We start from the raw sequence: 110,867 nt of genomic DNA, 5'->3' as shown, positions 1-110,867 counted from the left end.
GCCTCCCAGGCTCCAAACCTTACAGAAGTGTCTGATCCTTACTGAGTGCCCTTCCCCTTCTTATCTTCTGGGCCCACTCCTGCTTACTACATCCTCAGTGCTCAGGGCTGGTGTCTGCCATATGCTGGCCCCCAATGTCCTCCAGTTTGGGATATCTTGTAATATCCAAATAGAGTGGCTCACATTCCCATCTTATGGAGTAGCTGAATCTGGCCTTTCCACACACGCCCTTCAAGGGTCACTTTTAGCTAGAAAAGAGAGTTTGCATCATACCTACTTCCAAAACCAGTCCAAACTTCAGCCTGCTTCTCTGCTGTTCCGTGATACCTTTTCTGCCCACTGGAGAGTTCTCAGAGGCAGGGTGGGGGGTGAATAATTAAGAACAGTAATCCAAACTACTACATAGCTAATTAAGTTAATGTGTAAAACACTTAGAACGATGCCTGACAGTAGTCTCTGTATGTATATGCTGCTATTATGCTATTATTTACATTTTGGAAACAATTTTCAGTTGAATGTCAGCGTCACTCTTAGAAATTCCTCTATCTCTCCCCACTGGTTTTCCATGTCCGTCCCATTTAGGGGTCTTACATCTCAAGACCTTCCCACTTTTTTTTTTTTCCTTTTTAAGCACATGCATTATGTTGGGGAACATAATTAAAAACAAAATTTCCCAACCCAGGAAAACCTCTCCACAAAGGTAGTGGAGGAAAGAAAACAGTTTTATATTTGAATAAGCATTACCGGAATGTGATGTGAGTCACAGGCCATCTGCTAAGAGATTGTAGAGATAAAGTATCCCACCCTGTTATAGAGCCAAACAGATACAGCCATTACACGCATGTTCTCAAGATAAACAGTAACTAGACCTCAAGTAAGAGGCTTGAGAGCACCATTTGTCACACACGGTCATCCTAACTTTACGGTAATTGGTGATCCTTTGTGTTATTAATAGGCTTAATTGCAGGAAAAACAAAGTATCTTTATGACAGGAGGTAGTTTTGCAACTTGGAGCAAGGAGCCCACCTCAGTTAGGATCCTACCCTCCCATAGGAACTGGGAGATAGGGGTGCTCTCTCTCCTAATATTTCCATTTCGAAGAGATGGCTCCCAGGGCCTTGGGAGAGACATCCCTGGATCCTAAAGCTGCGCGAGGCTGATTTAGCTTCTAAAAAGACTTACACACATTTCAAAGAGGCAGAGAAAGAGCTTACAAGTTTTCTAAAGTTAGTGCTCTGAGAAAGGGGTGGGGGGAGAAGTCTCTTATTTTCAACAGGGAGAATTAAGCCTCTTATTTTAAAATGTTTATTGGTCTGTAAAATTACCATTTTGTTCTTCTGTTTACCACAGGAAGGACCAGGGGCTGGGTTTTGCTGGGCCCTTTGCAGCAGGGAAGCGCATGTGTACACCCCAAAGCTAGACTCTCCTCTTCTTCTAGACTTCCAGGGCCCTGTTTTTCATCCCACATTCCCATGACCTCTCTTTGCAGAACGATTTAATAGCTTTTTTTTTTTTTTTTCTGGCCGTGCCCTGCAGTATGCAGGATCTTATTTCCCCAACCAGGGATTGAACCTGTGCCCCCTACAGTGGAAGCATGGAGTCTTAACCACTGGACCACCAGGGAAGTCCCAGATTCAACTTCTTGATCAAAGCTTCTCTCACTAGGTTGGGCTTCCCTGGTGGTGCAGTGGTTGAGAGTCCGCCTGCCGATACAGGGGACACAGGTTCGTGCCCCGGTCTGGGAAGATGCCGCGGAGCGGCTAGGCCCGTGAGCCATGGCCGCTGAGCGCGTCTGGAGCCTGTGCTCCGCAACGGGAGAGGCCACAACAGTGAAAGGCCCGTGTACCACAAAAAAAACAACAACAAAAAAAAGGCTTCTCTCACTAGGTTATACCCCAGGGGCTGTGGGTGAGGGGGACGGACCTTGCATTTCATAGCCGAAAAGTCTTGTTAAAGTGTTCTAAACACAAGAATAATTTCACCCCCTTCCTTTCTCCTGTGCTAGTGTGGCTCAGACTTAGGTCGGCTCGAGGATAACTCCACTGTCCCTGCTATATGAGTGTTTGGAGCCCATATTTAGCACGGGGCTAGAGAAATTTGTGTTTGTTCCTTGAGGACAAATTGGACATACAAACACGGCTTTATAAACTGTGTAACTTTAAACTAAACATAGGCTCTGATTTCAGGGTAGACATATCACATGTTTTTCCACTTAGTAATTTGAGTACCCCCTGCCCCTATGTGCAGGAAGCCCAGCACTCCCCACCCCGACCCCGCTCTGAGTGCTGTTACTTGCTTCTGTTCTTGTTCACTGGTGGAACTAGGGACACATTGTTCCTACACAATCTGATGGGTCATTTTCTAGTGCCACGGGGACCACTGCCTAGGCCACAACAGTGATGCACACTCGGGCTTCCCAACTCTTAGTTCAGCAGTCCCCAAGCTTTTTGGCACCAGGGACCGGTTTCGTGGAAGACAGTTTTTCCACGGACCGGGGTGGCGGGGTGGGGAGATGGTTTCGGGATGATTCAAGCACGTTACATTTATTGTGCACTATATTTCTATTACTATTACATTGTAATATATAATGAAATAATTATACAACTCACCATAATGCAGAATCAGTGGGAGCCCTGAGCTTGTTTTCACTTGCTACTTACTGATAGGGTTTTTTTTTTTAATTTATTTATTTTATTTATTTTTGGCTGCGTTGGGTCTTCGTTGCTGCACACGGGCTTTCTCTAGTTGCGGCGAGCGGGGTCTACCTTTCGTTGCAGTGTGTGGGCTTCAGTCGTTGTGGCTTGCAGGCTCCAGAGCGCAGGCTCAGTAGTTGTGGCATGCGGGCTTCAGTAGTTGTGGCTCACAGGCTCTAGAGCGCAGGCTCAGTAGTTGTGGCGCACAGGCTTAGTTGCTCCGCGGCGTGTGGGATCTTCCCAGACCAGGGCTTGAACCCGTGTCCCCTGCATTGGCAGGCGGATTCTTAACCACTGCGCCACCAGGGAAGTCCCTACTGATAGGGTTTTGAAGTGAGTCTGCAAGCAATTGATCTATTATGGTCTCTGTGCAGTCAGACCTCTCTGCTAAGGATAATCTGTATTTGCAGCTGCTCCCCAGCGCCAGCATCACCGCCTCAGCTCCACGTCAATCATCAGGCATTACATTCTCATAAGGAGCACACTACCTAGATCCCTCGCATGCACAGTTCACAGTAGGGTTTGCTCTCCTATGAGAATCTAATGCCGCTGCTGATCTGACAGGAGACGGAGCTCAGCCGATAATGCGAGCGATGGGGAGTGGCTGTAAATAGACATGAAGCTTCGCTCGCCCGCCCAGCCACACCCAGCCACCACTCACCCCCTGCTGTGCCGCCTGGTTCCTAACAGGCCACGGACAGGTACTGGTCCATGGCCCGGGAGTTGGGGACCCGTGTCTTAGTTCACACAGGTTTGGGCAGGGTCCTCCAGTGTGACTGTGGTGCCAGGGGCCTGGGTCAGGGCCATGTCCAGCCTCAGCCCCTTAAACCTTTAGGCACTGGTATTGAGCCTGGCCATTTGACCAGATGACTTTGCTCGCAGAGGCTTCCCTTTCGGGAACTTTAGGGTTCTTTCCTCCTGTTGGATCTCTGTTAGAACCTTCTCAGTCTCTCAGAGATAACTTACTTAATATTAAACAGTGTGAAAAAGAATTCCAGTCTCACTCTTTCCTACCAGGTAGTGTCTTGGGCCCTTGAGGTCCATTTGCCCCGTCCTCCTCATCCACCAGCTCTGCCGACCAAGGGAGTATTGGGGTAGGGGTGGGAGATGGGGAGGGTGTGATGGGAAGGAGAGAGCCTTTGTGGGACCTCAAAGGGTGCTGGAGAGGGGACACTTAAGACTCAGAGGAGAGTCAAAGAAGGCTTGCTCCCAGGGAGCTATGTACTTACAGAGAGAAGAAAACTGGCAGATCCTTGCCCCCTTGCTGCCTGTCCCACTCTTCCTCCCACCTCTGCCACCCCGATCCCAAGTCAAGCCCAAAGAGTCTGCTCAAGTTTCTGTGGGTTCATGGAATCATCTTCAATCATGAATACACTTCTAGGAGTGGCTGGCTCTGGTTGTTTAAAAAATCTGTGCCATACTGTACACTTTGCCCTGCAGCTTGCATTTCTCACTTAAGAGATCTGTTTCATGGACATTTCTGTAGTTCAGTAGTTATACCTTGGACTCATTCTTTTTTTTTTTTTTTTTTTGCTGTGCTGTGCAGCACGTGGGATCTTAGTTCCCCGACCAGGGATCAAACCTGTGACCCTGCAGTGGAAGCTCGGAGTCCTAACTACTGGACCCCCAGGGAGGGAATTCCTTGGACTCGTTCTTTTAACAGCTGCATGGTGCTCCACAGTGGTTTTAACCACTCCTCTGCTGATGATCATTCAGTTTCCACTTTTTCTGACATATGATACATGCTACAGAGGGCATGTTTGTATTTTTTTTTTTTTTTTTTTTTTTTTTTTGCGGTACGCGGGCCTCTCACTGTTGTGGCTCTCCTGTTGCGGAGCACAGGCTCTGGACGCACAGGCTCAGCGGCCATGGCTCACGGGCCTAGCCCCTCCACGGCATGTGGGATCTTCCCAGACCGGGGCACAAACCCGTGTCCCCTGCATCGGCAGGCGGACTCCCAACCACTGCGCCACCAGGGAAGCCCTCATGTTTGTATCTATATCCTTATGTACTTGGTGGTTTTATTTCTGTGGGTTTGAGTACAAGAAAAGGTACAAAGGATAAAATACCACCAAATAAAAAAAACAAAAACAAGAACAAAATAAAACGAATAGATAAAAGCAGTCCACAGAGCTGAGTGTCTTTTCTTGTCAGGCAGAAGAACCCACCAGGGGAGACACTGACTGACTCTTTCACGGAGGGGCATAAGTCAGGGATTTCTAACTGCTAGAAAGGGGCTGTTCATAATGTTTATGCTGATTAAAAGTTGCAAGCTTGTACCCTGGAGAGACCGGAGAGAGTCCACAGGTTTGTACACGGTTGGTGAAGACAAGTCCCATCATTCCAAGAGAGTCTTAAGTTAGGTTCACTAAGGATTGGGCATAGCAGTGTTACTCAATATTCATAACCATTTAAAATCTTCGGCTGGTTAGAAAGAGTCGTGAAAAACAGCATTCAGTTTTGGTATTTCCTAGGCAGGTGCTGGTAAGATTTCTTTTACATGGGATTGCTGGGTGGAAGAGTATGTGTGTGGGAGGGGCGCAGAGTTCATTTATGATATTATGGAGAACAGGTTCGGTAGAGAGACAGAGGCAGAATGCAGATCAGAGTGTGGTGTGCCCTTTGAGAAATAAGGCCGGGAAGGAAACAGAGAGGGGGCCATGGCTGGAGATGGGTGACCAGTAGGCACCATGAGAGGTAGAAGTTGAGATGCCGGAGAATGGGATTGTTAAGTGTTGAGGGGAAGACCCCGAGGGAAGAAATAAAATCCAGAAAACGTGGGGAGGAACTGGCTGTAGATCCTGGATGCTCACAGGGGGTGGGGCCACACCACTGTAGACATTACAATGGTGTGTGGCCCTTCGAAGGGCCACATACACACACAGATACACCAAGGTGTTAAAATCTCATGTAGTAGGGGCAGAAAGCAATCAGGAAATAAAGGTGTCTTAAAGGCTTTGTAAAGGGGCAATCATAGAAAAAACGGTAGAGAGACATGACTTGGGGTGTGACTTCCGTAGCAGTACTCTGCTTGGTTGCTGATGCAAGACAAATCAAAGGTTGGAATCATCCAGAACATTATTCTGAGGCTCCGTCTGGCAGAGGCTGACGTGAGCCCCTCCCTCGTTCTTATCTCCCCAACATCAGTGGTAGAACAGGTATGAACCCACACTTGTATGTTACCAGTTAGCATATTATGTAAACATGGTGTTAAGAAAGGCCTCCTAGATTCCCTTTCCATGAGATTGACATCTTGAAACTACTTGGATTTACTTGTTCTGAAGCTGGCTCTTCTCAACATTTCTGTAAAGAGGTTGAGAGGTTAATCCTGGGCCTTCCTCCACACCCCACTGCTAATCTCTGTTTCTCAGGGATCCAATCTCCAACCCCTGACCTCTCTTTTCAGGACTGAACTGCAAGGCCAGACCCATGGAGTCTCGGACTTCTCACTCCATCTTAGAGGAACAAAGGTTAAGGGACAAATGAGTTGTGGGGTTCATCAGAGGGTACAAGGGATACACAAATTCTACTCCTTCTGTGGGATCCCTGCCAACATCCCTAAACCAGCCTAAACTCTTTGTTCTAACGTTTACCTTATAATCCTGTAGTATTCAGATCTCTTAATCACACTGATTTCCAGATAATTTTCATGTCTTACCTACTGCTGATGAAGCTCTTTCCTCTACCCTGTGCTGAACCATATTTAAAAGCAATCACGGGCTTCCCTGGTGGCGCAGTGGTTGAGAGTCCGCCTGCTGATGCAGGGGACACGGGTTCGTGCCCCAGTCCGGGAAGATCCCACATGCCGCGGAGCGGCTGGTCCCGTGAGCCATGGCCGCTGAGCCTGCGCGTCCGGAGCCTGTGCTCCGCAACGGGAGAGGCCACGACAGTGAGAGGCCCGCGTACCGCAAAAAAAAAAAAAAAAAAAAAAAAAAAAGCGATCACTAGGGACTTCCCCGGTGGTCCAGTGCTTAAGACTCTGCGCTCCCAGTGCAGGGGGCCTGGGTACCATACCTGGTCAGGGAATAGATCCCACGTGTCGTAACTAAAAGATCCTGCATGCCGCAATTAAGACACGGCGCAGCCAAATACACACACAAATAAATAAATAAAGTGATCACTAACCCAGAGCTGTTCCATGTAACAGATTTGTACTGAGGGTTTGAAAAGGCAGTAGCCAGGGCAGGGACTAGGGTGAGGTGAGTGAGGCACGTACCTTGAGTGCAGCATTTAAGGTGCACTCCAAAACCCGGTAATCAAGGTAAATAGTATTTTAATGAAATATTTGAAAAAATCAAAATTAATGCAAAAAATCCACAATCAACAAAATATTAAAATTTTAAAGACAGGATCAGTTGTAAGACTTAATATTAGGCATCTACATATATTCTGAAAAAAATTTTTTTAATAAATTTATTTATTTATTTATTATTTTTGGCTGCGATGGGTCTTTGTTGCTGAGCACCAGCATTCTCTAGTTGCGGGGAGCGGGGGCTACTCTTTGTTGTGGTGCACAGCCTTCTCATTGCGGTGGTTTCTCTTGTTGCGGAGCACAGGCTCTAGGCGTGGGCTTCAGTAGTTGTGGCACACTAGCTCAGTAGTTGTGGTTCACGGGCTCTAGAGCACAGGCTCAGTAGTTGTGGCACACGGGCTTAGTTGCTCCATGGCATGTGGGATCTTCCCGGACCAGGGCTCGAACCCATGTCCCCTGAATTGGCAGGTGGACTCTTAACCATTGCGCCAACAGGGAAGTCCACTGAAATTTTTTTGCAATTGTTTCTGCCACCAGAAATTGCTCTCTGGCTAACTTGACCCCCAGTACCCTCATACCCAAACCAGGATTAATGGGGGCCGTTTGCTTGCTTCTCATACAGATTTTCAATCAGTCTTACTGTGTTCAGTCTTACCTACACCCCTGTCTTCAGGGATCATTGTTACTCTAATTTCTGAGCCTTTCTGGGGATCTGTGCTGATTGCCCCATGCACACCCTGGAGCCATTTGACATTTTTTCTTAATCATCCATTATTTTATTTATTCTTTTTTTTAAAAAAAATTGGACTATAGTTGATTTACAATGTTGTTAGTTTCAGGTATACAGCAAAGTGATTCAGGGGTGTGTGTGTGTGTATTTTTCAGATTCATTTCCATTATGGGTTGAGTTTGCTGTAGGAGGGTGGACTCCAGCATCTATCAGTTCATCATCTTGTAATCAGTATTGTGTATTTATTCTCTACCAAATCCCCCAGTAGCGATGACCAAAGAGGTATTTTAAAACAGTCTTGTGATTCTTAAACTCTGATCAAAGAAGCAAAAAGTAGTTTAACCAATATATCCTGTTTTACCAGTTTGTTACAAAATTAGGTTACACCCCTTTCAATTTTTTTTTTTTTTTTGGCCACACCACTGCATGGCATGCAGGATCCTATTCCCGGACCAGGGAATCCTATTCCCAGACCAGGGATCGAACCTGTGCCCCCTGTGGTGGAAGTGTGGAGTCTCAACCACTGGACCACCACGGAAGTCCCTCCTTTCAATATTTAGATTAAACTGTTCTTTACCTCCACCCTGCCTATTAGGATGTTTTTCCGTCTCCAGGATCCTTCTTCCACGATGACAGTTAACAGTTCTGTAGTATTTACTTTGGGCCAGTCATTCTTCTAAGTGCTTTTTTGCATGTATTAGCTCATAATAACTCCAGACTCCTCAGGGAAGCTTTTTAAGTGTAGTGGGTTAGTACTTGTCATTATTATCTTGAGGAGAGCAAAATCTGAAAGTCTCAGTCTGCCAGAGATTCCTGGGTGAGTGTTTTGTGTGTGTGTGTGTGTGTGTGTGTGTGTGTGTGTGTGTGTGAACTATGGATTGCTGGTGAATCTCAGGTTGCCTAATGATTTTGATCCTTGTCTACTGATAAGTGACCCATTGAACACCAGTCAAGGAGAGTATCATATCCTCTTGGACAGTGATTGGTTAAGAGGTGGACACATGGCCCAAGCTGGGCCAATCAGAGCCAAAGATGCTTACTTCTGGGACTTGGATGGAAATGCAGAGAATGATGTCTCTGTGTTTCCACCGTGGCTCCCAAGCTTGTAGACTATAGGCCTGTTGACTGCAGTGCGCTCCACTTAGAGAAACCCTAACAGAGAATAAAGCCAACATAGAGGAAAGCAAAGCTGGGTCGTGGAGGGAGAGAGAGAGACTGAGACCTGATGATACTGTTTGAACCCCTTGATCCAGCCACATGACTGCTCCTGACTTTTCAAATTACAGGAACGAATCAATGTCATCAATGTCTTTTCCTTTTTTATCTTTTTGGCCGCACCACGCAGCATGCGGGATCTTAGTTCCCCGACCATGGATCAAACCCATGCCCCCTGCAGTGGAAGCATGGAGTCCTAAACACTGGACCGCCAGGGAAGTCCTGTCATTTCCTTTTTTTTGGCTGCATTGGGTCTTTGTTGCTGCACGCAGGCTTTCTCTACTTGTGGCAACCGGGGGCTGGCTACTCTTTGTTGTGGTGCATGGGCTCTAGGGCGTGGGCTTCAGTAGTTGTGGCGCATGGGCTTAGTTGCTCCGTGGCATGTGGGATCTTCTCGGACCAGGGCTTGAACCTGTGTCCCCTGCACTGGCAGGCAGATTCTTAACCACTGTGCCACCAGGGAAGTCACAAAGAGAGATTTTTCTTTTTCAAAAACCACTTTGAACTGACTTTCTGTTACATGGATATAAAGAATCCTGGAAAATGCAAGGGGTAAGATAGTGACACAGTCTGTAGGCTGGAGCACCTGGGTGCCTGTGATCTGGGTCTAAGAGATAGTGACTTAAAACAATGTGCCAGCCCGTGAGCGGTGTTCTCCCCAGGCAGCCCAGGATCTGTGTGAGTTTGGATGTGGATTTCTCACTATCTTCCTAGGGTCCTTTTCCAGATGGTACTCTTTTCTTAATTGCTGGGACCTTCTCCTCTCAGGGGCGGGAGCCTGGCATCTCCTGGCTTTTTCCCTATTTCTAGAACCTCTCTGGGTGAGTCTGTTAGTTTAAAAGCCCCTGCATTTGGGTATGGGAAGACTGCCCAGTGACTGGCCTTATATTTTCACTTTGGCTCACTATTCAATATTTCTTTTTTCCCCCTTATATATAACTGGAAGTAGAAATTTTCTGTTGTTTTTTTTTTCTGGACAACTGTGGTGGGTTTTTTGTTTGTTTTTTGGTTTTGGTGGGGGCTTGGCGGTGGTGAGGTTTTGCCCTGGCGCCTGCCTGCTAAGCTTAGGAGGGGTGGCAAGGCAGTTCTGTCCACCAGCTGTCCTAGAGGAACTACTTTAAAGTAGGTCTTCTTACAAATGAACATATCTACGAAACAGAAATAGACTACAGACATAGAGAACAGACTTGTGGTTGCCAATGGGGAGGGGGGGTGGGGGAGAGAAGGATTAGGAGTTTGGGGTTAACAGATGCAAACTAGTATATATAGGATGGATAAACAACAAGGCCCTACTGCATAGCACAGGGAACTATATTCAATATCCTGTGATTAAACCGTAATGGAAAAGAATATATGTATGTTTAACTGAATCACTTTGCTGTACAGCAGAAATTAACACAACATTGTAAATCAACCATACTTCAATAAAAAAAGAAGTAGGTCTCCTTTTTTGGGGTGTGGCCTCTCCCATTCCAATTGTATTTGTTCACAGATAATATTCCAAATCTTTTTCATCACTAGGTAGAGAGCACCTGTCCACTGGCCAACTAGCTTATGTTAATTTCATAGTAATATTTGTTATCTTTCCCATAGTTCCTGGCATCTGGAAACATTTTTGTGGGCAGTGACAATAGTTAACCAGTATGTTTTGGGGGTTGTATTTTGAGTGCGGTTTTCTAAATCTCTCTTCCACAAATCCACTCTAAAGCACTAATCTGTGAGCAGTTTTGTGGTCTCCACCCAACATCAAAAAGCGGCATGTAAAGCCGGCAACATCATGAAGGTTTCACCGATTCATGTTCCAAAAATGTCACCACTCCTGCTCAGGCCACAGCGTCAACACTATATATATATTCAGTGATTTATTTTATAAAAGAGTAAGTCCTTTTTTTTTTTGCGGTACGCGGGCCTCTCACTGTTATGGCCTCTCCCGTTGCGGAGCACAGGCTCCGGACGCGCAGGCTCAGCGGCCATGGCTCACGGGCCCAGCCGCTCTGCGGCATGTGGGATCTTCCCTGACCGGGGCACAAACCCGTGTCCCCTGCATCGGCAGGCGGACTCTCAACCACTGTGCCACCAGGGAAGCCCTCTTTCTTTTTTTAAAATATTTATTTACTTATTTTTGGCTGCGTTGGGTCTTTGTTGCAGTGCGCGGGCTTTTCATTGCGGTGGCTTCTCGTTGCGGAGCACGGGCTGTAGGCGCACGGGCTTCAGTTGTTGTGGCACGCGGGCTCAGTAGTTGTGGCTCTTGGGCTCTAGAGCGCAGGCTCAGTAGTTGTGGTGCACGGGCTTAGTTGCTCCACGGCAAGTGGGATCTTCCCAGACCAGGGCTCAAACCCGTGTCCCCTGTATTGGTAGGCGATTCTTAACCACTGCGCCACCAGGGAAGCCCCTCCTCATTTATTTCTTTAATGTTTTTGTCCCTTGCATCAGATGTTACGGTCTTTAAGATTATGCCCTGAGGCAGTTTTAGAAGATACCCAGAAATTCTGTGAGACTATCCTTTGAAAGGTGCAGATCTATGTCTTTCCCTTGCCCCAAACCTCGGCGGGTTTCTAACTCCCTTGTAATCAATAGAGTGTGATGGAAATGCCGAATGTGTGAATCCTGAGGCCAAGAATAAATGCTTGCAGCTTCTACCTTGTTTGCCAAACACTTGGTTTTGGAGCCCTGAGCTGTAAGGTAAGAAGTCTGAGCCCAGGCCATAGTGAGAGGTTACGTGTAGGTGCTACGATCAATAGCTCCAAGCGGAGGTCTCAGCAGACAGTCAGCCTTATACACCAGACATGGAAGTGAAGGCGCCTCCATGTGAATCCAGCCTCCAGCAGTCAGGCCTTCCAGCCCTGGAGCCTTCCCAGCTGAGGCCCCAGGGGTCATGCAGCGGAAACGGGCCTTTTCTGCTGGCCCCGTCTGGATCTCTGACCCACAGAATCTGGGAGCAAAAGAAAATGTTTGTTTTAAGCCTTTATGTTTTGGGTTAACTTGTTATATATATACATACATACATATACACATCTTTATATTCATATTTATTCGATTTATTTATTTTTATTGAAGTATAGTAAATTTACAATTCTGTGTTAGTTTCAAGTATACAGCAAAGTGATTCAGTTATATATATATTCTTTTTCAGGTTCTTTTTCATTGTAAGTTATTATAAGATATTGAGTATAGGGAACTCCCTGGCGGTCCAGTGTTTAGGACCCTGTGCTCTCACTGCCAAGGACCCAGGTTCGATCCCTGGTCAAAGATCTCACAAGCCACGTGGTGTGGCCAAAACAAAACAAAACAAAACTGAGTATAGTTCCCTTGGGTTAACTTGTTATAAAGCAATAGTAATCAGAACACAGTCCTAAACTGAGTCTTCCACCCTTCTCTGTACAACTAAAAGTTTGGAGGGCAGTGATGGAGAACTCATGGTCCCTGTAGGCCCACTGGCTCCCAAGAAGAAAAAAATGGTGGAGCTGAGTCAAGGGTTCCCTTTTAATCTTCCCATAATTACCAATGAGATATGTCATTTTTGCATGGATTAACTTTCTTCCTCATCAAAGCAATATCAGGAGAAGGGGACAAGTGTTCACCTCTGTCAAGAAGGGTGTTTTAGGGGCTTCCCTGGTGGCGCAGTGGTTGAGAATCTGCCTGTCAATGCAGGGGACACAGGTTTAAGCCCTGGTCTGGGAAGATCCCACATGCCGCGGAGCAACTAAGCCCGTGCGCCACAACTACTGAGCCTGCGTGTCTGGAGCCTGCGCTCTGCAACAAGAGAGGCCGCGATAGTGAGAGGCCCACGAACCGCGATGAAGAGTGGCCCCCGCTCGCTGCAACTAGAGAAAGCCTGCACGCAGCAACGAAGACCCAACGCAGCTAAAAATAAATATAATTAATTAATTAATTAAAAAAATAAAGAGGGGTGTTTTAAAGGGTTTATTCTGCATCTCCTCTCCCCCTAAATTATTTCAGTTGACTATTTCTTTTTGTTATAGTGTCGTAATATAAATTATAGTAAAGTTAAAAGAATGAGTTATAATATATTTATGTTACATAATTATATACTATATATAATTAAGAAGTTATAATAAAAATGTTATAATAAAAAATAAAAATTCTCGTATTTGTTTTCTCTTCAAATGTCTTAGTTTCTTGGCTATCTCTTCACATAGGTGTGCAGCATTATAACTCTGGAAGCTCTGAGTACGTGGGCAGGGTTGTGGACACACGGACCTCACACAGGGAAACTGGTAAGTGAAAGGGCTCTGTTATTGGGAATATCCTTAAGTGTTAGAGCAGGGAGGGCTTTCCTCTGGAGCAGTTTCCTTCTGCAGAAAAGAACTGCCCCGTCTCCTGCTTTGTTATGAGCTGCTCACAATTCGAGAAGCTGGTTGGGGAAGGACTGGGGTCCCCACCGTTCAGTGTTAAGTTTCACTTAATCTCCCTATGTTCAGTCCCATCCCTCACCCCACTTCCTCTACTCTACCTGGTCTCCCCATATCTGGAGCATCTCATTTCTTCATAAGGTAAACTTCCCGTCTCTTGTACAGAAGGTGCCAGCCTGCAAATATGGAACATGAGGGAAGGTAGTGGTCTGATCCCTCAGTAACACATGTCCAAGCACCTCCTCATTTTAGCCTCATGTCTCACCTGTGGTTTTTGTGGTACCTAGAATCTCCAAGGGCTGAGCCTTTCCAGGTTCTGTGAGGTTTAATTGGCTCCTTTCCCAGTGGGCACCCCTATTCAGGGTTAGGAAGATTAAATTGCCCAAAGTTATACATCTAATCATGGAATTTAGACTCCATCTCAGGTTTGTCCGTCTTCAAACCTCTGTGTTTCTTATTTTATAAAGCTAGAAAAAAGCCTGATAAGCCTGAGAAAATAGAATACCAGAAGAACCAATTTCAGAATATAGATGCAGGATTCCTAAATGTTAACAAACTGAATCTAGCACAATATTGAAAAATCTATACAAGGCAGACAACTCAGTAAAGAAATGCAGAGTAAAATGAGATATCGCTTTTGTGTGTATGTGATTAACTTAGCAGAGATTTTAAGAAAGATCCTACCCACTGTAGGCAGTGGATGGAGGAAATAGGCATTCCCATATGTTTCTGGTGTGAGAATAAATTGGCATCACCTTTCGAGGGGTCGCTTTTACTATATGTAACAAAGTCTTAGTATCCTCCATAACTTTTGGCCCAGAAGTTCCAGTTCTAGGAATTTATTTTCAGGAAACAATCATGATAGGCATAAACATTTAGCTATGAGGATATTAATATCAATGTTATCTATAATATTGAAAAATTAATAACAATGTATCTGTTCACCACTATGGGCTTGATAAAAATAAACTATAATACCAAACAAAATAATGTTGGAGAATAGTTTTAATAATATGAAAATATGATAACGATACATTAAGTGAAATACATAGGTTCAGAATGGTGTGTTCTCATTGTATTGCCATTTGTCTGTGCAAGTGATGAAAACTGAACTAAAAGTGGCTGAAGAGAAAGAAGAGGAATGTACTGATTCATAGTACTAGAAAGTCAGGGCGTGTAAACCTCAGGCAAGTTGGGTCCAGGCACTCATGGATCATCACGAGAAATCTATTTCCATCTCTTAATTTGTATTTTGTGTTGGTTTTACTTTCACATAGACTCTCCATGAGAGCTGTTAAAGAGGGTGTATTAGTCAGTGTCTTCCAGAGAAACAGAGCCAAGGGGACCCGGAAAGCTGATGGTGTAGATTCTAGGCTGAGTCTGAGGCCTGAGAACCAGGAGCGCTGAGAGTAAAGGATTGATGTCCAAACTCAAGTTGTCAGGTAGAGAGTGGACTCAGCCTTCCTCCACCTTTTTGTTCTATTCAGCTCTCAATGGATTTGATAGGTCCACCCACGCTGGGGAGGGCTGTCTTCTTTACTCAGTCCACTAATTCAAATGCTAATCTCTTCTTGGAACACCTTCAGGCACACCCAGAAATAATTTTTAGCCAGTTATCTGGGCACCCCTGTTGCCCAGTCAAGTTGACACATAAAATTAACCATCACAAGTCCACCCCCTGTCAAGTTGACACTCATACATATCTCCTTAAACCATACTAATCTCCAAGTAAAGAATAACAAAGGTTGGGCTTCCCTGGTGGCGCAGTGGTTGAGAGTCCGCCTGCCGATGCAGGGGACGCGGGCTCGTGCCCCGGTCCGGGAAGATCCCACATGCCGCGGAGAGGCTGGGCCCGTGAGCCATGGCCGCTGAGCCTGCGCGTCCGGAGCCTGTGCTCTGCAACGGGAGAGGCCACAACAGTGAGAGGCCCGCTTACCGCAAAAAAACCAAAAAAAACACAAAGGCTTAATTCCACCTGACACAACACAACTCTCCATACAACTGAAAATGCACTAGCCCCTTCCTCAGAAGAGGAGGTAAAGTCATTGAGTGATGTTTACTCTCCTTGTCACCCTCTAACTTAAACAGTATGATGTAGAATTAACAATACTTAAATATTATGATTTAAAGTCAATACATCTTATGTTGCATGATAAGGAAATAAGAGAGGAAAGAAGACAAAGATACTCCCACACAATCATAACAAAATAAGGAGGAAATCCTCTATGACAGTTACAATCCTCATGTCTCTAACTGGCCACGTGGCTGGTATTTATAACTACTTTCTCCCGCTACCCATTCTGTATTGCCTTTGCCTTCAACAAGCACCTGAGATGGTCATCATCATTCTTTACTTGTAGGATGACCAAACCTTCATTCCTGAAGGGTCTGCACCATTAGTAGTCATGCCTGGGTTGGATTGTACTTTTCCATTTACCTTAATCATAGGACACAGTAATACTAAGAGATGTCTAAGGGATCTCCTGTATTCCACACATATTCTTCCTTACCTCCATCGTGGATAGTCCAATTTCCTCTTGGCAGCCAGGATCAATCACTCCAGCCAGCATAGTAACTCCCTTCTTTGCCTGTTGATTCAGTCATGAGATGCCCAAAGTGGCCGAGTGGCTCTCTTAACTTCCAGCTCATTGGAATCATTGTTATATCTCTTAGTGGAAGCATTCCTCCTTCTGGAACTAAGACCTGTAGGCCAGCAGAGCATAAGGTCACAGGAACAGGAAGCTAAAACTTTGCTAGTGGGTCATTAGGGGTTAGAGTGAGTGGTACCACTCCCATTTCCACCCCAATTCCTGGATCCGTGAATCCTGGCTATGGGAGAAACAGCACTGTATATTGGACACTGATTCAGAGCATATACAGCCTCCTGGAGAACCTGGCCGCAGCCCTGAGAGGTATTGCCACCTAGCTGGCACTGTAACTGAGTCTTCACAGGGCCGTTCCACTGTTCTATCCAACCAGCTGCCTCAGGATGGTGGGGAGCATGTTAAGACTAGTACATTCCATGAGTGTGGGCTTATTGTTGCACTTCTTTTGCTGTGAAGTTCTTTTTTTTTTTTTTTTAATGTGTGAAGTGAGTTCTTGGTCAAGCATTTCAGTGTGGAATAATACCATGGGAGTGGATAAGGTATTCTGCAAGTCCACTGATGGTAGTTCTTGCAGAAGCACTGTGTGCAGGGAAGGCAAATCTGTATCCAGAGTAAGTGTCTATTCTAGGAAGAACAAAATGGTACTCCTTCCGTGATGGAAGTTGTCCAGTATAGTCAACAGGCCGGAAAGTAGCTAGCAGATCACCTCGGGGATGGTGCTGTATCAACGACTAGGTGTTGGTCTCTGCTGCTGGCAGGTTGGGCACTCAGCAGTGGCCACGGCCAGGTTGGCCTTGGGGAGTGGAAGTGCGTGTTGCTGAGCCTGTGCATTGCCTTCACCCCTGCCACCATGGCTGCTTCATTCATGAGCCAAGTGGGTGATGACTGGGCTGGCTGTGGAAAGAGACTGGCATCCACAGGATGGGTCATCCTTTCCGCTTCATTATTAAAATCTTCCTCTGCTGAGCTTACCCTTCGGTGAGCATTCACGTGGGACACAAATACCTTCATGGTTTTTTGCCCATATATCTCTTCACCACATTTCCTCATCACCAATTTTCCAGTCATGTGCCTTCTGAGTCCCTAACCATCCAGCCAAACCACTGGACACGTAAATCAGTATATAATCACGTGTCTGGCCATTTCTCCTTCCAAGCAAAGTGAACAACCAGGTGCACTGTCTGAAGTTCTGCCCACACCACTGTCCTTCAGGGACGTCCCCAAAGGGCCTATGGTGCTACAGCTGTCCAGTTTTGGGTGGTGCCTGCATATTGTGCTTCTAGAACCATCTGTAAACCAGACCAGAGTCTTCTCTTTCTCTGTCAGCTGCCATGGAGAACTCCCCATGAGGCCATAGGTGCAGGATGGGAGAGAGAAGGGGCAGCAGGAGTGGGGACCATGGACCTTTGGGCCACATCTTCATGTAATTTACTGGTGCTTTCAGGGCCTGCTCAGGCCTCATCATGTATATGTCACTTCCATTTGATGATGGAGCGCTGCCGTGCACTATGTGCCTTGGTGGGTCAGGTAACGCCCAGTTCATGGTGGGCAGTTCAGGTCACATGGCAACTTGGGAGTCCTTGGTCAAGCGTTCAGTCTCTGCTAAGGCCCAGTAGCAGGCCAAGAGCTGTTTGTCAAAAGGAGAGTAGTTATCTGGAGGGGATGGCAGGGCTTTGCTCCAAAATCCTAAGGGCCTGCACTGCAGTTCACCTACAGGGGGCTGTCAAATGCTCCAAACAGCATCGCATGTCAAGAAGGAATATCTTGACATGCCCCTTACCCCTGGACCCCTCGAAATTTCACTGAGGTGGAAGGTCCCTGAATTTTTGTTGGATTTATTTCCCACCTTCTGGCATGCAAATGTCTTACCAAATGTAGAGTAGTTGCTACTTCTTGCCCACTAGGTCTGATTAGATTAATGTCATCAATGCAGTGGACCATAGTGATAGCTTTGTGGGAGAGAAAGGTGATGAAGATTCCTGAGAACTAAATTATGACATTGGGCTGGAGAGTTGGTGTATCCCTGAGGTAGCATCGGAAAGGTCTGTTGTTGGCTTTGACAGCTGAAAGCAGACTGCTTGACAGGGTGGAGAAAAAGGCATTTGCCAGATCAGTAGCTGCATGCGAGGTGCCAGGAGATGTGGCTGGCCAAAAGGTTCATTCGGTCTTTTCCGTAAGATGGCTCTAGTAGCGCTTAGTTGTCTTTAACTTCATTGGAAACAATGTTGTTAGATTGTATTATGAAAGCTATCATATCAGCATGCATTTTTTTAAAAAAACTTATTAAAATTGGTGAATTTTTGTATAGCCATTTTAATATTGAAGATGGAAGAGAAAAAGCAACATTTTCGGCATATTATGCTTTATTATTTCAAGGAAGGTAAAAACGCAACTGAAATGCAAAAAAAGATTTGTGCGGTGTATGGGGAGGGTGCTGTGACTGATCGAACTTGTCAAAAGTGGTTTGCTAAGTTTCGTGCTGGAGATTTCTCGCTGGGCAATGCTCCATGGTCGGGTAGACCAGTTGAAGTTGCTAGCAATCAAATTGAGACATTAATTGAGAATAATCAACGTTATACCACACGGAAGATAGCTGACATACTCAAAATATTCAAATCAAGTGCTGAAAATCACTTGCACCAGCTTGGTTATGTTCATTGCTTTGATGTTTGGGTTCCACATAAGTTAAGCGAAAAAAACCTCCTTGACTGTATTTCTGCATGTGATTCTCTCCTTACACATAATGAAAACAAATTGTGATGGGTGATGAAAAGTGGATACTGTACAATAATGTGGAATGGAAGAGACCGTGGGGCAAGCGAAATGAACCACCACTAACCACACCAAAGGCTGGTCTTCATCCAAAAAGGTGATGTTGTGTATATGGTGGGATCGGAAGGGAGTCCTCTATCATGAGCTCTTTCCAGAAAACGAAACGATTAATTCCAACAAGTACTGCTCCCAACTAGACTGACTGAAAGCAGCACTTGATGAAAAGCGTCCGGAATTAGTCAACAGAAAACGTGTAATCTTCCATCAGGATAACGCAAGACCACATGTTTCTTTGATAACCAGACAAAAACTGATACAGCTTAGCTGGTAAGTTCTGATTCATCCGCCGTATTCACCAGACATTGCACCTTCGGATTTCCATTTATTTTGGTCTTTACAAAATTCTCTTCATGGAAAAAACTTCAATTCCCTGGAAGACTATAAAAGGCACCTGGACAGTTCTTTGCTCAAAGAAATAAAAAGTTTTAGGAAGATGGAATTATAAAGTTGCCTGAAAAATGGCAGAAGGTAGTGGAACAAAATGGTGAATACATTGTTCAATACAGCTCTTGGTGAAAATGAAAAATGTCTTATTCTTACTTTAAAACCGAAGGAACTTTTTGGGCAACACAGTACTTTGCTCAAGCAATGAAACCACATCTGGTACAGTAACTGCTAGTGGAAACACCACCTGGTTAAGCTTGTGATAATCCATTATTATTCTTTAAGACCCATCTATCTTCTGCACAGACCAGAAAGGCAAGTTGAATGGCAATATGGTGGGAATTAACACCCCTTTATCCTTTATGTCCTTGATGGTGGTACCAATCTCTGCAATACCTCCAGGAATGCAGTACTGCTTTTGGTTTACTATTTTCCTATGTAGAGGCAGCTCTCGTGCCTTCCACTTGGCCTTTCCCACCCTAATAGCTCTCACTCCACAAGTCAGGGAACTAACGGGGGGATTCTGCTAGCTGCTGAGTATATTTATTCCAATTACACATTCGGGAACTGAGGAAATAGCTACAAGGTGGGTTCAAGGACCCACTGGGCCCTCTATGAGACAGACCTGAGCTAAAACTCCATTGATCTCCTGACTTAAATCAGGCTCTCCTCTGACTGGTGGATCACAGTGACATTTTGGGTCTCCTGGAATTAATTTCAGTTCAGAGCCAGTGTCCAGAAGTCCCTGAAAGGTCTGATTATTTCCTTTCCACCAACGCACAATTACTCTGGCAAAGGCTGAAGGTCCCTTTGGGGGAAGGCTGAGAGAAAGATCAACAGCATAAATTTTTGGTAGCTTACGAGGGTCCTTCCTCAAGGGGACTGGCCTCCCCTTCATTCAACGGGTTCTGGGTCTGTAAACTGGCTCAAGTCTGGGAATTGACTGTGGGACCATTATTCCAGTTAGACTTTTGTTCACCAGACCTGGAATTTTTTTGCTCATATAGATCAAGTAAGCATTTAGTAGGCTTCCTATCTATTTCACTTCTGGAACACCACCATCAACTAGCCACCTAGGTCTATGAGAGTCAGACTGTTCTATTAATACTTTGACTCTGCTATCCATTATGGTAGCCAAGCCCATCTCGCCTTTGGGTGGTTGAGTGCTACCACTTGGCCTCCACCATCCTGGGATCCAGTTACTCCCATCACATTTAGGGTTCCCAATTCAGTGGCTGCAGTTCCCACTGGGAGATCTGGCCTACAGAGAAGAGCAATCTCAGAGCTCCTCCAGGCTGCTGGGGCTCCCCTCACAAACTTCCTTCTCACTGTCTTCCAGACCCTCCCAGAGTGGGTGAGTAGGCCTTAAATGACAAATGCCCTGTAACATTCCAATCTCCCTAATCCTTTGAATCCTTTCCTCGACATTAAACCAAGGCAGGTTCATCATTTCCAGTTTACTCACCGTGGGCCACCTTTTGCCTGGACAGCCAACCAACCAACCAAACTGTTCTAACTTCCCAAGCTGCAAACTAAATGCAGAATCTCTGCCTAGTGAGCCCGTATCAGTAAATTTGGCCTGATCCAATTTTATGTTCCTTCTACCATTATCCCACACCCTTAGTGTCCATTCCTCCACGTTCCCCAGATCTCTGTCTGTGTAAATTAGGAAACCTTAAGTTATATATTGTTATAAATTATATATGAATATAAATACTAAAAAGAGATTTATTATAAGGTATTGGCTCCTATGATTATTGAGGCTGAGAAGTCCCATGATCTGCCATCTGTAAGCTGGAAACCAAAGAGGACTGATGGTGTATCAGAGGCCTGAGAGCTGGAGAGCAGGTGGCGTAGATTCTAGTCTGAGTCTGAAGGCTTGAGAAGTAGCGGTGCTTGAGGGCAGGACTTTAAATAGGCAGAGAGCAAATTCAACCTCTTGGCACCTTTTTGCTCTATTCAGCCTCAACGGATTGGATAAGGCCCACCCACAGTGGGGAGGGCCATCTGCTTTACTCAGCCCACTGATTCAAATGCTAGTTTCTTCTGGAAACACTTTCACAGACTACCTAGAAATAAGGGTCAACCAGCTATCCGGGCATCCTGTGGCCCAAGTCAAGTTGACATGTAAAATTAACCATCACAGAGGGCTAGTAGCAGCTCTGGGATTATGTTTTACCAATGCGAAAGTCTAACAAAAATAGAGTCTTTCCTTTCAAATCATTCCAGCAAAAATCCCAATGCTGCATCTCTTTGGCCAGGCTTGGGTCACGTACTCCTCTTCTTCAGCTGAGAGGTGGTGTGAGTGCCACCTTAATAGTAGTTTAGATAGCTAAAATTTATTGAGTACTAATTATGTGTAAATCATGAATCTGAGTCTAAAGTTTCTGTGATTAGATGTGTAACCTTGGGCAATTTAGCCTCCCCAAGCCTGAAAAGGACTCAAAATCAGTGTCCTCTGTGTTATTTCACTTAATCCTCCTGACAACTCCAATAAAATGGATTCTATCATCATCCTCATTTAACTGATGAGGAAACTAAAGCCCAGGCAGGTCACGTATATTATGCATGACAAAAGAATTAGCAAATGGTGAGTCCACCTGCATGGACTGAAAATATGGGTGGAGGCAGTTTCCTCCCAAAAGAATCAGATGCTGCTTCTGACATTGAAGACAGAGCCCAAAACAAAAGAAAAACAAAATGAAACAAAACAGACAACCACTCAGGATACAGGGATGTGAAGACTTAAAAAAATCTATCACTAATATACTCATAAAGGTAAGAGAATATATTGCACTCGTGTTATAAGAACAGGATGATATAATTATAAATATTAAGAGGAAAAAGAAAGCCCTTAAAAGTTACAGCAGGATAGTAGGCCCAAAAAATGTAATAGAAGAGTTGGAAGGTAAACTTGAGGAAATCCTGAAGAAGATGAAGAGATGGAAAATAGGAGAGAAAAGATGAGAAGATTAAAACAATAAGTCTGAGAGGTTCAATATCTGAATAATAGAGTTCCAGACAGAGAGAACAGAGAAGATTTAGGGGAAGCAGTCATCAGTAAAACAATACAGAAACATTTACCAAGCTCAAGGACATGAGTTTCCAGATTGAGGGGTCCTTCAAATGCCCAGAAAAAAGGATGAAAAGAGACCCACCAAGACACATCATCATGAAATTTCAGAACATGGGGGCAAAGAGATTTAAAAAATCTTTGAGAGAGAAAAAGAGAGATGGAGATTAGGAATCAGATTTGACTTTTCATTCTTCAGTGAATAACACTGGAAGCAAGAAGACGACAGAGCAATGCCCTCAAAATTCTGAAGCAGCATGATTTCCAACCTAGAATTCTCCACCCAGCTAAATTATCAATCAACTCTGAGGGTAAATAAAGACATTTTCAAGTATGCAATGTTTCAAAGCATTTCCCTCCTATGCATCCTTTCTGAAGAAGCTACTGAAGGCTGTGCTATTTTTATAAATTAATTTTTGGCTACGTTGGGTCTTCGTTGCTGCCTGCGGGTTTCCTCTAGTTGTGGTGAGCGGGGTCTACTTTTTATTGCAGTGCATGGGCTTCTTATTGTGGTGGCTTTTTTTGTTGTGGAGCACGGTCTCTAGACATGTGGGCTTCAGTAGTTGTGGCACGTGGGCTCAGTAGTTGTGGCTCGTGGGCTCTAGAGCACAGGCTCAGTACTTGTGGCTCACGGACTTAGTTGCTCTGCGGCACATGGGATCTTCCCAGACCAAGGATCAAACCTGTGTCCTCTGCATTGGCAGGCGGATTCTTAACCACTGCACCACCAGGGAAGTCCTTACTGTACCTTTTTTTTTTTTTAATTAATTAATTAATTTATTTTTGGCTGCATTGGGTCTTTGTTGCTGCGCACGGGCTTTCTCTAGTTGCGGCGAGCGGGGGCTACTCTTTGTTGCGGTGCACGGGCTTCTCATTGCGGTGGCTTCCCTTGTTGCGGAGCATGGGCTCTAGGTGCACGGGCTTCAGTAGTTGTGGTGCGTGGGCTCAGTAGTTGTGGTTTGCGGGCTCTAGAGCGCAGGCTCCGTAGCTGTGGTGCACAGGCTTAGTTGCTCCGCGGCTTGTGCGATCTTCCCGGACCAGGGCTCGAACCTGTGTCTCCTACATTGGCAGGCGGATTCTTAACCACTGCGCCACCAGGGAAGCCCCTTACTGTGCTTTCTGAACAAGAGAATAAACCAAGAGGAAGGCATGACATACAATAAATAGGAATCTGACACAGGAGAAAGGTGAAGGGAATCCTCAGGGCGAGGGTAATGGGAGATTCCAGGATGACAGCTGTGCACTGGATGCAGAAGGAAACAAATTCAGACTGAAGCAGTGCGACCCGAGAGAGAGATGAATTGAGGACTGACACCACCATTCGCCCCACCACCATCATGCAGACTTTTAAATCAAGGATAAAATGTCCAGAGAGTCTGACCCACATTTTCCTCTGAAGTTTGTCAATATGCTCATCACTCCTGGATGACCTGCTGCCTGATCTGCTGTGGATAGTGTCTCGCAATGCTCCGCTTAGACCTCTTCTAGGAGCTGGAGGGCAAGTCCTGGTGAACAGAAAATACAGAACAGCCTCTCCCTCTGACTGTATCCTGGCCAAACACCTAAAAGCTGGCCCATGCTGTGGTGCTGCCACATGTCTCAGCTGCGCTGAGCCCAATGCCCAGTGTTACTCATCATGTTACTCAGTGATTTTCCCATAAAAGGCTCTTATAAATACTCAGGGAAGCTGAAGCCAGGCAGTGACCCAGAGACAGTTCAGCTTATCTTCTCCTTCTACAGTGCCAATGTCACCCTTTCCTTACCCTCCTTGTTTGGTGCTTACTACTCAGATTTTCAAAACTCAGTAATATTTAGGGAGGCATATCTAGGTGGAAAACTAAAAAGGAAAAGTGAAAGTCAACAGTGAAAAGTGAAAATCAACACGAAAGTCATCACAGTGGTTAGCGCTGGGGGGTAGAGAAAAGACTGCAACTGAGGTGTAAACAGAGGCCTTGGAAGGACTGGCTGTGTTTTATATCTCAAAATTAGTGGATGATTGCTTTTTTTGTTTTTGAATTTTATTGTATTATTTTTTTATACAGCAGGTTCTTATTAGTTATCTATTTTGTACATATTAGTGTATGTATGTCAATCCCAATCTCCCAATTCATCCCACCCCCCCTTGGTGTCCAACATTTGTTCTCTACATCTGTGTCTCTGTTTCTGCCTTGCAAACCGGTTCATCTGTACAGCGTGAAGTCAGAAAGAGAAAAACAAATATCGTATATTAACACATATATATGGAATCTAGAAAAATGGTACAGTGGATGACTGTTTATCCTATTATTACATTTAAGTTGCACAAATGATTTTATTCCCCTTTTTGTTTGTATGATACATTTCACAGCAAACCATTGAAAAAAATCAGGTGCTGTTACTCAATAAATAAGGAAATGAATGCAGACAAGCAGAACTAAGAAATGTTCTTCCAGAATCTTTGAAAAACGAAAACACCTGCAAAGAGAAAAAACAGGAGGGGACACTTGTGTCTGGCTCTTTCTGTTACAGGGAACAGAGACCTGCTTAATTTATTCATTTTTAAAAAAATTTATTTTATTGAAGTACAGTTGATTTATATTGTTGTGTTAATTTCTGCTGTACAGCAAAATGATTCAGTTATATGTATATATATATTCTTTTTCATTATGGTTTATCACAGGATATTGAATATAGTTCCCTGTGCTATACAGTAGGACCATTCTCTATATAACAGTTTGCATCTGCTAATCCGAAACTCCCAATCCATCTCTCCCCCACCCCTGCTTAATTTAACTCAAGAAAGGAGTTGGGGTTGTTTTGAGTCTACGTGTGGAATGAACTGGAATGATAAAACTCAGGTAGTTTTTCACTCTCTCTACAAGCATCTCTGTGTCCCTGTCTGTCTGCTCTGCTCCCTATTGGCTATATAGTAAACCTCCCCCAAATTCTTTGGCTTAAAACAACAATCACCATTTATTTATTGGCTCATGATGCTGTGATTTGGGAAGGGATTGGCAGGAACAGCTCATCCCTGCTCCATCAAGTGTTGGCCGGGTCAGCTTGACTGGGGCTGGAGGGTGCTGATGGCTTCACTCACATGTGTGGCTTCTCAGCTAAGGCGTCCAGAACAGCGCGGGGCTGGCTGGACCACTCTCTCCAGCAGGGCTTCTTTACATGGTGACTTAAGGCTCCAGAAGAAGTAAAGCAGAAGCTGTCAGGCCCCTTAAGCAGCAGGTCCAGAACTGGCACCATGTCATTTCTGTTACATTTTGTTGGTCGAAGAAAGTTCATATCATGGGGAGGAGAAGTAGGCTTCACCTCCTGATGGGGGACGAGGCTTACAGAGGTGGGAAGAACACTTGGCAGCTGTTTTTGCAAACAGTAGTTTTCCTCCCACCACATAATTTTGATATGCATGTAATTTTAGTTTGTTGTTGCCTTAACTCCACCCGTGTTTTTCTGTCACCTACAACTTTATTGCCAACTAGCAGACTCGTTTTGTGTTTTTAAGTTCAAATTCATAAGAACTGTTTGGTTCAGTTCATCTTTTCACCTCATGCCACTGGTCCAAGCCTATTTTTTTTCTCAAGTTTTTAGTTTGAAAAACATTGTTTCAGAATAGTTGCATGACTAGTACACTGAATGCCTATATACCCTTCACTTAGAGTCACCAATTTTAACATTTGCCACATTTGCTGGATCACACTTTCTCTATGCATGAACGTATGCAGTTAGTTGAAGACATCATAGCATTTTGTCTTTAAATACTTTGGGATATATCTTCTGAGAACAAGGGCATTCTCTTACATAACCACAATCAAATGAGCATACTCAAGAAATTGAACAATTATATACAGCTATAATCTAATGTACTGTCCATATTAATATTTCCACAATTGCCCCAATATTGTTCTTTATATATGACTTTTTTGGATCCAATATTCAAATTATGATCACACGTAGAAATTTGTTGTCATGTCTCCCTAGTGCCCTTTAATTTAGACAAGTTCTCTGGCTGTTTTTCATATATTTAAAAAAAATATTTATTTATTTATTTTCCTGCACCGGCTCTTTGTTGCAGCACACGGGATCTTTTAGTTGCAGTATGCAGACTCTTAGTTGTGGCATGTGAACTCTTAGTTGCGGCATGCGAGATCTAGTTCCCCAACTAGGGATCAAACCCAGGCCTCCTGCATTGGGAGCATGGATTCTTACCCACCGAACCACCAGGGAAGTCCCTGTATTTCATCTTTATGACATTGACTTTTTGGAGAGTCTAGGCCAGTTGTTCTTTCAGTTTGGATTTGCCTGATTATTTCCTCATGATCAGATTCAGCTTAAACCTTTTTGGTGAGAATACTACATAGGTGATGTAGTGTGGCTAGCCAGTTGATTGGTTGCTCTTAGACAATTGCTGGCCAGTTGCCTATTTGTGCTCACTCCCATCCCCCTTCTCTTATCCTGTTCCCCATCATTCCCCAGTCTCCTTAGCCCAGAACCTTCTGTGTAAGTTTGGCCAAGGGGAGACAGTGAGAGATGATTGGAGAATAGGAGAAGTGGAAAGGCTGGGATATTTCCCTCTCTTTCTCGTTTCCTTCTCGCCTATGAAGTCTCTTGTTCCCCCCCACCCCAAACAGACCCTGCCTCTGTGGTTCCAGCTCCCTGGAAATCCCCCTCCTTGGTTCTGGCTCCTTCTGACTGGCCCCAACCTCTGTGCTCTGATAAAACCTCCTTCTCCTGCCATCCCTTCAGCCCTAGGGCAGCACTTAACTTCTGGCTGTTGCTAACCTCCAGTTGCCTTACCATCCTGTGTTTGGCTTCTCAGCTTTTCCATTTCCTGTGGAACCAATTTCCTTTATTTGGTTTGAAAAACCCAGGCTGGCCTCTGCTTTCCTGACTAAACCCTGACTAATACAGGCAGGGTGTCTAATCCCGGTGACCTATGGGATGGGGTTACATGGTATAAACTAAGGCAGCATTAGCAACAGGGGCTATAAGAGGGGAAATTCCTTTAGAAGGAGGAGTACGCACTGTAGGTCTCCTCCCTGGTTACATAGAAAGGAAATGTACAAAAAGGTAACATCTCTGGGTGGTAGAATTTTGGGAGATTTTCATATTATTTTTCTTCTTTTTTGTTTATCCACATTACTTATGTTTTCTACAACAGACATGGATTGTTTTTGGCATGAAGAAAAAAATCTAGCATGCCATATTTGGTAAACAAATGAGAGGATGTTGTGCTCAATAAGATATATCAGAGGATACGGAAGTGGCTAACCCCCATAAGAGTACTTTGGCTCCCAAATATTTTTTTCAGCTTTACTGAAGTATAATTGATAAATAAAGTTGTAATAGATTTAAAGTGTACACTGTGATGATTTGACTATGCATGTACATTGTGAAGTGATTCCCACAATTGAGTTAACACTTCCATCGTCTCACATATTTACCATTTATTTATTTATTTTGGTGCAAATACTTAAGTTCTATTCTCTTAGTAAATTTCAATTATACAGTGCAGCGTTATCAACTATAGTCACCATGTTATATATTAGATCTTCAGACCTTATTCACCATATAACTGAAAGTGTGCACCCTTTTACTAACCTCTCCCCTTTTGTTGCAACCCCCAGCCCCTAGCAAACACCATTCTATTCTTTGTTTCTATGAGTTCAACTTTTTTTTAAAATTGAAGTATAGTTGATTTACAATATTGTGTTAGTTTTAGGTGTACAGCAAAGTGACTCAGATATATCTATATCTGTATCTATTTTTAAGGGTTCTATTCCATTATAGAATATTACAAAATATTGAATATAATTCCCTATGCTATACAGTAAATCCCTGTTGCTTATCTGTTTTATGTATAATAGTCTGTATCTGTTAATCCCATGCTCCTAATTTGTCCCTCCTTCCCTCCCTCTCCCCTTTGGTAACCATCAGTTTGTTTTCTATATTCATAGGTCTGTTTCTGTTGTGTATAGGGATTCATTTGTATTATTTTTTAGATTCCACATATGAGTGATATCATATAGTATTTGTCTTTCTCTTTCTGACTTATTTCACTAAGTAAAATATTCTCTAGGTCCATCCATGTTCCTGCAAATGGCAATATTTCATTCCTCTCTATGGCTGAATAGTATTGCATTGTATATATATACTACATCTTCTTAAGCCCATCATCTGTCTTTGGGCACTTGGGTTGTTTCCATGTCTTGGCTATTGTAAATAGAGCTGCTATGAACATTGGGTTGCATCTATATTTTTGTTTGTTTGGTTTTTTTTTAGAAGTTTTATATATTTATTTATGTATTTTTGGCTGCGTTGGGTCTTCGTTGCTGCCTGCAGACTTTCTCTAGTTCCCTCGAGCAGGGGCTACTCCTCGTTGCGGTGCGCGGGCCTCTCATTGCGATGGCTTCTCTTGTTGTGGAGTACGGGCTCTAGGCGCACGGGCTTCAGCAGTTGTGGCTTGTGGGCTCAGTAGTTGTGGCTCGTGGGCTCAGTAGCCGTGGCACATGGGCTTAGTTTCTCTGCAGCATGTGGGATCTTCTCGGACCAGGGCTCAAACCCATGTCCCCTGCACTGGCAGGCGGATTCTCAACCACTGCGCCACTAGGGAAGCCCACATCTATATTTTTGAATTAGAGATTTTGTTTTTTCTGGGTATATACCCAGGAGTAGGATTGCTGGATCATATGGTAGCTCTACTTTTAGTTTTTTAAGGAACTTCTATACTTTTTTCCATAGTGGCTACGCCAATTTGCATTCCCACCAACGGTGTAGGAGGGTTCCTTTTGTCCACACCTTCTCCGGCATTTATTATTTGTAGACTTTTTAAAGATAGCCATTCTGACCGGTGTGAGGCGATACCTCATTGTGGTTTTGATTTGCATTCCTTTAATAATTAGCAATGTTGAGCATCTTTTCATGTGCCTGTTGGCCATCTGTAGTTCTTCCTTGGAAAAATGTCTGTTTAGGTCCTCTGCCCACTTTTCGATTGGGTTATTCGTTTTTTTGGTATTGAGTTGTATGAGCTGTTTGTATATTTTGGATATTAACCCCTTGTTGGTCACATGATTTGCAAATATTTTTCTCCCATTCTGTAGGTTGTCTTTTCATTTTGTTGATGATTTCCTTTGCTGTGCAAAAGCTTTTAAGTTTGCTTCAATCCCATTTGTTCATTTTTGGTTTTACTTCTGCCTTAGGAGACTGATCTAAGAAAATATTGCTATGAGTTATATCCAAGAATGTCTTGTCTGTGTTCTCTTTTAGAAGTTTTGTGGTGTCATGTCTTATATTTAGGTCAAAATAAACCATTTTGAGTTTATTTTTGTATATGGTGTAGGGGGGTGTTCTAATTTCATTGATTTACACGTGGCTCTCCAGCTTTCCCAACACCACTTGTTGAAGAAACTGTCTTTTCTCCATTGTATATTCTTAACTTCTTTGTCAGAGATTAATTGACCATAGATGTTTGAGTTTATTTCTGGGTTCTCTATTCTGTTCCATTGACCTATATGTCTGTGTTTGTGCCAATAGCACACTGGGTTTTTTGGGGTTTTTTCGGGGTTTTTTTTGCGGTACGCGGGCCTCTCACTGCTGTGGCCTCTCCCGTTGCGGAGCACGGGCTCCGGACGCACAGGCTCAGCGGCCATGGCTCACGGGCCCAGCCGCTCCGCGGCATGTGGGATCTTCCCGGACTGGGGCATGAACCCGCATCCCTTGCATCGGCAGGCGGACTCTCAACCACTGCGCCACCAGGGAAGCCCAGCACACTGTTTTTATTAGTGTGGCTTTGTAGTTTTGTCTGAAGTCTGAAAGGCTATGCTTCCAGCTTTGTTCTTTTCCCTCAGGATTTGCTTTGGCAATTCTGGGCCTTTTGTGGTTCCATATAAATGTTAGAATTATTTGTTCTAGTTCTGTGAAAAATGTCATGGGTAGTTTGATAGGGATTGCATTAAATCTGTAGATTTCCACATTGAATGGAAAGTAGGAATCTGTTTTTTGAACAGAAATTCTTAAGAGCTCACAAAGTTCCAGGGCTTCACGGTAGCTGGGCTCCTGTTCCAATGAACTTGTGGTAATAAGTTCAATATAACCAATAAGCCAGTAGCCTATAACCAAGTGTAAATTAGTATCCATCAAAAGTCCATGAGTGATATATTTTGCTTTAAATCATAAGGCTGTAAATTACAGGTTTTATATACCTGTATCTTTTACTCTGCCATTTCCACACCACAGTTGCTGTTGTTTTCAATACAGTATCTCTAAAAAATGTCCGTATTACTTTTGGCATCCTTAAAGCATGACTTAGGAACTGTTCACACTGAGCTCACCATCACTTCTTCTCTTTAAGGACAGTGCAAACCAAAGTGACACAATCGGTGCCCTTCGAAATCAGCAGGGCTTGACAGCCCCTTGGATTTCATTGATGAGCTACTGAATGGCTTGGCAGCCATCCTCAGGGTCTGACCAAAGGATTTCATTCTTTCCAAATTCACAAGCAGAATTTCTTTACTACCAAGTTTCCCGAAAATGGTGTGTGAGTACCTGTCAGTCCATCACTTACAGGAAGGTTTCTGAGGTAGTCCCTAGTCTTTTCTATCCTATTTCTGGTTTCAGAAGACTGGTTTTGGGTGACTGTCCCTCACGGAGGGCCCTCCTGTGGCCCAGGAGGCTGCTATATTACCACTGTGGGCCTGAGAGAAACTGTTGGTTTCCAGGCCCATGTTCTTGTGAAGTCTTCCCTTAGAATGGGGACTTTAAACTTAGATTCTACAGCAACGGTTTTTTTTTTTTTAACTTATCTCCATGATATCATTTTATTTATTTATTTAATTTATTTTTTAAACATCTTTATTGGAGTATAATTGCTTTACAATGGTGTGTTAGTTTCTGCTTTATAACAAAGTGAATCAGTTATACATATACATATGTCCCCATATCTCTTCCCTCTTGCATCTCCCTCCCTCCCACCCTCCCTATCCCACCTCTCTAGGTGGTCACAAAGCACCGAGCTGATCTCCCTGTGCTATGTGGCTGCTTCCCACTAGCTATCTATTTTACGTTTGGTAGTGAATATATGTCCATGCCTCCCTCTCACTTTGTCACAGCTTACGCTTCCCCCTCCCCATATCCTCAAGTCCGTTCTCTAGTAGGTCTGTGTCTTTATTCCCTTCTTGCCCCTAGGTTCTTCATGACCATTTTTTTTAGATTCCATATATATGTGTTAGCATACGGTATTTGTTTTTCTTTTTCTGACTTACTTCACTCTGTATGACAGACTCTAGGTCCATTCACCTCACTACAAATAACTCAATTTCGTTTCTTTTTATGGCTGAGTAATATTCTATTGTATATATGTGCCACATCTTCTTTATCCGTTCATCTGTTGATGGACACTTAGGTTGCTTCCATGTCCTGGCTATTGTAAATAGAGCTGCAATGAACATTTTGGTACATGACTCTTTTTGAATTATGGTTTTCTCAGGGAATATGCCCAGTAGTGGGATTGCTGGGTCATATGGTAGTTCTATTTTTAGTTTTTTAAGGCACCTCCATACTGTTCTCCATAGTGGCTGTATCAATTTACATTCCCACCAGCAGTGCAAGAGGGTTCCCTTTTCTCCACACCCTCTCCAGCATTTATTGTTTGTAGATTTTTTGATGGCCATTCTGACCGGTGTGAGGTGATATCTCATTGTAGTTTTGATTTGCATTTCTCTAATGATTAATGATGTTGAGCATTCTTTCATGTGTTTGTTCGCAATCTGTATATCTTCTTTCGAGAAATGTCTGTTTAGGTCTTCTGCCCATTTTTGGATTGGGTTTTTTGTTTTTTTTGATATTGAGCTGCATGAGCTGCTTGTAAATTTTGGAGATTAATCCTTTACAGCAAAGGTTTTTAACCTGGGGTCCAAACACCCTCTGTTCGTGGTTGAGTTTTAGTGTGTCTGTGAATCCCTTGAAATTGCAAATAAATTTCCATAAATGTGATTTTTCTGGAGAAAGCGTTCTTAACTTTCATCAGATTCTTCAGAAATGGGTGTCCCTAAAAGGCTAAGAGCCACTGGTCTGTCCTGTCTCTGACCTTGATCTAACTTGATACACACGGTTCCTTGTTTGTATTTCTAACCAGTAGAGTATGAATTGATTTTGCCAAGGCCTTAACATTTCCTACCATTCTGTGTGTCTCTCTCTCTTACTTTTGTTCTTTTTTTTTTTTTTTTTTTTGCGTTACGCGAGCCTCTCACTGTTGTGGTCTCTCCTGTTGCGGAGCACAGGCTCCGGACGCGCAGGCTCAGCGGCCATGGCTCACGGGCCCAGCCGCTCCGCGGCATGTGGGATCTTCCCTGACCGGGGCACGAACCCGTGTCCCCTGCATCGGCAGGCAGACTCTCAACCACTGCGCCACCAGGGAAGCCCACTTTTGTTCTTTTTGATTACATATTTTTCTGGTTGGACAACCAATTTCTGGGTATTCTTTTAAATCTTTCTTGTGAGCTTTAAGTTCCTCAATGATTTAACTTATGTTGGTGATCCTTAAATATGTCATGACTTTTTCTTTTCTTAAACTATTTTAGTATGGACTGTATAAACATCCAAAAGAGGGACTTCCCTGGTGGTCCAGTGGGTAAGACTCTATGCTCCCAATGCAGGGGGCCCGGTTTGATCCCTGGTCAGGAAACTAGGTCCCACATGCATGCTGCAACTAAGAAGCCCGCATGCCGCAACAAAGATCTTGCGTGCCGCAACTAAGACCCGTGCAGCCAAAATAAATAAATAAATAAATAAATATTTTTAAAAAATCCAAAAGAGCACATGTGAAATTTAAAGAAGAAAATTAAAGCAATTAAAAAGCACCAGGGGGGGACTTCCCTGGTGGCACAGTGGTTGGGAATCCGCCTGCCAATACAGGGGACAAGGGTTTGAGCCCTGGTCCGGGAAGATCCCACATGCTGCAGAGCAAGAAAGCCCGTGGGCCACAACTACTGAGCCTGTGCCCTAGAGCCCGCAAGCCACAACTACTGAGCCTGCGTGCCACAACTACTGAAGCCTGCGTACCTAGAGCCCATGCTCCACAACAAGAGAAGCCACCACGATGAGAAGTCTGCGCACAGCAACGAAGAGTAGTCCCCCCTCACTGCAACTAGAGAAAGTCCGCGCACAGCAACGAAGACCCAACGCAGCCAAAAATAAACAAATTAATTTAAAAAAAAAGCACCAGGTCACCATAACCCAGTCAAGAATTATAATATTGCCAGTATCCTATTATCTATACCACCCTCCCCCCAAAGAAAACCTCTCCCAGAAATAACCACTCTTCTAATCTTGTGATAACCATTTCCTTGCCTATCTTTATAGCTTTTCCATGTAGATATGCATTATTTAGTTCTGACTGTTTTTGAACTTTATATAAATGGAATCATACTAAATTATTTTTATCTTGCTTTCTTAGCTCAGTATTTGTAATATTAATTCATGTTGCTGCATATAGCTATAGTTCATTCATTTTTATTGCTTTGCAGTGTCTTTTATATGAATATACCACAATTAATATATCTATTTCACTGTTGATGGACAATGGATGGTTACCTATTAATAGCTGTTAAGAATAACGTCATCTTGGACTTCCCTGGTGGCACAGTGGTTAAGAATCCACCTGCCAATGCAGTGGACACAGGTTCGATCCCTGGTCCGGGAAGATCCCACATGCTGTGGAGCAGCTAAGCCCGTGTGCCACAACTACTGAGCCTGCACTCTAGAGCCAGCGTGCCACAACTACTGAAGCCTGCGCACCTAGAGTCCGTGCTCCGCAGCAAGAGAAGCCACCACGATGAGAAGCACATGCACCGCAAAGAAGAGTAGCCCCCGCTTGCCGCAACTAGAGAAAGCCCGTGCGCAGCAACGAAGACCCAAGGCAGCCAAAAATAAATAAATAAAAAATAAATTAATTTAAAAGAAAAGAAAGAATAATGTCATCTTTTTCATGTATGTGGTGTGTATGGGCAAGAGTTTCTCATGGGTGTGTACCTAGAATTGGAATCGCTAGTTTGTAGGATATGAGCAAATTCAACTTTATTTAGAAAATGCCAGTGATTTTCCAAAGTGGCTCTAGGAATTTAAGTTCTCATGAGCAGTGAATGGGAATTGTTCCACATCCTCAGTAATCGTTGGTGTTATGAGTGTTTTTATTTTAGCTATTCCAGAAGCATGTAGTTGTATCTCATTGAAGTTTTAAGTTGTATTTCTCTGATTATTAATGAGGTTGGGAATTTAAAAATATACTTATTACTATTTGGATCTCTTCGTTTTTTAATTATTTATTTTTGGCTGCGTTGGGTCTTCGTTGCTGCATGTGAGCTTTCTCTAGTTGTAGCGAGCGGGGGCTACTCTTTGTTGCAGTGCGCGGGCTTCTCTTTTCGGTGGCTACTCTTGTTGCAGCACACGGGCCCTAGAGCATGTGGGCTCAGTAGTTGTGGCTTGTGGGCTCTAGGACACATGAGTTTCAGTAGTTGTGATGCACAGGCTCAGTAGTTGTGGCTCACAGTCTCTAGAGTGCACGCTCAGTAGTTGTGGTGCACGGGCTTAGTTGCTCTGCGGCATGTGGGATCTTCCTGGACTAGGGATCGAACCCGTGTCCCCCGCATTGGTAGGCGGATTCTTAACCACTGTGCCACCAGGGAAGTCCCTGGATCTCTTCTTTTGTGAATTGCCTGTCCAAGTGTTTTGCCTAGTTATTATTAGTTTGTCTCTTACTTTTTTTCTTTAAATATTTACTTATTTATTTATTTAGGCTGCACCAGGTCTTAGTTGTGGCACGCAGGAACTTTGTTGTGGCATGCGGACTTCTTAGTTGCAGCATGTGGTTTCTTAGTTGCAGCATGCAGGATCTAGTTCCCTGACCAGGGATCAAACCCGGGTCCCCTACATTGGTAGCGCGGAGTCTTACCCACTGGACCACCAGGGAAGTCCCATGCATTGCTAGTAATTTTTGACTGGATTCCAGATATTGTGAATTTTATGCTGTTGGATGCTTGATTTTGTTGTGTGAAAAGATAAACTGGTACATATTAAAATTTTTAAAGTTTATTTGGGCAAAAATCTATTCAAATCAGGTAGCATCCAATCTAGCAGAAAGAAAGGCGCTCTGAAGAGCTGTACAAAATGAAGGATGTTTGTAGGCAGAAAGGAGTGGGAACAAGGAAACTAGACTAGGCGAAAAATCGGGTTGGTTATTGCAGTTACTTTCCTTTAAGGGATGGCAGGGGTCTATCAGGCAGGTTATCTAACTAATGCTGATCAAGTGGTCTTACATTGACTGCATTAATTCCATTTCTGAGGAAGCCGAAACTATGATCAAGTCTCGGTTTGACATGGAACTTAGCATAAGCAACTCCATTTTGGGCAGAAATGTTGACTTACAAATCCGCAAGTAATTGTCCTCTTTCTGGCAATTGTTTACCTAGCCTCGTGGAATTGCACCCTTGGTCAGATTGGTTTTGAGCCCGACACTCAAGGAGACCCCCGTGCAGGTTTCTGAAGCTCTTTCTCTGTGTATATTCCTCCTCTCTGGCGTTCTGCCCCCTCGACCTCCCTGAACTCTGATCTCTGTTTCCTGAGTTCAGTGAAGCTCTTTTGAGATTCCCCTCCTATGTTGCAGTCCAGAAACTTCCTGCAGGCAGAAAGCCTGGGCAATTGTAGCTTTCATCTCATTAGTTTCCCTTCACAGTCCCGTACTACCTGTTTTTCTGTGTTTGAAAATGTTTGTTTTTGCATAAATTCCGGGGTTTTTTTTTAATGTCAGGAGGGCAAGTCCCATAGTAGTTACCAAGTTTTCAGCTTTTTACTTGTTATTTTCTTTGTGATTCTTTCTATTATACAAATCTGAGAAAATAGTTATCCTCTTAGAAATATAATAAACCCACCTTTGAATAAACCCTTCTTTCAAAGAAAGAAGAGGTGGGTTTAGTAGTGAGGATGGAAGAGTGAATTTAATAGATACTGTAATAGGAACAAGTGTTAGAATCTAGTCATTACACATGGGGGTGTGGTATGTAAAAATAGCAAGACATTAAAGATGACCTAAAGTTATAATAAAAATGGTATTGCTTCAGTCTGAAAATAAAGCTTCAGTCAAATGAGAAGATGTCCTCATCCTGAGGTAATGTCACTTATTATTATTAGTTTTTGCAACTTGAGTAAGAAGATGAAGGTGCGTATCCAAAGAAGACATGACAATATTAAAGGAGTCACACTATATAAACAATGAGATGTTATATAAAAAGCACTAAACTGTGAGTCAGAAATTCTGCATTTTAGTTCCCATTCTATCATTTACAGGCTCTGTAGCCTGTAGTCATCTGAGCCTTAGTTTCTTTGTTTGTTCCATGGGAAAAACATGTCATGCTTACCTCCCAGGTGAGGCTCAAATGAAATAATGCAAGTGAGAGTGCTTTGTAAATCACTTACATCATCCACAGGTAAGATATCACTGTATGATTGTTACTGTTTTGCCTAGTAAGTATCAAGATATGGAAGATAAGAGTAAAGCTTCAGTCAAAGCCAGATAGTTGTAATCTTGGAGTGCTTCCTGTAGAAGGTGTCATTAAAGATAGAAACAATAGCTAGGTGGGAAGGAACTGTCATGGGAACCACCATAAACAAAACTTCAGAGGCAGAAACAAGCTCTCTTTTTATGTTACCACCTGGGACAGTTTACCCTCCCCCTGCAAAGAATAGGTGATCAACACTTTGAGGAAATCAGAGCGGAGAGCTTAAAGGCTGGAGTGGGGATTTTAGGGGTGTGCTGGGGGAGAGGTGAGGACACTGGCTGAGAAGAAGCTAAGAGGGATGGCTGGAAAGAGAGATAGAAAGATGTGGGAGAGAAAAGTGGTTTTCTCACTATTCTTTGGCTAGAGTGGGAGTGAATGGTAATTATAAAAGTAATGTCAACTAATTGTAGAAATTCATGCATAACAGAAGGGAAAGCCCTCAACTCTTTTTCACTTTGGAGAGGTGACTGATCCTAATAATTTGGTGTATGTCCTTTCACACTTTTCCCAATGCATATATAACACATATAGTACAAACTTAAATTCACAGCAAACAACAGTTACCTCCCTAAACCTAGAATCCTTCCCTACCATTGCCTTCTTAGGCCCTGTGCTAATTCTCTTCCTAACCCCCACATTAGCTTTCTTGTTTTTTCTTCCTCACCCCTAACAGGAAATAAACCTCAAGGCTCAGTCCTTGGCTACCCGCTCTTCCTTCTACATTCTTTGCTCTTGAAGATCACTTCCAAGCAGATGACTTCCCCAGTTTCCTCTTCAATACCTGACTTATCTCAAGAGTTTCGAGTCTGAATCTCCTACAACCTGCTGGACATCTCTTCCTTGATCTCTTACCCACCCCTCTCACTTGGACCTTGTCTACAACCAAGGTCAGCCATTTGTCTCAAAAGGGCTCCTTCTTCCAGATTTCCTGTTTTTGTCATTTATATTCCCCTAAATTCATGTGCTCAGAACCCTGGCTTTGTTCCAATTGTTTCTTCTCTCAATATCTTTCTCCTCATATCATCTTTTTTTTAAATAGATTTTATTTATTTATTTATTTATTTATTTATTTATTGGCTGTGTTGGGTTTTCCATCGCTGTGCACGGGCTTTCTCTAGTTGCCGAGGGCTTCTCATTGCGGTGGCTTCTCTTGTTGCGGAGCACGGGCTGTAGGCGCACAGGCTTCAGTAGTTGTGGCACACGGGCTTCAGTGGTTGTGACTCGCGGGCTCTGAAGAGCAGGCTCAGTAGTTGTGGCGCACGGGCTTAGTTGCTCCGCAGCATGTGGGATCTTCCCTGACCAGGGCTCGAACCCATGTCCCCTGCATTGGCAGGCGGATTCTTAACCACTGTGCCACCAGGGAAGTCCCCATATCATCTTTTCATTCCCTCTTTTCACCACCTACACCATGACAGTCATCCTGCCACAGATCCCTCCCTGCCCTTATCCATGTCCTCATAACTGTCACACCAACCTATAAAACACTATTTACATCTTAATCTTCTATTCCTCCTCAACATAGAATTCCTCACCTTCTTGCTTAGCTGCCACTGTCCCAATTCCTCAACCTGGTGATGATACCTCTCACAGTCTAGCACCAAATTATCTTTCTAATCTCATCACCATGACTCTTCTATACCTCCTTTCCATTCCAGCCCAAATAATTTAATCACTGTTCTCTGAAAACACCTTTTACCTGTTGACTCCTGGATCTTTGTTCAAACTGCTAACTCAGCTTAAATTCTGATTCCATTTTTCTGAACTTGTCCAAGAACCCTAGTTCAAAACCAAGTCAAGCCTTGTCTCCTCCAAGAAGAATTTTCTGACCATCTCCACTGTCGGTGGTACCATCCCTTCCAGAACCTAAGGACACTGATCATTGAGAGACTAGATTGGTCTTTCTGTATTATCTCGTTAGAGACTTGTTTGGCCTCTTTGAGTTTCCCATGTATAGCGACTATACTTCATTCCTCTGTTTACCTTCAGTGCCTGGCACAGGGCCTGGGCATCACAGATGTTCCGTAGCTTTTATGAAACGATTATGCTTGGGGATAGAATGTCGATGGTGTGGAGACAAAGGAGATAAAGTTTGGGGGATAAAGAAGACGGATATTATGGGAAAAGTTGAGGAATAAAATTGTGGCAGAGGACAAAGAGAAGAGGTTGAAGGAGGGGCAGAAATGGGTGTTTGGGAATGAAGGATATAAACATGAGATTGAGTGAAGATCGTGCTCCCACCTGTCTTTGGTAGGGCCCAGGAATAGAGGCCCTATCAAGATGTGGTCATGAGGCGGTTGTGTGACGGGCCTCGGGCTAGGGAGAATTAGGTGAAGTTGGCTCTCTCAGCTCTACTGTGGCAGGCAGCCAATGAATTATTTAATTTAACTCTTACAGAGACTCAAAGAAGCACCTTCTAGAAGGCCTGGTTACTTGTTTCACAGAAAAGGAAGGGTAAAGATAGGAAAGTATTTTGTTTACTGAATTCATTCACAAAATGTTTGTTGAGCACCTATTATATACCAGGCACCAAGAATACAGAGATTTTTGTCCTCAAGGAGTTCCTAGTCTGGTGGGGGAAACAAAATGATTTTAAAAAATGCAACCGTATGTTACTATAAGAATGAATTCTATACAGGGTGTGGAGCACAAAGCAGGGATGGGTCAGTTCACCTTGTGGAGACAGAAAAGACTTCTCAGGGGAACAACTTGAACTGAGCCTTGAAATCTGAGTAGGCATCTGCCAGGTTGGTGGGAACAGAGGTGAGCTGGGGAGAGGGGAGGCACTCTGGGCAAATAGGCAACAAGAGTTCCAGGGAGCTGGTGTAATTTCAGGGAAATTCATGAGGTTGGGATCAGGAAGAGATAAGTGATGTGGTTGGAAAGGAAACAGGAGACTCATGAGAAGAGTTCTTTGGAGTGCTGGTGAGAGATGATAAGGGCCAGCAACAAGGCGGGGTTAGCAGGAATGGAGGTAGGGGAGGGTGAAAGAGATGCTAAGGAAGTGGAATTGTCAAGACTTATTCCACTGGTGATGGTAGGGAGAGAATGGAGAGAAGGATGTGAGAGAGAGTGTGGAAAAGGGGGAGAGAAGGCAAGAGAGGCTGATCCAGTAAGACTTCCTGGTTCCTGGCTGAGGCAAGTAGGTGTATGATGGTATCATTTACTGAGATGCGGGACACATAAGGAGTGGAAGGATTGGGAAATACAATAAACTTGGCTTTTGGCAAATCAAGTTTGAAGCACCTCTTGGAGTTGTAGAAGAGTACCTCATGGCCCACTTCACTGTCCACTGCTTTGCATATGTAAAGCTTTGATGTCTGAGAAAGGTCAAAAGAATCCTTGGTAGAGTGACTATAAGCAAGTGCAATCCAATTCAAAATAAGTTCTTGAACATTTACTATGTGCCACACTGCAACACACACTAATCTCCAAGGGGACTCTATCTGCCTTGTTCACATTTGCATCCCAGTGCCTGGTACAGTGACTGATACACAGTGGACATTTAATTAATATTTGTTGAATGAATAACTGAATGTATGAACGAACATGTTTGGTAATGAGAATACAGCAATGAATAGCTCCTGAATCCCTCCCTTCGGAACTTACTGTCTGGTTGGGGAGACAAATGCATGCACAAACAGTGTCAAACAGCATATTAACGCTTGAATAGAAGTTGGATGTAAGGGCAATAAGGACTCGGGGGGAGAGGGAGTGACTTACTCAGTCCTTGTGCTGGGTTTTACAGTTTTCTAGGCAGAGAAGAGGAAAAGACATTCCAGAAGGAAGGAACAGACCAAATAAAGGCCTAGAAGGGTGAAAGTGTCTGACATGGTTCTCAGACTAACAGTTTAGTGCAGCTGTACTCCACATGGCAATCATCATGCCTGCCATCCCCTTATAAGGAAATATTCCACATCCACGTCCCTTGCTCAGGGAAAGCTCTGAGTGTTCTTGCTTTACACAAAATGAAACTGCTGTTCAGCCACAGGTGGCCACTCACCCCAAAAGAGACAAATCATACGCTGTCTAGCAGCCTAAGAGGTATACTTGAGCGGAGCCACTGTCAAAACCAGAAGGAGCAGGGCCATTTTGCTCACTGTGATGTGAGTATGTCTCTGTGTGTGGTGGTGGTGATGGTGGTGGTATGGGAAACCAGAGAGAATCGGGCAGTTAGCCATACCTTCAAAGATGGAGAGAAGCCAGAGAGGCCAAGCTGGCCATAGGAAACAGAAGTTACAAAAAAAGTAGACGCCACATGGCAGAAAAAAGACATGCTGAGCAGAGGGAGAAGCAGCAGTTGTTTTCAGAGTGAGAAGCAGATGGAATCAGAGGTCATCCAGTTAGATCACCGTCTACATATATTAAAACCCATTAGTAATGTTAGAATACTTGCTGTCCACCATCAAACATATTTAATAATTCATTAGGAGAGGATATTTGAAATTTCTGTTGTTCTTCCTTTATTCCCAGTGACCCAAGTTTCCTGCTCATATCATTTCTGTTTGAATAACTTCTTTTAGCAATTCTTTTGGAGCAGGTCTGCTGGCAATGGATTCTCTTAGTTTTTCTTCATCTGAGAATGTCTTTATTTCATCATCATTTCTCCAGGATATTTTTGCTGGATATAGAATTCTGAGTTAACAGGTTTTTTTTCCTCTCAGCACTTAAAAAATATTATTCTACTTTATTCTGGCCTCCATTGTTTCTAATGAGAACTCCACACTCATTTGGATCATTGTTTCTCTATAGAAGTGTGTTTCTTTTCTCTGTCTGCTTTCAAGATTTTTTCTTTGTTTTTAGTTTTCAGTGGTCTGCTTGTGATATGCCTGGGTGACGATTTTTTGTTTGGTTGGTTTTTTATCCTGTTGGTAATTTGGTGAGCTTTTGGAATCTATAGGTCTATGTCTTTTATAAAATTTGAGAAGCTTTGTTAAGCCATTATTTCTTTTTAAGGAGTTTTTTCCTATACCACACTCTCTTTCCTGTGCTTCTTTGACTCTGATGACATGAATGTTAGACCTTTTGGTTTTGTCCTACATATCCTTGAGGCACTGTTTACTTTTTTCAATCTCTTTTCCTCTATGTTATTCAAATTGCATAGTTTCTATAAATATATGTATACTTTTTATTTTATTTATTTATTTTTGGCTACATCAGGTCTTAGTTGCAGTGTGTGGGCTTCTCTCTAGTTGTGGCGTGCAGGTTCTCTAGTTGTGGCATGCAGGCTCAGTAGTTGTGTGAGCATGTGGGCTCAGTAGTTGTGGCACTCAGGCTCTTTAGTTGTGGCGCACAGGCTCAGCCTAGTTGCCCTGCAGCATGTGGGATCTTAGTTCCCCGATCAGGGATCAAACCCACGTCCCCTGCATTGGAAGGCAGATTCTCAACCGCTGGACCACCAGGGAAATCCCTTATTATCTGTATTCAAGTTCACTGAATCTTTCTTTCATCAGTTCCTTTCTGTCATTGAGTTCATTTGATGAATTTAAAAAAAAATTTTACTTATTGTAATTTTCAGTTCTAGAATATTCATTTGGTTCTTCTTTATATTTTCTATTTATTTTCCTGAGATTTTCCATCTCTTCATTCATTTCAACAGTGTTTGCCCTTACTTGTTGGAGTATTTTATAATCATTCCTTCAAAGTCTTTGTCAAATAATCCCAACATCTGTCCCAATATCTTCACATTGATATCTATTGTCTCTTCTCATGTGAGTTGAGATATTCCTGGTACGAGTAATTTTGGAGTGTAATCTGGATATTTTGAATATTATGTTATGAGACTCAATCTTGTTTAAGTCCTATAGAGCATGCTGGTATTTTTGTTTTCTCAGGCAATTGAGCTGGTTGGATTCAGGTCACAAATTCCAATCAGTGTTCTGTGGTTGTGGTTTCAATGCCAGTTCTATTTTCCAGGCCTTTGCAATGCTATTTGGATCTGTCCCACGTTTGTGCCACCCAGTGGCCAGTGGTAGCCTGTCATTTAATTCAGTTCTGAAAGTCTGTTGACTTTGTTCAGTTCTCCTGTCTGTTTGTGATCTGATCCTTACTTGTGCAGTTCAGGAGTGAGCCCAGGGGTTCATATACAACATTTTGGGGTTTCTTTCCTAAGATCTTCCCTCTCTGTGGTAACCCCAGTGCTTTCAAGTTCCCTGGGATTTCCCTTTTTGGTCCTCTAGCCAGAAAGTTAGGGCTTAATTTACCCCACTTTGCTGTACATTTATTACAATTGTGCCCTCGTCTGGGTTCAAGCAGCAAGAGGACAGAGAGGAAAAAAAGTCCGTGGGGTTTTTCCCATCCTCTTGGGACCACACCTCTTCTAATTGGAGAGGAAAGTTCCACTTCTTCAGAGTTGTGAGTACCTATAGGTCCTTGCTGCTACCGTTGTCATTCCCAGGTGATCCCTTTCCCACGATCTAAGCCGGACCTGAGAGCTTCCCCTGAAGCTCTCTCTGTCCATGCTGATTTACACTTCCAGTTTTTAGGCTGCCTTGAAGTCAGTTTAGGGGCTACTGGAAGGGAAAAAAAAATAGTAAACTCACTGCCAGTTTGCACTCTGGTCTTACTCCTCAATCCACATGCTAGTACCACTTTTCAGAGTCTCTTTATTTCCTTCCATTATTTGTTCTTTTGTATATTTGCACTTTCTCACTTCCTCATTTTTGATTGGGCTAATGAGTTTATTTACCTTTAAAAAAAGTATTTTAGATTTATATAGTATTTCTGTTTTTCTTGTTTTCTAATTTATTATAATTTGGTTTTCTTCATTTGTTCCTTTCTGCAGCTTTCCTTTGGTTTATTTTGTTATTATTTTCTATCCTTTAAAAAAGATGCTTATTTCTCCATTTTGTTTTGAAATATGTATTTAAGGTGATTAAGTATTCCTCTGAGTACTACTTGAGCCACATTTCATAGATTCTGGTATATATTCTTTACATTATTATTTTTATTATTTCCATTAATTCTTTTGTTTTGGGTTATGTTTCCATTTTGACCCAATTATATGAAAGAGAGCTTTATTTTTAACTTCCAGGACAGAGAGGACTCTTTGATTTTCTTATTAAATTCATTTGTTGCAATATGATTATAGGATATTTTCTGCATTATTTCTGTTTTGGGGGTGTTTGAAATATTTCTTAAAGACTTAAATATGATTAATTTTAATAAATATTATTGGACAATTGAAAGGATGAAGTATCCTCTGCTTTTAGGATGCAGAGTTTGATATATATCAGTAAGGTCTGCTTTGTTAATTATATTGTTTAGGTCAACTCTATTTTTAGGGTTTTTATTTTAACTATTTTTTTTTTTATGGCCTCACTGCACAGCTTGCAGGATCTTAGTTACCCAACCAGGGCTTGAACCTGGGCCCCAGCAGTGAAAGCGCTGAGTCCTAACCACTAGACCGCCAGGGAACTTCCCTATTTTTAGTTTAAAAAAAAATTAGTATTTGTTTTTGATTGGATGAAACAAGTAATTTAAAGCCTCTTTTTTATTAGCACGTTTCTGTTTCCTTCTTCTTGCTTATTTTGTAATTTCTGCTTTGTGAAGGTTACTTTTATGTTGTTTGGTACATTGATAATCATAATCGTTACATTTTCATTGCCAATTGTACCCTTTTTTTTAATAGATCTTTATTGGAGTATAATTGCTTCACATTACTGTGTTAGTTTCTGTTGTATAACAAAATGACTCAGCCATATGCATACATATAACCCCATATCCCCTTCCTCTTGAGCCTCCCTCCCACCCTCCCTATCCCACCCCTCTAGGTCATCACAAAGCACCGAGCTGATCTCCCTGTGCTATGCTGCTGCTTCCCACTAGCTAACTATTTTATTTGGTAGTGTATATATGTCAATGCCACTCTCACTTTGCCCCAGCTTTCCCCTCCCTGCCGTGTCCTCAAGTCCATTCTCCATGTCTACGTCTATATTCCTGCCCTGACACTAGGTTCATCAGTACCATTTTTATTCCATATATATGCGTTAGTGTATGGTATTTGTTTTTCTCTTTCTGACTTACTTCACTCTGTATGACAGTCTCTAGGTCCATCCACGTCTCTACAAATGACCCAATTTCGGGCTTCCCTGGTGGCGCAGTGGTTGACAGTCTGCCTGCCGATGCAGGGGACACGGGTTCGTGCCCCGGTCCAGGAGGATCCCACATTTCACGGAGCGGGCCCATGAACCATGGCCGCTGAGCCTGCGCGTCCGGAGCCTGTGCCCCGCAACGGGAGAGGCCACAACAGTGAGAGGCCCGCGTACCGCATAAAAAAATAATAATAATAAAAGACCCAATTTCATTCCTTTTTATGGCTGAGTAATATTCCATTGTATATATGTGCCACATCTTCTTTATCCATTCATCTGTCGATGGACATTTCGGTTGCTTCCATGACCTGGCTATTGTAAATAGTGCTGCAGTGAACATTGAGGTGCATGTGTCTTTTTGAATTACGGTTTTCTCTGGGTATATGCCCAGTAGTGGGATTGCTGGGTCATATGGTAATTCGATTTTTTTTTTTAAGATCTTTTTTAAAATTTAATTTAATTTTACTTTTTTTTGCTGTGTTGGATCTTTGTTTCTGTGCGAAGGCTTTCTCTAGTTGTGGCGAGTGGGGGCCACTCTTCATCGCGGTGCACGGGCCTCTCACTATTGCAGCCTCTCTTGTTGCGGAGCACACGCTCCAGACACGCAGGCTCAGTAGTTGTGGCTCACAGGCCTAGTTGCTCCGCAGCATGTGGGATCCTCCCAGACCAGGGCTCGAACCCATGTCTCCTGCATTAGCAGACAGCTTCTCAACCACTGCGCCACCAGGGAAGCCCTGGTAATTCGATTTTTAGTTGTTTTTTTTTTGCGGTATGCGGTCCTCTCACTGTTGTGGCCTCTCCCGTTGCGGAGCACAGGCTCCAGACGCGCAGGCTCAGCAGCCATGGCTCACGGGCCCAGCCGCTCCACAGCATGTGGGATCTTCCCGAACCAGGGCATGAACCCATGTCCCCTGCATTGGCAGGTGGACTCTCCACCACTGAGACACCAGGGAAGCCCCGATTTTTAGTTTTTTAAGGAACTTCCATACTGTTCTGCATATTGGCTGTATCAATTTACATTCCCACCAACACTACAAGAGGGTTTCCTTTTCTCTACACGCTCTCCAGCATTTGTTGTTTGTAGATTTTGTGATGATGCCCATTCTGACCAGTGTGCGGTGATACCTCACTGTAGTTTTGATTTGCATTTCTCTAATAATTAGTGATGTTGAGCGCTTTTCATGTGCTTCTTGGCCATCTGTATGTCTTCTTTGGAGAAATGTCTATTTAGGTCTTCTGCCCAGTTTTTGATTGGGTTGTTTGTTTTTTTAATATTGAACTGCATGAGCTGTTTATATATTTTGGAGATTAATCCTTTGTCCGTTGATTCGTTTGCAAATATTTTCTCCCATTCTGAGGGTTGTCTTTTTGTCTTGTTTGTAGTTTCCTTTGCTTTGCAAAAGCTTTTAAGTTTCATTAGGTCCCATTTGTTTATTTTTGTTTTCATTTCCATTACTCTAGGAGGTGGATCAAAAAAGATCTTGCTGGGGCTTCCCAGGTGGCGCAGTGGTTGAGAGTCCACCTGCCAATGCAGGGGACATGGGTTCGTGCCCCGGTCTGGGGGGGTCCCACATGCCGCACAGCGGCTGGGCCCTTGGGCAATGGTCGCTGAGCCTGTGCGTCCAGAGCCTGTGCACTGCAGTGGGAGAGGCCACAACGGTGAGAGGCCCACATACCACAAAAAAAAAAAAAAAAAAAACTTGCTGTGATTTATGTCTAAGAGTGTTCTTCCTATGTTTTCCTCTAAGAGTTTTATAGTATCCAGTCTTACATTTAGGTCTTTAATCCATTTTGAGTTTAGTTTTCTGTATGGTGTTATGGAGTGTTCTAATTTCATTCTTTTACATGTAGCTGTCCAGTTTTCCCAGCACCACTTATTGAAGAGACTGTCTTTTCTCCATTGTATATCCTTGCCTCCTTTGTCATAGATTAGTTGACCATAGGTGCGTGGGTTTATCTCTGGGCTTTCTATCCTGTTCCATTGATCTATATTTCTGTTTTTGTGCCAGTACCATATTGTTTTGATTACTGTAGCTTTGTAGTATAGTCTGAAGTCAGGGAGTCTGATTCCTCCAGCTCCATTTTTTTCCCTCAAGACTGCTTTGGCTATTCGGGGTCTTTTGTGTCTCCATACAGATTTTAAGATTTTTTGTTTAGAACTGCTTTTGCTGCTTCCCATAGGTTTTGGGTCATCGTGTTTTCATTGTCATTTGTTTCTATGTATATTTTGATTTCTTCTTTGATTTCTTCAGTGATCTCTTGGTAATTTAGTAACACACTGTTTAGCCTCCATGTATTTGTGTTTGTTACAGTTTTTTTCCTGTAATTGATTTTCTCCAGTTGTACCCTTTAGCTTTATAAAGTAACCTTGCTCTCTTGGCTCGAATTCCACCTCGTCGATTATTAAAATCATGACTTCTGCTTTAAAAAACTTGTTGTATACCCTTGCCAATGTTTTAATCTTTAAAATAAACTTTAAGAGTGGTTCTAGATTTACAGAAAAATTGTACTGAGATTTACAGAAAAAATGTACAAAATTGAAGGTTGTACTGAGAGTTTTCATATACTCCACACCTAGTTTCCTCTGTTGTTAACATCTTACGTTAGTATAAGGCTTTAAACGTGAAGAGAGTGAGAGGAAGCAAATAACACAAATTGATAATGTAGGAAGTGGAGAAACAAGAATACACATAAAACATTTAAAAAATAAACCAGTAAAATAAGCAAATCTCAAGCGAGCTTTATTTTTTTCACAAAGTGAGAGAGTAGGAATAAACCATGAGAAGGAATGAAAGAAACACTACTTATACAGTATAGGCTTAAAAAAAAAAAAGTAGTAACTCTGCAGCAGGGATAGACAGGAGGGAGTGCTCTAGGAGTCCCTGGTAATTTACAAAGCCTGTTGTTTGAACCTCATCATTACCTGACACATCTAGGGGTTTTTTTGTTTGTTTCTTTTGTTTGTTTGTTTTGGTTTGGTTTTCTTGGCCATGTCGTGGCTTGCAGGACCTTAGTTCCCTGACCAGGGATCGAACCCAGGCCCCTGCAGTGAAAGTGCCAAATCCTAAACACTGGACCACCAGGGAATTCTCCATGCTGTAACATTTTATTCAGTTAAGTGTCAACGGTCCTCTTTTTAAGTAGTTATTGTTGCTTTTTTTTTTTTTTTTTTTTTTGCGGTATGCGGGCCTCTCACTGTTGTGGCCTCTCCCGTTGCGGAGCACAGGCTCCGGATGCGCAGGCTCAGCGGCCATGGCTCGCGGGCCCAGCCGCTCCGCGGTATGTGGGATCTTCCCAGACCGGGACACGAACCCGCATCCCCTGCATCGGCAGGCGGACTCTCAACCACTGCGCCACCAGGGAAGCCCAGTTATTGTTGCTTTGATTTCAGCTAGTCCACAAAGTAGAAAATATAACCCACCTGGTCTGAAGATGAGACACTAAAACCACACATTTTAATTCCTCAGTTTATTCCTCATGGTTTAAATAGAGAGCCCTCTAGGGGGCAGCAGTGGAATGACAGGAGCTGCTGTTTGGATATTGTGGAGAAGAGGGAGAGACAAAATGGTGACCTCTAGACCAGAGCTTCTAGGTAAAAGAGAAGACTTGGCATTAGAACTCTTGATCCTTTCTCTTACTGTTTACAGATGGCCACCATGTCACACACTGCAGTGGAAACCATTCACAGAGGATCCAATGTGAGTGCCCACCTGGAGTTGTGCAGCAGTGCAGCCCTACAAGAGTACAGATGGAGTGAGGGGTAAGAAGTGATCAAAGTCAGATCAAAGGAATGTGACCAAGATTCCCAAAGGTGTTTTTTCTTTTTTGCGGTACGCGGGGCTCTCACTGTTGTGGCCTCTCCCGTCGCGGAGCACAGGCTCCGGACGCGCAGGCCCAGTGGCCATGGCCCACGGGCCCAGCCGCTCCGTGGCATGTGGGATCCTCCCGGACCGGGGCACGAACCCGTGTCCCCTGCATCGGCAGGCGGACCCTCAACCACTGCGCCACCAGGGAAACCCCCCGAAGGTATTTTGAGCCTGGTGTAAAAAGAAGGGAAAGAGAGGATTGATGGGAAAATTAGGGGTGTGTAGTTCAAATGGGAATCACCATTAACAAAGATTTAGAGGCAATAGTAAGCCTCTTATATGCAGTGATTCCTGGGCAGATTGTCCCAGTAAAAGAAGACTCGTTGCACCAGACTCTCCTGGTAGATTAGGGTGGAATTTTTTTTTATTGAAGTATAGTTGATTTATAATGTGTTAATTTCCACTGTACAGCAAAGTGCTTCAGTTATACATATATATATCTTTTTTTAATATATTCTTTTTCATTATGGTTTATAATAGGATACTGAATATAGTTCTCTGTGGTATACAGTGGGACCTTGTTGTTTATTATGGTGGAATGATTTGAAGACTGAAGTGAGTCCTTGGCCCACCCACATTCAGTCTTTTTTTTTTTTATTTTATTATTTATTTATTATTTTTGGCTGTATTGGGTCTTCGTTGCTGTGTGTGGGCTTTCTCTAGTTGTGGCGAGCAGGGGCTACTCTTCGTTGTGGTGTGTGGGCTTCTCATCGCGGGGGCTTCTCTTATTGCTGAGCACAGGCTCTAGAGCACAGGCTCAGTAGTTGTGGCTCGCGGGCTCTAGAACACAGGTTCAGTAGTTGTGGTGCACGGGCTTAGTTCCTCCGACATGTGGGATCTTCCCGAACCAGGGCTGGAATCCGTGTCACCTGCATTGGCAGGCAGATTCTTAACCACTGTGTCACCAGGGAAGTCCCCCACATTCAGTCTTGATAGTTTAATTTGGATGTCAGTGACCCCTTTTTCAATTGTCTGCTTAATTGCTTCCCATAAGTGTCCCACTGATAGTCTAACTTAAACAATTTTTCTTCTCTCTAGCCCAATCATGCTAATACTCATAACCTCAGACTCAGTCTTTTAATGTCCCTCATTCACTCCTCTTCTGAAACTCAGTCAGTCTTCAGGTTGTTTCAATCTGTACCTCACAAAGTTTCTCCAGAAAAACTTCTAAGTGGCCAGTGCAAAACTTCTGAGAGTTTATGATTTCTCAAGACTGTCTTTTATTACCCATCCGACACGGCAAGTTCTAAGCTAAAACTCCACCTCTTGCTTGGTGAGGTAGTGAGTGGGTTGCTGAAAGGTTGGCGGCAGGAGATGATTTTTAATGGATCATACGTGTCTGTTTCTGCCTTATTAACTGTATTATGTTAACCTTATTTAAATTTCCTCAAATATTTGTGGAAAGCTGTGGGGCATAGATAAGATGTGTAAGATGTTTCAAGGATTCAGACTCTCTGTATCTGTCATGTCCTTGCCATCCCACAGCCCTTACCCCAGGCCAGGGCAGGCTCTTCACGTTGAGATGACACCAATAATTTCCAGATTGGGCCTTTGGTCTCTACATTTTAAGAGTTATCTTTTTATACACCGTTTTGCTCATATGCTCTTAATCCTAGCTTTGATTCTTCCTCTCAACCGGCCCTTGATCTTGTTAGATTTGGTTATATGTTATGCTTTTTTTTTTTTTAACCCTTTTAAGCACATGGGCCTGGTGGAAACAGCAGTGAATCTACAATGTCCCTTTTTGTTTTGTTCTTGGAGAAAAATGGAAGCTTCCGCATGGTACATGGGTTCCAGGAGTGCTAGTCTAGCTGCACCCACTTAGGGATTCAGGCTGCTGACCTTTGCATTTGATCCTCCTATTCTGTGTTCCGAGGGATGCCTTATTACAGGTTACCTGGCCCAGATTGGCAGAAACACACTGACTAGTGCATATCAAGATGTACATGGAGGCAACATGGCTGAGCTAGGGCTCTCTAAGGATATGGGGAAATCAGAAGACTTAGAGGCTGAGAGACCAGAGGTTAGACAGTAAAAGGGATAGAAAGACCAGAAATGTGTATAAACACAGAGGGAATGGAGTCCTGGGGGCCCTGGCCTTTAGATTAAGTGGCTCATTCATAGCGGGTATTTGAATGTTTGTCGACACGGAATGAATCTTGGAACTCTGAGGTACTATGGAACGTTTTGCAACCATGTAGGAACTATGGAACTATGGCCCCAGAGGGACCACTGCTACTCATGGCCAGGTTCGGGAGTGGAGGTAGGGACCGGCAAAAGAAATACAACTCAGTTGTTCCGCCTGCCGAACACTAACTTGCACATCCTACCAACACTTTAAACTCCTTGTATCTAAAACTGAGCACCTCATCTTTGTTACCAAACTGGCTTCTTCTCCTGCCGTTACTGTTGCTGACAGTTGCTTCGGTTCATCAGCTTGTATCCTTTTTTCCCCCTTCTCTTCCATATCTAAAGTCTCAAGATTTTGAGAATATTTTCTAGGCAAGAGTAAGTTTTATTTTGCTACCTTCCACCTAGCAATACATACAGGACTCACTTTTATAAAATGTTAGTATTTCTATGTCAGTACAACAGTACCCATTCCTGTGTGCTCCTGTGTGTTGCAGAAGCTTAGACCTCTGTTCTAGCTTTCTCATTCTTGCACTCAGGCATGCTGCAGTGATTTTCCTCCATCACCAGACTTTTGATTTCTCTCTTCCACTCCTGTCACCCTCATGCAGGACTTTAGCCACCTCTCTCCTTGGGTAGGCACGAATAATCTGGGCTGTTCTCTTTGCCCTTTGATCTACTTTATTAAAGATTTCTCAGTTGTTGTGGAACATTCTACAGCGATCTTATAATGTCTATGGTGATCTCTCTTGATTTCAACTGTTTCCAAATATTGTTCTCTGGTTGCTGTTGTTGGTTGTTTTCTTCCCCCCCATATGTACCACATTTCTTCCCAGCAAAATGGTAACTCTCCAGAAGCAGAACCAACACTTTTGTTTAAGAAATTATATTCCTACTCTACTTCATACTGATTGCTAGAGAATTCTGGAGAGCTGCCCTGCAACATGTACTGAATAAATGCTAAGTAACTTGACTTAATAGGACAGATGGGACCTCTCTGTCTTATTTCTTTTTTTTCTTTTTTTTTTTGCGGTACGCGGGCCTCTCACTGCTGTGGCCTCTCCCGTTGCGGAGCACAGGCTCCGGACGCGCAGGCTCAGCGGCCATGGCTCACGGGCCCAGCCGCTCCGCGGCATGTGGGATCTTCCCAGACCAGGGCACGAACCCACGTCCCCTGCATCGGCAGGCGGACTCTCAACCACTGAGCCACCAGGGAAGCCCATCTGTCTTATTTCTTAAAGCTGCATGTGAATCTGTAATTAGCTCAACATAAAAAGAGTTTAACATTGAAAATAAAAACGCAAGGCTCAAGATTTTGACGCAATCATCCGTCACACTTCCTCTCCTCCATTCACAAATTGCTGTAAAGATTCTTTGCTACAATAACGTACGAATGCTTGTTGAATTTGAAGCATCTTTGTTTACATCGTTCCAGCCAGATGGCTTAGGTTTTTAAAATCCTAAACAACTGTTGGGCTGTTTCCTTTCTCTGGGGTCTGAGTGAAGGGGGAGGTGGAGGGTAGAGGTTGTACCTTGAAGACAGGATGCAGCCCCAGGAAGCACCTCATGGTGGCCTCAGCGGTGACCTCAGCCAGCAGATGGGTGTTCGGCAGATGACATAGGAGCTGGTGCAGTTGGAAATCTGAATTTTGGACCCAGGACTTTGCCAGGAGCCAGGCAAGTGGAGGATCTGAGGGCAGGAACAGTCATGGGGTCTGGGAGCTGGGGCTGGGAGGCTGGATCTGGGAAAAAGAGAATTTAAGTATTCATGGACCTCTCATCATACGTAAGACACCATGTGCAGCCCATCTGTAACCAGCAGAAGGAAAATACAGGCCCTCTTGGACACTCTCGTTTTATTCACAGGCAGACAAAGTGTTCCAGAGTTCTTCCGCCAGCTCTGAGGTTTCCACAGCTTGCCTGTTTCTCTTGGCTTTATGAGTACCGGGAGGCTCCCCCATCTAGTACTGCTTGGTAGCCAGCAGGTGGCGCTCAAAGGTCAAAGTAGGCTAAAGAGCCTTCCTGGATTTGCCAGTTACCTTAGGAAGATAGAGAACAAATAACCAAGAAGAGGTCGGTTCCATTCCTACCCGTCCCCCACTCCATCTCCCTCCCTTTCCCCAACCCCCATTGCTAGGTACAGAGGGTCAGTCCGTGTAAATATAACCAGGCCATTGAGTTGGAATCTTGGAGTACAAATACTTTTGAGCTGATGAAAAAATCGCTACTATGTAAATAGGTTAGGCTGAGGCAAGCCTTGCCCCAGTGTCAGGACTGCTGACCCCAGAGCCCATCCCAAGGCTGCAGGGAGATGAAGAGGGTGCCTTTAGGGTGGCCTCCAGTGTCCAAGGCCAGAATACACCCAGAGAGGGTGCTCTACTAAAGCCCCGTTGAACCCTGAATGCCTGTGCCCTTGTAGCCAGCACTCTCCTTCTGTCCATTCTAAGTGCTGCCAGCCACCCTGGGTGGGCAAGCAGGATAGAGGGTGGACTCAGAGGGGTGGGGGGGGAGAAGGGAAAGAGGAAGGGTGCAGCCAGGAGCAGGGCTGTTTGGAGGGCAGGGCCAGCAGCTGGGTTATAAATGAACCCTGCTAGGGCAGCGACCACAGCCCGGGTGAGAAGCTCCCAGTGACACCTGGCATCCCTCCCTTCCTCTCATGTTCTGCCCAGAGTTTGCCAGGCCCTTTGCTCCCTAGAGAGCCTAGACTCAGAGGGGCCTTTCCCTGTGTGTGGGCTGCAACCTACAACCTACAGATGCCTGCCCAGAGAGCTGGGGAGCAGAGTTAAGGGGCCGGCTGGAGATCATCCAGATGCACGGAGAAAAAGACATCTTTTCCTTCCTTACCTCACTCATTTAATATTTACTGAGTACCGGGACTTCCGTGGTGGTCCAGCGGTTAAGACTTCGCACTCCCAATGCAGGGGGCCTGGGTTTGATCCCTGGTCAGGGAACTAGATCTCACATGCATCTTTAGTCCCCCGCAACTAAAGATCCTGCACAGGGCAATGAAGATCCCGCGTGCTGCAACTAAGGCTCAGCGCAGCCAAATAAATGAATAAATACATTTTTTTAAATTTACTGAGTACCAATCACATGCCTGGCCCTTCTCTAAGCCTTACATGATGGGGGTGGAGGAATGGGGAGGGAGCAAAAAAAGTGAATTAAGACATGCCTTCTGAACTGTCATGTGTGTGGAAAAGTCAACCTCAGGTACTGACATAGGAGGGCTCGAGGTATGGAATACTCAGGTTACTTCTGTTTGTCACGTCCGGGGAGTGTTACACATGGAGGAGACCCACAACCTGGTTTTGTTCCCAGGGACGGAGGGAACAGCAAGTTCAAAGAGAAAGAAGTGTGAGAATGTTTGCTGGAGGGTGGGAGGTGGGGATGGGATGATACAGGGCAAATAATTCCAGGATGGTTAAGTGCCCTACTCAAGCGATTCACTCCTCACAGATGAGGCACAATGTCCGTCGGTCTCGGAGGAATTGTTTCTTAACTGAGAAGAAAGCAGCTCAAGTCCAGATAATGGTGGAAATTCAGGCATCAGGAGTGTGTGTGTCTATGGCCCAAGGTCAGGGTGAGCAGGATAGATTGGATAGAGAGGTCTTTGCCCTTTTTCTTGCCTTTATTATTCCTCCCCAGTCACAAATGCCTCTCTTCAGCTCCCTAGTTAAGGGTGGATCTGCCTCTGCAGAGACCAGCATTGTACACTTGGATGACGTGTCTCTGATCAGCGATGTCCAATGGCTTCCTCTCTCCTTCTCAGATCCTGGCGCTGGAGCAGCGCCATATTTCTCTGGCTCCCAGCCTCCGCTTCTTGGCTTTGCTCTGAGCGTCGTCCCCAGAGAGCTGTGTTTCTACCACTGTTACCAGGAGATCATGCCTACCAGAGCCAAGCTGGGTGCCCAGAGCACCAGCATCTATTCTGGGGCCACAGCTGGAACTGGACCACCATGGCCAGTGTCATGAGTATCTTGGCTTGGTTCTTTGACATAGGTTCTAACAGTTTAGGTCAGGAGGTCAGATCCTGGATGGAAGAAGGAATGTCTGAATGTTTTCCACCAGCCTGGACTAATTCTCACCCTCATGGAAGCACTGGTGCTTCAGAATGGTCCAGCTTTATCTCTAAGCAGCCTGCTTCCCCAGTGAGCGCTGCGAATTTTGAGTGACCCTCCGCCTCCTCCTCTGAATTGCCAAGAGGAAGTGGATTGAAGTATAGCCAGGCAACCCAAGTGCGCTGATCCAGGTGTGCTATAGCCATTGCTCCAATTCCCCCAGGCGTTGCCTTTAGCAGTCCCTGATGCTAGCGGTAATCGAAGCCTGCCCAGTGCCAGGGAAGCATTGAGAGGCTGAGCACTGCCCAGGGAGCTCCACTCCCAGCCTGAAGGGAAAACCCTAAGGATACACTGGGACTGGGAAAGGGAAAAGGGTGGAGGGATATCTCTGGCAGAGTTAACAACTAAGCAAACAAGCTTATGCACTGTATTTAATATTTTCAACACCATCAGAATCACTTTTTATTTCTACTGAAAGGGGAAGCTGAATCTTAAATTGTTCATCTTAAACCTTCAAGACAAACTGGGCTGTTATGAGATTTGAAAACAAACAAAGCCCCGTTAAGAAAAGCTGAATAAGCTTACTGTCGGGTGTTTTTACATTGATTGATACACATCTTTAAATGTCATTAATCTGAAACAACTAACAGAGGCTCCTTAATGTCCATGAAGAAAAGAGTAAACTATTACTTTTTTAATATTATTCTGATATTAGAAAAAGTATTCTCTTCCTAAAAGAAAAAAAATGCTTTTTATACCAAGGAACCAAGAAATATATTTGCTTAGAAATTAATTTTTTTCCTTTAATATGTAATCTTGCCAGGAAGCAAGATACAAGTTTTGCAACATTCTTAAAAGAAACACTTATAATTTTAGATCGTATTCCTCCTTAGGTTAAAAGGTAGGAGGCTTGGGTTTTGTTTTTTGTTTTTTTTTTAAACAAAGAATTGCTTTATTAACACAAACACACAAACTATAAAGCACTAAAATTTAAATATCTAAGTCATAGCAAACAGGTGACAATTCAACATCCAGAGTCGACCAAATGCTTGTCAGAGCAACAGATAAGACTCCCAGGGTGGGACCTCCCTGGTGGTGCAGTGGTTAAGAATCCGCCTGCCAATGCAGGGGGCACAGGTTCGATCCCTGGTCTGGGAAGATCCCACATGTCGTGGAGCAACTAAACCCGTGCGCCACAACTACTGAGCCCGCGTGCCACAACTCCTGAAGCCCGCACGCCTAGAGCCCATGCTCCGCAACAAGGGAAGCCACCGCGATGAGAAGCCCACACACCGCAACAAAGAGTAGACCCCGCTCACCGCGCAACTAGAGAAAGCCCGCGCACAGCAACGAAGACCCAATGCAGCCAAAATTAAATCTTTTTTTTTTTAAAGTACTAGTCAAGCCAAGAGACGGGACTAGATTCAAAAGTACAAGAGGAAAAAAGTCAAAGAAAGAGAATCGCAGACATTAGAGTTAGCAAAACAAAGACTGTAAAATAATGGATTCATGTGTTGAAGAAAATAGGTGAAATGATAAAAAATTTCACCAGAGAACTGTAATCAATAAAAATGAATCAAATGGCAACTCTAGAGCTGAATGATGCAACAGCTGAGATAACGATTTCAATTAGGTAGATTTATAGCACATAAACCAAGCATAAAATTGGATTAATATGTAAAGCAATTATACTCCAATAAAGATGTTTAAAAAAATTGGATTAATAAACCAGAAAACAGGTCAATAGAAAATAACATAGTAGAGAAAGAAGGAAAAATAGAAAATAAAGAGCATAGGTATGTTGAACACAATTAGAACACATGTTCTAACATGTGGAATTCTAGAAGAAAAGAGAATTAGGCAAAAGCAATTTGAAGAGATAATGGCCAAACATTTCTCAAAACTGAGTAAAGATATCAACCCAGAGATTCAAGAATCTCTGTGAACCCCAAGCCCCCAAGCAGAATAAGTACAAAGAAAACTACTGCCAGGCTTATAATAGCAAAAGTGCTAAAACAAACAAAAAATAGAAAACTATAAATGCAGCCAGAGGGGGAAAAAAGATAACTAAAGGAACAATAGCTGAGGTGTCATCTCCATTTCCCAACAAAAATGAGGGAACCAGAAGACAACAGAATGCTATATTTTTAAAATTTACTTATTTATGTATTTATGGCTGTGTTGGGTCTTCGTTTCTGTGCGAGGGCTTTCTCCAGCTGTGGCAAGCGGGGGCCCCTCTTCATCGCGGTGTGCGGGCCTCTCACTATCGCGGCCTTTCTTGCTGCGGAGCACAGGCTCCAGACGTGCAGGCTCAGTAATTGTGGCTCACGGGCCCAGACACTCCGCGGCATGTGGGATCTTCCCAGACCAGGGCTCGAACCCGTGTCCCCTGCATTGGCAGGCAGACTCTCAACCACTGCGCCACCAGGGAAGCCCCCCAGAATGATATTTTTAAAGTGCTAGGGGAAAATAACTTTCAAAATATCCTTCAAAAATACAAAGTAAAGATATTTTTAGACAAACAAAAAACAGAGAATTCATCACTGTCATATCTGCTCAAAAACAAATACTAAAAGGAGTTTTTTAAGCAGTAAGGAATGGTTCCAAATAGGAACACAAAAATATAAGAAGAGTACACACACACACACACACACAGAGGAATATTATTCAGCCATGAGAAGGAATGAAATTCTGCCATTTGTGACAACATGGATGGTCCTAGAGGGTGTTGCTAAATGAAATAAGTCAGAGAAAAACAAATGCTGTATGATTTCACTTATATGGGAAATCTAAAAAAGCTGAACTTGTAGAAACAAAGAGTAGAATGGTGGTTACCAAGGGTGGGGGGGGATGGGGAGATGTTGGTCAAATGTACAAACTTCTAGTTAGAAGATGAATAGGTTCTGGGGACGTAATGCACAGCACTGTGATTATAGATAATCATACTGTACTATATATATACGTGAAAGCTGCTAAATGAGCAGGTCTTAAATGTTCTCACCACGTAAAAGAAATGATAACGACGTGACGTGGTGGAGGTGTCAGCTAATACTACTGGTGTTATTTGTTATAGCAGGCTGAACAGACCAAGACATTTTCATTTCCCAAACCAGCATCAGTTGTGTTCCTGAGGCAGATTGAATGAAGATGCTGAAAGAATTAAGTATTTTCATCTCTAAAGGACATCTTTGTGATTAAAGGTCCCAATGATCAGAAGCTTACAGTCCTAATAATAAGGGGGGAGGGGAACACATTTTAAACTATATAGAATAAACCTTAATCTTAGAAACAACAAAATAAGTTCTAATGAAATGCAAAAAAATCCACTCATTTTATTAGAGAACTAAGAATGACTAAGAACTAAGGAAAAGGAAAATATTTGTTTCCCTCGCAATCTGTCTTTCCTTTCATGTCAATAAACAAGTGAGAAAATTGGAGCATGGTATACACAAAACTTACTGATGAAACATCATGTGTACTTAAAGAATCATACAACCTGTCAATACTGTGCATGTATAATGGGACTAGCAGAAGAAAGAAAGGAAGGGAGAGAGGGAGGGAGGGAGGAAGGAAGGGAGGATAAATATTTACCAAATGATAGAAATATAGAGATTTATTGTTTTGACAATTAAGTGACCAGTGGAATGTTAGCAAAGGCATTCAGTAGTGAACTTACTGAGTAGACTCTACGGGTGGGTCTCACTGAACATCTCACTGAGTATCTTCACTTCTGATTATCTCCATTAGGTGAAATTCCACAGGTAAGTGGGCATCCGAGAAAGGGAGTCATGCTCCTGGCATCCATCTCATTAGAGGTAAACCTCCCTTGCACCCCTTTTCCTGAAGAAGCTCCCTCTCCCCGGCTTAGACATGGTGTTACCCCCTCACTAGAGAAGACCCCATATGCAAAAAGATAATAATTGTCCCTCAGACCCACTCCCCATCACATGATAGGCTAGGAATCGGGGAGTCTCACTGAATGTGGACAGTCACTACTGTCATTCTGCTTTTTTAGAGTTGGAGTTGACTACTGCCTAACATTGCATTTAAAAAGCTGCTCAGCCTAGCTCCAAACGCTTTGTTTCAAAGACTGTTACGTAAGAGAATGTTCATTTGTATCAAAAACAGTTATGTACCATTGCATGTATCTTAAGTTATTTAGACAGTTGGGTTGTTGCCTGGAAAGAAAGTTCAGAGGAACTTTATCTTCTGACTCTCCCCATTAGGTGAAATTCCGTAGTTGAGTGGATATCCAAGAAAGGGAGTCACGCGCCTGGTATCCGTCCCAATAGAGATGAACCTCCCTTTCCCTCCTTTCCTGAAGAAGCTGCTCTTCCCTGGCTTAGACACGATGTAACCGCCTCACTAGAGGAAGACCCCATGCAAGAAAGCAAACAATAACTTCCCTCAGGACCTACTCCTCAACAAGAGCCAGTAATCAGAATGGGATCCCAGCATTCAGCGACATGTAAATGGAAAACACATGTACATGTGACAGCAGATTCTGAAAGAGAAAGTTTGCCTATTAAGAAGATTAGAGATATTTTGTTTGTTAATGTCGATACAAATCCAAGGACTTTTCTGGGAAGTGGATTTTGAGGACCACCAGCCAAGGGAAGAGGAGTATTATTTTACATCAGGCTGAAATTGTCGATCTAGACGGATTTAACAGAGATTCTGAGTTCGGGGTGTTTTTTGGCACATCTGGGTGTGATTCTGCTAGATACATGTGTATCTAGCAGATACAGCAAACTGCCAGATACAGTTCTGGATGATGTAAAGGAAGCTTAGATGCCATAAAGCCCTTGGCATTTTGCACAGGAAGAAACTAAGACCTGGAGACATAACAATGCTGAGTTAGTTCCATTATATATATATCCCCTTCGTTCACACGCCATGTCCCTTTATAGGACCCCAAATTTTCTCCCCTCCCTGAAATTGAGAAACACATCAGTATGGGAAGCGCTAGTTCTTTTCAATGAGTTTTACTGGCTCTCCTAAAAAACAAAAATATGTTACTCAAGAAGACATCTGGAGGCTGTACAATGACCATGTGCTTATTTACTCTGCTCTGATTTCTAATTTCAATAGTAGCCTCCATATAAAGTAAAAGTACTCAATTACCTCAAATTTGATTTAGGTTAAGGTATCATAAGCAATTAAGAATTTTAGAAAATACATTTAAACTGATACCATGAAACATAATCATCATTGAAAATAAGCATTTGTCAGAAAAATAGGCCATCTTAAAACTTTCTACCCAGATAGTATGGTGGAATAACTCATAGCTACACAAAGTTTTCAATTTTATCTGACTTGTAAGAACTCGTTTATAAAGATTTTTTATTTAAATCATACCAATTTAGGGCTCCCCTGGTGGCGCAGTGGTTGCGAGCCCGCCTGCCGATGCAGGGGACACAGGTTCGTGCCCTGGTCCGGGAAGATCCCACATGCCGCTGAGCGGCTAGGCCCGTGAGCCATGGCTGCTGAGCCTGCGCGTCTGGAGCCTGTGCTCTGCAATGGGAGAGACCACAACAGTGAGAGGCCCGTGTACGGCAAAAAAGCAATCAATCAATCAATAAATCATACCAATTTAGTTGAATACACACGTATACTTTTATATATTCTTTTTATTTATTTATTTATTTGGTTGTGCTGGGTGTTAATTGCAGCTCGTGGGCTCCTTAGTTGCGGCTCGCCAGCTTCTTAGTTGCAGTATGTGGGCTCCTTAGTTGCAGCTCCAGGGCTCTTTTTTAGTTGCGGCTCACCAGCTCCTTAGTTGTGGCATGCATGTGGGACCTAGTTCCCTGACCAGGGGTTGAATCCGGGCCCCCTGCATTGGGAGCACGGAGTCCTATCCACTGCACCACCAGAGAAGTCCCTATATATTCTTAAATAACAGTGTAATGTAACTTATCTGACCTATAAAGCAAGTGTAGGGAATTTAGAAAGTTACATTTATTTTAGCCTTTTAAAAAGACATATGTAAATTCTTGCATAAACTTAAATATCATTTTGTATTTTTATTTCACACTCTGGAAAATTCCAGGACATAATGTAGAGCCACCTTCTACCCAAAATTTACAAAGCAATTTAATCTATCAAAGGTTTGCCTTGATTTGAAATTTAGAGTGATTAAAATATGATTCTCTCATTTTTCTTTTACTGATTAATAGTAAGTTCTTCTATGTCTTAATTAAAAGTCTCAGTATCAAGTGTTGAAGGCTTCTTATGACCACTAATAGTTGGCCTAATGTAAATTCACATATTTTTTCTTTAGCTTATAACTTAGCAAGGCTGAGTAAAAATTTCCCTTTTAGTCATCCAGAAACTTTGGAGAGATAGAAAGAATGTATTTTGAAGTAAGAATACTGAGTAAAGGGACTTCCCTTGTGGTGCAGTGGTTAAGAATCCGCCTGCCAATGCAGGGGACACAGGTTCAATCCCTGGTCCGGGAAGATCCCACATGCCGTGGAGCAGCTAAACCCGTGCGCCACAACTACTGAGCCCATGCGCCACAACTACTGAAGCCCGTGCACCTAGAGCCCATGCTCTGCAACAAGAGAAGCCACCGCAATGAGAAGCCCGCACACCGTAACAAAGAGTAGCCCCCACTCGCCACAGCTAGAGAAAGCCCGCACGCACAGCAATGAAGACCCAACGCAGTCAAAAAAAAAAAAAAAAGAATACTGAGTAAATTTTTTATTAATAACAGTTGTTTTGCACGGTTAACTTATATGGGTTTTATTTTTCTCACCCATATATAATATTTATCTTCTTAAATTGAGGTATAGTTGATTTACAATATTACATTAGTTTCCTGTATATATATAACATAGTAATTCAAAATGTTTATAGATTATAATTCCATTTATAGTTACTATAAAATATTGGCTTTATTCCCTGTGCTGTACAATATATCCTTGTAGCTCATTTATTTTATACATAGTAGTTTGTACCTCTTAAATCCCTACCCCTATTTTGCCCCTCCCACCTTCCCTCTCCCTATTGATAGCCACTGTTTGTTCTCTATATCTGTGAATCTGTTTCTTTTTTGTTATATTCATTAGTTTGCTTTATTTTTTAGATTCAACATATAGGTGATATATTTGTGTTTCCCTGACATTTCACTAAGCCTAATACCCTCCAGGCCCATCCATGTTGTTGCAAATGGCAAAATTTCATTCTTTTTTATGGCTGAGTAATATTCTATCATGTATATATACCACATCTTCTTTATCTATTTGTTTATTGATGGGCACTTAGGTTGCTTCCATATCTTGGTTATTGTAAATAATGCTGCTGTGAACATTGGGGTGCATGTATCTTTTCAAATTAGTGTTTTCATTTTCTTTGGATATATACCCAGGAGTGGAATTACTGGATCATATGGTAGTTCCATTTTTAGTTTTTTGAGGAACGTCCAGTATGTAATATTTATCTTTTAACTAAATTTCTATAACTTAATTGAGTAATATATTTTTTTACTTAAAAATACCCTTTTAAACGTGAAAACCATAATAAGACTCTGTCCCTTTGAGGCCAGTTTAATTACAGATGTAATATATTTGTGGAAGGTAATAAGTATAATTAATGACTTGGTTCTCTTTTCAAAGACTGTGAAGTTTTAAGATGTCATTTTCTTCTGACAATTATTTCCTTTTCTTCCAGCCTAAAGAGAATCTTTCCTAAAGGCTGTCGTATCTAAAGCACCATCAATTTTGGTATTATCTCTACCCAGCCCCGGCCCAGCTAGTCTTTGCACTTTCTTATCTTAGGTTTTTACAAAGCACTTACTAATTTCTTATAATTAAACAAAATAGAAACTCTGTTTAATTTGGAAGATTTCATGACCTTTATAATATCTCTGATTCAAAGATGCTTTCTGAAGGAAATTATTTTTCTTTGTTATCCTTGGAGTACATATAGTACCAATCTTTGGGGGACTGCCAACTTTGGCAAACATACTGTTTGTTTTTTTTTTAATTGAAGTATAGTTGATTTACAATATTGTGTTAGTTTCAGGTGTGCAGCATAGTGATTCATGTTCTTTTTTTTTGCCGATTATATTCCATTATAGGTTATTAAAAGATATTTAGTATAATTCCCTGTGCTATACAGTAAATCCTTGTTGCTTATCTATTTTATGTATAGTATTTTCTGCCTTTTAATCCCATACTCCTAATTTGTCCCTCCCCAGCTGCCTCTGGCTGAGTAATATTCCACTGTATGTGTGTGTATGTCTTAAGCCAATCGTCTGCTGTTCAGCACTTGGGTTGTTTCCTGTCTTGGCTATTATAAATAGTACTGCTATGAACATTGGGGTGCATGTATCCTTTTGAATTAGAGCTTTCATTTTTTCCAGGTATATACCCAGGAGTGGAATTGCTGCACTGTATGGTAGCTCTATTTTTAGTTGTTTAAGGAATGTCCATACTGTTCTCCATAGTGGCTGCACCAATTTACATTCCCACCAACAGTGCAAGAGGGTTCCCTTTTCTCCACACCCTCTCCAGCATTTATTATTTGTAGGCTTTTTTTTTTTTTCGGTACGCGGGCCTCTCACTGTTGTGGCCTCTCCCGTTGCGGAGCACAGGCTCAGTAATTGTGGCTCACGGGCCCAGCCTCTCCGCGGCATGTGGGATCTTCCCAGACCAGGGCACGAACCCGTGTCCCCTGCATGGGCAGGCGGACTCTCAACCACTGCGCCACCAGGGAAGCCCTATTATTTGTAGACTTTTTGATGACATCCATTCTGACTGGTGTGATGTAATACCTCATTGTGATTTTGATTTTCATTTCTTGAATAATTAACAATGTTGAGCATCTTTTCATGTGCCTGTTGGTCATTTGTGTGTTTTCTTTGGAGAAATATTTATTTAGGTCTTCAGTCCATTGTTTTCTAAAGTCTTTATTGAATTTGTTACAATATTGCTTCTATTTTATGTTTTGGTTTTTTGGCTGCAAAGCATGTGAGATCCTAGCTCCCTGACTAGGGATCAAACCCGCACCCCCTGCACTGGAAGGCGAAGTCTTAACCGCTGGACCTCCAGGGAAGTCCCTTTGGTCCATTTTTTAAATTGGTTTGTTTGCTTTTCAGATATTGAGTTGTATGAGCTGTTTTTATATTTTGGATATGAACCCCTTGTTGGCCACATTGTTTGCATATATTTTCTCCCATTCCATATGTTGTCTTTTCATTTTGTTGATAGTTTTCTTTGCTGTGCAAAAGCTTTGAAGTTTGATTAGGTCCCATGTGTTTATTTTTCGTTTTATTTCTTTTGCCTTGGGAAACTGATCTAAGGAAATATTGCTGTGATTTATGTCTAAGAATGTTTTACCTATGCTCTCTTTTGGGAGTTTTAAAGTGTCATGTCTTATATTTAGGTCTTTAAACAAGTTTTAGTTTATTTTTATATATGGGGTGAGGAAGTGTTCTAATTTCATTGATTTACCTAAAGCTATCCAGCTTTCCCAACACTACTTGTTGAAGAGACTATCTTTTCTCCATTGTATAGGCTTGCTTCCTTTGTCATAGATTAATTAACCATAGGTGTGTGGGTTTATTTCTGGGCTCTCTACTCTGTTCCATTGACCTATATGTCTGTTTTTGTGCCAAAACCATGCTGTTTTTTTTTTTTTTTTTTTTTTTTTAACCATGCTGTTTTGATTACTAAAGCTTTGTAGTATAGTCTGAGGTCTGGAAGGGTTATGTCTCCAGCTTTGTTCTTTTTCCTCAGGATTGCTTTGGCAATTCTGGGCCTTTTGTGGTTCCATGTAAATTTTAGGATTATTTGTTGTAGTTCTGTGAAAAATGTCATTTATATTTTGATAGGGATTACATTAAATCTGTAGATTGCTTTGGGTAGTATGGCCATTTTAACAATATTAATTCTTTCAATTCAAGAGAATATTCAATGGGATATCTTTCCATTTCTTTGAATCATATTCAGTTTCCTTTATCAATGTTTTATAGTTTTCAGCATATAGGTATTTCACCTCCTTGGTTAAGTTGATTCCTAGGTATTTTATTTTTCTGACATGATTTTAAATGAGATTGATTTTTGCTTGCTCTTTATGATATTTCATTATTAGTGTAAGGAAATGCAACAGATTTATGTATATTAATCTTATATCCTGCTACCTTGCTAAATTCATTTATTAATTCTAATAGTTTTTGTGTGGAGATTTCAGGGTCCTCTATATAGAGTATCATGTCATCTGCAAATAGTGACAGTTTTACCTCTTCCCTTCCAATTTGTGTACCTTTTATTTCTTTTTCTTGTCTGATTGCTGTGGCTAGGACTTCCAATACTATGTTGAATAGAAATGGTGAGGGAGTTCCCTGGCAGTCCAGTGGCTAGGACTTGGTGCTTTCACTGCTGTGGCCCAGGTTCAGTCCCTGGTCAGTGAACTAAGATCCCACAAACTGTGCAGTGTGGTCAAAAAAAAGGAATAGAAGTGGTAAGAGTGGGCATCCTTGTCTTGTTTCTGAACTTAGAGGGAAGACTTTCAGCTTTTCACCGTTGAATATTGTGTCAGCTGTGGGTTTGTCATAAGTGGCTTTTATTACATTGAGATATGTTCCCTCTATGCCCACACTTTGGTGAGAGTTTTTATCATGATTTGATGTTATTCAAATACATTTTCCATCCCCTTCTCTCTCTCTCATCTCCTTCTGGAACCCCTATTATGCGTAGGTTGGCACGCTTTATATTACCCCATAGATCTCATATATTGTTTTCTTTTTCTTTTTTTTTTATTTGTCTTCCTGTCATTCTGTTTGGGTAATTTCCATTATTCTATCTTCTAGATCACTTATTTGTTCTTCTGTGTCATTTAGTCTGCTATTCCTTGCTTCTAGATTGGTCTAAGCAATTGAATTGTGTAACTTTGGTTCATCTTTATAGTTTCTATTTCCTTGCTACAGTGATCTGCATTTCTGTTGATAATTTCTTAATTCCCTTAGCGTTTTTAAACATTTTTTTATTGAAGTATAGTTGATTTAGAATGTTTTGCCAATCTCTGCTCTACTCCTTTAGCATTTTTATTGCCTCCTTTTTTAACTCGGGGTCTGGTGGACTGGTGAGGTCTGTTTCATTATTTGTTCTTTCAGGGGATTTCTTTTGTTCTTTTAATTGGGAATAGTTCCTCTGCTTTTTCATTTTACTTAACTTTTCCTGTCTCTAGGCATTCAGGAGAAACAGTTATCTACTGTGGTCTTGCAGGTTGTTTTTATGTGAGAGTATCCCTGTGTAGACCGTGTGGGTCCATTATTTTTGGTGCGAGGGCTGGCTTTTGTTGTTGTTGTTGTTTTGCCGTGCTGCGTGGCTTGCAGGATCTTAGTTCCCTGACCAGGGATTGAACCCAGGCCATGGCAGTGAAAGCATGGAGTCCTAACCACTGGACTGCCAGGAAAGTCCCGAGGGCTGGTTTTGGTATGGATGCCAGCCATGTCTTTCCTCAGAGCATGCTGTCAGCTAACCCCTTGGTATAGGGGGTGTGGTTGGTGTTGTGGTGTCCAGACCCTGTGCTGGATATTGGGCGGGGCTTCCTCTTTGCTCCATGGCTGTCTCCATCCTGTCAGGGTGGGGTCTGCTCCCCAGCTTCTGGAGTAGAGGCCCTGAGAGTCAGGTTCAGTCAGGCTCTCTCTCCCAGGAGGTGGTTGTTGAAGCAAGTGAGGCCCGTGTAGTCACAGAGAAGCTCTGCGCCACCTGTGCAGGCATCCGTGGTTCCACTCAGAAGCAGCCCAGGGTCGCACCCCTTTCTCTGTTGTGTTCCTCCCTGATCTAGTACAAGTCTGTGGTGTGGAGTGGGCTGGGGCTTGGGGGGTCAAGGGTGTTGTGGCTGCAAGAATTGAGGTAACTGTACTGCTGCCTGAGATCTGGGCTGCCGCTGTGACAGACTTCTCCTGGGTTTGTCTGCCCCACACCTAGCGCTAAGCTGCGGTGTGGAGTCGCCAGAGCCCAGGCCCTCTCACTGGGAAACAAACTGCTGCGTACTCCTGCCCAGGGCCTGTCTGCCCAAGATTCAGCCCTTGTTCACTTGGTCACTGTGCATTCTTGTGACCTCCGAGGAGAAGTGGGTGTGGCCTCCAATGAGAAGAGGGTGTGGCCTCCAAGAAGGGGTTTGGTCTCCAAGGAGAAGGGGGTGTGGCCTCCAAGGAGAAGGGGGTGTGGCCTCCAAGGGGAAGGGGGTGCCTCTGTGAGTGTGACTTCCAGGACCCTGTCATACCCTTACTTATAATCCTTCAATGGCTGTTTCCTAAAGGTCAAGCCTAATTTCCTGGCGTGAAACATGTTCTTCATGAGACCACCCCTTCCCACCGCTTCTCACTCGCTAGACTGCATTATTTCTGGTGTGGAGCTGCGCCGTGCTCTCTCTCACCTCCTTGTGGGCTCTTCTGGATCCCAGCATTAAACTCTACCCCAGCCTCTCAACTCTGCGTTTCGTATTCTTCCTTCAAGAATCGGACCAAGCATCCCCCGTATGTCTTCTGCCAAATTAAATAGCATCAGAGGCAGGAAGCAACTTTGATCGTACTGTAAAGGAAACAATTCTGGTTTGTGTTTACTGTTAGTTTCTGTTTCACCATATCCACAGATGATCATATTAAGAAATCAAACTTCCAAGTTTGTTTTTCCAAACTTTTAATCAGATACAGAAGTTGGATTTTATTGACTCCTTTGTTGTCCCCCTGTTAAAATAATGAGATTTTTAGTACTTTTCCAGTTAATCCTTTTTACTTGGAGCTTTCCAACGGATGAAGTGCAAAGGGATTATCCATATGGATCCCTTGGGCAAAACCCTGAGGCCAAGTACCTCCAGCTGAGAGCAGCTTCTGCAGTTTAACCAGTTAACTTCCATTTATCACTTTCTAAGTGAGTCATGAAATGAAAATCTTGAGAATTGCTGTGTTAATGGTTTGCTTTGTGTTGTGACTGGTCTCAGGACAAGCAGTGAATCCCATCCAGTTAGAAAGATGTGCTGTACACTCTTTGGCCAATATTTGATTTAGCATAGTTTGGACTAAATTCTTTTCTTTCATTAGTCTAAAATATCTTTTTCCTGTCATTAACTGAATTTAGGTTCAGAATCATATTTGATTCATAAAAGGTTCATTCATTCATTATCACCCTATTCTATTCTTGGAACTGTTTGTATAAATGTGGCTGTTGGGGCTTCCCTGGTGGCGCAGTGGTTGAGAGTCCGCCTGCCGATGCAGGGGACACGGGTTCGTGCCCCGGTTCAGGAAGATCCCACATGCCGCGGAGTGGCTGGGCCCGTGAGCCATGGCCGCTGAACCTGCGCGTCCGGAGCCTGTGCTGCGCAACGGGAGAGGCCACAACAGTGAGAGGCCCTAGTATCGCAAAAAAAAAAAAAAAATTGTGGCTGTTAACCTGCCCTATGGGTGATCTGAAATATCAAGGAAGAAGGGGTGGGGGTGAGGCGGAAGAAATAGGGACAAGGTCCCTAGGTCCTGCATCTGGAGTAAAATTTGTTCCCAGTGGGCGCAGACAATGAAAAGGTGACTTTGGGGACGATGGGAGTTGGGAAGAGGATGGGGTTTGGGGAGGGCAAGACTGAGAGCACTAGGGGATGGGTGTGGCTTGGGTGGAAGGGGGCCGAAACAACCCAAGGCTTGGGGCACTCCTATGGCCACACTGTTTTCCGCCAGGCTGGGCCGCAGGTATTCGTAGGGCAAGTCCAGCTTGGCATTCCGGATCTCAATGCCCTTTTCCAGGGCAGCCAGCTCCTCCCTGAACTTCTTCAGTGCAGCCTTGGGCTCAGGGCCCGAAAAATACTCCTCCTTATGTTGGTCCAGAGCCACCTGGACAGAGGGGAAAAAGGCAGCTGAGAGCTTCACTGACCCTCAGTCTGGAGTGCCACAGCTCCCAGTACCTGCCCCCTTCCTCGGGGACCCGGGCACCTGGCTCTCACCATGATGGACTGGCGTCTGCCCAGTTGCCAAGTGATGGACATCTGGAGAGAAACCTGATGAAGGTTGGGCAGTGTTGCCATCACTGTCTCCAGTGTCACATCCTTGGTGGTTGGCGGGGGCAGCCGCATCGTTCAGGGTGCATTAGGGACCCAAGCGTACCAGTCGAGCTAAGGAGGGGCAGTCAATGTCTACTAAACATGACAACCCCTAAGACCACCTGCACACAGCCCCCTTCCCCCTCCAGGCACAAATGCCCAGCTGCCCCCCTATGATAAGTACCTGGCCTAGGTGGTTGGAGCTGTGCTGGCCAGTGCAGGTGAAGATGCACGTGGTCACAAAGTGGCAAAGCTGGTCCTTGGACTGTAGGGCAATGGGAAACCCTGCAAGGGGTAAGGAGAGTTAGAAGCTGTGAGGCCAAGGATAGAGGCGGAGTTTAGAGGGACTGAGGAGGAGAACAAGAGAGGTAAGAAGAGGACCAAGGACTCTCAGTAACTACTGTGGGAAGTGAGATGAGCGTGGGTTGGGGTGGCGGGAGCAGGGAGGTCTTTTGGGAGGGTCCCACTCAGTGGGGTGCTGGTGTGGCTCACAAGAGTCAATGATGTCAAATGTTCAAGTATTTAGCAAGCTGGTTGACATCACCTTGGTAGCCACAGTGCAATATTTACACCATGGAAATGGGCAAATGCTACAAATCGGGGCATTTTTTTCCCCCCAGGGAGCCAGTTGTTAAACATTTATGAGCAACCTCTGGTCCCATTGCATCTGGGACCTAGAGGGGCTCTCAGTGCACAGGATGGAGACCTGCTTCTAGCTGAGAGGAAAAGGAATCTGGGAAGGCTTTGGGTGTTTTCATAGGGGTTGGGAATGCTTCTGGAAGGTTCCATAGAAGTAGAGAGGATTCTGGGGAAGTTCTAGGGAGGAATCATGTGCTGGGGTCTCGGGGCTCATCCTACCTCGGTCCTGGGCCCCTAGCAGTCCAATCTCAGTGATCTCTCGACACCAGGCCTGCAGCTCAAGATCCTCTTTCACAGTCTTGTCCGTCTTATAGTGGAGACTCACAATGCCCTCCACGTAGCTGCCAGTGGAGGGGTCAGGGCGGGGGAGCTGAGGCTGACGACAGGGAGCCCCCAGGCCCTCTGCTCCTTGCCCGCGCAGCCCCCTAGCTGGGCCACAGACCTCATGTTTCCCCAGCTTCCTCCCCGGCCTCACTGCCCCCTGCCACCTCACTGAGAGATGATTTCCCAGAGCCGAAGGGCATCTTGCACATAGAAAGGAGACTTGACTCCCAAGAGCCCCCGCTCAGCCAGGTCATCGGGGGCAGAAGGAGCTATAGGTTAGAAAGGCTCCTGCTCTCTTGAACAGCTCCACATGGCCGCCCCCACCTGTGCTCACCACCTGAGGAGCAAGGACAGGTGGGGTCAGGCCAGTCCACCTGCCCCACGGCCAGAGCCGGAGTGTGAACTCCAGAACCGCCCCCTTTCTCTCTTCATACCTGGTCGAAAATTCCCAAATCAGCGACCAGCCCAGTCCTGGCCCTGAGGTTAATTTCCATGGTGTATCGAATGTGCAGAATGAGAAGCTGGAGGGAGAGGAACAGGGAAGGGCAGGGTCAGAAGACAGCTGTGGCCTGTCCCTGCAGGAAATAGGGGCTGAAAAGCAGGAAAGGTACCAGGTCTTCGGGAAAAGCAGGGACTGAAGTACAGCGGCCCCTCAACACCACTGACTTAATGCTCTTTGATCATTGAAAGAAATCGTTCTCCTTTTCTCTTCATGGTCTTCTCAATGTTTCTCCACCTTTGTTTTCATTATCACTTCTCCAAGGAGGCTTTTTTGATATTTTTTGTACTCTTACCTGCCCCATGAACTTTTAGTGCTACAGATATACTATATATCTGTTACCTCCTGTAAATATATATGTGCTTTATACATAAAAATAATTTTTTGCCCTCCAGAACATGGTCTAATCTGCTACCTCCAGAACTTCATCTCCTACCCTCCGCTTTGTCCATTATACTCACCTTCTTTCTGTCCTTCAAACACTCCAAGCTTGTTCCTGAGTCAGGACCTTGGCGCTAAGCTGTCCCCTCCGCCTAGAGCAATGTGCCCCGTGCTCTGCTCATGGCTGGCTCTGTGTAATTTCATTCTCCCTGTCACCTCCTGAAAGGAGCCTATCCCGACCACCCAGTCTAAACTCACTATCACATCACCCTGCTCTGATTCTCTGCAGTGTGCTCACCGCAGCTGATCTATTACAATACAGTCTTCACCGTCCGTTAGCCCTTAATGGATAGGAAAATCCCCAGAGACTAGGACCTTGGCTGTCTTGCTTAGCACCGGCATCTAGAATGGTTATTTGCCCCATCGGAGACACCCAAGAAAAACGTTAATGGACGAACACTCTGTTCTAACTGTCAGCTACTGTCGCTGACCTGAGCCCCTCTAACCGGCCTATGTGTTACTATCTGGGAACCCTTCAAAACTGGCTGGAAAAATCTTTTATATTATTCGCATGGTCCCCTCTCCCTGGGTGGAATCCTCAGTCATTTGTGTATTCTGTTTATATACTGCATGTGTATCTGTGCTTTACACATAAAAAGAGTAAGACTTCCTGCCCCCCACTCCCTCACCCTCCCACCACTCTCCACCCCATCAATGAATCATTTTCACCTCCTCGGAAGTGATACCACCCTGTTAGAAATGCAGAGCAAGCCATGCTCTCGCGCCATTGTTCATTTGTCTTTTATTGGTTGCTTCTTCCCAAAAGCTGAGATTCCACAGAGAAGGTGCTTCCAGAGGTGGGACCACTCTGTGGGGCAGAGAGCGGGGGAGGAGGGGGGGATAAAGTGTTACCTTGAACATAGGATGTGTCGATGGAAGGCACCTCATGGTGGCCACAGCAATGACTTCAGCCACCAAGTGTCCCCTTAGGAGATGAGACTGCAGCTCGTGAAGCTGGAAGTCAGAGCTGCGGACCCAGCATTTGGCCAGGAGCCAGGCCATCCGGGGATCCGTGGGCAGGAAAAGCAGTGGTGGGGGAGACCCCTTGCGTGGCAGTTGGAGCTGGAAGAGGGACAGAAGTGGGATTTGGGAGGGGTGAGGGCCAGTGCACAACAGACTCCCCTTCCCTTGCATGCTTAAGCTCTTCCTCTTCCTCCAAAGTTGCTTAGCATTCTCCATCTGACGGCTGCCGCTCCCTTACAGTCTGGGTCCTCTCACCTGATGACCATGGGTAAGAGTTTCCCATCAGGCTGCAGTTTCAGCATAACCAGAGGAGCAGCCAGGTACTGCTGGCTACACAGGATGACGTTGGCCTTGATCCCATCCAGCAAGGAGACGTCAGCTTCAAATAGCGTGCCTTCCTGGATGGGGGCAGAGAGCAAGGGCTGCTATCAGCATAAGACATCTTCTTCCCACTCTGATTCCCCAAAGGAAGAAGGAAACTGATTTGTCTCCATGACCTACTTCCTACCAGGTGATGGATCATGTGCTTGTTGCCTCATATAATTCTTAGATGCACTTGAATTAGCCCCAGTTCTATAAAAGAGGAAACAGATGGTCAGAGAGGATAGATATCTTGCCTGAAGTCACACAGCTTATGAACAGCAGAGCCAGGATTCAAGTTCAAGTCTGTCTCACCCTAAATCCCATGCGTTTTCTCTTATTAGTTCCATGCTGACTCCCCATCAACAGCCCCAGCCCTGACCCTGATTCTCTTACTCCACACTCTCCCTAAGTCCCTAGCACCCAGTCACAGCTCTTCATTTTGACTCTGTCTCTGTCACCCATCACATACTCTTCCTCCACAGCACGCTATTCTCCTTAGGAGAGGAAAGCCATGGAGGGGCACCCTTCCAGGATCACTCAAGATTTCTGCTGTAGGGACTTCCCTGGTGGTCCAGTGGTTAAGACTCTGCGCTCCCAATGCAGGGGGCCCAGGTTCGATCCCTGGTCAGGGAACTAGATCCCGTATGCTGCAACTAAAGGAGCCCTCATGCCACAACTAAAGATCCCACGTGTTGCAACGAAGATCCCACATGCCACAACTAAGAGCCGGCACAGCTAAATAAATACATACATACATAAATATTAAAAAAAAAAAGATTTCTGCTGTAGGATCCCGTCTCGCCATTTGGCAGCAAGCTGGGCCCACGGTAGACCCCGCAGCAGCTCAAACACCCCACCCCCATTTCACTGTGTGGTCTCCTTAGGGCTCTTCCGTCCATACCTGGAGCTCCTTCTCCAGCTGGGCCTGCAGCTCCTCCATCCCTGGAGGAAACTCTAGGCGGGCAGGAAGGTGATTGGAGCATCTCAGGAACATGGGGTTGGAGCCATTGAGAAACTGGTACCCAAATAAGACATCCTCCTTCCAGGAGTCCCGCACCCGCTCTGGGGATGGCATTTGTGCAGTTTTCTGTGGGATCTGAGCTCCTGGTCTTTCCAACCCCCACCAAACCATCCCCACTTGACCCCAACCTATTGGAGGGGCCCAGGCCTCTGGTCTCCCAACCATGGTTCCTTAGACTGAGTAGGATCTGGGGGTAAGGGTCCTGAGAGAAATACTGGGGTAGGGGCACTAACCAGCCGACTTGCTCTGGCCACACCAGAAAACCCTGTTGAAGTCATCCAGACTGTTCCAGCTAGTCAGAATATTTGAAGAGTCTTTGATGCTAGGTCTGCCAGCCTTCAGGGAAGGATGGGCGAAGAGTTTGTTATTCTCAGAATCAAACATTACAACCCCACGCATCCACCTTGGGCTGGTCCAGCCCTGTGAAGTCCATAAACCCACTGGCCTCCACTGGACCAGGACAGCTCCCTGTCGCCCAGCATGCCTTGTTCTTACCCCTTGACCAGCGAAGCCTCAAAGTCAATTCTTTTGTCCTCCAGAAATCTCTCAACTATGGGGAGGTCACATATTGTGGCCCCGGCCATATTCAGGATTAACCCATCCTTCCAGTTACCCCACCTGCGGTGGAAATGAAACCAGGCATTGGTACTGGGGAAGGGTCAGTGGCTCCCTGGGGGGTCAGGAAGTGGGAGTGGGGCAGACCGGTACAGCTTCCTTCTCTCTTCCAGTTCCTCCTCCCTGTGTTTCTTGAACAGGCCTTGAGGGTCGTCGACCACTGTGCGACCTAGAAGTGGGGAGGAGGGCATGGGCCATGAGGCTCCTCCTGAGAGCCTCTCCCCTGTCCCTGCCAGGGGTCCCTCAGCCCGCCCTTGCGGCTGGCCCCTGACCCTTCAGCATCACTGCACACCCCCAGTCTCCATGCTGCTCTGTGCCAGCTCCAGCATCCCGCCTCTTCCGTGACCCCAAAGACCACGCCCCCTTCTTCGCTCCCCCACCCCCAACTTCTCTCGTGCCCCCGGAGGCCTCTCACACCCCCAAGCCCCCCCGCTGCTCACCAGTGCCCTCGGGTAGGCTCAGGATGCCTTTGCCCTCCAGCCAGCGGTAGCGTGGGAACCTGAACTCGTCCCCACTGGCCCCGGGGCCCTGCACGGAGATCGAGTTGCAGAACCACGCGTCATCCTGAAGGAGGTGCCATTTGCTCAGTTTCACGAACAGCAGCGGCCCCAGGTACTCTGACACGTCCACCTCGAATTCCGCCTCCTGCCCGCGACAAAAGAGGGTCAACAAGAGGGGCTCTCTGGAAGGAATCCTCGGACTGAGCTCTGGACGCCCTTCCCTCTGGGCCTCTGGGAAAGCGGCGCGAAAGGAGCCAGAGAGGAAGGGGGCGCGCACCAAGCAGGCGGCTCCACGACCCCATTCTCGATCGTGAGTTCCTCAGCCCCGGGTGAGGCGGGAGGCGGAAGGTGGAGAGGGGCACTCCTCCCTGTAGTCACTGATTGCGCCGAGAGTTGGGCTGCGCACTGGGCACCCGCGAGCGCACTGGTGACCAGTGTACAGACATTGTCCCCTCGACCCTGTCACCAAGGCCGAGCGCCCACAGAGGCCCCACCCAGCCCGGAGCAAGCTTCCCCGAGGACATCCCGTCAAAGCGGAGACGCACAGGTGCAAAGGGCTTAGCCGGGGAGAATGAGGAAGAGGAAAAGGTGGGGGAAAGGCAGGCCAGGGAGGGGAAGCGGGGAGAGCAGAGGCCAAGGCCGGGCGAGCGGCGTCGCGGAGCTGGAGCGCTGAGCGCGAGGTGTGGGCAGATGAGCAGGACCAGATCGTAAAGTCTGGAAGGTTAAGCCAAGAGCTTTGGCTTGGTGCTGAGAGTAAGCGGAAGCCATTCACATGTTTTCAGTCGGGGGAATATTTTAAGGATGGGAATGTATTGGGAAGAAATCGCTCTGACTGCAGAAGGGCTTGGAAGGGCAGGGGCGCAAGCGGTGAGGCGGGTGAAGAGAATGAAGGTGGCGTAGGTTCGAGGGGACATTAGTGGTCAGAGTGGGATGGACATCAGGGTATGGTTGCCGGAGATGTCTAAGAGATGGACTGGACAGCGATCGATTCTTGGTTAGACGGAGGCGAAGAGAGGCGGAGGTGGGAGTGCACCTGGGGGATACAAGGGGAGCGGTCTGGGACGTGGGGAGAGGGGAGGACCTCACTTGAGCATGGTCCTTTGAAGCGTCCATGGGCCAGACATCAGATCTGGGGATCTTGGAGAGAGCTGGATGGGAGATGGGAATCTGGGGGTCGGCGGAGGCAAAATGTAACAGGAGCCAGGAGCGAATACCAGGTAGATGTGATGGGAGAGGGGGTGGGTGGGGAAATCGAGTGCTCTCATCACTCGGCTTCTTCTCCGCCCTCTTCCTGCGTCCCCATCCCCGCCACATCCCAGAGATAAAGCCCGCAAGGTCGGAGAAGATCTGTGAAGATCTGAAATAGTAGCTTTTAAGAAGAGGAGACAGGAGACGGACGGCCGCTCTAAGGACCCCTGAGTTTCCAAAAACAGACTTCTGTGGAACGACGGGCGCGCAAGACTATCCCAATTCCAAGGAGGGTGGGCGGCGGGAACATTTATTGAGCAGTTACCGTGTGCCGCGTCCCGCCCTAAAGCGCTTTACTCTCGCGGTCTCCTAGCCCTCTCCGCGCGTGGGGCGTGCGCCCGTAGCCGCCGGGAGGAGCTGGAGGCCGGCTGCGGCGCGTCTCTTCCAGGGGACTTGTGGGCCTTGGGGCCAGGGGCGCAGCCCACCGCGTTCGGCTCCGGCCAGCTCATCTTGCCGCTCATCGGCCGCAGGCGCCGCCTCCCCGTGCTGGCCGACCAGCCACAGCTGCACCTTGTTGTTGGAGCCCGCGCGGAGCGAGGACCCGCTGGACACGCGGACGCGGTAGAGACCCATCTTGCCCAAAGAAGTTTCGCCCCTTCTGAGCGGGAAGAAGAGTGGATGCGCTAAATAACTGGGCCCGAGACCACGCCCCTCCGAAGCCTGGCGGAGTTCGGGGTGTGGGTGACAGGTCTCCAACCAACCCCGCCTGTCCGCGCTCTGGGGTCCTCAGCTCCGCGCAGCCCAGAGCTCAGCCCTGACTCCAAGAAGGCGGGGCCCCCCGGGGGAGGGTAGAGGGCGCAGAGGTGGGAGGAGGATGGTAGGGGGAAGCAGATGCGGATTTGGGCAGAAAACATGCAGGAAGAAGGAATCGACGCCTGGCCCGGAAGACAGATGGTGGGAGTGGCTGGAGGCCCCCTCCATCTAAGCGCGCGCGCCCGCCTCACAAGTTGGTTCACCACAGCCAAGGGTCGTGCTCAAGGCTGCAAGGGAGGATGAAGACGGCAAGGAGAGGGGACCCAGCAGCATTTGGGAGCCAAGTAGTCCCAGGAAAAAATAACTGTTCCAAGAACAGGAAGGACTGATCAGCGCCATGTGGCTGCACATGATAACCAGGTAGAAAGGAGATCCAACCAGTTAACCAACGCTGGTACTCACACTCTGTGACCAAGGAGAAAGGGAGTCCTGAGATGCTGAATTAGCCAAATGTCCTAAAGAGAAGCAAAATCCACTAGACGCCATCTTAACCATAAGACATTAGGAATGCACGCACAATTTTTTAATAATATTAACAAAGCAAGTCAATTATCATAATGACAAAACCAGGAGTTCCATAACTCTAGCCAAGTGAAACTAAAGGAATCCATCGTTTCAGAGAAAGAGGTTGCAGAAATTAAAACCTTATGTAGAAGATGCAAACATTAAAAGACTATTTGGGGTAACAGGAGAAGTTTTACTGGAGCAAAGATAGCGCCTTGGAAGAAACAACAAGCTTCAGAGCCCCAAGTGTGAATCAACTTGCTGAGAAGCCCTATTCTGTAGCCTCAGTGCATTCAAGGATCTGAGACAATATTCTTTGTGGGATATGAGGGAATCTGGCAAGATTTTGGTAACACCAAGAAAACATCAAAAGAAGTATTTTAGCAACCTTGAGAAAATATCTTATTCCTAGAGAAAGACCGGAACAAGTAGAAACCAACAAAGTAACTAAATCCATGGTGTTGGTGTGTTAAAACAGATTTACATATAATGACAGTAAGTCTCGTAATCATTGTATTTGTGTTCCTTTTGTGTACTGTTTACATTGTATTCAAAAGAATCATATTAAATTTGTAATTGCAGTTTAGATTATTTAAGGAATTTTAATGAAGTATGCAAGCAATGTTTAAATATTAAAATTTATTTTTCAAAGTTCTGTTTATAGATAAATGCTTTAAAAATCGAGTATTAAATAAAATACCAATATTTTTGGAGTATTCTCTCCATGGACAAAAGTTATCCTCAAACTTTAAAAACTCTATCAACAATGAGCATAAACTGTGTCCACAATAATCATAGAAAAATAGCTGAAAGAGTGGACTATGGTTTTCTCTGGGTATATGCCCAGTAGTGGGATTGCTGGGTCATATGGTAATTCGATTTTTAGTTTTGTAAGGAACCTCCATACTGTTCTCCGTAGTGGCTGTATCAATTTACATTCCCACCAACAGTGCAAGAGGGTTCCCTTTTCTCCACACCCTCTCCAGCATTTGTTGTTTGTAGATTTTCTGATGATGCCCATTCTAACTGGTGTGAGGTGATACCTCATTGTAGTTTTGATTTGCATTTCTCTAATAATTAGTGATGTTGAGCAGCTTTTCATGTGCTTCTTGGCCATCTGTATGTCTTTGGAGAAATGTCTATTTAGGTCTTCTGCCCGTTTTTTGATTGGGTTGTTTGTTTTTTTAATATTGAGCTGCATGAGCTGTTTATATATTTTGGAGATTAATCCTTTGTCCGTTGATTCATTTGCAAATATTTTCTCCCATTCTGAGGGTTGTCTTTTCATCTTGTTTATGGTTTCCTTTGCTGTGCAAAAAGTTTTAAGTTTCATTAGGTCCCATTTGTTTATTTTTGTTCTTATTTCCATTACTCTAGGAGGTAGATCAAAAAAGATCTTGTGGGAAAAAAAAGATCTTGTGGGCTTCCCTGGTGGCGCAGTGGTTGAGAATCCGCCTGCCGATGCAGGGGACACGGGTTCGTGCCCCAGTCCAGAAGATCCCACATGCCGTGGAGCGGCTGGGCCCATGAGCCATGGCCGCTGAGCCTGCGCGTCCGGAGCCTGTGCTCCGCAACGGGAGAGGCCACAACAGTGAGATGCCCGCGTACTGCAAAAAAAAAATGTCTTGCTGTGATTAAGAGTGTTCTTCCTATGTTTTCCTCTAAGAGTTTTATAGTGTCCAGTCTTACATTTAGGTCTCTAATCCATTTTGAGTTTATTTTTGTGTATGGTGTTATGGAGTGTTCTAATTTCATTCTTTTACATGTAGCTGTCCAGTTTTCCCAGCACCACTTATTGAAGAGATTGTCTTTTCTTCGTTGTATATCCTTGCCTCCTTTGTCATAGATTAGTTGACCACAGGTGCATGGGTTTATCTCTGGGCTTTCTATCCTGGTCCATTGATCTATATTTCTGTTTTTGTGCCAGTACCATATTGTCTTGATTACTGTAGCTTTGTAGTATAGTCTGAAGTCAGGAAGTCTGATTCCTCCAGCTCTGTTTTTTTCCCTCAAGACCACTTTGGCTATTTGGGGGTTTTGTGTCTCCATACAAATTTTAAGATTTTTTGTTCTAGTTCTGTAAAAAATGCCATTGGTAATTTGGTAGGGATTGCATTGAATCTATAGGTTGCTTTGGGTAGTATAGTCATTTTCACAATATTGATTCTTCCAATCCAAGAACATGGTATATATCTCTCCATCTGTTTGTATCATCTTTAATTACTTTCATCAGTGTCTTATAGTTTTCTGCATACAGGTCTTCTGTCTCCCTAGGTAGGTTTATTCCTAGGTATTTTATTCTTTTTGTTGCAGTGGTAAATGGGAGTGTTTCCTTAATTTCTCTTTCAGATTTTTCATCATTAGTGTATAGGAATGCAGGAGATTTCTGTGCACTAATTTTGTATCCTGCAACTTTACCAAATTCATTGATTAGCTCTAGTAGTCTTATGGTGGCATCTTTAGGATTCTCTATGTATAGTATCATGTCATCTGCAAACAGTGACAGTTTTACTTCTTCTTTTCCAACTCGGATTCCTTTTATTTCTTTTTCTTCTCTGATTGCCGTGGCTAGGACTTCCAAAACTATGTTGAATAATAGTGGTGAGAGTGGACATCCTTGTCTCGTTCCTGATCTTAGAGGAAATGTTTCACCATTGAGAATGATGTTTGCTGTGGTTTGTCGTATATTATGTTGTGGTAGGTTCCCTCTATGCCCACTTGCTGGAGAGTTTTTATCATAAATGGGTGTTGAACTTTGTCAGAAGCTTTTTCTACATCTATTGAGAGGATCATCTGGTTTTTATTCTTCAATTTGTTAATATGGTGTATCACATTGATTGATTTGCATATACTGAAGAATCCTTGCATCCCTGGAATAAATCCCACTTGATCACGGTGTATGATCCTTTTAATATGTTGTTGGATTCTGTTTGCTAGTATTTTGTTGAGGATTTTTGCATCTATATTCATCAGTGGTATTGGTCTGTAATTTTCTTTTTTTGTGGTATCTTTGTCTGGTTTTGGTATCAGGGTGATGGTGGCCTCGTAAAATGAGTTTGGGAGTGTTTCTTCCTCTTCAAGTTTTTGGAAGAGTTTGAGAAGGATGCGTGTTAGCTCTTCTCTAAATGTTTGATAGAATTTACCTGTGAAGCCATCTGGTCCTGGACTTTTGTTTGTTGGACGATTTTTAATCACAGTTTCTATTTCATGACTTGTTATTGGTCTGTTCATATTTTCTATTTCTTCCTGGTTCAGTCTTGGAAGGTTATACCTTTCTGATAATTTGTCCATTTCTTCCAGGTTGTCCATTTTATTGGCATAGCATTGCTTGTAGTAGTTAGTCTCTTAGGTTGATTTGTATTTCTGTGGTGTCTGTTGTAACTTCTCCTTTTTCATTTCTAATTTTATTGATTTGAGTCCTCTCCTTCTTTTTCTTGATGAGTCTGGCTAATGGTTTATCAATTTTGTTTATCTTCTCAAAGAACCAGCCTTTAGTTTTATTGATCTTTGCTATTGTTTTTTTTTGTTTGTTTCTATTTCATTTATTTATGCTCTGATCTTTATGATTTCTTTCCTTCTGCTAACTTTGGGTTTTGTTTGCTCTTCTTTCTCTAGTTCCTTTAGGTGTAAGGTTAGATTGTTTATTTGAGATATTTCTTGTTTCTTGAGGTAGGCTTGTATTGCTATAAAATTCCCTCGTAGAACTGCTTTTGCTGCATCCCATAGATTTTGGATCATCGTGTTTTCATTGTCATTTGTCTCTAGGTATTTTTTTGATTTCCTCTTTGATTTCTTCAGTGATCTCTTGGTTATTTAGTAACATATTGTTTAGCCTCCATGTGTTTCTGTTTTTTACAGTTTTTTCCCTGTAATTGATTTCTAATCTCATAGCGTTGTGGTCAGAAAAGATGCCTGATATGATTTCAATTTTCTTAAATTTACTGAGGCTTGATTTGTGACCCAAGATGTGATCTATCCTGGAGAATGTTCCATGCGCACTTGAGAAGAAAGTGTAATCTGCTGTTTTTGGATGGAATGTCCTATAAATATCAATTAAATCTATCTGGTCTATTGTGTCTTTTAAAGCTTGGGATTCCTTATTAATTTTCTGTTTGGATGATCTGTCCATTGGTGTAAGTGAGGTGTTAAAGTCCCCCACTATTATTGTGTTACTGTGGATTTCCTCTTTTATAGCTGTTAGCAAGTTGCATTATGTATTGAGGTGCTCCTATGTTGGGTGCATATGTATTTATAATTGTTATATCTTCTTGGATTGATCCCTTGATCATTATGTAGTGTCCTTCCTTGTCTCTTGTAACATTCTTTATTTTAAAGTCTATTTTATCTGATATGAGTACTGCTACTCCAGCTTTCTTTTCATTTCCATTTGCATGGAATATCTTTTTCCATCCCCTCACTTTCAGTCTGTATGTGTCCCTAGGTCTGAAGTGGGTCTCTTGTAGACAGCATATATATGGTTCTTGTTTTTGTATCCATTCAGCAAGCCTGTGTCTTTTGGTTGGAGCACTTAATCCATTCATGTTTAAGGTAATTATCAATATGTATGTTCCTATGACCATTTTCTTAATTGTTTTGGGTTTGTTTGTGTAGGTCCTTTTCTTCTCTTGTGTTTCCCACTTAGAGAAGTTCCTTTAGCATTTGTTGTAGAGCTGGTTTGGTGGTTGTGAATTCTTTTAGCTTTTGCTCGTCTGTAAAGCTTTTGATTTCTCCATCGACTCTGAATGAGATCCTTGCTGGGTAGAGTAAGCTTGGTTGCAGGTTCTTCCCTTTCATCACTTTAAATATGTCATGCCACTCCCTTCTGGCTTGTAGAGTTTCTGCTGAGAAATCAGCTGTTAACCTTAGGGGAGTCCCCTGTATGTTATTTGTTGTTTTTCCCTTGCTGCTTTCAATAATTTTTCTTTGTCTTTAATTTTTGCCAATTTGATTACTATGTGTCTTGGTGTGTTTCTCCTTGGGTTTATCCTGTATGGGACTCTCTGCACTTCCTGGACTTGGGTGGCTATTTCCTTTCCCATGTTAGGGAAGTTTTCGACTATAATCTCTTCAGATATTTTCTCGGGTCCTTTCTCTCTTTCTTCTCCTTCTGGGACCCCTATAATGCTAATGTTGTTGTGTTTAATGTTGTCCCAGAGGTCTCTTAGGCTGTCTTCATTTCTTTTTGTTCTTTTTTCTTTATTCTCTTCTGCAACAGTGAATTCCACCATTCTGTCTTCCAGGTCACTTATCCATTCTTCTGCCTCAGTTATTCTGCTGTTGACTCCTTCTAGTGTATTTTTCATTTTAGCTATTGTATTGTTCATCTCTGTTTGTTTATTCTTTAATTCTTCTAGGTCTTTGTTAAACACTTCATGAATCTTCTTGATCTTTGCCTCCATTCTTTTTCTGAGGTCCTGGATCATCTTCACTATCATTATTCTGAATTCTTTTTCTGGAAGGTGGCCTATCTCCACTTCATTTAGTTGTTTTTCTGGGGTTTTATCTTGTTCCTTCATCTGGTACATAGCCCTCTGCCTTTTCATCTTGTCTATCTTTCTGTGAATGTGGTTTTTGTTCCACAGGCTGCAGGATTGTAGTTCTTCTTGCTTCTGCTGTCTGCCCTCTCCCCGCTTTTTGAATAGGAATGACTATGTTATCCTATGCCTAGTCCACCACTGTATGGTGGGGGAGGGAGGCAGATGACTTTCTCTTTTTTTTTTTTGATGACTTTCTCTTTAGTTCACAGGTCTTCAGAAGGTGAGGAATTTCACTGGAGAAACTGTACTTAAGAATATATACTTGAGGGACTTCCCTGGTGACACAGTGGTTAAGAATCTGCCTGCCAGTGCAGGGGACACAGGTTCGATCCCTGGTCCAGGAAGATCCCAAATGCCACGGAGCAACTAACCCTGTGCACCACAACTCCTGAGCCTGCGCTCTACAGCCTGTGTGCCACAACTACTGAGCCTGCATGCCACAACTACTGAAGCCCCCGTGCCTAGAGCCTGTGCTCTGCAACAAGAGCAGCCCCCGAAATGAGAAACCCATGTACCACAATGAAGAGTAGCCCCCACTTGCCACAGCTAGAGAAAGCCCATACACAGCAATGAAGACCCAATGCAGCCAAAAATTTAAAAAATAAATACATAAATTTATTAAAAATAAAAAAGAATATATACTTGAGAAACCTTATCTATACCTAGGCCTGATTTAGATGATGAAATTCTGGACTTCAGGCTGATGCTATAATGGGATTAGACTTTGTGGGGCCTTGACAGGGGATGAGTGTATTTGGCATGTGGAAGAAATATGAATTGTTGGGGGCCAGAGGGCATACAGTGGTAGCCAGTCTCCAGAACAGTCCCCAGGGACCCACAGCTCATGGTATTCATGCCCTTGCGTAGTCTCCTCCCAAACTGTATCAGGGTTGGTCTTTGTAACCAATAGACTATGGCAGAAGTGATGGTATATGACTTCTGAAGCTAAAAGACATCTCTCTTTCTCTCTCCGCTTCTCTCCTTCTCTCTGTGTCTCTTCAGCTGCTTTTCTGGGAGAAGTCAGCTGTTATGTCATGAGGACAATTAAGAAACTCTATGGGACTTCCCTGGTGGCACAGTGGTTAAGAATCCGCCTGCCAATGCAGGGCACACAGGTTCGAGCCCTGGTCTGGGAAGATCCCACATGCCACAGAACACCTAAGCCTGTGTACCATAACTGCTGAGCCTGTGCTCTAGAGCCCACGAGCCACAACTACTGAAGCCCGCACGCCTAGAGCCCGTGCTCCACAGCAAGAGAAGCCACTGCAATGAGAAGCCCACGCACCACAATGAAGAGTAGCTCCCACTCACCGCAACTAGAGAAAGCCTGAAGACCCAACGCAGCCAAAAATAAATAAATAAATAAATTTATTTTTTTAAAAAAAGAAAAGAAACTCTATGGAGCACTCCACATGGCAATAAACTGAGCTCTCCTGCCACAAGCCAGTGAAAAACAGACCTCCAGACAAGAGCCATGTGAGTGAGTTCCTCCAGCCCCAGTTAAGCCTTCAGATGACTACAGCCCCAGCCAACACCTTGACTGAAACCTCATGAGAGACCTGAGCTAGAACCACCTGACTCTCAGAAATTGTATGAGGTAATAAGTATTTGTTGCCCTAAGCCACTGAGGTAATGATAATGTAGCAATAAATAACTCATATGGTCCACATACTTATTTTCTGAATCCCCAAACTCATAAGCTTATGTAAAGCCAGGAAGTATTCATGATGAACTGACCACTTACAAAATTAGTCCTTATTCATATACATTCCTCCCTTATTAGTACCAGCTACCAACCTCACCCATCTAATTGGCTGTGGAGTGAAACTCCAAGTGTTGAAAAAGATAGAAGACTGAACCAAGTCCATGGAAGTGCTGTGAGAAAAGTGATCAATCAGCAAAGCAATCAACAAATAACATTGATGTAGTAAGAAGGGCCACCCACCTGAGATATTTCAGACAGGGGCTAAGCAGGGTTTTAGTGCAAACAGTCGATAGGTGACCCGTTGGCTGCAATCAAAGGTACAGGCATGGCTTATCTTTTCCCACAGCCATCATCTATGCACAGGAGTCATTCCCAATCCCTTTACGTCCAGGCTTTTGGAACTCAAAAATCCAAAACTGAGGCTCCAGTATAGTAGGGCCAGCTGAAATTGTGGAAGGAAGTATCAGGACCTTAACATATGTTAACACTGTATTTTACAAGTATTATTCCATCAAAGTGGGACCCAGCTGTGTAATTTTTTTTTTAATATCCTCAAGGTTCTTGTTTATCTATTTATTTTATTATTTATTTATTTATTTTTGGCTGCATGGGGTCTTTGTCGCTGCATGTGGGCTTTTCTCTAGCTGCGACAAGCGGGGGCTACTCTTCGTTGTGGCACGCGGGCTTCTCATTTTGGGGGATTCTATTGTTGCTGAGCATGGGCTCTCGGTGCATGGGCTTCGGTAGTTGTGGCTTGTGAGCTCTAGAGCGCAGGATCAGTAGTTGTGGTGCACGGGCTTAGTTGCTCTGCGGCATGTGCGATCTTCCCAGACCAGGGCTCTAACCCGTGCTGCTGCATTGGCAGGCAGATTCTTAACCACTGAGCCACCAGGGAAGTGCCCCAGCTGTGTAACTTAATTCATTATAAATATTTCTCCTAACTGTCATGGGAGAAAGGTAGCAGGATATGGGAGGGCAAAGAGATTGCTGAATGCTCTGTGGTGCATGATGTGTTTCCTCCATTAAACCTTCTGGACCTTTCATAAATGTTATGAAACACTTGATGTGATGTGATCTGACGTGAACCGAATTTTGCATCTAAGTTTATTCAATGACCATTCAGAGACCCCATGTTGGGAGCTGGGATTAGAGGCCAGAGTTATAGTGAGACTGCTAGTCTGAAGATTTCCACAGAAATTTGTGGAACCTGTGGATTTCTCTAGGCCATGACAATTTGCATTCCCACCAGTGGGGAAATAAACAAAGATCGCCCAAATGAGAGCAAACAGAGGCTGTTTACTCAGAGCTTACTATATGGCAAGGGAGTCAGCCGCTATCACTTGTGTGTGGCAGGCGGGGTAGTTCAAAAGCTTTACAATGGGAAAAAGGGATGGCTTCAGGTATTTCCTGATTGGAGGCTGTTGGCCTTGCAAAGGCTGTAGGCCCACAGCTAACTAGAAGTGGGGCATCCTATGTGATTGGTTAGGGGGCCTGTATGTCTCTCTCTGGTTGGTCCTAAATTGGAAGCAGGGGCAAAAATTAGGGAAGCTGGTGGTTATTGACCAAGTTCTGACCATGTGGGGCCAATTACTGCAGAGGTTGTGGGTTGGCTTTCTAGACTGGTCGCTTCAGAGGTGTGGTTTAATGTGTCTGGCTGGTTGCTCCAGTGCTCGTGGCTCTGTTTCTTTATGTGATTCTGGCCATTGTCCTTCTGTAGATTCAGTCTCTCACTAGCAACGCATGAGAGTTCCAGTTGCTGTGCATCTCCACCAGAACAGCTTAGGGGAGACGGGGTGACTTGTGGCAGGGGAGTGTCGGCCATTCTAGCAGGTGTATAGACGTATGCCATTGTGCTTGTAATTTACATTTTGCTGATGACTGATTATACTGAGCATCTGTTCATGTCCTTATTTGACACTTGTATATCTTTTTTGGGGGAAGTATCTTCTCAAACTTTTGCCCATGTTTTATTGAGTTTCTTGTTTTCTCATTGTTGTTCTGGGAGTAATTTATATATTCTAGATATAAGACCTTTATAAGGTATGTGATTTGCAAATACTTTCTCCCAACAAGCAAGGTCTCAGGAAGTGAGGGTGTCTTTTCATCTCTTAACAGTGTTTTCAGCAGAGAAGGAGTTTTTAATTATGAGGAGGTAAACTTTACTTTTCTCTTTCACAGATTGTGCTTGCCTGTGTCTAACAAAAGGTCATAAAGATTCTCTCCTATGTTTTCTTCTAGAAGTTTTACTTTTTCCCTTTTTTTTTTTTGGCCACACCACGTGGCTTGCAGGATCTTAGTTCCCTGACCAGGGATTGAACCTGGGCCCATGGCAGTGAAAGTGCCAAGTCCTAACAACTGGACCACCAGGGAACTCCCATTTTTTCACATTTTATATTTAGGTCTGTGATCTATTCCAAGTTAATTTTTGTATGAAGTGTGAGGAATGAGGCAAGGTTGATTTTTTTTTTTTTTTTTTTGCCTGTGGATTGCATATGGAAATGGTGTTCTAGCACCTCTTCTTGAAAAGTACTTTTTTTCTCAATTGAATTGCCTTTGCATCTTTGCCAAAACTCAGCTAACCATATTTGTGCCTATTTTTGGACAACCTACTTTATTCTATGATCTTATCTTTCAGCCAATACCACACTGACTTGATTACTGCAGCTTAATAGAAAGTCTTGAAATCAAGTAGCCTGAGTCTTGAAACTTTGTTCTTCATTCCCAAAACTGTTTTAGCTATTCTATTTCCTTTTGCCTTTTGCTGTACATTTTAGAATCTGCTTATTGATACTGACAAAAATTACTCACAAAAATTTCTGCTGTTGTTTTTAATTGGGATTGCATGAATCTATAGATATATTGAGGAGAATTGATATTTAACATTATTGAGTCTTCCAATCCATGAACAAAGTATATCTCTCCATTTATTTGGTCTGTTTTGATTTCTTTCATTAGTATTCTATAGATTCCAGCATAGAGAGCATGTACATGTTTTGTTAGATTTATACCTACTAAGTATTTCCTTTTTCTGGTGTGGTTGCAAATTGTTCTTTCTTATTTCATATTCCAATTGTTCATTGCTACTATATAGAAATACGATTGAGTTTTGTATATTGATCACGCATCGTGCCGTCTTGAAAAGCCTACTTATTAGTTGCGGGAGCTTTTTTGTAGATTCTTTGAATTTTCTATGTAGATAATCATATCAAATGGAAATGAGGACAATTTTATTTCTTCCTTTCCAATCAGTGTATCTTTTATTTATTTTCTTGCATTACTGCACTGGCTAAAACTTCCAATGATGTTGAATAGTTGCCGTGAGAATGGACAACTTTCCCTTGTGCCTGATGTTGGGGAAAAGCATTCAGTATTTCATGATTAAATATGATGTGAGTCGTAGGTTTTCAACTTCATCGGGTTGAGGAAGTTCCCTTCTATTCATATTTTGCTGACAGTTATCATGAATGGATATCGTCACATGCCTTTTCTTCATGTATTGAGATGATCACATGAATTTTTTTCTTTACTCTGTTAAGATGGTAAATTTCATTGATTGATTTTCAACCGTATATACCAGCCTTGCATTCCCAGGATGAACTCCTCTTGTGTGTGATTATTACATTTTTTACATGCTGCTTAATTCGATTTGATAATGTATTGTTATAGATTTTCCCCTCTGTGTTCATGGGGGACATTGGTTTGCAGTTTTTCTTTCTCGTTTTGTCTTTGAAACTGAGGGCAATCATCAGTTAGATCCATTAAACTTGTAAACTGCCTTCACTGCTCAGGCTCACTTTAATTGTTTTTGCAAAAATCTGCATGTCCTCCAAGCATCACGTAGCCTAAACAATAAGGTGTTTGCCCAAGTAGTTTTTTTCAGAAACTTGGAGTCAGCTGTGATGACTAGCTTGAGCTAGTTAAGACTGATTGGAACTACCGATCCCCTACCTGGGCCTGTGCGAGTGTCCAGTAACCTTTTGAAGTCAGAGGGCCAGGAACTCCACCCTGAGAACATGCTGTCGCTGCCACTTTCTGGACACGCGTCCCATGAAGAAGCATGTAGGTTCATTGCACCTGCGCAGAACAACAATTGTTTCGCCTTTTTCTTACCTCCAATCACCTTTCTCCATGCTCCCCGTGCTCCCCGCCCACCAGCTTTATCCTATAAATACCCTGAGCCTCTTGCATTCAGGGAGGCAGGTTTGAGATTTGTTCTCTTCTTTTGGGTGCTCTGTGAGTAAGTCCTTCCTCTGCTGCAAACCTCGGCATCTCAGTGTTTGGCTTGCTGTGCGTCGGAGAACGAACCTGGTTCAACATCTTTACCTGGCTTCAGTAATACGGTAAGGCTGGCCTTATAAATGAAATGGGAAGTATTCTCCCCTCTTCTGTTTTCCACAGATATTGTGTAGAACTGGTATTATTTCTCCCCCAAAATGTTTGGTAGCAAAACTGTCTGTACCTGGAGTTTTTGTTGTTGGAAGGTTTTTAACTATAAATTCAATTTCTTTGATATATGTAATATTGTGATTTTAAATAAGAAATATGTATTTGGGGCTTCCCTGGTGGCGCAGTGGTTGAGAGTCCGCCTGCCGATGCAGGGGACACGGGTTCGTGCCCCGGTCCGGGAGGCTCCCACATTCCGCGGAGCGGCCGGGCCGTGAGCCATGGCCGCTGAGCCTGCGCTTCCGGAGCCTGTGCTCCGCAGCGGGAGAGGCCACAGCAGTGATTGGCCCGCGTACCGCAAAAAAAGAAAAAGAAAAAAAAAGAAATATGTATTTGGTCTTCATCCCCATTTCTGGCACAGAGCTTCTAGAACGCTTGGGATTTCCTAAGTGATGAGAGCAGTAAGGTGGTTTTTGTTATGTTAATAAGGTGACTTCTTTGGAAAGCTCCTAAGGATGGGAGCTGGTCGCTGGAGAAGCTGACTGTGTAATTAGAGTGTTGGAATTTCCATCCAACCCACCTGACCTCTGGGGAGGGGAGAGGAGCTGGAGGTTGGATCAATCACCAAAGGCTAATGATTTAATCGACTGTGGCTGTTACCAAGCCAAACTTTGCTCACCTGTGTGCAGTAAAGCCAGTCCACTGACACCAGGTTGTGGTGAAGGAAAGTGCAGAATTTATTTTTAAGGCCAAACAGAGTCCAGGCCACTAATGCTCAAAAGACCCAAACTCCCTGTTGGATTTCAGGGAAGGGTTTTTGTTTTTGTTTTTGTTTTTGCGGTACGCGGGCCCCTCACTGCTCCGGCCTCCCCCGGTGCGGAGCACAGGCTCCGGACGCGCAGACTCAGCGGCCATGGCTCACGGGCCCGGCGGCTCCGCGGAATGTGGGATCTTCTCGGACCGGGGCACGAACCCGTGTCTCCTACATCGGTAGGCGGACTCTCAACCACTGCGCCACCAGGGGAGCCCAGGGAAGGATTTTTAAAGATAGGGTAAAGGAGAAGGTTGTGAGATGCATGATCAACTCGTGGACACTCTTCTGACTTGGTGGTGGTGAGGTAATTGGAAGTCAACATCATTAAGTTTCTGGTTCCAACCTGTCTGAGGTCTGTGTGCTTGTGGTCAGCGTGCAGTTAACTTCTTCCACCTGGTGGGGGTTTCAGTATCTGCAAAACGGCTCAAGGATATGGCTCAGAATACTGTCTAGCCGTTGAGGAGGTACTGAAGGTCCTTGACTTTGTTTAATGGCTAAACTATTATTATTTTGTTTTGCTTAACTGTTTTCCTCTGTCTCTGCATTTTCTCACTTCTGATTAAATTTGTTCTTTGGAACTCAGGGAAGGCCTAGGCAGCTAAAGATTTGCTACAAACAAGAGGCAGGTGGAGGGCATGGGGGGTGGATCTTTCCTGGGAAGGCCCCATAGGGTCCTGCTCAGTCACAGTCCCCCCTTTTCTTTGATCTTCCTCAGTCTTGAGGGAGAACATGTGTGGGACAAGAAAAGGAATAAAGTTTTGAATAGAGAGGTTAATCATAAACTTGGCAGAGGAACTTGGTTTTAGGGGGACTCAGTTTCATGACTATGTAATGAAGCCTCCATAAAAACCCAAAAGGGGGCTTCCCTGGTGGCGCAGTGGTTGGGAGTGCGCTTGCCGGTGCAGGGGACGCGGGTTCGTGCCCCGGTCCGGGAGGATCCCGCGTGCCGCGGAGTGGCTGGGCCCGTGGGCCATGGCCGCTGGGCCTGCGCGTCCGGAGCCTGTGCTCCGCAGCGGGAGAGGCCGCAGCAGTGAGAGGCCCGCGTACCACAAAAAAAAAAAAAAAAAAAAAAAAAAAGGATCGAGAGAGCTTCCGGGTTAGTGAACACATAGAGATTTGGGGAGAGTGGTACATTCAGAGAGAGCCTGGAAGCTCTGAGCCCTTTCCCCATACCTTCCCCTATGCATCTCTTCTAGCTGGCTGTTCCTGAGTATTGTCCTTTTACGATAAACCAGTGGTCTAGCAACTAAAATGTTTCTCTGAGTTCTATGAGCCTCTCTAGCAAGTTAATTTAATCCAAGGAGGGGGTCGTTGGAACCTCCCACGTATAGCCAGTTGGTTAGAAGCACAACTGATAACCTGGACTTGCAACTGGCATCTGAAGTGTGTGTATGTGGGTAGGTGTGTGCACACATGTGTGCATGGGGGCGGGGGTGGGGTGCATGGTGGCAGGGGGTACGTGGGGAGAGGCAGTCTTGTAAGACTGAACTTTCGGGACTTCCCTAGTGGTCCAGTGGTTAGGACTCCACACTTTCACTGCCATAGGCCTGGGTTTGATTCCCTGGTCAGGGAACTAAGATCCCACAAGTGTGGCCAAAAACAAGACTGAACTCTTTTTTTTTTTTTTTTTCGGTAGGCGGGCCTCTCACTGCTGCGGCCTCTCCCGTTGCGGAGCACAGGCTCCGGACGCGCAGGCTCAGTGGCCACGGCTCACGGGCCCAGCCACTCCACGGCATGTGGTATCCTCCCGGACCGGGGCACGAACCCGTGTCCCCTGCATCGGCAGGCGGACTCCCAACCACCGCGCCACCAGGGAAGCCCAAGACTGAACTCTTAACATGTGGGATCTGATGCTATCTCCAGGTAGATAGTGTCAGAATTGTATTGAATTTTAGGACACCCAGCTAGTGTCGGAGAATTGTTGATATGGAAAAACTCTCCCACCCCCATGCTGGAATTGGGTCCAGAACCCTCTTTAATATAGAACTATTCAAGTTATCTATTTCTTCTTGAGTTTTGGTAGTTCAAGTCTTTCAAGCAGTTAGTCCATTTCATCTGAGTCGTCAAATACATGATATAATTGTTCATAATATTCCTTTATTATCCTTTTAATGTGAGTAGAGTCTATAGTGATCTCTCCATTTCCATTTCTGATGTTGGCAGTTTGTCACTTGTCTCTTTGGTCATGACTAGAGGTTTGTTGATTTATTGATCTTTGCAGAGAACCAGCTCTTGGTTTCACTGATTTTTTTTTTCTATTTTTGATTTCACTGATTTCTGCCCTTTATTTCCTTCCTTTTGCTTGGTTTGGGTTTAATTTGCTCTTTTTCATTTTTATAAATGCAAAGCTAGATTTTTTTTAATTTGAGAGCTTTCATCTTTTCTAATATAAGTATTTAATGCTACAATTTCCCTTCAGGCACTTGTGACCTGGAGCCGTGAGAATCAATTGTGCCCACCTCTTCCCAACCTTATGTTCAGTGATGTCACCTTGAAATCAGCTGGAGTGGGAGTATTTACACCACAGAAGTCAGAAATACTATGCACTAGGGCTAGTCTTCCCCCTTCCAGAGAACCTATTATTAAACAATTACTAGCAACCAATGGCGCTAAGCACTGCTCTAATGCCTCACAGAGGTTTTGATATGTTGTATTTTTGTTTCTTTTATTTTCTAATTTCCATTGAGATAGTTTTCCCGACTCATGAACAATGTACAAGTGTGTTTTAATTTCCAAATATTTGGGGGATTTTTCAGATATCTTTCTGTTGCAGATTTCTAGTTTAATTCCATTATGGTCAGAGACATGCTTTGTATGATTTTCCATTATTTTAAATTTGTTTAAGGTTTCTTGCATGGCCCAAAATATAATCCGTCTTGGTGAATTTTCACTGTGTACATGGAAAGCGTTGTTCTGATGCTGTTTGGGTGGCGTGTTCTATAAACGTCAATTAGGTCAAGTTGGTTAATGGTGTTGTGCAGGTCTTCTGCATCCTTGCTGACTTTCTGTGTTCTACTGATTTGCGTGTTCTGTTGATGATGGAGAAGGGGAGTAGGTGAAATTTCCAAGTATAATTGTCGATTTGTCCATTTATCCTTTCAGCTGTATCAGTTTTCTCTTCACTGTATTTTGCATCCTTGTTCTTAGGTGCATATACATTTAGGATTGTTACGAATTCTTGTTGGGATGACCTTTTTATTTCATTCTGTAATGTCTCTCTTTTATTCCTGATAACACTGCTTGATGTGAAGTCTAGCTTGTCTCATGTTAATATACCCATTCCATTCTTTTTTCAATTGAAGTATAGTTGATTTACGGTATTGTGTTAGTTTCAGGTGTACAACAAAGTGATTCAGTTTTTTTTCAGATTTTCCATTATAGGGTATTACAAGATATTGAATATAATTCCCTGTGTTATACAGTAAATTTTTGTTGCTTATCTATTTTATGGATAGTAATTTGGATCTGTTAATCCCACACTCCTAATTTATCCCTCCCCACCTCCCTTTACCCTTTGGTAACCGTAAGTTTGTTTTCTATGTTGTGAGTCTGTTTGTTTTGTATATAGATTCATCTGTATTATTTTTAGGTTCCACATATAAGTGATATCATATAATATTTGTCTTTCTCTGTCTGGCTTCACTAAGTATAACATTCTCTAGGTCCATCCATGTTGCTGCTAATGGCAATATCTCATTCATTTTTTGTGGCTGACTAATATTCCATTGTATGTATATGTACCACATCTTCTTAAGCCAATCATCTGGGCACTTGGGTTGTGTCCATGTCTTGGCTGTTGTAAATAGTGCTGCTGTGAACATTGAGGTGCATGTATCTTTTCAAATTAAGGGTTTTTGTCTTTTCTGGATATATACCCAGGAATGGGATTGCTGGATCATATGGTGGCTCTATTTTTAGTTTAAGGAACCTCCATGGTGTTCTCCATAGTGGGTGCACCAATTTACATTCCCACCAACAGTGTAGGAGGGTTCCCTTTTCTCCACATCCTCTCCAGCATTTAGTATTTGTAGACTTTTTGATGATGGCCATTCTGACCAGTATGAGGTAATACCTCATTGTGGTTTTTATTTGCATTTCTCTAATCATTAGTGATATTGAGCATCTTTTCATGTGCCTGTTGGCCATCTGTATCTCTTCTTTGGAGAGATGTCTGCTTAGGTCTTCAGCCCATTTTTTGATTGAGTTTTTTTTTGGGGGGGAGGGGGGTGTTGGGTTTTTTTCTTTTGCTATTTCTTCTACTAGTATTTTCATTGCGTATGTTTTTCAACTCTTATCTTTAACCTATTTATATCATTACATTTAAAGTGGATTTGTTATAAGCAGCATATACTTGGACCTTTATTCATCCAATCTGATCATCCATCTTTAATTGGAGTGTTTAACCATTTACTTTTTTTTTCCCACCACACAGCTTGTGGGATCTTAGCTCCCCGACCAGGGATCGAACCCAGGCCCTCCACAGTGAGAACTTGAAGTCTCAACCACTGGACTGCCAGGGAATTCCCTAACCATTTACATCTGATATAATTATTAATATGGTTGAATTCAAGTCTACCATTTTATTTTCTGTGTTTTATGTTTTCTTCCCCCTTTTCTGTTTACTTTTGGGTTATTTGAGTATTATTGCATCTTAATTTACCTATTGGCTTTGGGGCTATATGACTTTGTTTTTCAGGAGGTGCTCTGGGAATTATGATATACATACTTAACCTCTCACAGTAGACTCAGAGTTAATATTGTTACCACCCGAAGTAAAATATAGAAGCCTTACAACCATATAGGTTAGGTCCCTTCATCCACTTTTATGTTATACTTTTCATATACATTACATCTACATACATGGAATACCCCACTAGACAATGTACTAATTTTTGCTTCATACAGTTAATACAGGGTCTTCCCTGTTGGTCCAGTGGGTAAGACTCCATGCTCCCAATGCAGGGGGGCCCGGGCTCAATCCCTAGTCAGGGAACTAGATCCCACATGCATGCTGCAACTAAGAAGTCCATGTACCACAACTAAAATATCCCACATGCTGCAACAAAAAGATCCCGTGTGCCGCAACTAAGACCTGGCACAGCCAAAATAAATTAAATAAATGAAAATTTAAAAATAAATAAACATTTAATATGTATTTTAAGTAACTTAAGAGGAGAAAAATATATTACCCAGATATATACAATTTCTGTTGCTTTTCCTTTATTCCTGAAGTTACAGGTTTCCCTCTGGTATCATTTTTCTTCAGCCTAAAACTTCCTTTACCATTTCTTATAGAACAGGTCTGATGGCAACAAATTCTCATAGTTTTCCTCCATCTAAATGTCTTCACTTTGTCATCATTCCTGATGTATGTTTTCACTGGAAATAGAATTCTGGGTAGACAGTTCTTTAAACACTTTAAAGATGTCATTCAGGGCTTCCCTGGTGGCGCAGTGGTTGAGAGTCCACCTGCCGATGCAGGGGACATGGGTCCGTGCCCTGGTCCGGGAAGATCCCACATGCCGCGGAGCAGCTGGGCCCGTGGGCCATGGCCGCTGGGCCTGCGCGTATGGAGCCTGTGCTCCGCAACGGGAGAGGTCACAACAGTGAGAGGCCCGCGTACCGAAAAAAAAAAAAAATGTCATTCAGCTGTCTTCTAGCTTCTTTGCTTCTAGTGAGAAATTCACAATCATGCATATTGTTCCTCTTCTATATGTAATGAGCCCTTGTTCTCTGGTTACTTTAAAGAAGGTTTGGTTTTTAATCTTTGATTTTCAGTAATTTGACTATTGCCTGGGCATGGTTTTATTGAGTTCATTCTGTTTGGGGTTTGCTGAACTCTTTGAATCTGTAAATTTATGTCTTTCACTAAATTTGGAGAGTTTCCATCCATTATTTCTTGAAATATATTTTATGCATCAAATGTTTTCTCCTCTCTCTCTGGGACTTCAATTATATGAATGTTAGAACTGCTGATATTGTCCCACAGTTCACTAAGGCTCTATTCATTGGGTTTTCTTTTAAATCTTTTTTCCTTTATGTTCATCAGATTGGAAAATGTGTGACTGTTCATTGACTCTTTTCTGCCACCTCCATTCCACTGTTGAGCTCCTCCAGTGAATTTTTTATTTCAGATATTGTATCTTTCCATTCTAAAATTTCCATTTGAGGACTTCCCTGGCAGTCCAGTGATTAAGACTCTGTGCTTCCACTGCAGCAGGCATGGGTTTGATCCCTGGTCGGGGAACTAAGACCCTGCATGCCATGCAGTGCCGCAATAAATAAATAAATAAACGAACTAAATGGAAATATTTATTTATTTATATCTCTATTCTTCTGAGAACCTCTCCATTCAGCACCTTTATCTCATAAAGGATGGTTATAACAGCTGCTCTCAAGTCTTTGTCTGATAATTCTAGTATCTGAGTCATCTTAGAGCCGGCTTCTATTGATTGTCTTTCACTTGAGAATTGGTCCTATTTGCCAGATTCTTTTTATGTCCAGCAAGTTTGGACTGAATCCTGGACATTTTTAATTTTATGTTGTGAGACTCTTAAGTCCTGTCAAAATCCTTTGGAAAATGTTGATGTTTGTTTGTTCTGATTTAGCCGATAATTGGCCTGGTTAGATTCAGACATCAAGCTCTGTCTCACCTTCTGTGAGCTGTGGTTTCAGTGTTAAGTGTTTTCCAAACCTTTGCTGTGGTACCTTGGGTCTGTCCCACACGTGAATGTCTCTTAGTCTGGGACTTGGGTGGTAGTTTATATCATAACTCAGTTCTCAGCCTTGGCTATGCTCCTTTAGGTCTGTTGCATGCATGCACAGCTCCGAGATTAACCCAGAATTTGTGTAAATTCTTACACAGAATTAGGATTTCCTCTCTATAGCCTCTCCAGTACTTTCCCTACTCTCTCCGACGTCCAGGGATCTATTTTTTTCAGTCCTCCTGCTTGAAAGAAGGGGTTTCTCTTCAAGTTTTTGTCACCAGTGCTGCCACACAGTTCCTCATGGCTGGGGCTACCCCCAGTGCAAAGTGGTGAGAGAAAAAGAGGAAAAAATAATGGAGATTCACCCCTACAGTCTTAGACCACAGGGTCTCCTTTTTCTGGTTCCTCTGGCCACAAAGGTGAGTTTTTGCTCAGTTTTATATGCTGCCCCCACTGCTGTACACTCTGTGACTTGGGCCACCCTTGAGCCAGAAAAAGAGGGAGTCACCACCAGACTCCCAAGCTGTAGGAGCCCCTTCTCTTAGTTCTCTGGCCAGAAAGATAGGGTTTCTCTCTGTGTTTTCACCGCTGCTCCCTGCTGTGCAATCCCCCACTGAGATCACTCTCAGGTCAAAGTCAGGAGATAAAAGAATAAAAGAAACAGGGTAACTCACCCCGGTTACATGTGGTTCTTCAAGTTTTGGCTCTCCTCCCAATCTGCATGCCAGCCTTCACTTTACAGACTCAGGTAGTTAGTTGCATCTTATATTTTATTCAGAGTTCTTAGTTGCAATCAGTGGGAAAGATAAGCTGTTTTGTGCTTACCAGAAGTCACTGTTGAAGTTTAATATATATGTGCAGTAGATGAATGCTGAAGACGTTGCCATGGAGTGCAGTGATGGGGCCAGCAACACGGGTGGTAAAAGAAGCAAGGGTTGGGGCTTCCCTGGTGGCGCAGTGGTTGAGAGTCCACCTGCCGATGTAGGGGACACGGGTTCGTGCCCCGGTCCGGGAAGATCCCACATGCCGCGGAGCAACTAAGCCCATGCACCACAACTACTGAGGCTGTGCTCTAGAGCCCTTGAGCCACAATTACTGAGCCCACGCGCCACAACTACTGAAGCTCACGCGCCTAGAGCTCATGCTCTGCAACAAGAGAAGCCACTGCAATGAGAAGCCTGCGCACCACAGCAAAGAGTAGCCCCCTGCTCGCTGCAACTGGAGAAAGCCCATGCACAGCAACGAAGACCCAACACAGCCAAAAATAAATAAATAAATAAAATTTTTAAAAAAACGAGGATAGGAAGCAAGATTTATTGGATACACTGCAAGGGAGCAGCAGGCAAGATCAAGAAGAGGGTCTGCATGGGGCGGGGGAGAGAAACTGGGCTTCTTTTATGATCCCTTCTGGTCAACCTTGGGTTAATGTTCCACCCATATGGTGATTAGGGCTGGGTGTGTCGTAACTCAGTCATCCTGGAATGCCCACTGCTTGTGGCTGCTGGTAATTTTCCACTGGGGGAGGATGCAATTGCCTTATCCTGAAATGACCTCCCCTGCTCAAGATGACTGTTCTATTGTTAAGCTCCACATTTCCCCCCTGACAGATCAGCAAAGTCAAATCATTGATATCTGGGCGACGACATCATCTTGGGCTACTTCATGCTGAGAAGGGGCGACTTGGGATCCCGGTTGGCTTTGCTGATCGGCCATGGGGCTATGGGATTGTGTGTGAGTAGAAATTTTGGGAGGCCTGTTCAAGAGTAGTCAACTGTATTGATTGTAGAGGTTGGAATCCTTGTCTTATCACCATTTGTAGCTTGATGGAATGAAGTCTATTGGAGACAAAATGAACAAGTAAATTAAACAAAGGTGGCCCTGCCACGAGAAGGATAAGGAGGGATTTATGTGGGAAGAGGAATCTGGTGTGAAGAGTGCCATGAGGGCCGGTGGGTCTCAAGAAAGCACAAATGAGCCTGTAGCTTAGACATAATGTCTTGGCCCAGAAGGGGGATAGGGCAGGAAGCAAGACCAGAAAGGAATGAGTAAAAAGGTGTGTGTCGGGCTTCCCTGGTAGCGCAGTGGTTGAGAGTCCGCCTGCCGTTGCAGGGGATGCGGGTTCGTGCCCTGGTCCGGGAAGATCCCACATGCCGCGCAGCAGCTGGGCCCGTGAGCCATGGCCGCTGAGCCTGCGCGTCTGGAGCCCGTGCTCTGCAACGGGAGAGGCCACAACAGTGAGAGGCCCGCGTACCGCAAAAAAAAAAAAAAAAAAAAAAGGTGTGTGTCTATCGTGCAAGTCAAGGGAGGTGTAGAAATGGGCCGCTTGTGGTTTGCCGGCAGTGCTGGTGAGGAGGATCAAGGACAGAGAGGTTGGACCAGAAAAAGTGGTCAGGGTGGAATATGTGGCCCCTGTATCAATGAGGAAAGTAATTTTGGTCCCTGCCACATCAAGGGTCACGCAGGGCTCTTCCACAGAGTTGGAAAACATGGGAACCTATATAAGCCCCAGACCCTGTCAGTCCTGCAAGAGGACAGGTTCCTCATATGGCTCTTTGTAGTCCAGGAAAAGCATCAAGGGCATTTGTCCCTGGGGAGGGGCTCTTGGAGCTCGGGGGCCTCCCAGTGGTACATGGGGCCTTTGGGCGGAGGATGGCCCTCCCCCTTGAGGGAGAGGGGGACAGTCTGTTTCCAGTGGCCACATTGCTTGCAGTTAGGGTTCATAGCCCTGAGGCTTAGAACATTCCCGACTGAAGTGCTCTGGTCGGCTGCAGCAGGAGCAGGAACGGGCCGGGGCGGCTGTCCCCTTTGCTTGGCTGGGGTGAGCCACGGGAGTGCCCGAAGTGGACAGGGAACTAACAATCGCGGCTGCATATATCGGGCCTGCCGTTTATCTTTCATCTTCCTGTTTAGCCCTCTGGGCTCTCAAGGCCTCCTCCCGGTTATTAAAGACCTTAAAGGCTGTATCCAATAAGACAGCAAAGGGAGTTTGGGGTCCCTGTTCAAGGTTTTGGAGTTTTTGTCTGATATCAGGTGAAGCCTGGCTGATAAAGTGCATGGCTAGAATAGCTAGTCCCTCTGGGCTTACATGGTCCTGAATGGGTGTGGGGAAGCGAGGGGATGTCGGCCTAGGGACGAGCAGTGGTGGGAGGGGAGCAGGTGAGAGGAATGCAGGAGGGATTGAAGGAGGGACCGTGGACAATATCGGTGTCAGGCCTAAGAGAGCAGAATTTGGAGAGACGCATGCGCCCACTTTGTCGTATTTTGGGGTTTTGTGACAGGGCCATGAAGGCCTGAATGTAGGGGACCTCAGAGTCCTTCCCAAGTTTACGACAAAAGAGATAGAGCTGCAGGATGGTGTTATAGTTTAGGGATCAATTGAGGGGCCAGACCTCCTGATCCAGCAATGAATATTAGCCGTTTCTTTTTGAGAGTTTGGGGATCAAATTTAGTCCAGTTTTTAAGAATACATCCCAAAGGTGACTCAGCAGGAATAAAGGGTGTTAGACCCATATCGGATCTTAACCAGGCACAGCGTCTGCCCAAAAGGTGTCCCTAGAGGGAGATGGGCCTCTGTAGTGTCCGCAGGGGACCTGAGGTTGCGCTCTAGACTGGGGCGCCCCACCCCCCAGAATAGAGGACCTCTGGAGGCGTGCTCTGTCTGACAGAGGCCTCCTGACACCCAGCCAACAGGTGTCGGGCCTTGGGTGAACAGCCCAAGAGGAGGGAGTGGAAAGTGGTCTCAGGCCAGCCAGGAAGGGAAACTCACTGGTTTTGTGGTGACTCGACTCGTTTGAAGTACCTGGAGATGTTGGTGGATCAGGATGGGTGGTCCTCAAGGGAGAATGGAAAGGAAAAGGGGATCTCACAGCCTGCCTGGATTCGCCCCAGACGAGCTGCCACTGCCGACTGCACCAGGCGTCGGAAACGAGGAGTCCCAAGGCTAGGGCCAAAGGGCACTGCCACCTGATCGGGCAGGGACTGTCGATCCATATGGGGCCAGGTTTTACGTCTGAACAGTCTCCTTGGCCAGGGTGCGCCATCCCGGGTCTCCAGGGACCTCAGACCATCCGCGGTGTTGAAGAGAAGAAGAGACCGTACCCTTTAGGGTGACAGCAAGTCAGAGTCCCGACCCGGAGGGCTTCCGGTCTCGCTGAGGAGTAGCCCCTGCCGGGGACCTTCAGTTGCCCCGATTCAGTAGGCCCAGTAGGCCGATCACTACGTGTTGGAAGACGATCAGAAAAGGCACAGAGAGGAGAGAGAGGCACTCCCCGTAGGGGCCACCAAGATGCCACAGAGTGCAGTGAGGGGGCCGGCAACGAGGGTGGTAAAAGAATTTATTGAGTCAGAAACGAGGGTAGAAAGCGAGATTTACTGGATACACTGCAAGGGAGCAGCGGGTGAGACCAAGAGAGGGTCTGCACCGGGGGGAAAGAATCTGCGCTTCTTTTATGGTCCCTTCTGGTCACCCTTGAGTTAATGTTCCATCCATATGGTGGTTAGGGCTGGGCATGTCTAGCAATGTAGACAACCTGGGCAGTCTTCTTGGAATGCCCACTGCCTTCTTTTTTTGTTGTTTTGTTTTGTTTTTGTTTTTATTTATTTATTTAATGGCTGCGTTGGGTCTTCGTTGCTGCGCACGGGCTTTCTCTAGTTGCAGCGAGCGGGGGCTACTCTTTGTTGCGGTGCGCGGGCTTCTCATTGCTGTGGCTCCTCTTGCTGCGAAGCACGGGCTCTAGGCGTGTGGGCTTCGGTAATTATGGCTTGTGGGCTCTAGAGCGCGGGCTCAGCAGTTGTGGTGCACGGGCTTAGTTGCTCTGTGGCATGTGAGATCTTCCCGGGCCAGGGCTCGAACCCATGTCCCCTGCACTGGCAGGCAGATTCTTAACCAGTGTGCCACGAGGGAAGTCCCAATATCTAGGTAATATCTTTGTATGGTGAGATATCATAACTAGTCTTATCATGGTGATCATTTTGAAATGTATAGAAATATTGAATAATTATGTTGTTGTGTAACAGGAACTAGCATAGTGTTGTTGTAGGTCAACTACTTCAAAAAGAAACTCACTTATAGAAAAAGAGATCAGATGTGTGGTTACTGGGGCAGGTGGGAATTGGATGAAAGCAGTCAAAGGGTTCAAACTTCCATTTATAAGATAAATAAGTACTAGGGATGTGATGTACAACATGAGAAATAACACTGCTGTAAGTTTTATATGAAAGTTAAGAAAGTAAATCCTGAGTTCTCATCACAAGGAAAAATACTTCTTATTTCTTTAATTTTGTATCTATACAAGATGATGCATGTTCACTAAACTTATTGTGTTAATCATTTCATGATGTATGTAAGTCAAATCATTATGCTATCTACCTTAAATTTATCCAGTTCTATATGTCAGTTTTATCTCAATAAAACTGGAAGAAAAAAAATAATGGAATGGCTCAAACCAATCCCAAACTTTCTTTTCCCACTGCCTGCTGTCCGGTCAATTCCTGGCTTCTCCAACCATTCCTTTATATGTTTCATTCATTTCACAAAAATATGAATGCCTACTGTGTTGTTACAAGAGCAGTTGTATCACCTCATCAGCCTGACCCATACGTTCAGAGGTCTTTTTGAGTGCCAACCTCAGTGTTCTGGGAAAACTGAAGAAGTGATGCAAGTGATGAACCTAGGTTAGGTGTTTGTGTGTGTGTCTCATTCCAGTGGTCAAGGGCCCCACCCTTCATGACTGTGGGACCAGATGAGAAGACAGAGATGCTTGGTGGAAGCTTGCTAGTCTATCAGCCCTCCCCACAACCTGGACCTTATCTTTGTCTGAAATATATGGCATTGTTGTTTGACAGGCATCTTTTTAGTAAAAAGTTATGAACCTCTTGTTAGTTGGGATTATTTTTGCTTTTGATCAAAGAGAAAGGAAGAAGTAAATACTAATTCTAGAATCTAATGCTTTAAGAACAAAGCAGGAGTTAGCAGAGGTGGCCCATGCTGCAGAGATCCAACTAAGGGCCGTGAATGGATATAGGTGACCTATATGTATATGGATGTAGGTCAGGGAAGGGAGGAGACTCAGGAATGGGACAAGGGATAGAGTTCAGGTCACAGATGGGTCAAAGGTACCATGACTTAGTGACGTAAAAAGGTGAAATTCACAGACAGCTGTAAGGGAAACTAGTGGGACAATTGAGGAATTGCAAATATGGGCAACATATTAGGTAAGAGTAGCCTCTCAATTGTTAAATTTCTTGACTGATAATCGTATCATGACTGTGTAAGAGAACGTCCTTAATCTTAAGAAATACCGTATAAATATTTAGGCATGTGGGAATATTGAAGTGTAAAGTATCATGATGATACAACTTACTCCCAAATGGTTCAAGGTATAGAAAAAGCATATGTGACAAAATATCAATATCTGATTAAGTGAAAGGTACATGGGTGTCTGTTGTACTGCTATTCTGTTAACTTTTCTATGGATATGAAAAAAAATTTTAATGTGAAATGTCCTTCTTCTTGGCCCCAGTCGCTTGGGGTTGGTGGAGTTTCCCAACCTTTTATCCAGATTGTCTGTCCCCCAGACAACAGACACTGCTCTCGAAAGCCCTTATGCCCTTATATCTCCCCACTATCCCTACCCCCTCATAGACCCAACAGCTCTCCTCCAGGGCTCTCACTGTGCTCTATAATCACAGAACAAGTTCACTTCATGGCATTCTTCTATTTAGCTTCCTATTCCCCAGGAGCCTGAGATGTCCTTGGAGACAGTGACTGGGTAGTTCTCCTTTGTGTTCCTTCTAGCATTCGGCATCATGTGTGGCCTACAGGAAGTACATTACAGGTGTAGGGCGTGTTGTGGAAGTAGTGAGTGAGTGAATGGCTCGCTGGAAGCAGAGAGAAACAGAGATGGTTCGTGGAGTTGTGACAAATGAAGGCAAGTAACCTCCAGGCTGGTTGACAGGGACTGAAATGATCAACATGTAAATGGGTGCAGATTCTTGGTGTTTAAGACTCAAAAATGCGGCCTAAGGGACTTCCCTGGTGGTCCAGTGGTTAAGACTGTGCTTCCACTGCAGGGGGCACAGGTTTGATCCCTGGTGGGGGAGCTAAGATCCTGCATACCGTAGGGTGCAGCCCAAAAAAAAAAAAAAAAAAAAAAAAAAGTGTGGCTTGAGCGATGTGTCACCACATGGGAGCTAGAGAAACAATGAAGAGGGTGGACTGAGAGGGGTCAGAGAGGTGAAGAAATCGTGGCAAGACTGAGTTATCAAATTGGGAAACATCAGAGCAGCATGCGATTAGGGAGACCAAGTATAATCACACAGGACTGAAAGCGGGCAGCTTCCTCTTGAACTCTGGATCACACACAGGACCTGTTTACTTACCGTTTACTAATGACTCCTCCAGGCCCAGCGTTTTCCAGGAAGCACAGGGAGAAAAGAAGACACAGCACCCGAGCCCTCTGCAGGAGGTGCTGCAGATGAGTGTTTAGGGAAGTCCCCTGGGCAGGTTGCAGCATCCCTGGCATCCGAAAGCAGCTCTCCACCTGGGCCCGGGGCAGGTAGAGACCCGAAACGGGGAGAGTGAACCAGGCACGTGGACTGGAGATCAGTGTGACCCTGGGGAGACAGAGGCCCGGGAGGTGGCCCCCGTGGGCGCCACAGGATCTGTGCCCTGAGAGCCGCCCGTGGAAGGGTCTCCTTGGCTTGCAGGGGGCAGGGGCAGCGCAGCCCCAGGGGCCCTACAGCCCCAGCCCGTGCTTTGTTGTTGCCTTCAGCCTTCTCAGAGGGCGAGGGCTGGGACAGGCGCTGTGTGAGAGCGCGGGGTGACCTCAGCCTGGCAGGATGAACTCTGCGGAACCTTCTGCAAACACGCCCGTCAGCTGGGGAGCTGGCTCCCGCAGAGCTATCAGGTTGTGGGCGGGGCTTCCTTGTCTCGCACTTTCAGCTCGGCAAGGGACTGAGGGGAACCTCGGTTATCTGTGCTTGTGACACCTGCCAGGTCCCTGCAGGGATTCCTCCTCAGTGACCCATTCACTTGTTCATTCATCTGGTGGTGGCTGAGCCCCTGCCTCAAGCCAGGAATTTGGGACTTGGCAGTACTGCAGTGGACAGACCACAACGAAAGGGTCTCTGCTCTGATGGTGCTTTACGTTCTGCTGGGAGGCGACAGCTCCAAATAAACTCATACTAAATCGCGTATGTCAGGTGGTGCTAAGTGCTACAAAGTGCAGCACGGGGGGAAGCAGGGGAAGGGCTTGATGATGGCAGGTGGGGACAGGAGGGGGTGATTTTATTTTATCTTTAATTTTTTGGCCGTGCCACGCGGCATGTGGGATCTTAGTTCCCCAACCACAGATCAAACCCTTGCCCCCTGCAGTGGAAGTGCATAGTCGTACCCACTGGACCGCCAGAGAAGTCCCAGGAGAGGTGATTTTAGATGGGATGTCCAAAGCCCCTGTGAAAACGTCAGCTCTCGGCCTCTGTTAGTGGTGACCAGAGCCTGAGACCTGCCTGGGGAGCTCTGCCTGTCCCTGGAGGCTGTGACAGGAACCATATGCAAGGCTGAGCAGCTGGCCCTCCGCAGCAGACAGAAAGCGCGCAGAGAACGCGCCAGGAGCAGAGCCTGCCGTGGCCAATGCCCTCACTACCCATCTTCTCCCCTCTCCTTCCTGTGCAGAATCTTGCTCTCCCCCTTTTCTCGCCTTCCAGCTCCCCCACTAAGTTCTGCCCCCACCACCCTTCTGAGACTGCTCTGCCCAAACCCACTGATCACTGACAAATCCTACGGACATTTCTCAGCAGCACTGATACTTTCCCCCTCCCGTTTGAAGCTCTTCTCTCGTTTTCTGGGACATCACCCTCTCCAAGTTCCCTTCCCTCTTCTTTAAAGGCTCCTCTTGCCCTTAAAATGTTAGTGTTTTCTGAGTTCCATACACAGCCTACTTTTTTCACTCAAATCGTATTCCTGGGGTGACTTGCCCCCTCCCAAATCTCTCTGCAGCCCCGATCCCTCTCCTGAGCTCCAGACCCCACCTGTCCAGCTGCTTGCTATCCTAGAGGAACTGCTCAGAGTGTTCTAACTATTGCCAGGTTGTGAATCCCTTTAGAGAAGGATCTCAAATAATGTATTATTTATTTCCGCAATGCCTGCTGCCCTGCTTGTACCCCATAAGCACTCAAGACACCCAACATTACTTCAGTCTTGGCCGTAGGCCCTTCCATTTGGGGGATTATCTATAGTTTCTAGCTAGCTATCCTCTCAAAGCCCCATCTCTGGGGGAGTGTAAGCAATGACACTGACACATGGTACTGAGGGATGGCAGAAGACTCATCTGCTTCCTGGGAAAAAGTGGAAAGAATTCGAGACTGTCCCCAGGCAAGGCCCAGCCAGCCTTTGTCAAGAGTCCCCAAAACTGAAGCATTCACGATACCAGAGAGCAGGCCAAAGGGCACTCTTAGACAGCCGGACAGCCCGACCTGCGCATCCCTGCCCATGGCCACTGCCCAAAGTCACGCTTCAACATCCTCCACCTACACCAGTGTTCATTTCCTCTCTGACCCCTCAGGCTCCTGCTCTCCTCCACGGGCTGCCAAAGCTGATGGAAAATAGAACTTGTCGCTTCCCTCCTCCAGCTTAAATGTTAAAGGAATCCCTGCCACCTAGAGAAAAGCCCAAACTCCTGGGCAGAGCTTTCAAGGCCCCCCACTAACCCATCCACCCACATCCCCACGCCCCCTTTTATCACCTGCTCCAGGCTCTCCTAAGCCCGCACCCATCTCTGAATCCCCCTCTCTCTGCTAAGCCACAACTTCCTATACTATGCAATTGCTTGAGAAGCCCAAAGACAGAACGATATTCTGACCCCTATGAAATTCTACCATGCAACTTTTTAAAAACTCCTTGTCAGACAATTCCAAATACATGCTAGCCTTCCGACTTTGTGTCCCATGAAAATTTAGTGCACAGCTCTCCATCCACGTTACCTAGAGGAATTTTGAGCAAGGTCTGGGACACAGCCCAAGAAATCTCCAGGATGACCCTGATCGATTGTCCTTTGGGTATGATTATTAACTGCTTAAATAATTTAAGTCTCCTAATATGTGGCCACCATTCTCTACACTGGCCACAAGCATATTGGGAGACTGATGAAGAACTTGCTGAAGTCAAGCACTCTCCCCATTTCCTGGGCTATCGATCCAGAAACCCAGAAGGGCTAGTCTGATAGGCCCTGTTCTGAATTGTGAACCCATTCTGGTTCCTACCAGTTATTTTGATCAAGCTCAAACACACTTTAGTAACCTACTCTTCCTACCAGATACTGGAACATATCATAAAGCCACAATCAATCAGTGTGCACAGGCAGATCAATGGAGCAGAACACAAGGTCAAGAAATAGACCCAAATATACACGTACAGGAATTTAGAGTGTAGCAAAGGTGGCATTTCAAATCAGGGAAAGGTGGGTTGTTTAATAAATGACATTTGGACAAAACAGTAAAGCCAGATCTGTACCTCATGCCTTACACTATGATAAATTCCAAATGGATGAAAGATTTAAATATAAAAACTAAAATCATAAAAGAATTAATATTATAAAAGGATGGGATCTTAAAAATACTAGAAAAAGAAGTGAGAATCTTCTAACAATCTCAGAATGGTGAGGGCTTTTTAAAAGTATGACTCAAAAACCTAGGAGCTTTAAAAGGCTTATTGATAAATGCAATTAATAAAAATAAAAATGTTCAACTTGGCAAAAACCACTATAAGCAGTCAAAAGACACCCTATTACCTCTGACCTCATCTCCTCTTTTTCAGGCTCCCTGGTCTCCCTGCTTTCCTTCAACACCCCAAGAATGCTCCCACTTCAGGACCTTCTAGTTGCTGTGCCTTTGGCCTGGAAAACTCTTCCCCCAGAACCCCATGGTCTTTCTCCCCCCACCAACTCCTTTGGGTCTTTTCTTTTTTTGGGCACAAGACTCGAGGGATCTTAGTTCCCCAACCAGGGATCAAACCCATGCCCGCAGCAGTGAAAGCGCCAAGTCCTAACCCCTGGACTCCTTTGGGTCTTTATTTCACTATCACATTCTCAGCAAGACCTTCCTTGACCACCGTACTTAAAATCCGCATGTGCCCGCGCGCGCGTGCGCACATGCAGACACGCAGTAACATGTACATATATGGGTATTCTCAGTATAATTCTTTCAACTTTTCTTAATGTCTGAAAATTTTCATAATAAAATGTTGAAAAACACCCACACAAACCTATTCCTCTTTCCTTGTTTTCCCACTGGACACGTCACCACCACCTAACATACATTTTACGTATTTATCTACCCCACCCCGCTTAAGGGCTGTTCACTGCTCCATCTCCAGTTTGTAAAACAGGTGCCTATTGCTATACCAATATTAAATTCCTGGTTTTAATATTGTACTATAAACATGTAAGGCTGGGAAAAATGGGGAAGGGGGCTTCGTCACTCCTCTCCCCTCTAGACTTTGCAACCTCCTGTGAATCTATAATTATTTCAAAATATATGTATTGAGAGAGCAGTACCTAGTACATAATTGGTATTCAGTATTTGTCAAATGAATCAACCCCATGACTTACTGAAATTATATGATTTAAGTGATAAAACACTACTACTTGTGTGAAAAAGGGAAGGATTTTCGTATTTGCTTGTGTATGCATACGTTATCTCTGGAAGAAAATATAAAACTGCTAATACTTGCTGCTCAGGTAAAAAAAAGTCTGGGTGACTAGAACAGGGGCAAGAAGACTTTTCAACAAACCTTTTGTACCTCTTGAGTTTTGAACCAGGTGACTATATTATCCATTCAGAATACAATTTAAATTAGAAAATTTTCTGTTCCGGCATCTTCCTCAGAGTCAATGTCAACTTTACCTATCTACAGCTTCCAGGATTCAGGTTCTTTGCATTTTTGAAAAATCACTATTGCAGGAGTTTTCACACCTATGCACCTTTGTCCTTGTGATCCTTAAGCCCCCTCCACCTAAAAAACAAACAGCTATAAAAGACATTTTTTTAAAAAATAAGGAAATTTGAATACCACACTGCAGCTGACCCTTGAACAATGAGGATTTCAACTGCATGGGTCCACTTATACACTTTTTTTTTCCAGTTCTAAGTCCTACAGTAATACGTGATCTGAGGTTGGTTGAATCCTCAGATGCAGAACCTCGGATGCAGAGGGCCAACTCTGTTTTGACTGCTTAGAGGGTTGGCATCCCTAACCCCCCACGTTGTCCAAGGGTCAACTGTATATAGTTGGTACTATTGAATTACTGTTGCTTTTCTTAGGTTTGTTAGTGGTATTGTGATTATGTAGAAAATGTCCTTCATCTTCATCTTAGCATCTAAATGCTGAAGAGTTTAGAGGTGAGGGGCCATGCTGTCTGCAACTTTTATGTGATCCAACAACAAAAAAATGTGTATAGATATAAATGTATTGATTATAGAGACATATATGCATGTGTAAATACACGTCTACACGTAGATACAGACGTAGTTACAGAGATAAAAACTCACATGGCAAAGGTTAATTGGTCAATTCATGGAAGGGTTATATACTGTACTGTTCTTTCAACTTTTCTGCAGGTTTAAAATTTTTCAAAATAACAAGTTGAGGGGAAAATTTTTTGACAATTTAAATTTGTACTTTATCTTTGCATAAATGGTATAGCCATCCGTAATAATTATCTCTTTTAATTTAATTTTTATTTTATATTGAGGTGTAGTTGATTTACAATGTTGTGTTAGTTTCAGGTATACAGCAGAGTGGTTCAGTTGTATATATATCCATTCTTTTTCAGATTCTTTTCCCATATAGGTTATTACAGAATATTGAGTAGAGTTCCCTGTGCTATACAGTAGGTCCTTGTTGGTTATCTATTTTATATATAGTAGTGTGTGTATGTTAATCCCAACGTCCTAATTTATTCTTCCCCCAGCCATCACCTTTCCCCTTTGGTAACCAAAATCTTGGTTTCGAAGTCTGTGAGTCTGTTTCTCTTTTGTAAATAAGTTCATTTGTATCATCTTCCTAAACTCCACACGTAAGTGATATATATTTGTCTTTCTCTGACTTCACTTAGAATGATAATCTCTGGGTCCATCCATGTTGCTGCAAATGGCATTATTTCATTTCTTTTTATGGCTAATATTCCATTGTATATATGTACCACATCTTCTTTATCCACTCCTCTGTCAATGGACATTTAGGTTGCTTCCATGTCTGGCTATTGTAAATACTGCTGCAGTGAACATTGGAGTGCATGTATCTTTTTTTTTTTTCAATTTTTTGGCAGCATTGGGTCTTCGTTTTGTGCGTGGACTTTCTCTAGGTGTAGCAAACTGGGGCTACTCTTCGTTGCAGTGCACGGGCTTCTCATTGTGGTGGCTTCTCTTCTTGTGAAGCATGGGCTCCAGGTGCGTGGGCTACAGTAGTTGCAGCATGCGGACTCAGTAGTTGTGGCTCGCAGTCTCTAGAGCGCAGGCTCAGTGGTTGTGGCGCACGGGTTTAGCTGCTCCACGGCATGTGGGATCTTCCCAGACCAGGGATCAAACCCATGTCTCCTGAATTGGCAGGCGGATTCTCAGCCACTGCACCACCAGGGAAGTCCCACACATATCCTTTTGAATTATGGTTTTCTCCAGATACGTGCCCAAGAGTGGGAATGCTGGATAATATTGTAGTTCTATTTTTAGTTTTTTAAGGAACCCCTCCATACTGTTCTCCATAGTAGTTGTACCAATTTACATTCCCACCAATAGTGTAGGAGGGTTCCCTTTTCTCTGTACCCTCTCCAGCATTTACTGTTTGTAGATTTTTAAAAATTTATTTATTTATTCGGCTGTGCCAGGTCTTAGTTGCAGCACGCAGGATCTTCACTGCAGCATGTGGGATCTTTTTAGTTGTGACATGTGAGATCTTTAGTTGTGGCATGTGGGATCTCTTAGTTGCGGCATGCGGGCTCTTAGTTGCATCATGTGGGATCTAGTTCCCAAAACCCGAGCCCCCTGCATTGGGAGCATGGACTCTTAACCACTGGACCACCAGGGAAGTCCCTGTTTGTAGATTTTTTGATGATGGCCATTCTGACCAGTGTGAGGTGATGCCTCATTATAGTTTTGATTTGCATTTCTCTAATAATTAGTGATGTTGAGCATCTTTTCATGTGCCTCTTGGCCATCTGTATGTCTTCTTTGGAAAAATGTCTATTTAGATCCTCTGCCCATTTTTTTTTTGGTGGTACGCGGGCCTCTCACTTTTGTGGCCTCTCCCATTGCAGAGCACAGGCTCCGGACACGCAGGCTCAGCGGCCATGGCTCACGGGCGCAGCCGCTCCGTGGCATGTGGGATCTTCGCAGACCGGGGCATGAACCCGTGTCCCCTGCATCAGCAAGCGTACTCTCAACCACTGCGCCACCAGGGAAGCCCCCTCTGCCCATTCTTTGATTGGGTTGTTTGTTTTGTTGTTTTCGTTGTTGTTGTTCTTTTTTATTTTTTCTGATATTGAGCTGCATGAGCTGTTTGAATATTGTGGAGATTAATCTTTTGTTGGTTGCTTTGTTTGCAAATATTTTCTCCCATTCTGTGGGTTGTCTTTTCATTTTGTTTATGGTTTCCTTTGCTGAGCAATAGCTTTTAAGTTTCATTAGATCCCATTTATTTTTATTTTCATTACTCTATGAGGTAGATCCAAAAGGATCTTGCTGTGATTCATGTCAAAGAGTGTTCTGCCTCTGTTTTCCTCTAAGGGTTTTACAGTATCTCGTGTTACATTTAGGTCTTTAATCCATTTTGAGTTTATTTTTGTGTATGGTGTTAGAGAACGTTCTAATTTCATTCTTTTACATGTACCTGTCCAGTTTTCCCAGCACCATTTACTGAAGAGACCATCTTTTCTCCATTGTATATTCTTTCCTCCTTTGTCATAGGTTAATTGACCATAGGTGTG

At 44.3% G+C, this 110,867-nt stretch overlaps 1 protein-coding gene, 1 long non-coding RNA gene and 2 other non-coding genes across 5 annotated transcripts; 2 read left to right on the top strand and 2 right to left on the bottom strand.

Annotated features, from left to right (window-relative positions):
- Nucleotides 1-10,780: 10,780 nt before the first annotated feature.
- On the top strand, nt 10,781-60,620 carry LOC125962051 (uncharacterized). Of its 2 annotated transcripts, XR_007473367.1 has the most exons (4): nt 10,781-13,128; nt 48,430-52,459; nt 52,649-58,651; nt 59,063-60,620. It is a non-coding gene; the product is annotated as an uncharacterized LOC125962051 (long non-coding RNA). The 2 variants fall into 2 exon arrangements; XR_007473366.1 differs by having other exon boundaries at nt 52,649-60,620.
- Nucleotides 60,621-68,153: 7,533 nt separating this feature from the next.
- On the bottom strand, nt 68,154-76,179 carry ALOX15 (arachidonate 15-lipoxygenase). Its single transcript, XM_049701758.1, is given in 16 exon segments — nt 68,154-68,667; nt 68,778-68,945; nt 69,058-69,158; nt 69,732-69,853; nt 70,006-70,095; nt 70,097-70,173; nt 70,271-70,357; nt 71,629-71,843; nt 71,999-72,137; nt 73,004-73,164; nt 73,357-73,446; nt 73,449-73,459; nt 73,619-73,741; nt 73,826-73,907; nt 74,179-74,416; nt 75,961-76,179. Coding segments are annotated over 16 exon segments (2,229 nt in total). The 5' UTR covers nt 76,060-76,179; the 3' UTR covers nt 68,154-68,241.
- On the top strand, nt 72,663-72,735 carry TRNAG-CCC (transfer RNA glycine (anticodon CCC)). The gene has a single exon. It is a non-coding gene; the product is annotated as a tRNA-Gly (tRNA).
- Nucleotides 76,180-86,282: 10,103 nt separating the features above from the next.
- TRNAE-UUC (transfer RNA glutamic acid (anticodon UUC)) lies at nt 86,283-86,355 on the bottom strand. The gene has a single exon. It is a non-coding gene; the product is annotated as a tRNA-Glu (tRNA).
- Nucleotides 86,356-110,867: the final 24,512 nt, after the last annotated feature.

This window comes from Orcinus orca, chromosome 19 (assembly GCF_937001465.1).
Source record: "Orcinus orca chromosome 19, mOrcOrc1.1, whole genome shotgun sequence".
In the NCBI taxonomy this organism is placed as follows: Eukaryota; Metazoa; Chordata; class Mammalia; order Artiodactyla; family Delphinidae; genus Orcinus; species Orcinus orca.
The sequence above is the reverse complement of the archived record's forward strand: the minus strand, read 5'-3'. Positions and strand labels throughout refer to the sequence as shown.